The sequence below is a fragment of the Hyperolius riggenbachi genome, chromosome 1 (genome assembly GCF_040937935.1).
Source record: "Hyperolius riggenbachi isolate aHypRig1 chromosome 1, aHypRig1.pri, whole genome shotgun sequence".
Lineage (NCBI taxonomy): Eukaryota > Metazoa > Chordata > Amphibia > Anura > Hyperoliidae > Hyperolius > Hyperolius riggenbachi.
The window spans coordinates 209,124,773-209,268,951 of NC_090646.1; the positions used below are offsets into that span (position 1 = coordinate 209,124,773).

The 144,179-nt window shown below is 44.3% G+C and overlaps 1 protein-coding gene across 1 annotated transcript; it reads right to left on the bottom strand.

The window, feature by feature from the left end:
- Positions 1-1,523: 1,523 nt before the first annotated feature.
- Positions 1,524-106,413, bottom strand: LOC137571199 (uncharacterized). Its single transcript, XM_068280027.1, has 10 exons — positions 106,072-106,413; positions 99,852-100,258; positions 80,319-80,389; positions 47,051-47,113; positions 36,884-37,023; positions 12,688-12,784; positions 9,136-9,288; positions 5,687-5,859; positions 3,599-3,764; positions 1,524-1,790 (listed from the first exon to the last, which is right to left on the bottom strand). The coding sequence occupies exons 1-10, from the start codon at positions 106,119-106,121 to the stop codon at positions 1,596-1,598; spliced, it is 1,515 nt and encodes a 504-aa protein (XP_068136128.1). The 5' UTR covers positions 106,122-106,413; the 3' UTR covers positions 1,524-1,595.
- Positions 106,414-144,179: the final 37,766 nt, after the last annotated feature.

Sequence of the window (144,179 nt, forward strand, 5' to 3'; positions counted from 1 at the left end):
TATCATCTGCCTGCAGATTCACAAGGCCAGCTTTTAGTAAATGATTTTCTGTGGATTGTAACTTTCACATAATCAGGCCTCCCTGGGTCTTATGCAACACAGTTGTAGTTAGGACTAGAGATAAAAACTGTCATATTGGCCTAACAATCTGCTCTGGGGTGTCTGGGCCTATCAGAAGAAGATCATTCATGTATATACTGTATAATAATCCAGCCTGTGTCAACTTCCTGCTGCTGCTCTGCTGAGTGAAGCTCCTTGTGGATCACAAAAAGTGTTTTATATATAAGCTCCAACTGCCGGCCTACTACTTAGATTAACACTGGCCATTGTTTTGGGAAATTAGCTTACATGTTTATCTGAGTTTGCTTATAACAGGCAGTTTATACATTTGTCATTTAAAGTGCACTTAATAATTTACTGTTATTTGGGGATTAGACATCTCTGGATTTCTGGTGCTTCTTTTGGCCAAACCCTTCCCAGAGGCTTTGGAGGTGTCATTCTCTATTGCATTCCTTTTCAAGCAACTGTTGGTATTCCATTGTTGCCATAACTGTATGTTCAGATGCTATGACCTAACTGTTAGAACATATTGCTAGAAGGTGAATTTGTAAAACAAAAGCAAAACCAAGAGCCTAATATAGTGTAGTATCTTTATAGATCACAATGTAATTGTACGAGTAATTCTAGATATACTCACAAACGTGGGTTACCTCATAGGTAACCACTCAAACAGCAGGTGGGGAGAATTATGACCTGACCCCACTCAGGTTTAAGAAGTCGCTCTCTGTAGATAGGAAAAAGGGGATAACACCCCTCCCTCAGGGTTGGACTAGACTGAATATAGAGGTATGAACAGAGACGCCAAAAAAGGATAAAATCATATAAAAACAGACTTAAATTTGTTATTTTTATGTACAAAAATGACATTTATTTATAGCTCCAGTTTGCAACGCGTTTCACGGGCACAGTCCCACTTCATCAGGCAATAAACGGAGAAAAACAAGTATCAGTCTGAACCGGTTCAGACTGACACTTGCTTTTCTCTGTTTGTTGCCTGATGTACACCAACTTCCCCCTTTTTAAAATGTTTTTAGACACTTTTATCCTATTTTGGCGCTTCTGTTCATACTTCTATATTCAGTCTAGAAGGTGAATTGTTCATTTTGTCTTTATTACTGGGTCTCCGGATCTAATAAAATTGCTTAGCATTATACTACTGGTTCATGTGTATCACTGGAGTTTATGGGTGTCATCAGAGTTGGACAAGAGCAGGACCCATCTAACACAGCTACACCTACGGGTGCGCTACACATGTAAATGAGCTGAGAGGCCTTTTATGCAGCCACATATTAGGCAGGTGCTGCTTGGTTCAGAGCACTTGCTCTTTCTCTCCCAATGTGACCAATTTCAAATTTGCTTTCGAACTTATTTGATCTAACAAAGTCAGAAATATTTGCAAATGCAGAAACAAAGTGAATAACACAGCCATCACGTTGTTTTTTAGTCAATGCATTTCTTTATTTTGAAAAACATAATAAAAATATAGCTGAATAAATATTTATTTAAATAAAATCACAAGTTTTCTATGAAAGTGCCTAGATTTCATTCACTTCCTGTTTCTTAATGTTCTTTTCAGGAAGTGGTGGAGTGAGGTGGAAGAACTCCAGCAGGTTTAGGAACAGTCCTCTGTCAAATGGGTTGCAGAAGTTGCCGTTGTCGTCGATCAGGTATGAGTACTTTAACATATTCAGCTTCTCGTTTAATGTGAGGTTTTTAGCTGCCATGTATAGCTGCCAAAATACAGTAAAATTAAGACTGATAAATCATTTAGAATTACACACAGAAATGTATTACTACTACACCTTCATTGCTCATGGTGGTGCAGGAAACAGCCCTTTTGGGTCCCCAGTTTAAATTTGGACTAAGACTATCTGCATAGAGTTTGTGTATTCTCCCCATGTTTGCATGGGTTTCTTCCAGCCACTCTGGTTTCCTCGCACATCCCCCAAAAAATACTGGTAATGTAATTGCTTCCTCAAAAATTGACCTTTAGACTATGACAGGTACACTAAACTATGACTATGGTAGGGAGGAAACTTTGTGCTTCTCTGAAGGACAGACAGTTAGTAACAGGACTATATACTCTGTAAAGTGGTTTGGAAGATGTTAGCAGTATATACAGTAAATAAACAAAGTTTATTAATAAAACTTAATAATAAAAGGGCTGGCGATTTGCCTTACATCTGCGGCAGAACCTTATCTATGTGCAAATTGGCGTAAGCATGTACACGAGGGGTTGTCTCATCTTATATGAAAATATACAGTTCAGTATGCATGTGTGCGGAGTTCTGGTGGGAACTCCATGAGGCATGTACAGTAGTGTAATTGTACACATGCCAGAACACTTTTAGGCCCGGTTTTCCATGGACAGCTGAACTGCCTGTTTATCACACAGCTACTGGCCACTGTTAGGCTGCAATACATGCAGCTGAATGTCAGCATTCGGTAACACTGTATGTGTCACCATTTTGCATTACCTAGCAGCAACAAAAGTCTTAGGTCACGCTCAACCGCCATACTTGGATGCAACTACATTGGGGCATGGGGGGGTCTGCCTGTTCACCTCCTGTGACGAGCACTAGCAAGTGCCCGTTCAGTGGACAGGAGCAGCTGACAGCTGGTGAGTTGCCCGTGGAAAAGAGGCCTTACACAGTTGCCCCTTGCTGTGAATTTAGCTGCACCAGAGTAGCATTAGTGAGTCATTGGCCTCAATTCACTAAGCTTTATCAAACACAAGTGTTTGATAAAGCTTAGTGAATTGAGGCCATTGAGTCCTTGTGCTTACATTGATCACCTTTGACATTGGCCTGTTTTCCGATTATGTATTTTAGCTCCCTGGCCAGACCAGCTGCTTTGATTCTCGACCATGTCTGTTTAGCACTAGTATCCATCTTCTCCTTGGATATTGGCTATGCCTGTTTGCTGCCAGTTCTGACCCCCAGTCTGAACCCGACCATGGTTTATTTTTGTTTTCCAATCTCTCTAGTCTCAGCTTCCAGCAGAGTATCACTTCCGTTTATAACCATTGAGCCAAACCCGGGTATTCACATGGAGCAAAGTACTCCATTGCCCACTAAGGGCAAGATGCTCTAGTGGAAACTGTGACTACTTACATTCCACATCCTGCTGGAACCCTGATCTACCACTGGTGGTGGCCTCAACTAGTAAGTTAACATTTCAGTAATATGGGCCACAAAATCTATATTTATATATTTTAGATTTCTCTCAAATACGCTCTATTGATATTTTGCAGGAGAGAGAGAAGTTGGACATACTCTTTAATGCATGAACTATTGATGTAGGGATATGAAATTGTATATTTTTTCGAGGTGCTGCCTATTTTCCTGTCTGCACTCTTCCGTTCTCTTGCTGCAGTCTGGGACATGGCAGGTGAATCTCTCCAGCTGCAAAATGCACTTTTTTTTAGGAGTGCAGAGAGGAAAATTATTCTTGTTAAAAAACTGTAAAGTTGAAGGTCTATTCTTTTTACAGATACATGCAAATATAACAATGATTCTTTGTCAGACGTTTTGCTTACACAAGTTCCAGCCATCATAGAAGAGATGAAACCAGTGACAGTTATGAACACACATGCTATTCCAATTAATGCGCTCCAGCCTTCAACACTGAACCAGTTCCAGCACAGATAGAATGTGATAAAACAGCACATGCACATGCTCATCAAGAAGCCCACAAAGAACCCTCTGTAAAGCAAAATAAATGAATGTAAGTATGGCATAGTGATACTCTTAGCAACAAATGCAAGCCAAACACCTGACTCCCTGACCCTGACTCACCCATTGAGTACATAGTCACAGAGAACAGGCACCCACGGGGATGGAGATAGAGGGACACAGGATGGGATGTGCCAGACAGGTGAGTGGGCTTCACTGCCAGTACTCTGCAGGGGCCCTGGGAGAGCACTATTAATTGGGGGAAAATGGGGGGAGGAGATGGGGGGTTGGGGTCTGTCAGCCGGTCCTGTGGCTGTTCCATAGATTTCTTCTTTTCAAACATATTTTATTTGTTTTTTGAAAAGTTAACAAAACAAGCAACAGGTAATACATCTCCTGCGGTCAAAAAGGTGGTGCATGATACATGTCAGTATTGTAATTATCTATACATTGAATAAAGGAAATTTACCATGCTTTTCATCCACCCCAAAGAAAGCCCCCAACCCCTGAACTCCCTAACCCTCCCCCCTCCCCTTGGTCAGCTCTCGTCCTTTTAAAACATCTGAGGAATCTACTATTGATGTGGGGATATACCTAGATTTGTTTTGAGGTGAAACTCTAATGATGTGCAGGAAAGTCACTTCGTAATCTCAAGTCTGCCCAGTAAGCCATTTAATTGGGCCGTACAGTACCATCCTGTATATTTAAAGTTCTCCATCTGTTTATCTTTTTAGGCTGTGGTATGAGTAGATAAGATGAAGGCTTTCCAAGTTTTATTCCATAGATTTTTAATAAAAACAAAGAGGATGAGTATAGAGCAGTAACCAACACCCCATCAGACATAAATAGTCAGTCAAAGTGAATCTGATGTACCACTGTAGAGGGAAGCCTGGAGGGGAGTGTGAGAGTGAGCAATATTCAACATGTAAGGAACACTATCACGAAAAATTGTTAAGTTTAAAATAGATGTAAACACATATAACTAAGAAGTATGTTTCTTCCAGAGTAAACTAAGCTATAATTTACTTTTCTCCTATGTTGCTGTCACTTACAGTAGGTAATAGAAATCTGACAGAACCGCTGGGTTTTTGACTAGTCCATCTCTTCATGCGGGATTTTCAGTATTTAATTTACTCATTACAAAGAACTCCTTACAAAAGATATATACAAAGATGCAGGTCACCTCCCATACCTGTTTGCACACTATTCTGGCAGATGGACTGAGCAACTGCCGTTCACTAAGTGTTTTTTATATATATAGTAAACGACAACAATATAGGAGAAAAGTAATATATAGCACTTTTTACTCTGGGAGAAATGTATTTTTTCAATGTGTTTTCATTTACAGTATTTTAAATGTTACTACTTTTCGTGATAGTGGTCCTATATTTATATATATATATATATTTTTTTTTTTTCCGAAAGTTCCCAACGCAGTAACGGAAGGACATAAGAGGGTCAGGGAAGCTTCTGGATAATCCAGATGGTTCCCTCTGCTGAGGTAAGTCTCTAACTTTTTGTTTTCACTTCAGATACGCTTGAACTAATCTGGCTGCACTTATGGAAACTCTGAAATATGGTTGAATACTGTGGGTTTACTTAATCTAAGCATTATCATTGAATCCTATCATTGAAGGATTCCCATCAAATCTGATCTATAACTGACATTTATGTTCATCACTTATTACACGCTTATTTTGCAGAGCTATTGTTTAGGTTAAGGTTGATTGCAAAGTTTTACCTTTTCTGCTTGTGCAGAAGAAGAGGCTAAGGGAATGCATTAGCACAGCAAGTCTTTATTCCATGTAAGATAAGTGCTTCCTGTTTCTTATTACGCAAGCATTACCGTGAATCAGAAATCAATATACAGTAAGTTGTTGAGTTTAATGGCATGCACACACTATTACCCTTATGTCCCGAATGTATACAGGGAAGCGGATGTTCTAGCAAACCTGTTGCGGTATCCAACATCGTTGTAGACATAGGGACAATAATGATCGAAGTATGCCACACAGCGGTCTGTGACTCGACAATGCTTGGAACGCAGTGGCTTCACAAGGCAGCAGGTGTGGCACAGTCTGCTCAGGGGGTTTCTGCCATCTTTCCACTCATTAAAATTCACAGCCTACATGAAAATGAAACACAGTATTAAAATGAATGGAAAGTAAAAAAAAAAAATATGGCATAGTTATCTTTTGTATTATTCTATGCTACACCTGGAGGGGAAGATTCTATGTAAGATGCACAGTTTTTAATTTTCTACTTTATAGCTGTTTGTATTTTTCTTCTTCATGCTCTGTATATACTATACCCTGCTTATCTACCTTCTGTAAAAAAAATCTTTCTGGAATACACACAAGAAGTCTCTGACCTCACACACTGGTACATCAAATTGGGAGCATGTGGTACATGACGAAACCTAACAAGAACTTGACACATTATAAAGAATGTGGATGCAATTGTCATACTACTCTAAAGGTGTCCACACGCCATACAATAAAATGATCCAAATGTACAACAATTCTATAAAAGTGATTGGTTGTACAGAAAAATCAAAAGGTTTTTTCAACTGAAGCTAGAAATGTCGATTTTTGTTGATCAGGAGTGGCTGATTTTTCTGATCAATTTATATGAAATTTCGGCCCCTTTTACACCTAAGCATTGTGGTGATCGCATCACTGCACTGCAGAAATCAGTATCCATATGACCCTGCACCATGGTGGGGTGACAGGGTCACATGCACAGTGCTCTCCCCCCCCCCCCTCCCGCAACCTAATCCCTGCTGGGCAGGAAGTACATTACTGGGACTCCCTTTTGTCCAACCATGCGCACTGCATCACACTCCTGGCATTTACACTTACTGTGTCACCCATTGACTTGCATTGCTGTATAATTCGTGCGCGCTAGTGTAGAAGGGGCCTGTATGGTATAGGATAGATTGTCACTTATATTATATATATTTGAAGACCCAAGCAATTTTTTCAGAGATTTCAATCTTTTCTTTTCATAATTGGGCAAAAATTAACCGTGTGTGCGCTGCATTGGTCAGATTCTTTAAAGAGAATCTCTATTGTTAAAATCGCTCAAAAGTAAACATACCAGTGCGTTAGGGGACATCTCCTATTACCCTCTGTCACAATTTCGCCGCACCTTGCCGCAAAAGTGGTTAAAAACAGTTTTAAAAAGTTTATTTGTAAACAAACAAAATGGCCACCAAAACAGGAAGTAGGTTGATGTACAGTATGTCCACACATAGAAAAATACATCCATACACAAGCAGGCTGTATACAGCATTCATTTTGAATCTCAAGAGATCATTTGTGTGTTTCTTTCCCCCTGCATCTCTCATGCACTGAAGTTTCAGGCTGCTCGTTTCTTCCTGCAAACAGCTTTGCCCTTGTTTGTAATTCCTCAGTATGTGAAAGCCCAGCCAGCTCAGAGGACGATTTATCCTTCTTGTAAAAGATAAGAGAGAAGAGAGAAGCTGCTCTAATCTAAATAACACACAGGCGGTGTGCATAGAGGGGCCAGGAAGGGTGAGTTCATAGCAGAACCACAACACTGAAGAACTTGGCGGCCTTCCAGACACAGGCCGACAAGTCTGACAGGGGAAAGATACATTGATTTATTACAGAGACAGTGATAGTATAAAGTGCTGCAGTTAGCCAGAACAGATTAGAATAGCTTTTGGAACTTGTAGGATGATAAAAAACAGGATGCAATTTTTGTTACGGAGTCTCTTTAAGCGTTACAACCAATCAGAAAAATGTATTGTGGAGATTGGACATGTTGGAAAATTCAGACCATTTATTTAGTACATACCAGACTTTGTTGCTTGTATAAACAACAAAAATGATGTCATTACGAAAGACTGTGTGTATTTGTATATAAGGAAAAGATGAATTTTGAAATGTTTTTGTAGAATTATAATATGTACCTGTCTTGTGCTTGGTTTATTTATGTTGTTATTAAACAAATCATTGAGTGTTTGTAGCAAAATAAAGCGTGGTAAATGCAGTTCTAAGTAGCAATGTGGGGTTTTGTGGTAATTGTAAAGCTAAACAGCAAATTATGATATCGATAGATGATATTAATAGATGTAAAGATATGGAATATAGTGATAAATGTTACAGTGGAAAGGTCTAGTGTAGCTCTATGAAAATGCAAAATTATCATATGTTGATTATTGAGTGAAATGTTGATTATTGAGTGAAGTGTTGAATATTGAGTGAAAGGTTGCCATGCTGGACAGCTTTCTAACCAACTAACTTCTTAGACATTTATGATCCTTTTTTCCCGAAATTGCGGCAATCTGGAACACGTGTGTGTTAAATCAAACAATTTCTTCAAAACTTCTGATCAACTGAAAAGTTGGATCGGATTGGTCAAATTGAAACAAAGTGAAAAAAATTCTAACGTGTGGGCACCTTAAGAGTTCCCACTTGAATGACTGTTTAATGCTGACATGTCACTGTCATTATATAGTTCTACCTATAATAATAGTGGCCCCCTCCCCTTTAATAAAGGGAATATCATACAGTATATCTGCCATCTCAGCGAATTTGAATGAGTATAGCTGTTTATCTGTAGCATCCTGCTGTATATTTTCTTATTCTCATACACATATGGCTTGATTCACTAAGACAAATAGCATGCCTTATCAAAGTTAGCACGCCTTATCAAAGTTAACACGCCTTATCAGAGTAGCATAGCAAACTTATTCCTGCTAATTGGCAATGACGAGAGCTCCACTCATCCTGCCCTGAGCCCCTGCGGGTTTGTAGCGCTCGCTATGCTACTCTGATAAGGCATGTTAAAGTTGATAAGGTGTGCTAACTTTGATAAGGAATGCTATTTGTCTTAGTGAATCAAGCCCATAGTGTGCACACCTGGTTTTCCCCCAATCACTGTTATCCCCAGTTGTCTTCTTAAAATCTTGACTGAAGAGTCCCTCAAACCCCCACTTTGCTTCACTACTCTATTGAGATGGGAGTCCCAGCAGGTACATATTTAAATCTTTAGCAGGGCCTTTCCATTGATCTGAGAATTAATGGGAAGAATTCTCATTGGTCAAAACATAAGAGAGCCCCAGCATAAAATTCAGCACTCCTTTCTTTCTTTACTGTGCAACTAGAGGAGACCTTGGGGGAACAAAAGCTTTCTGCTGGGGTTTCCCATTGGCTTTTTGAATTGATCAATGAGATCAATACCACTTTCTAAATATGGATGTGGGCACAGGATGCCTTTATTGGGGGCCAGAAGATGCTGGAAATGGAATTGAGCTGAACATTGGGAGTTACACATGGAAGTGGGGATCTGCTGCCCATAGAAGTTGTACATGAAATATTTGATTTGCCATGTTTTGTGTTGTGCCAGAGGTGACTTATATAGAATACAGCACCTGCCTGACAGCGTAGTTATATTCTTCTGTGTGCTGGGGTAGGAATCCGGGGTCCATCAAAGATGCTTTTAAGAAAAAGATCCACATCAGCACACTGCAGAACAGGAATGCCAGATGCCATTCCCAGAGGGCATAGAATTGGACGGGCATAACCTGTTCAGAGAAAAAAAGAATGGCTGCTTAGTATGCAATAGTCCATAGTGAATCAATTACAGACAAGGCCCTGGCTCAATGTATGATGCTGTAAAATCCGTACCAGAGCCATACAAATTAGGAAAATATGTAATATATGATCAAAGAAAAATGGTTCCAATTAATAGAAAAAGTTCCAAGTGATGAAAATCCAGTTTTAAGGAACGAAAAATATTTTTTTTGAATATTGTGGATACAGTATTAAGAAGAGCAATAAAAAAACTTGGTGAGTATTATAACTTTTCCTTACTGCGCAAAAAGGCTTTGCTTGTTGTTTTGCTTGTTGTTCTCAAACACTCAGCGCCCCCTTATTTCAATCAGCTGCCATGCCTTTCTTTATGCCATATGTGGTAAATAAATGGCGTAGAGAGGTATATAACAGAGGAAGTTTATAAATGATCACTTCCTATAAGTATAAAAATCTCTAATCTCTAAGTTAAAGGACAAATAACATGTATTATATGTATGATAAGGATATGTATTATCACAGTGATGGAACCACATGTAAAACAAGTTTACTAGATACATAGCCAAAATTATGTAGAAACTAGTAGACCCAGCCCGTTTAAAAACGGGCTCTAGGTCTACGGCCACCGCCAGTGTGCATGCGCGCGCACGCAACCGCTGCGCACCTAGCGCGCCCCCCGACGCAGGCACGCGCCCGCACCCGCCCACCTCGCTCGCCCGCACCCGCACACCTCGTCGCCCATCCAGCTCCCTGGTCCCAGCTGTCCGTTACTGCGCACATGCGCAGTAACAAAAATCCTGGGACACAGGAACAAAACTGCTGGACGCAGCGACAGTTAGCTTTTATTAGGTAGGTTACAAAACTCAAAGCTGAGATTTTTTTCCTGACCATCTTCTTAGGTTCCCCCTCAGCAGCTTCTGAGGTTCCTCCTCAGCATTAAGGCGGCTAACGGCACTGGTGGTGAGAAGGTGGTTGTGTGAATCCTTTATATCAGCCGCAGAATGGGAACCTACATTTCCTTGGATAAGACTTCAGTTTGAAAACTAAGAATTCTGCTAAATGTCATTATTACGGGAAGGTTTCCACTACGAGATCAAATATAAGAGGTTGTGGTTGAGGTACAAGAAACTTGTATCTCATGAAAATTCACTATGTAGGAGTTTCAACTCTCTGAAAGTTTTAACCTCCTTGGCGGTAACCCCGAACTGAGTTCAAGCTATGCTGCTGCGGAGGATTTCTCAGGCCCTGGTGGGACGATTTCTATAATTTTTTTTTTGTTACACGCAGCTAGCACTTTGCTAGCTGCGTGTACATACCGATCGCCGCCGCTCTGTGCTGATTCGTCGCTGCCCGCAGCGCCGTGCCGCTCCCCCCCCGACCCCGTGCACAGCCTGGCCAATCAGTGGCAGGCAGCGCTGAGGGGTGGATCGGGACTTCCTCTGACGTCATGATGTCGATGACATCGATGATGTTATCACAATCCTCGCCATGGCGATGGGGGAAGCCAAACCGGGAATCCCGTTCTGAATGGGATTTCCTGTTTGCTCTGATCGCCGGAGGCGATCGGAAGGGGTGGGGGGATGCCGCTGCACAGCGGCTATCATGGAGCTAGCGCTAGGCTAGCTACATGATTTAAAAAAAAAAATGTAAAAAGTGCTGCGCTGCCCCCTGGCAAATTTATTGTAACGCCAGGGGGGTTAATGTGCATTAAAGAAAAGCGAAAAAAAAAATGATATAAGTACAGCTAAGAAATATTGTTTCCAGTACAGGAAAAGTTAAGAAGCTCCAGTTGTTATCTATGCAAAAAAAGCCATTGAGCTCCACGACTTTGAAAGTCGCAGAGAGCTCTGTCTTCTGAAGCTTGGTATCTCAACTGTCTGTCACTGTATCTTCTTTTTCTCTCCAGAGGAAAGGTCAATAGTTCACAGACTGCTCTGTAAAAACATTTAGAATGCTGAGTAGTGTGTAAACTGCAAATATTAGAGAATGATGAAATGTTATAAAAAACACTACTGTATATAACTGAAAATAAAAATATTTGAATATTTTCTTTGCTACTAATCTTCTAGTAATTATCTGTACTACACAACCAATTCATTGTATCCTAATTTTTTTTTTTGCTTCAGTGTCTCTTTAATGTCAGCTTTAAATTATTTTCCAGAGGGAACTATCAAGGTACAGCTAGACTAGTGACATTAGCCACAGACTGGTGAATAATGCACTGTAGAACACTGCTCTCATAAGCAAGAGGTATTGTAAGTGATTGCCTAGATTGCCTATGCCCAGAAATAGCCTATATCCATGACATTGTACAGTTAACGGTGAATAACAGCAAATACATTAATTGCTGATAAACATGCTGACAAAATAATTTCTGATAAACTTCCAGTCCAGTGCTATGTACGTATTTCTATTAATCTAAAATCTGCTGTAAGTATTCTAGTGTTTGATTCAGAAGAAAGAATTGATATGTTTTGAAGTGATCATGTTTCTTTTTATGTCATCCAAGACATTAAAGAGAACCCGAGGTGGCTTTGTATAACGTTAGTGGGGCACAGAGGCTGGTTGGGCACACTAACACCAGCCTCTGTTGCCCCATCGTGTGTGTCAAAGACCCCCCTGCTCGCCGCTATACCCCCGCAATGCTGGCGACACGCAGCGTGTCGCCAGCACAATGTTTACCCTAGCGCTGTCTGTCAGCGCCGCTCCGCCGCCTCCTCCGCATCGCCGCTACCCGCCCTCGTCCCTTCCCTCACGCTGATTGGAGGGAAGGGACGAGGGCGGGTAGCGGCGATGCGGAGGAGGCGGGGGAGCGGCGCTGACAGACAGCGCTAGGGTAAACATTGTGCTGGCGACGCGCTGCGTGTCGCCAGCACTGCGGGGAGGATAGCGGCGAGCAGGGGGGTCTTTGACACACACAATGGGGCAACAGAGGCTGGTGTTAGTGTGCCCAACCAGCCTCTGTGCCCCACTAACGTTATACAAAGCCACCTCGGGTTCTCTTTAAAGTATGGCTACAGCCATTATTGATTGGTGCTCTTTATTGATTCTTACAGGATCCATACTAAGGAAAGACAGCAAAGATTCAGACTACAATCCCTCAGTGCCTGGTTCTACAAGTGAAAATTAGCAATGGGCTACTTTATATACCTTTGTGTGTTTTTCAAAGCATGCATAATGCTATGGAAAGCATGCATGTAATGGTGCCACTCTGGATTATTATAGGGCAATAATGGACTTTTTGTTTACATGACTGTATGGTAACATTAACACAAGACACAAATTATTTAATTTATTTCCTTTCTTTTACTTGAATTGAGATTAGCCTTCAAGAAGTGCTCACCACATATATATATGATATATAACATACAGTATTTATTTATATTCATTACCTTAAAAAAGTAAGTTGGGTAACCCCACAATAGCACATTGCCATAAAAGAAAAGTATTGGCCCTTTAGTTTTTTCTGGACTGCCAAATATTCGTGTTCTGCAAAAAAAAAAAAAAAGACCATTACATTAAAGAAACTCTGGTATTAAAGAGAAACTCCAACCTAGAATTGAACTTTATCCCAATCAGTAGCTGATACCCCCTTTTACATGAGAAATATAATGATTTTCACAAATAGACCATCAGGGGGCGCTGCATGACTGATTTTGTGCTGAAACCCCTCCCACAAGAAGCTCTGAGTACCGAGGTACTCTGGGCAAACTGCCACAATGTAACAATGTTCACAAACAGGAAGTAGCTGTTTACAGCTGTCTCTAACAGCCAAAACAGCTAGGAGCAGCTACATAACCTGCCCACAGTAACAATGTCACCATGTAATACATGTCAGAATGTGAATCTGGGAGAGGAAAGATTTTACAATGAGTAAACACTGACTAAATCATTTCTACATAATTATGGTAAAAAATGAAGCACTTTTTTTAATACATTATTTTCACTGGAGTTCCTCTTTAAGTTACTAAATCTAACAAATGGCAGAGAAAACTGCAGAACATCAGTGATCCAGCAAACCGAGACTGACCAAGACAAGACACAGAACATTTATATCACAATCTTCCCCTGGTGGACTCTAAGCGCCAGAGCTGCAGCCACTAAGGCCCCTTTCACACTACAGCTCGTTTTCAGCGTTTCAACGCAACTATGATAGTTTGGTTTGACCAAGGTAAAATTAAAGTCCATAGAATTTCATTTTACCTTTCACACCCGACGCTGCGTTTCGGTACGATGCACCCGGGAGCATTTTTTTTTTTGTTTCACTTGTTTTTATTCAAATTTTTCGTAATTAACAGTAACATGTATAGGAGTTGCAGTAGCGACCATTATTCATATCAATTTTGTTTACAAAACATGTTTGCAGAAATTATAACACTTAAACTATCACTTCAAACAACACTTAAAAACATCAGTATTCTAACTGGTTGTATAGGTTGCTCGTGTCTGGTTATTCCAATTAACATGGCCACTCTGGGCTTGGAATAAGAAGACAGCGGTGTGTCTTTCTTGTTGCTAGACAACCATTGGTCAGAGGGGTAGAGAGGGGGGGGGGGGGAAGAACAGAAGGGTAAGGGGATAGGGAGGAGAGAAGAAACTGGTTCAGCTTACGTAGTTTATGATAATAGGAGTGATGGACGGTCGTGTTTTTATGCTTTATTTCAGTATAGGCATATGAATTGTTCTAAGGAAGGGATAAACGAGGAAGGTTTATAGTTAGAATGAGCATATTGGGCTGTAAAAGAGTCTATGTGTGAGTGATTCGGTGGGTGGGGTGGGAGGTGGAGACCTTGTCTATGGGTGAAAGAGTGGGTGTGTGGGATTTAAGTAACTGTAAAGTTTGCAAGCCACTCTTCAGATAGGTTGTATTCTTTAGTGTTGAGGAGGGACCTTCTTCTTATGCAATGTTCCAATTTTATGTTGGAACCAAGGTTAGATAAGAGTCGGTTAAATGGGATAGTTGTAGGTGATTTCCAGTGGTAAGCTATAAGTTGGATGGTTGTTATTATAATGTGGCATACAAGGGGTTTATGGGTAGTATGTAGGTCTGAGAGACCGTATAGTAAGAGAGCTAGTTGGGGGGTTAGTTGGAACCTAGGAGAGATTATATTTTGTATCATGTTTTCAACCTTCCTCCAAGTTTGCTGTACTGTTGTACATTCCTACAACATGTGTAGTAGTGTTCCTGAGTGTCCATTGCATTTCCAACATACCTCTGAGGTGTTTGGGGAGAATGAGGCCATTCTTTTAGGTGTTAGATACCATCTTGTGAAGGTTTTTTGTAATGTTTCCCAGTGGGTATTGCATCTAGACACTTTAAGAGGAGTTTCATAGGTTGTAGTACTTTATTAGAGCAAATTTCCGTCCCTAGATCTCTTGACCATTCTATGCAGTATTTATTGAGAGATATTTTATAATCTGGGAGGAGTTCGTTGTACCATAATGAGATGGCTCCAGCATATTTCATTTTGCTGTTTAAAAAGGTTAAAATATGGTCAGGTAGGTAGACTGAGTAGTGTGATAGGGAGGCAATGATGTGTCTAATTCTATAATATAGGAAAAGATGGGAAGATGGGAGATTGAAGAGGGTTTGAAGTAGGTGGAATGGCCTCATTTTCCCCTGATATACAATATCATTTATCCAGTTGATACCGTGAGTGGTGTTCCATAGTGTGATGTCGAGCTCAGGACTGAGAAGAGATAGCACTGAGATCGGGATTTTTAGAGCAGAAGTTTTAGGGTTGTTGGGTGGGTATTTTAAAAAATGTTCCCATGCCTTAAGCATGGCATTGACAGATGGGAAATTAGAGGAGGGAGGTTTATAGCCCATAGTCATAGCCATTAGTATCTCTCTTGGGTGGTTATGGAGGGTGGATGTTTCTATCTTGACCCACTGTTTTTGTCGATCATTATTCCACCAGAATTTTAGCGGTTCTAGGTTAGCGGCTAGATAGTATGTCCATACACAGGGGGACCCTATGCCTCCTTTTCTTCTTGGTGTTATCATGGTTTGGCGGGTTATTCTTGCTTTTTTCCCTAGCCATATATATCGGGATAATATTTTGTTAAGTTCTTTGAAGAAACTTTGTTTAATTGGGATCTGGACTGTCCTAAATAAGTATAAGATTTGGGGAATTATAAACATCTTCAGGGCTGCTATTCTTCCAGTCCAGGAGAATAGATGTTTGGAGAGTTTGGAACATTCCTCTTTGATTTTAGCAAGAAGGGGGACGTAATTGTATTTGAATAGATTGGAGGTACTAGCAGTGAGTTGTATTCCCAGATACTGAAGCGCTGTGTCCGACCATGTGAAGGGAAATTTGGATAGGATATTGGATTTAGTTGTCTGTGGTACATTTAGGCCTAGTAGAATGGATTTAGATTGGTTGAGTTTGTATAGTGAGGCATTTGAAAATTCTTGCAGAATTTCCACTGTTCTTGTTATAGAATTTAAAGGATCTTCCATTGAGAGAATCACGTCGTCTGCAAACATACTAATCAGGAATGAGTTTTTCCCTATAGATATGCCTTTAATATGTGTGTCATTTCTTAGTTTCTCTGCTACTGTCTCCATTATTAATGTAAATATTACCGGAGATAGGGAACATCCCTGCCGGGTGCCATTGGTTATTGTAAAGTTGCTGGAAAGAAAACCAGCTGCATTGACCCTGGCCGCAGGGGAGGAGTAGAGGGAAAGAATAGCATTTTTTATTTGACCCTGGAACCCGAATTTGCCCAACACCGCTTCCAAGAACCCCCAATGAACTCTGTCGAAGGCCTTCTCCGCATCCAAAGATAGGAGCAGAGAAGGCCTTCCACAGAGCTCTATGTGTTTAATTATATTGATCATCCTCCTCGTGCCGTCCGCAGCCTGGCGTCCCGGGGTGAACCCCACTTGGTCATTTGTTAAAATGGTCGGGGACACTTTCATAATTCTAGATGCTAACATTTTAGAGTACAATTTTATGTCTGCGTTGAGCAGGGATATAGGGCGGTAGTTTGCTGTTAAATCTGGGTTCTTTCCAGGTTTAGGTATAATGGAGATGGTGGCGGAGAGGAATTCTGCAGGGATAGGGTTGGCGTTGGCAAAACTATTAAAGAGGCTTTCTAAAACTGGCGTTATAGTTGTAGAGAAAGTTTTCAAGTATTCGTTTGTCAAGCCATCTGGCCCTGGCCCCTTTGGTTATTTTTAAGGGAGGCAATAGTGCTGGTAATCTCTTCTAAGCTAAAGGGTTTTTTCAGCGTTTCTAGTTGCTCACTGGACAACGTAGGGAGCTTGATTGAGTTTAGGAATGTCGATATCGTATGTGAGTTAGGTTGGGTGGTTAGGGGGTCATTCTGTAAGGTATAAAGTTGGTTGTAAAAATCTCTAAATGCGTTAGCTATGTTGATAGGGTCAGTAATTCTCTCTTTGGTAATTGGGTGAATGATTGAGGGGATCCTAGTTTTGATTAGTTTGCATTTAATTGCGTTAGCCATGTGTTTCCCTGCTTTGTTAGATTGTGAATAGTGGATTAGTTTGTTTCTCTGTAGAAGTAAATCATAGTTATTGGCTAGAAGGTCTTTGACTTTTTGTCTGAGTAGAAATAGTTGTTTACCTGTATCTGGGTGAAGGTCCTGTTTATGCTGGTGTTCTAAAGTTTTGATGTTATTTAAGAGGGAGTTATACTCTGCATTTGTTTCCCGTTTTTTGATTGCTCCCAGTTTGATCAACAGTCCCCTCATATAGGCCTTGTGGGCGGCCCAAATAGTGGAAACGTTGATGTCTGCAGTGGTATTAGTGGAAAAGAAATCTGTTAATTCTTTCGTTAGAAGTTGAAGGTCCTTTGGATCAGAGAGAAGGGAATTGTTTAATTTCCATTGTCTGGTCATGGGCCTGGGAAGGGATGAGGATAGTTTAATTTGTATTGGAGCGTGGTCGGACCACATTATAGAGCCAATATCCGAGGCTACAACTCTCTGGAGTAGGTTTCTATCTACCAAAAAATAGTCCAGATTTGCACAAACAACCTTGTGAGGAGAGCCACCCCTTTAAATGTCAATAGGTGCAACTTGTGAAACAAGGAGCCCGTGGCCTAATACAATTTCAGCAACAATTTCATATAAAGGACCACCGTCTCAAAGCACATACAAAAACAATTTAATTTCAGCCTTGGCTACATGAAAATCGCACAACATGATTAAAATCACCCACAACTTTAAAAACAATAGTACCTGGCCAGGATATGCGCGCTTAATCTAAGAGGGACAAGATCCGGTTTTATGCAAGGTGAAATCACTCAGCTGCAGCCTATGCAAAAATCACCCTGCTACCACGATCTATTTGTCCTCAGCCACCACCTGAACACCGCTCACACAGTGTGATGATCCTACTTCCGGCTTCCCGTAGCTAATGAGGCTAGTAGCTGCAGTACTGTGTAGCCTTTCCGATTTAACTGATGGTATTTGGCATAAGACTGACAATCCATACGATGGCATATGCTGACAGGGGGTCACAGTAAACAAATGAGCCTCCACAACATGGCGATATCTTGAGGCTATCAGCCTATGATACTTGCGCACAGTAGTTGGTGAGCTCCAGCTCACAGGGCCCTCCGTTTTCCGCAATGCATTGGATATGTCCGACTGTCTCTGCCGCTATATCACAGTCCACTTTCGTCTGCTGAGGCCTCAGCGCAGCTTGTATTTCCTTTCAACTCCTATGCTAGGAGCCAGATCAGCGTGTGTCGGCGTTCACAGGTAGGGACACCGCGCGAGCACTCCTGCGGTAGCCATGCCCACCAACGCATTTCGCCCCGCCCACGGGGCTTTCTCAAGGTGTTGAGTGGCAGCAGCTCGTTCACTTCCCTTATTATACCATTTCCTCCCAGCTGACACCCACTCAGCATCAACGCTGCAGAGACTTGTTGTATACACAATACACCAGACGGAGGGAGGCTGGACTTCAGTGGGAAACACATCCTTACTTAGGTATTCACTCCACTATCCAACACATATCAGTAATTTCAGAGTGATCTATTTATTGTTGTATCGGCCTATGTACGTAGGTATTTTTGGACCATTCTTTTGCATTAAGCGTGCAAGGAAGTCATTGCTGGTGACAAGTTAATAGGGCACGCGTGCTTCCTAAGCAGCTGATAGGATAGCCTATAAGAAGTACACTAAGTTCAAGTCTGTATTTAAACCTTTTGGGACAAGGGTCCCCAATCGATAGATCCACATCTGCTCAATTTTATACAGTTCTTTTTCTATGTCACCCCCACGGAAGGGGATCTGTTGTTTTATAATTCCTTTGAACCTCAGGCCATCGGGTTTCCCCCCATGATACTCCATGAAATGTTTCCCCAATGGACTGTCAAGGTCCCCATTTCGGATATTTCCAATGTGATCTCCAATTCGTTTACTCAGACGATTTTTTGTCTTCCCTATATACAGAAGATTGCAGGGACATTTTATCGCATACACAACGCGTGTTGAGTTGCAATTGATGTTTGCTCTTATCTCAAACGTTTTTGAACCATCAAAGTTTGTAAATGTCCTGCTTCTGTCCACATACCCACAATTGACGCACGATCCACAGGGGAACATTCCATCTCTCCTGGGATAGCTGCCCAACCATGTTGATGGCCGTGTGGACTGAAATTTGACCTCACTAGGTGGTCCTTCAGGTTCTTCGCCCTACGGGCCGTCATATATGGTCTTTCACCAATATTTTGTTTAATTTTGTCGTCAAGCATTAAAACATGCCAATGTTTTTGAAGGATTCTCTGTAGATCGTTCCAATGTGGACCATATCCAGTTACAAATCTTATTGGATCTTTCTTCTTACCGCCTGAGCTCTTTTTGCTGTGTTTTACAGACAATAGGGACCCCCTGTCCTTCTCACTCAGCTTCTCTATCGCTCCTTCCAGCACCCGTGAGGGATATCCTCGCATTTTAAATCTTTGTCTCAGCTCACAAACCTCCTGATTATAGTCGTCTTCCCTTGAGCAGTTGCGCTTTATTCGGGTAAACTGGCCTTTTGGAATTGCTTTCTTTTGGGTTGGCAAATGGAAGCTAGAGTAGTGAAGCAAAGTGTTCCCTGCAGTGGGCTTACGATAAGTGCTCGTCACAAGCCTCCCATTATCCCTTTTAATCAGTAAATCCAAGAAGGATAATGCCTCTTTATCACATTGATAAGTTAATCTAATGTTCCTTGAGTTGCATTGCAACCCCTCTACAAACAGTGAGAGCTGTTTTTCGGTTCCCCGCCAGACCAGGAGCACGTCGTCAATGAACCTAAGCCAGAGCACCACCCCACTCCGGAAGAGGTCCAGGGGATACACATCCCGCCGCTCCCACCCTGCAATCTTCTGTATATAGGGAAGACAAAAAATCGTCTGAGTAAACGAATTGGAGATCACATTGGAAATATCCGAAATGGGGACCTTGACAGTCCATTGGGGAAACATTTCATGGAGTATCATGGGGGGAAACCCGATAGCCTGAGGTTCAAAGGAATTATAAAACAACAGATCCCCTTCCGTGGGGGTGACATAGAAAAAGAACTGTATAAAATTGAGCAGATGTGGATCTATCGATTGGGGACCCTTGTCCCAAAAGGTTTAAATACAGACTTGAACTTAGTGTACTTCTTATAGGCTATCAGCTGCTTAGGAAGCACGCGTGCCCTATTAACTTGTCACCAGCAATGACTTCCTTGCACGCTTAATGCAAAAGATTGGTCCAAAAATACCTATGTACATAGGCCGATACAACAATAAATAGATCACTCTGAAATTACTGATATGTGTTGGATAGTGGAGTGAATACCTAAGTAAGGATGTGTTTCCCACTGAAGTCCAGCCTCCCTCCGTCTGGTGTATTGTGTATACAACAAGTCTCTGCAGCGTTGATGCTGAGTGGGCGTGAGCTGGGAGGAAATGGTATAATAAGGGAAGTGAACGAGCTGCTGCCACTCAACACCTTGAGAAAGCCCCGTGGGCGGGGCGAAACGCGTCGGTGGGCGTGGCTACCGCAGGAGTGCTCGCGCGGTGTTCCCACCTGTGAACGCCGACACACGCTGATCTGGCTCCTAGCATAGGAGTTGAAAGGAAATACAAGCTGCGCTGAGGCCTCAGCAGACGAAAGTGGACTGTGATATAGCGGCAGAGACAGTCGGACATATCCAATGCATTGCGGAAAACGGAGGGCCCTGTGAGCTGGAGCTCACCAACTACTGTGCGCAAGTATCATAGGCTGATAGCCTCAAGATATCGCCATGTTGTGGAGGCTCATTTGTTTACTGTGACCCCCTGTCAGCATACGCCATCGTATGGATTGTCAGTCTTATGCCAAATACCATCAGTTAAATCGGAAAGGCTACACAGTACTGCAGCTACTAGCCTCATTAGCTACGGGAAGCCGGAAGTAGGATCATCACACTGTGTGAGCGGTGTTCAGGTGGTGGCTGAGGACAAATAGATCGTGGTAGCAGGGTGATTTTTGCATAGGCTGCGGCTGGGCGATTTCACCTTGCATAAAACCGGATCTTGTCCCTCTTAGATTAAGCGCGCATATCCTGGCCAGGTACTATTGTTTTTAAAGTTGTGGGTGATTTTAATCATGTTGTGCGATTTTCATGTAGCCAAGGCTGAAATTAAATTGTTTTTGTATGTGCTTTGAGACGGTGGTCCTTTATATGAAATTGTTGCTGAAATTGTATTAGGCCACGGGCTCCTTGTTTCACAAGTTGCACCTATTGACATTTAAAGGGGTGGCTCTCCTCACAAGGTTGTTTGTGCAAATCCGAGGTAATTTTTTGGATGAGACACCCTTCATAAAGCCGAGTGTATTGGCAATGCTATTGGCAGACATGATAGTCGCATAAACAAACCCATTTTATATGTATCAGTTGTGGGAACGCAGTGCAAGCCTTTGAGTAAGGACCCTATCCATACAATTGTCAGACAGAGTAGATGATGGCGTATGTCATAAGTGATGATTTAGTGGATGACATTGACACTGCATTTTAAGTGAAGTTATGCGACAGTATACAATCAGAGGTTGTTGAAGAGACAAAGAAGGAATCATTTGTTCCATTGTTTAGGGAACATAAACGGTTGATATTGAAGTCTCTCCGTAGGAGATGGAATACCTCAATCTTGAAATCATATATAAAGGCACGGGTTGTGCCATGGGGCATTAGGGAGCGAATTGTTCCGGCTGAACAGTTGAAAACGGAGAGGTTCATGGCCTTGTGGAAGGAGAGTTGCGTAGAAAGAGGAATCCAGATTATGGGTATGATAGTGGATGAGGAAACTATCCAGAATGACGAGCTAAAATCCCAGATTAAAACGAGTAGAAGTAAACTAGAACCGTTTAGTAATCAGAAAAATTTTGAAAAACTAAACCAGCAGTTAAAAGCTGATGTTGAAAAAACTCAAAAGAAAATTAAGAAGGAAAAACAGGCAAAGTTTCAGGAGGATGTAGCTAGTTGGAATCAGGGGGAATTTTTTCAGTGTGAAAGAGGCAGACCGAGAAATCGGTCGATGAGTAGACATAGGTCCCGAAACCCCAGTCCACACTCTGCAGGACCCTCGGGGAACAACCCGTCAGGAAAATCGATTGTTTTTTTAGGACAAGAGTCAGAAACAGAAAACGAGGAAGACGAGGAAGAGGAGGAGATAGTAGAAAAAACAAAGGGGATTCTGAGACAGGAGGAACAGAAGGGGAAGGGAAAGCAGAAGAAGGAGGTGGTAGAGAAGAGGGTGCAACCAGTAAGGAAACAGAATCGGTAGAGTCAAACAACGTCATGAACCTCTCCACACGTGAGTTTGAGCCGGGGGTCTATTCGCTCCTGTCCCGTGGTCTAACTTTTGCTCCAGCCAGCAATGGTGACCCCTTTCAAGTATATAAAGATCTGTGTTTTTTTCTAAGAAGAGTTCAGCTTTCCCTCACATATGGTGGTGATAAGTATGCCGAGCAACCAGCAGATTTGGAGATTCCTAGATTAGATAGTTTAAGTGATCGTGAAGCTTTGAGAAATTTGGAAAGTTTGGTGGATGAGGGGGGCCCGGGGGAGCAATTGGGGACTGAATTGGACGCATCCATGACGGATGGTCCATCCAACCCATTACCCGTTGATGTAAAGGTGAAATCCAGATATATGCCACCATTGATGCACCGTTTGTCCACATTTAAGGAATTAGTGTGCAGGGATTTTGACAAACTACACTGGAGTCCCTACACTCATGAGAAAAATTTAACCACAGATGAGGAGCAGGCCCTTGAACTCTTAAAAGGGTTGCCGGAGATTACGATTAAACCCAGTGACAAAGGTGGCAATGTTGTTATATTGTCCACCGAGTACTATAGGCAGGAATGCCTGAGATTGTTGAGTGATGAGGAGACTTATGTAAGGTTGAGGACAGATCCCTTTCCTGCACTTAAGGAGAAAGTCAATCAATTGATAGATGTAGGACGTGCGATGGGTGTTTTGTCAAAACAGGAACACGACTTTTGTCATGTCAATACATACCGCATCCCGGTGTTCTATACTATACCTAAAATACACAAACATGCCACGTTGCCCCCCGGCCGCCCCATTGTCTCAGGCAATGAGGGTCCCCTGGAAAGACTAGGGAGATATCTGGACCTAAAGCTTAAGGGCATGGTTGAAAAATTACCATCATATGTGAGGGACACTGGCGATGCCCTGCAGGTGTTAGATACGGTTAGGATGTCCGAAGATGACATTATAGCAAGTATTGATGTGGAATCACTTTATACTTCAATCCCAAATGAAGTTGGAATAGCAGCCGTGGCTTTCTTTTTGAAGGAGCACTTCCCTGAGGCTCAGGAACACAACCAGTTTATATGTGAGGCTCTTGAACTAGTCCTCACGTACAATTGCTTTGCGTTTGATGGACGGTTCTACCGCCAGATCAGGGGCACGTCAATGGGGTCATCCTGTGCTCCGGCCTATGCGTGTCTCCACCTAGGCCTGTGGGAGCGGCGGGATGTGTATCCCCTGGACCTCTTCCGGAGTGGGGTGGTGCTCTGGCTTAGGTTCATTGACGACGTGCTCCTGGTCTGGCGGGGAACCGAAAAACAGCTCTCACTGTTTGTAGAGGGGTTGCAATGCAACTCAAGGAACATTAGATTAACTTATCAATGTGATAAAGAGGCATTATCCTTCTTGGATTTACTGATTAAAAGGGATAATGGGAGGCTTGTGACGAGCACTTATCGTAAGCCCACTGCAGGGAACACTTTGCTTCACTACTCTAGCTTCCATTTGCCAACCCAAAAGAAAGCAATTCCAAAAGGCCAGTTTACCCGAATAAAGCGCAACTGCTCAAGGGAAGACGACTATAATCAGGAGGTTTGTGAGCTGAGACAAAGATTTAAAATGCGAGGATATCCCTCACGGGTGCTGGAAGGAGCGATAGAGAAGCTGAGTGAGAAGGACAGGGGGTCCCTATTGTCTGTAAAACACAGCAAAAAGAGCTCAGGCGGTAAGAAGAAAGATCCAATAAGATTTGTAACTGGATATGGTCCACATTGGAACGATCTACATAGAATCCTTCAAAAACATTGGCATGTTTTAATGCTTGACGACAAAATTAAACAAAATATTGGTGAAAGACCATATATGACGGCCCGTAGGGCGAAGAACCTGAAGGACCACCTAGTGAGGTCAGAATTTCAGTCCACACGGCCATCAACATGGTTGGGCAGCTATCCCAGGAGAGATGGAATGTTCCCCTGTGGATCGTTTAAATACAGACTTGAACTTAGTGTACTTCTTATAGGCTATCAGCTGCTTAGGAAGCACGCGTGCCCTATTAACTTGTCACCAGCAATGACTTCCTTGCACGCTTAATGCAAAAGAATGGTCCAAAAATACCTATGTACATAGGCCGATACAACAATAAATAGATCACTCTGAAATTACTGATATGTGTTGGATAGTGGAGTGAATACCTAAGTAAGGATGTGTTTCCCACTGAAGTCCAGCCTCCCTCCGTCTGGTGTATTGTGTATACAACAAGTCTCTGCAGCGTTGATGCTGAGTGGGCGTGAGCTGGGAGGAAATGGTATAATAAGGGAAGTGAACGAGCTGCTGCCACTCAACACCTTGAGAAAGCCCCGTGGGCGGGGCGAAACGCGTCGGTGGGCGTGGCTACCGCAGGAGTGCTCGCGCGGTGTCCCCACCTGTGAACGCCGACACACGCTGATCTGGCTCCTAGCATAGGAGTTGAAAGGAAATACAAGCTGCGCTGAGGCCTCAGCAGACGAAAGTGGACTGTGATATAGCGGCAGAGACAGTCGGACATATCCAATGCATTGCGGAAAACGGAGGGCCCTGTGAGCTGGAGCTCACCAACTACTGTGCGCAAGTATCATAGGCTGATAGCCTCAAGATATCGCCATGTTGTGGAGGCTCATTTGTTTACTGTGACCCCCTGTCAGCATATGCCATCGTATGGATTGTCAGTCTTATGTCAAATACCATCAGTTAAATCGGAAAGGCTACACAGTACTGCAGCTTCTAGCCTCATTAGCTACGGGAAGCCGGAAGTAGGATCATCACACTGTGTGAGCGGTGTTCAGGTGGTGGTTGAGGACAAATAGATCGTGGTAGCAGGGTGATTTTTGCATAGGCTGCGGCTGGGCGATTTCACCTTGCATAAAACCGGATCTTGTCCCTCTTAGATTAAGCGCGCATATCCTGGCCAGGTACTATTGTTTTTAAAGTTGTGGGTGATTTTAATCATGTTGTGCGATTTTCATGTAGCCAAGGCTGAAATTAAATTGTTTTTGTATGTGCTTTGAGACGGTGGTCCTTTATATGAAATTGTTGCACAAAATAGTCCAGTCTGGAATAAGAGCCATGGACTGAAGAGTAAAACGTGTAATCTCTTTGTGTGTTGTTGGCAATTCTCCAGGGGTCAAATAGGTCGTTCCAATTCAGGAGAGATTGGAGCAACGGGGTACTGGGGTTTTTAGAAGATGAGTCTTGTCTCGATACAATTGCGTTCATGTCCCCTCCTATTAACAGTGCCCCTTTTTGGACTGTTTTGATCTTGTTTATTAATTTTTGTAGGAATGATTTCTGTGCTGAGTTTGGGCAGTAGACATTGACTAGTGTGATATCGACATGGTTGACCTGTCCTACAAAAATAACATACCGACCATGAGGGTCAATAATGGTCTCCTCAGTTTTGACAATAAGGTCTCTATGGAATCCTATGCACACCCCTCTCTTTTTTTTTACCAAAGGAGCTATGTAACATGGTGGGGAAGAGATTGTTTGAACAATAATGAGTATCCTTTTGGAGTAGGTGTGTCTCTTGAGCAAACAATATGTTCCCCTGTCTTTGTTCCACCTCCCTCCACATCATCCTTCTCTTATAAGCACTGTTTATCCCTCTGGCATTGATGGATATGATATTGATGTCAGTCATAATCTATTTCCAAAAGGTAAAGGAGATATGATCTATTTGCTGTGATGTAGTGATTTGCTGAATGTGTGGATAAACACGACCTTATATGGCATAGAATCATTCTGTTAGGCCCTTTTGACCTCCTACCTTTCAACCGTAAGTAAGAGAAACAATAAAACCAGCAAGCAATAAGGGTAACATTAAACATGGGGAAGCTAAGACCCTTAAGGGGTACAGTTAGAAAGTAAGACTGAGAGTCTTTGTATCGTGATGAGACTGTAGTCCATAGTCCCATCGGTACTATGGGGGGGGAACATATGCTCAAGTAGGTGGTGTTGATGTTGCAGTTTATACAGAACAGGATTAGTGAGCATAGAAATAATGTGTGACACATATCACTAAGTTTACCCGAAGTCTAATGGCTGACACTCAGAGGGAGAATCCACACCAGCGTTCAGCGTTTGTTTTGGCGCCATTCCGTCGATATTTTTGAAGCAAAAGCTCGGTTGTGGGTTTTTTGCGTGATAGGGGGAGCAGGAATATTTAACTCACGCATTGCTGTAGCCCCTTCTTCTGTTGTGGAAATGGAGTATAACTTGTTGTGCACCTTAAAAAGCAGCTTGGTGGGGAAGCCCCACTTGTAGAGAATTTGGTGCTCCCTGAGCGCTTTTGCATATTGCTGTAGTTCTTTCCTTTTTTGCAGCGTAGCTTGCGACAAGTCTGCAAATAGTTGTATCTCACCATATGGATCTGGAAGCTTGTTGGGATACCTGGCAGCTCTCATTAAATCATCTTTTGTCTGGTAGAAAACAAATCTGACGATCACGTCCCTGGGGACTGAGTCTGGTAGGAAGGTCGGTTTCGCGAGCCTGTGTGCTCGGTCTATGGCCAGCTCTATCTCTTGGGTATTTGGCAGCGCTGTTTTAGTTAGTTGGCAAATTAAGTTCTTAAGATCTCCTGTGGAGACCTGCTCTGGGATCCCCCTTAGTTTGAGATTGTTTCTCCGCGATCTATCTTCCATATCGGAGGCTTTGCTTTTTAGCCATTGTATATCCTCAGATTGAGAGTTGGAGACTTCCACCATCTTGTTGTATTCTGTGGAGATCAGGACCGTCCTATGTTCAATTCTACCCTGTCTCCTAGTGTAGTAATTTCATTCTGGAGGGATTTATTCATAACCGCAATGTCACTGAGGAGCGAGGATTTGAAAGTGAGTAAGATCTCCTTAATGTAGTTTTGAGAGGCTGCTTGGTCGGACACTGGGAAGGTTTCAATAGATGCAGCAGTAGCATCAAATGACGCTGCCTCGTCTGGAGTGAGGCCTGCTGTGTTATCTGCTTGGGCCGTGCGGGGTTTGTGCTTGACCGGGCTGCGGGAGTCAGGGGATCGCTCAGGTGAGGAGGAGGAATCATCAGTTTGTGCTCTGGAGGACACAGTACCTGTTTTTGCGGCTTCGGTGTCTCGAGCGGTGTCTTTAGGATGTGAGCGGGCGCCATCTTTGCTCGCTGCGGCTGAGCGAGAAGTTTTCTCGGTGAAATAATCCGTTAACTTCTGCAGCTTCTGCTGTCCTTTCTTCCGTTTTTTTGACTTGTCCGTCTCTAGAATCATATCCTCCGTGTCGGAGGAGATCGGAGGTTGCTGCGCCATTTGATTTTAGCCGAATTGTATTAGCTGGTCACGGAGCTCTCTCTCTAGGCGTCCGTCTTGGTTGAGCGGAACTCACGCCCCACCCGGGAGCATTTTAACGTCGGGAGTCAGCTTTTCCCCGTTGGGTTAATGAATTACTACCGCCGCTACTCAGCGTCGCACCGTAGATTCCCGAGGAAACGCCGCAGGCTATTCAACGCGCGCATGAGCCGTTCTCCTGCACACGTTGTAATGGGAAAGAGGCCTAAGGCACACTCAGTAGGCAATAGCAAACAACAAACACAGAACATTTATATATTGCGCTTTTCTCCTGGCGGACTCAAAGCGCCAGAGCTGCAGCCACTAGGACTCGCCCTATAGGCAGTAGCAGTGTTAGGGAGACTTGTCCAAAGTCTCCTACTGAATAAGTGCAGCTTACTGAAAAGGCAGAGCCGAGATTCGAACCCAGGTCTTCTGTATCAGAGGCAGAGCCCTTAACCATTAAACTATCCAGCCACCCTAGCAGTGTTAGGGTGTCTTGCCCAAGGTCTCCTCACTGAATAGGTGCTGGCTTACTGAAAGGTTGCAAAAAAATAGTAAATTAAAGTTTGTGCTGTTGCAGTTACAAGAATGCATCAACAATAATAATTTATTCCAATAAAATCCAGGCCATTCTGTATTAAGGCTTACTTTACACAGATCGCTCACTGCCCTGTTCAGCCTGAATCAATGGACGCACTCCTGCTGCAGTTAAACGCAGCTGAATGGCAGCATTGGCAACCCCACGTCTGTCAAGTGTTGACACCTGGTGCAAAGAAACCAAAAGAAGCGCCATGACACTCCTAGAAGTGGCTACTGCCCACTTAGATGTGCATTCATGGGACAAATGTAACCCCACTCCCCACACCAAGTCCTTCCTAGCACCCAGCAGGTCGACAGGAGCAGCTTCCTGACAGCTGCCCATGATAAAAAGGCTTGCAGATGTACAACCTTTCAGCAACACAAGTGAGGACTGGAATCAGAGTATATATTAGTATAATAATTCAGCCTCTCCACCATCTCACCTGCATCCAGTCTGTTAATTAAGATGCTGGCATCCTGTTGGCATATAGCTAGGATAGGAGGTCACTTTTGACCACTGGTCAGTTTTGAGCATCTGCACTCAAAGTGCATCTGTAGCTCTAAGTGTAAAGAAAATACAACGACCAGAATTAGACCAGAAAGAAACATCTACCATCATGCTCATTCCTCCTCAGCTAATATCATCCATTTTGTTTTTCAGGTACGCTCCCAACTTCATCTCTCGATTGTCTATCTGATTGCAATATCTGTCTGTATATGGTACGCTCCCAACTTCATCTCTCGATTGTCTATCTGATTGCAATATCGGTCTGTATATGGTACGCTCTAAACTTCATCTCTCGATTGTCTATCTGATTGCAATATCTGTCTGTATATGGTACACTCCCAACTTCATCTCTCGATTGTCTATCTGATTGCAATATCTGTCAGTATATGGTACGCTCCCAACTTCATCTCTCGATTGTCTATCTGATTGCATTATTATTATATATATCTGTTTATAACATACCATGCCCTGCTATCTGACTATGGGACATTCTTGGTTTTAAATTTGTTTCAACCTCTGATCTTTGCTTCCATTCCACTAGTTCCCAGCTTTTGGCCTTATCTAGGTCTTGGCCTTAAATTAACATATAATTTATTGCCTTGCCAGCTCTTTATGCAGTGTTTGTTTGATCTGTGAGTTACATTTCTGTCCAGCCCCATGCAGAGTCTCCTTAAAATTCAGCCTACAAGGCTGAGACTCCCATTCAACCTCTCCACCATCTCACCTGCATCCAGTCTGTTAATTAAGATGCTGGCAGCCTGTTGGCATATAGCTAGGATAGGAGGTCAATTTTGACCACTGGTCAGTTTTGAGCATCTGCACTCAAAGTGCATCTGTAACTCTAAGTGTAAAGAAAATGCAACGACCAGAATTAGACCAGAATTGAACCAGAAGGGAACAGAAGGAACTGACAGAAAACTCTGCTTCTCTGGTTAGTTGCAAAAATGTTTAACCTAGTGTTTACTATCTGCCTGCTCTCCCCAGCCATCCTCAAATCTCTCCACACACTACATCCCCCTGCTGTCAGCTATATGCTGTACATTTCACCATCCCTCCTATCCACTTCTCAGCTCGCCTCTCATGAAATGTTCTCATACTTACAGCCTCACTTTCCGTGTCGCACCACATCTACATATAAGTATATACCGCAACCTCTGCTCCGCTCTGTCTGTCTTCTCCTCCTTGCTGCTGGGGACATTTCACCTAACCCTGGATCCCCACTCCCCTCTGCTAATAACACTGTTTGCAACAAATCAAATTTACCTCCCTCTTACTGTAACCTTATTAATACCCCCCTCCTATTTCAGCTGCCCTCTGGAATGCCCGCTCAGTCTGCAACAAACTGCCCTTCATCCATGATCTTTTCATTTCCAATGCTTTCACATTCTTTGGGATCACTGAAACCTGGCTGACCCCTTCTGACACACTCTCACCTGCCGCCCTCTCCTATGGAGGTTTCCACTTTAGCCACACTCCTAGAAGTGGGAATAAACATGGTGGAGGGGTGGGCATTCTCCTCTCAGATAAATGCTCCTTCAAGCCTCTCACTCCTATTCCTTCTCTCTCCCTGCCATCCTTTGAAGTTCATACAGTCCGACTATACTCACCCTCGAACCTCCAGATTGCAGTTATTTACCGCCCTCCAGGCCCTGCTTCTGTTTTCTTAGATCATTTCTCTGCCTGGCTTCTCCAGTTCCTGTCCTCTGACATCCCTACCATCATTATGGGTGATTTTAACATTCCTATTGACACCAAGAACGCTGTCCCCAACAAACTTCTTTCACTCACTTCCTCCCATGGCTTGTCTCAGTGGTCCTCTACCTCAACCCACACTGATGGCCATATGCTTGACCTCGTATTCACTCATCTCTGCTCTGTCACTGACTTTACTAATGATCCACTACCACTCTCTGACCATAACCTACTTACCTTCTCTCTCTCCTCCTCTTTTCCTACCACCCTGGCACAAGCACGCTCAAATATTCGCAGAGACTATCGCAATCTAGACATGCAATCTGTCTCTGATGCCCTGACACCTCTCCTCACACAATCCTTCACTGACCCAGACTCAGCTGCTATACACTACAACAGCTCCATTACAAAAGTCATGGATGACTTCTAACCACTTGTTCTTTGGATCCTATTCCGTCCCATTTCATTCCACAGCTATCCTCATTTCTCATGCCTGCACTAACATCGCTATTTAACCTGTCCCTCTCCACTGGCATCTTTCCGTCGCCACTCAAAAAGGCTGTTGTGACACCACTACTTAAAAAAACATCTCTAGATCCTACCACACTCGCCAACTACCGCCCAGTCTCACTTCTCCCATTTGCATCCAAAACTAATTGAACACCACATACATGCAGAGTTAAGCCATTATTTATCAGCTAACTCCCTACTTTATCAGTTCCAGTCTGGCTTTCGCTCCAACCACTCCACGGAAACTGCCCTTACCAAAGTGGCCAATGACCTTCTTACAGCTAAATCCAAAGGTCAATTTTCCATACTCATCCTTCTTGATCTGTCATCAGCATTCGATACGGTCGACCACACCTTACTCTTACAAATACTTTCAAATGTAGGAATAAAGGGCCTTGCTCTCACATGGTTATCTTCCTACCTCTCTGGAAGGTCCTTCACAGTCTCCTACTCAGATCAGATCTCTTCTCCTCATGCTTTGTCTGTCGGGGTTCCTCAAGGCTCTGTCCATGGTCCCCTCCTCTTTTCCATCTCCATGCACGGTCTTGGTGACTTAATCAACTCATTTGGGTTTCAATACCACCTGTATGCAGATGATACACAACTGTACCTCTCGAACCCAGACCTTAACTCCCTCCTCAAACGTGTTCCTGACTGCTTGTCTGCTATATCCTCCTTCATGTCCTCTCGCTTCCTAAAACTTAATATGAGTAAAACGGAACTAATAATTTTTGCACCGCTTCTGGCCACCTCTCTGCCTGAAGTAACTATAAATGTTAATAACACTCCCATAACTTCAGTTCCCAAAGCACGGTGCTTGGGGGTAATATTTGATTCTTCCCTCTCTTTTATTCCTCATGTTCACTCCATAACCAGCTCCTGCCATCTCCAACTCAAAAACATATCTCGCATCCGTCCTTTTCTCACTCAAGACACAACCAAAATACATGCTCTTATAATTTCTCGTCTGGACTACTGCAACATACTACTTTGTGGACTACCTTCTAACAAACTGGCCCGCTCCAGTCGGCACTGAACTCAGCTGCTCGTCTCATTCATCTTTCTTCTCGATCTTCCTCTGCTGACCCTCTCTGTCAAGCTCTTCACTGGCTGCCAATTAACCAGAGGATCCAGTTCAAACTCCTAACCCTAACCTACAAAGCTCTCCACAATCTCTCTCCCAGGTACATATCCTCACTAAATTCCAGATACAAACCCAGATACAAACTAATTTTCAGATACAAATCGCAATCTCAGATCTGCACACGATCTTCTGTTGTCCTCCTCTAGAATCACCTCCTCACATTCACGCTTACAAGATTTTGCACGCGCTTCACCCCTTCTCTGGAATCTCCTCCCACAACACATCCGTAACTCGCCAACCTTTGTTACTTTTAAACGCTCTCTAAAAACTCATTTGTTCCGACAAGCATATGCGCTACCTTAACCTCCCTGGCGGTCTATTAAGATCGCCAGGGAGGCTGCGGGAGGGTTTTTTTTAAATAAAAAAAAAACTGTTTCATGCAGCCAACTGAAAGTTGGCTGCATGAAAGCCCACTAGAGGGCGCTCCGGAAGCGTCATTCTGATCGCCTCCGGCGACCAGAATAAACAAGGAAGGCCGCAATGAGCAGCCTTCCTTGTTTTGCTTACATCGTCGCCATAGCGACGAGCGGAGTGACGTCATGGACGTCAGCCGACGTCCTGACGTCAGCCGCCTCCGATCCAGCCCTTAGCGCTGGCCGGAACTTTTGTTCCGGCTGCGCAGGGCTCGGGCGGCTGGGGGGACCCTCTTTCGCCGCTGCTCGCGGCGGATCGCCGCAGAGCGGCGGCGATCAGGCAGCACACGCGGCTGGCAAAGTGCCGGCTGCGTGTGCTGCTTTTTATTTCATTAAAATCGGCCCAGCAGGGCCTGAGCGGCGACCTCCGGCGGTGATGTATATTCGTCCATACCGCTGAGGAGGTTAAACCACTTCCCTTTGTCCTAAGACCAAATTGCACTCCTACTAGGTATCCTAAAACACACTGCCTCTATATATTTTATCGTATACTACCCCTCCTCTTGTTTCCCCCCATTCCCTTCAGATTGTAAGCCCGCAAGGGCAGGGCTCTCTCCCTTTTTTGTGTCTTGGAAATCATTATACATTTTATTCATCATCATTACCAATTCTGTAGTTTGTATTCTGTATGCTGTATCATTTTTTTTTGTATTTTGCCACTAATTATGTATCTTGTATATTAGTGTACACCATTGTCTGTATCATGTACCCCCTGTTTGCTTCTTACTTTGTACAGCGCCACGGAATATGTTGGCGCTTTATAAATCAATAATAATAAAAATAATAATAACTTAACAGTGGACATTAATATTGTTGTTCACTGTTCTCCAAATTTTGCAGATATGCCTCTCTATATGAAATATCTAGCTCTTATTTTCTGCTCTTTAACCCAAGAATCAAATGTAAGCTACAGTGCTTTGCCTTCAAATCACTGGTCTACTTGCCCCACATGATCCCATTAGGATTTCTTCTGCTATTCAACAGATTTAACGAGCCCTAAAAACTCCCCCCATCAAGCTCCCCTACCCATTTGCCCCCTCTCTATTAATAATGGTTAATTTGCCATAAATCAATTTTCCCTACTTTTTTTTTAAAGATTGTTTCCCCACCTGATGGCTTCTAAGTTTGTTGAGGAAAAGTTCTCATCCCCTGATGTGTCATAGTATGTACTTTTGTACAGAGGCGTATCTAGGCAATATAGTGCCCATGGCAAACACTGAGATTGCGCCTGCCCCCCCCCCCCCCCCCCACACAAAGTAGTCACATGCCTCCAGATAATTAATCAAGTACTCACTGCCCCCCAATTAAATATTAAGTAGTTACACGCCTCCAGATACAATAATTTTGTAGCCAGGTGCCTCACAATAAGCATTATTTACACAGTCAGGGCATTAAGATCAAATAATTGGGTAGCCAAGTGTGGCACAGCCTGATCCCCCCTTCCCCACACAAGCTATGCCTGCACCCCTCTAGATACATTATTGGCGGCTTCCGGCAAGCAGAGTGAGGAGAACAATGCATTTAGAGTTCCCTGAGCATCACTGAGACTGATGAGCTAGCACGGCAGGCTTGCAAAAGGAGGGTTAATAAAGTGCTCACCACTACCACATCCCCCGGCTCTCTGTTCCTGGCTGTCAGATATTAGATGTCTGCCACCTCCGCATCTTGTGCCTACTGGTACTTGATGCCTCCGGTCTCCCGTGCCTCCACCCGCCGGCTCTCTACCCCTGCTGTTGGACTTTAGAATTTAGATCATTAGCGGCAAGAGGAGAGACAGAGATGGTGCCCACTTCCTGCCTGGTGCGCTTCAAATGCAGGAAGTGACTGATGACCTCACTTCTGCATGTGAGGCGACGGGTGGATGGTGTGCGTACTCTCTGTCTCACCTCTTGCCACTAATCTAATGTCTGACAGCAGGGTCAGAGAGCCGGCGGGCAGGGGCATGGGATACCGGAGGCATCAAGTAGCAGGAGGCACAAGATGCAGAGGTGGTGGGTGGCATGGCCCCCATGGGAAGACAGGAGGGGCACAGAGAACCGGAGGCATTGTGGAATGGGCGACACAAAATGCGGAGGTGGCATGCAGCATGGGGGCAGCCATGGCGCCTATGGTGCGCTGTCGCCCATGGCACTAGCCATGCCTGCTCCTCTCTAGATCCGCCACTGCTTTTGTATTCAGATTTGTCATTTGCACCTACTATTCTACACTTGTACAGCATTGTGTATTTTGTTGGTGCTTAATAAATGAAGGATAATAATAAATAACAGACAAAAAAAGGTTACACCAGTATTTTATTGAAGCACTAACTTTTTTTCTTGTATTTTTCCTGAAGTTCTAATAATAATGTAGGTTTCCCATCTTTCTTAAGGACACAATAATCAGGGGTTTCCTTAAAGAGGAACTCCAGCCTAAACAAACATACTGTCATTAAGTTACATTAGTTATGTTAATTAAAATAGATAGGTAATATAATCTCTTACCCACACTGTTTTAAAAGAACAGGCAAATGTTTGATTTCATGATGGCAGCCATCTTTTTGGTTGAAAGGAGGTGACAGGGAGCATGAGACACAGTTCCAACTGTCCTGTGTCCTGAGCACCTCTCCCAGTTGCTAGGCAATGTGAACAACAACATAGGAAATCCCATCATGCTCTGCACAGCATCAGGGAAAAAAAGCCTGGGCTTTTTTAATTTGATGGGTGGAGCTTAGCTAAAAATGATGCTTTGGTAAGAAAAACAAAGTTCTGATGCTGTGAAACTGTTAAAGAAACACCAAGCCTTTTCAGTTCTGCTGAGTAGATTTTTAGTCCGGAGGTTCACTTTAAGAAACCTTCCCTAGATCCAGATGCTATGAATAGCTACAGACCGGTCTCCAACTACTGCTTCCTGGGGAAAGTTAGGCTCTCATGAAACTACATATTGAATCCTTTCTAGTTTCTAGTTTGGTTTCAAGAAACATCACAACTGCAAAATGACCCCCATCCAGATCTGCAATGATCATGGCAATATTCTGTAGGATTTCAGTCGCTATTAATACTTGACCATAAAGTCTTTCTTAGCAAGTGACAGGAGTACTGTGGTATCTATAACTTAGTTCTTCAGAGGTTCAGATCCTTCTTGGCTGGCAGAACACAAAGAATATCCTCGGGACCTTTCCTGTACAACCCTGTACTGCAAAAATATGGTGTCCCCACAAGCTCATTCCTATCCCCTTGGCTGTTGACAATATAATTTTTACCTGTTTGAAAACACATCTAAACACATGCTCTGATGTATTAATGTTATGCAGACCACACCCAGCTATATTTATCTTTTAAACCTGGCACAACGCCCTCTACTCCAACAATGAACATTTGCTTAGCTGAGCTGGATGGAGTGGATGAATGGCAGAAGACTGAAATTAAATGCTGACAAAACTGAAATTCTTGTCACCTGTCTGGCAGCAAAATAGTACTCTTAATCAACACCACTGAAGGTAGGGAGATCAGATCTAAATGGTTCTGACCTTGTATGCAGTTTGAGTGTATTAAAAATTGGGTACCGGTAATTCAACTTCAAAAATCAAATCTGTGCTGTTCTGAAATCTTCCTGCTTTCACCCAAGAAACATTGCAAAAATTAAGCACCTCATAACCCCAGATGATCTGCCAAGTCTAATTTACACTTGTATTGCATTATGTCTGCATTACTGCAATAAAATCCCAACATGCCATCCAAATAAGAACCTACACTGTCTGCCGGTAGACCAGATTCTTTGCTCACTGCATCAGGAGAGTGACAGGGGTGTGTGTGGCCGAATCCCACATGTGCAACTGGCCAATTTACTAGAGCTGACCACAGGACAACAAGAGTATCTGGGGAGGATGATGAGGGAGCCCACAGCCCACATGGGCTGGAGGAAGTCCCAGGTAAATAAATGATGCACTATTTAACGTTTAACTATAGCCTTCTGTCATGCTGCGCCTACATTTTTGAACTCCTTGTCACAATAAGTTAGGGCAACTCTGTCCCCGAAGGTGATTAAATCTAGATTGAAAAGTCCTAAGTGTTAAATCTGTCTTAAGGAGAACCCGAGGTGGGATTTCATTATGTTAGTGGGGCACAGAGGCTGGTTGTGCACACTAACACCAGCCTCTGTTGCCCCATGGTGTGCCTCCATGTCCCCCCTGCATGCCGCTATACCCCCGCAGTGCTGGTGACACGCAGCGTGTCGCCAGCACAATGTTTACCTAAGCGCTGTCTGTCAGCGCCGCTCCTCCGCATCGGCGCTACCCGCCTGTGTCCCTTCCCTCTCGCTGATAGGAGGGAAGTGACGCGGGCGGGTAGCGCCGATGCAAGGGAGCGGCGCTGACTGACAGCGCTTAGGTAAACATTGTGCTGGCGATGCGCTGCGTGTCGTCAGCACTGCGGGGGGTATAGCGGCGCGCAGGGGGGACATGGGGCAACGGAGGCTGGTCTTAGTGTGCACAACCAGCCTCTGTGCCCCAGTAACATAATTAAATAACACCTCAGGTTCTCTTTAAGGATTTCAAAACTGATCATTAATGTTTATACTAAATGAAACCTGCTGTTCAGGCAGAAAAAATATAAAGAAAAGATTGAATACCACTGGATTTCACAGGAGGACATGCCTTGAAAAACCCACCTCCAGTCAGATTTGTGAATTTGCTTTGATCGTGTTATTGTACTCTGCAGAAATGACATTATTGCTTGGAAGTTCCGCCCTTTAGCCAGTCGTAGAGGAGTATTTTTGTTGTTATCTTCACCTTCCAGTTCCACCCCATCCTATGGACAGAAAAATAACACATAATGGTTTCTATTGTTTACACTTTGCATCAGAGAAGCTTAAAATGGACACAAACTCTTGCACAGCACAGAATGAAAAGTCTTTATTGCACATTAGGGATGGCCCTGTTTAGGAGAACTCATGGAGAAGCATGTGATCAGTTTGATCAGCTGATAGATTTGTAAGGTTCTGATTTGCTGGTCCTAATCATGTGTTATACCAGGAAGTCATCACTGCAAATCAGGACCTTACAAATCTATCAGCTGATCAAACTGATCACGTGCTTCTCCATGAGTCCTCCTAATCAGGACCATCCCTATTGCACATATAGGGCCATATCTTATTCTAGGTGATAAGTAGCTTGCAAATGTGAGTTACGTATCACCTTGCCACCGCACGTTGATTAACCGCAAATCCTATTGCCGGTTTCACTTCTGTGATGGACGATCATCAGTACTCAGGCGCAAGATGGGGAGCGAGGTTTTGTGCTGTGGTGCTGTCCTTCAGCCCCAGGGACTGCTGCCCTGCTCCCCCAGGAGATGCGCGTGCATCTGTCGAACATCCAATGCCATCTTCCACCGCTGCATCTGGGGGCCTCCTTTAATAAAGGAGATCCCTAGAGCTCCACATCGGTTCTTCCGTCCTTGCCCCAAAGCCCGTCACTGTAATTCTCTCTGAACCCCAGCAAAGCATCTTTAAAGCTCCAGCCAGAGCTTCCCATTAGTCCACTGTCTGGACCAATGAAAATGGAGCTAAAATGGAGCTCTGGGGGTGTCCTTTATTAAAACGGTGAAGACATACGTTAGCATGTTTAGGTTTGGGGTGGTGGTAAATGCAATAACATTAGGCAATGCTCCCATCGCCTAATTTAAGAACTTGCCAGCGCTTATTGCTGGAAAGTTTAGTAATAGGATATGGCCCATAGTTTTTTAATATTTACTACTGCTCTGTTCTTTGTTTGTTTATCTAATCAGCTGATCAGCTGTTTGGGCTCTCCTGCTGCTCGCTGCCCGACTCTTGAGCCAGCCCCTCTGCCACCGCACATCTCCATCCCTGCTGGCTGCTATATCGCCTTCGGACCATCGTTAGGAGGGACAGGATTCCACGTGGGGCAGCCACAACACTGCTGCCGGGGCAACCAGATGCCGCTCACGGAATGCAGCTGCTATCAGAGGACCCGGGGACTGGAGCCTGTTGATCCTCTGCCGCTGCCTCCACTGCCCTGCCCCGACACCATCTGAGGACCCGGAAGATGCCTGATCCGCCACTCCATGTGTGGCCACTACACCACCGCCACCCGGGGATGCCATCACTGTAACAAGCAGGCAGCTCCACCGCCGCAGCCCCTCCACCACTGCTCTCCTGCTCCATACACACCACTGAAAACAAGCCAGGCCCTGCTCCCCACCACCGAGCCTGCAGTCCTCAAACAGCACAGTGCAGCTCTGTAGTCCCCTCTGCTCTCATCCTCCAGGCCACTCAGACCAGCCTACACAGCAGCCCTAGTTCCCCGTAAGCCCTGGAAGGCCCACCAGAACTGGCTCCGTGTTCTTTTTGTTCCCAGGAGCACCGGGCCCCTCTCGGCCTGCAACCACCATCAAATGGATTCTTCTGGTCCTGACCAACTCAGATTTGGTCAGCAAGCCAGGGCTCGGTTAAACGGTGCTCAGCACATGGTTTCGGACTGATTGTCGGACTGTACCCAGGGGTGTCAATCTGCAGCCCTGAAGGAACTCTCTGCCTCTCTCCTCATGCTTTGGTTCTCTCTCTTTCAATTCTCTCTTTAGCTATCCCTTCTCTCTCTCTCTTTTCTCTATCCACTCTTTTCCAGGCTTTCTCAGCTTTCTCTACTTTCGTGGACAATCGGTAGCACCTGTCTTGTTGGGAGCGTGTCGCTGTGTAGCGTCCAGTGCCGAAAATGGCAGCGCTCATATCAGCTCTCAGGCTGCTCCTCCAGTCCTACTCTTTTCTGTTCCTGCTATCAATGTAAGCTTTGCTATGCTTGCATTACGTTAACTGTGTGTGTATGCCGTAATGCTCTCTGTCTTGTTTTTTTATTTTTGCGTTTAATTGTCTTTATTGTTTATATGTATGTACCATGCTTAACTGTATGCAATGCTGTACTCTGCTTAATTGTACGCACAAGCTGTAATGTTGTCCTATGTATGCTGTCCCATGTCTATGTATGTGCCATGCTTTAACTGTATGCTATTTCTTGTTTCTTCATCAACGACCCTGTATGCGCCAAAACCAATTCCGGGTACAATCCACCGTTGTACTTGGCGATAATAAATTCTGATTCTGATTCTGATTCTGAAACAGTCTTATCAGTAGCTGTGAATAAAGACTGCAAGAGCTCTGTTGGAATCTCTGTTGGTTGTCTCCACATATGGAAACACTGAGGCTTAACCCTTTCAGCGCCCCTTGCAAAGTGAATCCAGATTAAAGAGACTCTGAAGCGAGTCTCAATTCTCTTTTTTAACCTATATTAATGTTAAGCCCCATAAGCACAGCTAAACCGCCGCTAGCCCGTGGCAAAACGAGGGGTTAATACCCCCCAAATCCCCTCTCCTACCTCCGGGGAGTGCTTCCTGCTTGAAGCGGAGCTACAGCCATAAGCTCTGCCTCAAGCGCGTCAATTCCCGCTGATCGCCGCCTCTCCGCCGCCCCTCTCATCTGCCTTCACAGAGAGGGGCGGGGGAGAGTCGGAGATCCGCGCGGCGATTGATGCGCATGGAGGCAGAGCTACAGCTCATAGCTCTGCCTCCAGGAAGAGCAAAATCCACGACCAAGAAAGTCGTGGATTTTGCTGGGGGGATTTGGGGGGTATTAACCCCTCGTTTTGCCGCGGGATAGCGGCGGTTTAGCTGTGCTTATAGGGCTTAACATTAATACAGATTAGAAAAGAGACTCGCTTCAGAGTCTCTTTATCCATTTCAGCCCGCAGGGATTTTTCACCTTATGCATCAGAGCAATTTTCACCTCCCATTCATTCGCTAATAACTTTATCACTACTTATCACAATTTATTGATCTATATATTGTATTTCCGCCACCAATTAGGCTTTCTTTGAGTGGTACATTTTGCTAAGAATTAAGAATTAATAAGAAAAAAATGGAAAGAATTCATTATTTCTCAGTTTTCGGCCATTATAGCTTTTAAATAATCCACGCGACCATAATTAAAACCTATGCATTTTATTTGCCCCTTTGTCTCGTTTATGACACCATTTAAATTTTGCCCTGATCACAATGTATGGCGCCAATATTTTATTTGGAAATAAAGGTGCATTTTTTCCTTTTTGCGTCCATCACTATTTACAAGCTTATACTTTAAAAAGTGTATGTAGTATACCCCTTCAAATGCATATTTTAAAAGTTCAGACCCTTAGGTAACTCTTTATGTCTTTTTTTTTTTTTTTTTATTGAAATTTTTTTTTTCCATTAAAAATTGTATTTGGGTAATATTTTGGTGTGGGAAATAAACAGTTAATTTTTAATGTTATTATATGTGTAAATTGTAATGTAAAAAATATGTAGATGCAGTTTTACTATTTCAATTTTTTTTCCCTCCTTGTGCTTCTCGCTAAGCAGAAGCACAAGGGGGATGCAGAATTTTTTTTCCGGGCAGACACACTGAAGCCTCTTGTGAGAGCGCTTCGGTTTTTCTGCGGGGGACACGGATCGGTGATCGGGAACCATGTTCCTGTTCACTGATCCCAGGGCTACCGGGGGACATCATGGAGGGACGGGGGCACGCCCGTGATCGCACGCGGGAGCGCGCCGAAGCGCGGCACCGCAGCAGAGCAGCCGCTCGGACGTGAGCTTCACGTCCGGGCGGCAGAAATAGTTAAAGCTTCAATTTTTTCCATAAAGGTTCTCATGCTGTGCCTAATCCTTTAGAGCAGAGAGGACCTTCTGTGCTTAGTTCCACTTTAACCACTTAAGGACTGCAGTCATAAAACCCCTTAAGGACCAGAGCCTTTTTTTCCATTCGGACCACTGCAGCTTTCACGGTTTATTGCTCAGTCATAAAACCTACCACCTAAATGAATTTTACCTCCTTTTCTTGTCACTAATACAGCTTTCTTTCGGTGCTATTTGATTGCTGCTGCGAGTTTTACTTTTTATTATATTCATCAAAAAAGACATGAATTTTGTCAAAAAAATGACTTTTTTAACTTTCTGTGCTGACATTTTTCAAATAAAGTAAAATTTCCTATACATTTGAGCGCGAAAGTTATTCTGCTACATGTCTTTGATAAAAAAAAAACCATTCAGTGTATATTTATTGGATTGGGTAAAAGTTATAGCGTTTACAAACTATGGTGCCAAAAGTGAATTTTCCCATTTTCAAGCATCTCTGACTTTTCTGCGCACCTGTCAGGTTTCATGAGGGGCTAAAATTCCAGGATAGTACAAATCCCCCCCAAATGACCCCATTTTGGAAAGAAGACATCCCAAAGTATTCAGTGAGAGGCATGGTGAGTTCATAGAAGATTTTATTTTTTGTCACAAGTTAGCGGAAAATAACACTTTGTAACAAAAAAAAAAAAAAAAGTTTCCATTTCTTCTAACTTGCGACAAAAAAAAATGAAATCTGCCACGGACTCACTATGCTACTCTCTGAATACCTTGAAGTGTCTACTTTCCAAAATGGGGTCATTTGTGGGGTGTGTTCACTGTCCTGGCATTTTGGGGGGTGCCTAATTGTAAGCACCCCTGTAAAGCCTAAAGATGCTCATTGGACTTTGGGCCCCTTAGCGCAGTTAGGCTGCAAAAAAGTGCCACACATGTGGTATTGCCGTACTCAGGAGAAGTAGTATAATGTGTTTTGGGGTGTATTTTTACACATACCCATGCTGGGTGGGAGAAATATCTCCGTAAATGACAATTGTTTTATTTTTTTTACACACAATTGTCAATTTATAGAGATATTTCTCCCACTCAGCATGGGTATGTGGAAAAATACACCCCAAAACACATTATACTACTTCTCCTGAGTACGGCGATACCACATGTGTGGCACTTTTTTGCACCCTAACTGCGCTAAGGGGCCCAAAGTCCAATGAGTACCTTTAGGATTTCACAGGTCATTTTGAGAAATTTCGTTTCAAGACTGCTCCTCACGGTTTAGGGCCCCTAAAATGCCAGGACAGTATAGGAATCCCACAAATTACCCCATTTTAGAAAGAAGACACCCCAAGGTATTCCATTAGGAGGATGGTGAGTTCATAGAAGATTTTTTTTTTTTGTCACAAGTTAGCGGAAATTGATTTGAATTGTTTTTTTTCACAAAGTGTCATTTTCTGCTAACTTGTGACAAAAATAAAATCTTCTATGAACTCACCATACTCCTAACGGAATACCTTGGGGTGTCTTCTTTCTAAAATGGGGTCATTTGTGGGGTTCCTATACTGCCCTGGCATTTTAGGGACCCTAAACCGTGAGGAGTAGTCTTGAAACCAAATGTCGCAAAATGACCTGTGAAATCCTAAAGGTACTCATTGGACTTTGGGCCCCTTAGCGCACTTAGGGTGCAAAAAAGTGCCACACATGTGGTACCGCCGTACTCAGGAGAAGTAGTATAATGTGTTTTGGGGTGTATTTTTACACATACAGATGCTAGGTGGGAGAAGATTCTCCCACCCAGCATGGGTATGTATAAAAATACACCTCAAAACACATTATACTACTTCTTCTGAGTACGGCGATACCACATGTGTGACACTTTTTTGCAACCTAGGTGCGCTAAGGGGCCTAACGTCCTATTCACAGGTCATTATGAGGCATTTGGATTCTAGACTACTCCTCACGGTTTAGGGCCCCTAAAATGCCAGGGCAGTATAGGAACCCCACAAGTGACCCCATTTTAGAAAGAAGACACCCCAAGGTATTCCGTTAGGGGTATGGTGAGTTCATAGAAGATTTTTTTTTTGTCACAAGTTAGCGGAAAATGACACTTTGTGAAAAAAAAAAACAATACATATCAATTTCCGCTAACTTGTGACAAAAAATAAAATCTTCTATGAACTCACCATACTCCTAACGGAATACCTTGGGGTGTCTTCTTTCTAGAATGGGGTCATTTGTGGGGTTCCAATACTGCCCTGGCATTTTAGGGGCCCTAAACCGTGAGGAGTAGTCTTGAACCCAAATGTCTCAAAATGACCTGTGAAATCCTAAAGGTACTCATTGGACTTTGGGCCCCTTAGCACAGTTAGGCTGCAAAAAAGTGTCACACATGTGGTATCGCCGTACTCAGAAGAAGTAGTATAATGTGTTTTGTGGTGTATTTTTACATATAACCATGCTGGGTGGGAGAAATATCTCTGTAAATGACACATTTTTGATTTTTTTTACACACAATTGTCCATTTACAGAGAGATTTCTCCCACCCAGCATGGGTATGTGTAAAAATACACCACAAAACACATTATACTACTTCTCCTGAGTATGGCGATACTACATGTGTGACACTTTTTTGCAGCCTAGGTGCGCTAAGGGGCCCAACGTCCTATTCACAGGTCATTTTGAGGCATTTGTTTTCTAGACTACTCCCTACGGTTTAGGGCCCCTAAAATGCCAGGGCAGTATAGGAACCCCACAAGTGACCCCATTTTAGAAAGACGACACCCCAAGGTATTCCGTTAGGGGTATGGTGAGTTCATAGAAGATTTTATTTTTTGTCACAAGTTAGTGAAAAATGACACTTTGTGAAAAAAACAATAAAAATCCAATTTCCGCTAACTTTTGACAAAAAATAAAATCTTCTATGAACTCATCATACACCTAACAGAATACCTTGGGGTGTCTTCTTTCTAAAATGGGGTCACTTGTGGGGTTCCTATACTGCCCTGGCATTTTACGGGCCCAAAACTGTGAGTAGTCTGGAAACCAAATTTCTCAAAATGACTGTTCAGGGGTATAAGCATCTGCAAATTTTGATGACAGGTGGTCTATGAGGGGGCAAATTTTGTGGAAACGGTCATAAGCAGGGTGGCCTCTTAGATGACAGGATGAATTGGGCCTGATCTGATGGATAGGAGTGCTAGGGGGGTGACAGGAGGTGATTGATGGGTGTCTCAGGGGGCGGTTAGAGGGGAAAATAGATGCAATCAATGCACTGGGGAGGTGATCGGAAGGGGGTCTGAGGGGGATCTGAGGGTTTGGCCGAGTGATCAGGAGCCCACACGGGGCAAATTAGGGCCTGATCTGATGGGTAGGTGTGCTAGGGGGTGACAGGAGGTGATTTATGGGTGTCTCAAGGTGTGATTAGAGGGGGGAAATAGATGCAAGCAATGCACTAGCGAGGTGATCAGGGCTGGGGTCTGAGGGCGTTCTGAGGTGTGGGCGGGTGATTGGGTGCCCGCAAGGGGCAGATTAGGGTCTAATCTGATGGGTAACAGTGACAGGTGGTGATAGGGGGTGATTGATGGGTAATTAGTGGGTGTTTAGAGGAGAGAAGAGATGTAAACACTGCACTTGGGAGGTGATCTGATGTCGGATCTGCGGGCGATCTATTGGTGTGGGTGGGTGATCAGATTGTCCGCAAGGGGCAGGTTAGGGGCTGATTGATGGGTGGCAGTGACAGGGGGTGATTGATGGGTGGCAGTGACAGGGGGTGATTGATGGGTGATTGACAGGTGATCAGTGGGTTATTACAGGGAATAACAGATGTAAATATTGCACTGGCGAATTGATAAGGGGGGGGTCTGAGGGCATTCTGAGCGTGTGGGCGGGTGATTGGGTGCCCGCAAGGGGCAGATTAGGGTCTAATCTGATGGGTAACAGTGACAGGTGGTGATAGGGGGTGATTGATGGGTAATTAGTGGGTGTTTAGAGGAGAGAATAGATGTAAACACTGCGCTTGGGAGGTGATCTGATGTCGGATCTGCGGGCGATCTATTGGTGTGGGTGGGTGATCAGATTGCCCGCAAGGGGCAGGTTAGGGGCTGATTGATGGGTGGCAGTGACAGGGGGTGATTGATGGGTGGCAGTGACAGGGGGTGATTGACAGGTGATCAGTGGGTTATTACAGGGAAGAACCGATGTAAATAATGCACTGTCGAATCGATAAGGGGGGGTTTGAGGGCAATCTGAGCGTGTGGGCGGGCGATTGGGTGCCCGCAAGGGTCTAATCTGATGGGTAACAGTGACAGGTAGTGATAGGGGGTGATTGATGGGTGATTGATGGGTAATTAGTGGGTGTTTAGAGGAGAGAATAGATGTAAACGATGGATTTTGGAGGTGATCTGATGTCGGATCTGCGGGCGATCTATTGGTGTGGGTGGGTGATCAGATTGCCCGCAAGGGGCAGGTTAGGGGCTGATTGATGGGTGGCAGTGACAGGGGGTGATTGATGGGTGGCAGTGACAGGGGGTGATTGACAGGTGATCAGTGGGTTATTACAGGGAAGAACGGATGTAAATAATGCACTGGCGAATCGATAAGGGGGGGGGTTGAGGGCAATCTGAGCGTGTGGGCGGGCGATTGGGTGCCCGCAAGGGTCTAATCTGATGGGTAACAGTGACAGGTGGTGATAGGGGGTGATTGATGGGTAATTAGTGGGTGTTTAGAGGAGAGAATAGATGTAAACGATGGATTTGGGAGGTGATCTGATGTCGGATCTGCGGGCGATCTATTGGTGTGGGTGGGTGATCAGATTGCCCGCAAGGGGCAGGTTAGGGGCTGATTGATGGGTGGCAGTGACAGGGGGTGATTGACGGGTGATTGACGGGTGATTGACGGGTGATTGACAGGTGATCAGGGGGGATAGATGCATACAGTACACGGGGAGGGGGGATGGTCTGGGGGGGTCTGGGGAGAATCTGAGGGTTGGGGGGGTGATCAGGAGGGAGCAGGGGGCAGTTTAGGGACTAAAAAAAAAATAACGTTGACAGATAGTGACAGGGAGTGATTGATGGGTGATTAGGGGGGTGATTGTGTGCAAATAAGGGTCTGGGGGGTGGGCAGGGGGGGGTCTGAGGGGTACTGTGGGCGATCAGGGGGCAGGGGGGGGGGCAGATCAGTGTGTTTGGGTGCAGACTAGGGTGGCTGCAGCCTGCCCTGGTGGTCCCTCGGACACTGGGACCACCAGGGCAGGAGGCAGCCTGTATAATACACTTTGTAAACATTACAAAGCGTATTATACGCTTCCTATCCGGGGATCGTCGGGTTAACAACCCGCCGGCGCTTCCGATTGGCCGGCGGGTTTACGTCGCGGGTGGGCGGAGCCTATTGCCGGTGGATGCGCGCGCATCCCAGCGCGCGATCCCCGGCCAGAGAGTGCCCCAGGACCTGACGCCAATCTGCGTTACGTGGTCCTGGGGCTGCCACTTTGCCGCCGCCAATATGAAGTAGGCGGTCGGCAAGTGGTTAAAGAACACAGAAGACTTAATACTTACAAGTCCAAATCAACATTTGTTCATGTCTTGTACAGAAGCAAAAAAGCGAATTATTAGTTTATTTAATATTAGCGGCAGCACAGTGGTGTAGTGGATAGCACGCTCGCCTTGCAGCACTCGGTCCTCGGTTCAAATCCCAGACATGTGATTTTGTTAGTTCTCCCCATCGAACACTTCCATTCCAGCGCAGGAGACTTGGGTGCAGCAGTGAGTAACTTCAGCGCTGTCAGAAAACCGAGCTGAAGTTACTTATAAAACACTATAATTCTGCCTTCAGCAATTGCTGGAAGCCAAATTATTTCATTCCCCACCATCCATAGTAGCTCTCGTACGCCTCCCCGTGTCTGCGTGGGTTTCCTTGGGAACTCTGGTTTCCTCCAACATCCCACAAACATACAGATAAGTTAATTGGCTTCCCCCTAAATTGGCTCTGGACTACAATACATACACTACACGATACATACATAGACGTATGACTATGGCAGGGATTAGATTGTGAGCCCCTCTGAGGGACAGTTAAGTGACAAGACAATATACTCTGTACAGTGCTGCAGAAGATGTCAGTGCTATAAAATCATAATAATAATTAACATGTGTTGCAAATAAAAGGAGATTTTTACCTGTCCACATAACAGCTGAACAGTAGAAAGATTTCCACTTAATGTAGCTAAGTGTAGTGGACTCTAAAAAAAGATATTACATTTATTAGTACTCTGATAAAACATTACAATTTCACACACATTAGATCACAGTCATTCAGGTTTTTCATTGTATTTATCTACAATTAGAACTACACAAGTACAGGTGAGCTTAGATTTTTTAAAATGAAATACTAGCCCATCTGCACTTTTAACAGTGATCAGAAACTGGTTATATAACTGTTATTTTGCAGATTACCATAGTCAGTTTCACATCCTGTGACCACAACTCATCTCATAGGCAAGTTTAGGGGGGGATTACAGGTGCCCAGAATCCCCTCCTAACACCAGAGCAGTGTCTTTGTGCCGCCCCACTTCCTTTCTTTCCAAGCTACAGTTGACTTTGGATGTAGCAGCAGCGTGTGTACAGAGCATGGTGCAGCTCTGGGTGACTTAACAGATCACTGTGCCAGGTATGAGCACAGCCCGGTGCCCCTGCTGTGTGCTAGTGAAGAAGGAAGTCAGACCTTGGCTTGCAGAATGCTTTACTTTCCCCTTCATTACATATGTTGGCTGTCCTCATTATTATCTGTATTCACTGGCTCCTGTAACAAGAAACTGATTATGCTGCACATGCTGCCAGTGGGTACAGATAACAATGCTTACAATCAGATTACTTCTGTAGTGATAGGACTATGAAGTATTCAACTGGCTTATCCATCCAGACCTCCCTCAGTGCTTCACTGAGGGAGGTCTGGATGGATAAGCTAGCTGAATACTTCATGGTCTCTGGCTGCTCATGTGATAGCCCTCTGATATGTAACTACCTCTATGTCTCACTGAAGTGTGTATCTCACTCTCCCCCATGTCTTTCTCACTATCTCTCTCTGGTATATCCTCACTCCCCTTTGCCCCTACCATCTATATATATAATAGAGTAAGTGCCTCAACCTTCAAACAAGAAGAAGAAGTAGTGCCCTGCCCCCAGGGCCGGTCCAAGCAAGTAGAAGGGGCTGGTCCAAGCAAGAAGAAGAAGTAGTGTCATGTCAAACCAAGGGCAAAGAGGAATCATTTGCATACTCAGTAGCAGTGCATTGTGGGTAACCACAAATGTTCACTTATAGCGGAATTATTGCAGATTTGCTTCTGTTTTAAGAAGGAAAATTATACCAAGCTTTGCTTTTTTTAGTAGAAGGGATTTTTGGTCTCTTTTACCCCCCTATACATTCTTAGAAGTTTGGGTCACCCTAAGCTGCTTGGCTACTCTGTTGTACTGGTCCAAGCCCTATCTCATACAGCCATATCAATCTCTGCGATAGCTATCATTCATGAAAATGCTGATGGTATGGAGAATCAGTGTGGGAAAACACCGCTGACAGTGTTTTAGACTTCTGGCTGCTGATTCATAAAAAAGTGTCCCGGTGTGGTAGCAGTGCGGAGATTCCCCGAACTAGGCTGGCGGTAGGCTTGCGGAGACACGGAAGCTGCCGAGTTAATACATTTCTCCCTGTTCCGCTCTCCTGCCGCTGCCTGGGAGGTCTCTGTGTCTCCATTCACTTAGCATTGTTATCGCCACATCAGAGGGAGCGGTACTTCCCGACCTCACACCGCTTGCGGTGATCTTTATGAATTAACGTTTTGCTACATTTTTTACAACAATCACCGCACAAGGCGGTGATTTATCGCTCTGCTCAGTAATATCAGCTTTTGATGTGGAAGGAGCCTTTATGAATGCAGATTTTGCTACGTGTGCGGGAAAGTCAGCTGTTTTAAGCATTTCCACATGCAAAAAAACCTTTCTGAATGATAGCCTATGTAGTGATGAGAACTTAAGGTCTGAAATAGGCTGTCACATGTGGGTTTGATATGACTGTGCAAAACTTAAAGCTATAGGCTTGCTTGGCTTACTAAGGGTGAAAAGAAATAATTTGCATATTTAGTAGCGGTACATTGTGGATAATCACAAATGTTCACTTATAGCTGAGTAATTGCATATTTCTTTCTGTTTTAGGAAGGCAGATTACACCAAGCTTTGCTTTTTTTAGTAGGAGGTCTTTTTGGTCCCTTTTATCCCCTATACATTACGAGTGGTTTGGGTCACCCTGAGCTGCTTGGTTACTCTGTTGTACTGGTCCAAGCCCTATCTCATTCAGCTGTATCAATCCCTGCTATGTATGGATGAGGGTCAAAAGTCTGAAACAGGCTGGCACATGTGGGTTTGATATGACAATGTAAAATGTAAAGTTATATGATTGCTAAACACCAGTGGTTCTGGATGCTTGCTTGGCTTACCAACAGGGAAAAGGGGTAATTTGCATATTTAGTAGCAGTGCATTGAGGGTAACCACAAATGTTCACTTATAGCTGTATTATTGCAGATTTCCTTCTGTTTTAAAAAGGCAAATTACACCAATACAGTGGCCTCAATTCACGGAGCATTATCAAACGTTTATCAAACACTTTATCAAACGTTTGATAATTTACCTCATGGGTAAAATCTCATTTTGAATTGACTAAGGTGTTATATATTTGTTGAATGTTTTATCGGTAAAACATTTGATAAATATATAACACCTTAGTAAATTTAAAATGAGATTTTACCCATGAGGTAAATTATCAAACGTTTGATAAAGTGTTTGATAAACGTTTGATAATGCTCCGTGAATTGAGGCCAGTGTGTGGCATTGCAGGAAGTGACGACAGTGGAACGTACGCTGGAACGCGGTAGAGGTGAGTCATCCCCGCCCGCTGCCTCTTACTAATAGTGGCGGCTGCTACTGTGCTTAAGCAGGAGTCTTGCTGAGCTTAAGCTGGAGGGGGAGTGCACATGGGGGACCAAGGTGGGGGGGGGTCTTGCTGAGCTTAAGCTGGAGGGGGAGTGCACATGGGGGACCCAGGTGAGGGGGGTCCAACCCCCCTCCCCAGCACTGTGCCCAATACCCCCTTCCTGCCCTCTACCCTCTTATGTGGCGTATGCTACGCCGCGGGTCAGCTAGTATTACTATATTGTGTGTGGCTGAGAGATATCTTTCAGAAATCCCCCCTTGAAAATCCTGGGTTTGCCTCTGCATCTTTTATCAGAACAAACACTGGTACATACAATTGTAATATCTTTATTAACTATAACTACCGAATGATTCAGCACTGAATCCAGACACCTATAATGTAAGAATTAGTAGATAGATGTAATGTGATAGGCGCATTGATGCATTAGCCAAATACCATAGCCACATATTGTATTGCATTAACCACTTGAGGACCACAGTCTTTCTACCCCTTAAGGACCGGCCACTTTTTTTCCATTCAGACCACTGCAGCTTTCACGGTTTATTGCTCGCTCATACAACCTACCACCTAAATGAATTTTGGCTCCTTTTCTTGTCACTAATAAAGCTTTCTTTTGGTGCTATTTGATTGCTCCTGCGATTTTTACTTTTTATTATATTTTATAAAGGTGCTCATTGGACTTTGGGCCCCTTAGCGCAGTTAGGCTGCAAAAAAGTGCCACACATGTGGTATTGCCGTACTCAAGAGAAGTAGTAGAATGTGTTTTGGGGTGTATTTTTACACATACCCATGCTGGGTGGGAGAAATATCTCTGTAAATGACAATTTTTTCATTTGTTTTACACACAATTGTCCATTTACAGAGTTATTTCTCCCACCCAGCATGGGTATGTGTAAAAATACACCCCAAAACACATTGTACTACTTCTCCCGAGTACGGCGATACCACATGTGTGGCACTTTTTTGCACCCTAACTGCGCTAAAGGGCCCAAAGTCCAATGAGTACCTTTAGGATTTCACAAGTCATTTTGCGGAATTTGATTTCCAGACTACTCCTCACGGTTTAGGGCCCCTAAAATGCCAGGGCAGTATAGGAACCCCACAAATGACCCCATTTTAGAAAGAAGACACCCCAAGGTATTCCGTTAGGAGTATGGTGAGTTCATAGAAGATTTTATTTTTTGTCACAAGTTAGTGGAAAATGACACTTTGTGAAAAAAACAATAAAAATCAATTTTCCGCTAACTTTTGACAAAAAATAAAATCTTCTATGAACTCACCATACTCCTAACGGAATACCTTTGGGTGTCTTCTTTCTAGAATGGGGTCATTTGTGAGGTTACTATACTGCCCTGGCATTTTAGGGGCCCTAAACCGTGAGGAGTAGTCTTGAAACCAAATGTCGCAAAATGACCTGTGAAATCCTAAAGGTACTCATTGGACTTTGGGCCCCTTAGCGTACTTAGGGTGTAAAAAAGTGCCACACATGTGGTACCGCCGTACTCAGGAGAAGTAGTATAATGTGTTTTGGGGTGTATTTTTACACATACCCATGCTAAGTGGGAGAAATATCTCTGTAAATGACAATTGTTTGATTTGTTTTACACACAATTGACCATTTACATAGAAATTTCTCCCACCCAGCATGGGTATGTGTAAAAATACACCCCAAAACACATTATACTACTTTTCCTGAGTTTCCTTTTTGCAGCCTAGGTGCGCTAAGGGGCCCAACGTCCTATTCACGGGTCATTTTGAGGCATTTGTTTTCTAGACTACTCCTCGCGGTTTAGGGCCCCTAAAATGCCAGGGCAGTATAGGAACCCCACAAGTGACCCCATTTTAGAAAGAAGACACCCCAAGGTATTCCGTTAGGTGTATGGCGAGTTCATAGAAGATTTTATTTTTTGTCACAAGTTAGTGAAAAATGACACTTTGTGAAAAAAAACCAATAAAAATCAATTTCCGCTAACTTTTGACAAAAAATAAAATCTTCTATGAACTCGTCATACACCTAACAGAATACCTTGGGGTGTCTTTTTTTCTAAAATGGGGTCACTTGTGGGGTTCCTATACCGCCCTGGCATTTTACGGGCCCAAAACCGTTAGTAGCCTGGAAACCAAATGTCTCAAAATGACTGTTCAGGGGTATAAGCATCTGCAAATTTTGATGACAGGTGGTCTATGAGGGGGCGAATTTTGTGGAACCGGTCATAAGCAGGGGGGCCTTTTAGATGACAGGTTGTATTGGGCCTGATCTGATGGATAGGAGTGCTAGGGGGGTGACAGGAGGTGATTGATGGGTGTCTCAGGGGGTGGTTAGAGGGGAAAATAGATGCAATCAATGCACTGGGGAGGTGATCGGAAGGGGGTCTGAGGGGGATCTGAGGGTTTGGCCGAGTGATCAGGAGCCCACACGGGGCAAATTAGGGCCTGATCTGATGGGTAGGTGTGCTAGGGGGTGACAGGAGGTGATTGATGGGTGTCTCAAGGTGTGATTAGAGGGGGGAATAGATGCAAGCAATGCACTGGCGAGGTGATCAGGGCTGGGGTCTGAGGGCATTCTGAGGGTGTGGGCGGGTGATTGAGTGCCCTAGGGGCAGATAGGGGTCTAATCTGATAGGTAGCAGTGACAGGGGGTGATTGATGGGTAATTAGTGGGTGTTTAGGGTAGAGAACAGATGTGAACACTGCACTTGGGAGGTGATCGGACGTCGGATCTGCGGGCGATCTATTGGTGTGGGTGGGTGATCAGATTGCCCGCAAGGGGCAGGTTAGGGGCTGATTGATGGGTGGCAGTGACAGCGGGTGATTGATGGGTGGCAGTGACAGGGGGTGATTGATGGGTGATTGATAGGTGATTGACAGGTGATCAGTGGGTTATTACAGGGAAGGACAGATGTAAATAATGCCCTGGTGAATTGATAAGGGGGGGTCTGAGGGCAATCTGAGCGTGTAGGCGGGTGATTGGGTGCCCGCAAGGGGCAGATTAGGGTCTGATCTGATGGGTAACAGTGACAGGTGGTGATAGGGGGTGATTGATGGGTAATTAGTGGGTGTTTAGAGGAGAGAATAGATGGAAACACTGCGCTTGGGTGGTGATCTGATGTTGGATCTGCGGGCGATCTATTGGTGTGGGTGGGTGATCAGTTTGCCCGCAAGGGGCAGGTTAGGGGCTGATTGTTGGGCGGCAGTGACAGGGGGTGATTGATGGGTGATAGGTGATTGGCAGGTGATTGAGAGGTGATCAGTGGGTTATTACAGGGAAGGAGGGGGCAGGGGGCAGGGGGGGGGGGTAAAAAAAAAATAGCGTTGACAGATAGTGACAGGGAGTGATTGATGGGTTATTAGGGGGGTGATTGGGTGCAAACAGGGGTCTGGGGGGTGGGCAGGGGGGGGTCTGAGGGGTGCTGTGGGCAATCAGGGGGCATGGGGGGGGGAAATCAGTGTGCTTGGTGCAGACTAGGGTGGCTGCAGCCTGCCCTGGTGGTCCCTCGGACACTGGGACCACCAGGGCAGGAGGCAGCCTGTATAATACACTTTGTATACATTACAAAGTGTATTATACACTTTGTAGCGGCGATCGCGGGGTTAACATCCCGCCGGCGCTTCCGTATGGCCGGCGGGATGTTACGGCGGGTGGGCGGAGCCAGTTGCCGGGGGAAGCGCGCGTCATCAATGACGCGATCGCTCCCCCGGCATGCCTAAAGGACGCGCCGCCTGAAGGCGTATTGCGGTCCTTTAGGCGTCCACTTTGCCGCCGCCCATGGGCTGTGGGCGGTCGGCAAGTGGTTAAACAGGCATGGCAGGTTCCAGTTTTACTTGCTTCATTAGGAGGGGTGCTCCGATGAAATAGCCTACATCGTCTAAGAAACCTACATTCCCATCATTATTCTGTCTGTCGAATTGTCCTACGTCATCAAACCAACATACATTACACTGACTCACCTGTCTCCTACTCTCACACTAACCTTTCCTTGTCTAACACCACCACCCTCCTAGTGCCTAACACTAACACCCCTCCTAATGCCTTACACTAACCCCTTCCCTCTTATTGCCTAACTCTAACCCTCCTCCTAATGCCTAACACTAATCTACCACTTCTAGTGCCTAACACTAACACTCCTCCTAATGCCTAACACTAACCCCTCCCTTCTTATTGCCTAACACAAACCCCCTCCTAATGCCCAACACTAGCCTCTTCCTTCTTATTGCCTAACACTAACCCCTCTCCTAATGCCCAGCACTAATCTACCACTTCTAGTGCCTAACGCTATCCTCCTCCTAATCCCTAACACTAACCTAACCCCTTTTACCCATATTCATTGGTTGGTGCGAGAAATAGGCTAGTACGCTGGGGCAGGTGCAATAGAAAGCAGCAACTTTCAGGGATTTCTGTACTGCACACTACAAGAGTACAGTAGTAGTACAGTGTGTGCAAACAGTGTTTGGAAGTGTTACATTCAAAAGCAGACAGCAGCAGGTGCAAAGTCTCGTGCTTGGGAAAATAAGCAGTAAAAAACAGCCCCAGGTTGCTGTTGGTCAGTGAGTTCATACTTTATCACCTTATCACCTTTATCACCGTTATAAAATCCAACATTTCTCATACGTTCTGGGCTACCTTCCTATAAACCCAAAGAGTAAAATAAATTAAGACTATTAAAGCTGGCAGTTGCTAAGCAATCAGTTGCTAGATTGGCACCTGACCAGAAGGTGGTGACTTTTATAGGCTCATTTCCTTCCTTGGATCAGTGGAGATTTTGCATGTTAGACAAATGTTTTGCTCATCCCCATGCTCCAATACATGTGCTGAGTAGAGATAGTCAATGAAATGCTAATAATTCCATCTTGCATGCAAATGTAATGCAAACTGTATGCAGTTTGGAGCTTAGCCGATAAATGTCAACAAGTAGTGCATTTCATTGGCCCAGTTCAAACTGCATCTGACCTCTAGTAGTGAAGCTACTATAGGCTCAGCGTGCTGTACAATGGGACACACTAGAGTACATCTTCACAGGCTCACATACAGCACAGGCCTAGAGAATGAAGATACCAGCCGTTATATTTAGCCTGGAAAGAAGGGAGAGCCAGGCAGCAGGTACCCTGAGGCTGAGGCAGTTTTCATGCAACACTTTTACTGGAGGTGACTTTCTGCTGCCTACATAACTTGAGATTTTTTTCAGTTAACTAGTGCATTATGTTTCCATTACAGCCAATAATAAAGGTTTTGTGTCACCTATAAAGCAAGTCTAAAAAGGCACACATTTACATTATATGCTAAGTGTATGTAGGGTAATAGAAAATGTGAAGATCTGTTTACATTTCAGATGCGGTAAATGTATAGACTTCGTCTGGGGAGGCTGGAGAGATGGAATGTGATGATTGGAGCAGGCTACAGGCTGCACAACAGGGAATTTACATTCTGTGTTTAACTTATTGCCAGGTACAACTGAGGAAAAAAGTTCTGTACATTCTCAAAGCAGATGCAAAACTTCGTCTTCATTTTCACCTTCTATTTCTTATTTTGAAGAAAGCGAGAACAGAGAAAGACACATTGGCCCATATGCAATTAACATTTTCTCCTAAGATTTCTCCTAGTGGATCATTTTTCATCGTGTATTTAAAATAACGTTTCAGAATTTTCAAAAATACAAAAAAGTAGTTGGAAAACTACTATCAAAATTATTTTTAGTATGTTCTTGCTTGCTGGTTATTTAAAATGTATTTTATTTACAAGTTGAGAAAATATCACCTAGGAGAAAACTCAGGTAAAAAAGAGAATTGCATATGGGCCACTGTGCAAAAGGGATTGTACTTACATTCTGGTTATTCCTTACAGGTATCACTAGCTTGTTGCCGTGGGGGACTTGGATAAAGCAAGTGGATCCAGTGCCGTGATAGTCTGGATGCTAAATCTGTGCGTGGGCACCTGGCACACTGTGCAGAGGGCATGGAGGGAATGGGAATAAACTTTTTGCATCAGGTGGCAAAGGGGTCTTTTGGTGTGGTTGCTGCTGCAACTGATCCTGGCTGGGTAAGGTCTGCAATGTGGTATGTACTTGTGGAAGCTGCACTAAGGCTAGGAATTAATGTATACATTGTGTGGATTTTGTTTTTATAAGCTTGTAATGTTTCACAAATGTTATTTTCTGTAATTCACAGGTATCTGTACATCTGTACATGAAAAAAAACATTTTTACTTAAGTAACTTCATTAGCACTAATGCCCTACCTAAAATGCAGCATCCCTGCGGCTGAAATCGCTATTATCCCTCTGGGCGATACAATTATATCGCCCAGGAGGTGGCGCAGCACTATTTTTTTAAAAAATTTTATTTTTTAAATCATGTAGCGAGCCCAGGGCTCGCTACATGATAGCCGCAGCGCAGCGGCATCCCCCCACCCACTCCGATCGCCTTCGGCGATCAGAGTAAGCAGGAAATCCCGTTCAGAACGGGATTTCCTGCTGGGCTTCCCCGGTCGCCATGGCGACGGGGCGGGATGACGTCACCGACGTCATGGACGTCGTGACGTCGGAGGGAGTCCAGATCCACCCCTCAGCGCTGCCTGGCACTGATTGGCCAGGCTGCGCAAGGGGTCGCGGAGGGGGACTGCACGGCACGGCGAGCGGCGGCGGATCGGCGGCGAGCGGCGGCGGCGATCGGAAGTTACACGCAGCTAGCAAAGTGCTAGCTGCGTGTAACAAAAAAAAATTATGCAAATCGGCCCACCAGGGCCTGAGAAATCCTCCTGCGCGATATACCCCGAGCTCAGCTCGGGATTATCGCTCAGGAGGTTAAACCCCCTGGGGAGGCAGAGCTTTGGGCTGTAGCTCTGCCTCCATTCTAATCAGCGCTAATTGCCGCCTCCTCCCCGCCACTCTCAGTAAAGGAAGACTGAGAGGGGCAGGGAGAGGCGGTGATCAGCGCCGATTGACGGGAGTAGAGGCAGAGCTACAGCCCAAAGCTCTGCCTCTACTAGGAAGCGCTGCCCAAATCTCCCACCAGGGATTTCGGGGGGTTTAATAGAGATTTCAGCCACCAGGATGGAGCGTTTTAAGTAGGGCATTAGTGCTAATGAAGTTACTTCAGAGTTTCTTTAAGGCAGGGGTCTCAAACTCAATTTACCTGGGGGGCCGCAGGAGGCAAAGTCAGGATGAGGCTGGGCTGCATAAGGAATTTCACAATCGTGGTGCATCGCCGCCTCTGCCCGCCCCTCTCACTCTCCCTTCACAGAGAGGGGCGGGGAGAGGCGGCGATTGACGACAGGAGGGGCAGAGCTGAAGCTTAAAGCTCTGCCCCTTCCAGGAAATGCCGGCGGATTGCCCCCCGGGTGATTTGGGGGCTCTGCAGCCCTCGTTTAGCGGCGGGGATGCGGCGGATTACTTGGGAGCACTGAAGCGAACTATAAGGAAGCTTTTGCCAGCAAGGGCCACAAAATATTGTATCGAGGGCCGCAAATGGCCCGCGGGCCGCGAGTTTGAGACCCCTGCTTTAAAGTGGACCCAAACTAAAAATACACGATTTCAGAAATAAAATCTATTTTCTAAATTATAATAATAAATAGCAGCCTTTTTTCAGCTGCATGATGACAAATATAAAATATTTTACATTTATTGGAGTAACCCCTCCCTTCCTTTCATATTGCCGGCAAATAATCCGGCAAACTGGTGGAGTAGATGGTGTCCAGCAAAGGAGGAATTGCTAATGGCTGCCACCTGTATAACCCTAGTTATGCAAAGAGAGGGTGAAAAGCATGCACTGAAATGCTCATAGGCTTGAAGGAGTATTTATTTATATTTGTATGTGTCAGAGTGGTGCAACTAAATATTTTGAATTGAATACATTTTTGGTTTGGGTCCGCTTTAAGGGAAATAGATATAGTTGTATTTATTAGTATTCAGTTGTTGATGCATCCTTTTCAACAAAATATAAAAATTGGTTAGTGGGAATTTGGCTGCTAATGGGCACGACCAATCATTCCTGATCGATTACCTCAGCCTCTAGGACAGGGGTGTCAAACTAAATTATGTAAGCGGCATAAATCTAAAGCATTGTCACAGGCCAAATTGTTTCTCAAATAATGTGGCGTAACTATAGTGACTGTGAGGGGCCTGGATCCCTGCTCTTCCTCCTTCTGCAGAGTAGCCCGGTGGAGCAAGTAATATTTACCTGCTCCGATGCTTATTTGGGTCTCCTCTACTTTTCCTGACAGCCAGCATGCTGCATACCTCTGGCTCTGAATGCATGCCACGTGTTGGAGAGCTACTGGGAAGAACAGAAAAGACAAAGTGCAATGCTGGAGCAGGTGTGTGTTTTATCAGCCACGGGGGTCATTTGGATCCAAGGAAGGGGGCCCCATGCTAATTTTGCAGAGGTACCCTGTGGGATGTTGCTGCTAGTGTTGGGCGAACAGTGTTCGCCACTGTTCTGGTTCTGCAGAACATCACCCTGTTTTAAGTTCGGGTTCGCCCCGAACTCCTAAATGGCCGCCGAACAGGGCCGAACAGGGCCCCTGTTCGGCCGAACAGGGCCCTGTTCGCCCGAACATGCCGCAATACGGCCCCCCTATGGGGTCGCAGGCATAAGGGGGGAGCATGCCCCGATCGCGGGGGGGGGGGGGGGGGTCGGAAATTCCCCCCACCCCCTCCGCTAGCGCTCCCCCCTCTGCCCGCTTCCCCATACAAAAGTTTAAGGCAAGTTAAATAGTACTTGGTGGCTGGCACTGGCAGTGGAGTGAGGAGGAGTCAGAGTAGGAGAGTGACGCGTTGAGGCCGGGCAGCGGGCGGTTCAGCGGTAGTACCCTTGTGGTACTTCCGCCCTTTCTCTGACCTCACGTCCTCTGCATACGAGGGTACGCGTCACGCGTACCCTCGTATGCGTCATCACGTAGAGGACGTGAGGTCAGAGAAAGGGCGGAAGTACCACAAGGGTACTACCGCTGAACCGCCCGCTGCCCGGCCTCAACGCGTCACTCTGCTACTCGGACTCCTCCTCCTCCTCACGCCAGTGCCAGCCACCAAGTACTATTTAACTTGCCTTAAACTTTTTGTATGGGGAAGCGGGCAGAGGGGGGAGCGCTAGCGGAGGGGGTGGGGGGAATTTCCGACCCCCCCCCCCCCCGCGATCGGGGCATGCTCCCCCCTTATGCCTGTGACCCCATAGGGCCCCCAAAATGGGCATGTTCGGGGGTCCCATTGACTTCCATTGAGTTCGGCGTTCGGGCCGAACATGCCGAACATCTGGCCCATGTTCGGCCTGTTTGGCCCGAACCCGAACATCCAGGTGTTCGCCCAACACTAGTTGCTGCACCTAGGCTCAATCTGATAATGTTTCAACCAGAAACACCACTCAACTTCTGGATGGTAAGGAAGTTTGAAGCTCTCAAGGGCCACATAAGATGGCAAGGAGGGCCATCTTATGAGTTTGACACCTGTGCTCTAGGACTATATTCTGAATGGCAGACACACGTGGGCCGTAAACTGCTATAACAATAATTTAATAGGTTTCAGTAATGTTGGATCTGCAAAGTATATCTATCCAAATAATATTTTCGCCATAATTTATATGATAAGTTATTTTCTAGAAGCAAAGGTACTTTTGTATTTAGCCTAGAAATTCATTCTTAATGTCTTCCTATTTATGTTGGTTCTGATTTTCCCATTCTCTAGACAAAGTGAAAAGAGTGGAGGAGGTGAGGGTGAAACTCAACTAGCTCACCAAACTGGCCGAAAATGCCTTAGAGTTGTCAGATGGAATCTAACACTGAGTTGTACGGTGGGATGTAGACGAAGAGAGGAGCGTTCCATAGTGACCACTGAAACATTTGTTTAAAGGTAAAGGACAGAGTTAAGAGAAATCTAAGAGTCAATCAGAAACAATCAGAATAATAAAAATAACATTCATATGCAATTAACTTTTTCTCCTGAGTTTTCTCCTAAATGGTATTTGCCTTTTAAACCACCAGCAAGAAAATACTTAAAATAGTATTGATAGTTATTTTCCACCTACATTTTGATACTTTTTTCAATTACATAGTGCTGAAAGGTTATTATGGATAGAATATGACAAACTATATCCTAGGAGAATACTCAGGAGAGAAAAGTTAATTGCATATGGACCCTGATGAGGCTTGCTAATACAAAAATAAACGGCTAACTTTTTTTTAACTTTTCTATAATGGGGCAGCCATTTTAGTCCTTTGGCTTCTTTCTTGTGATATGCTACATGCATGTTCCTATTCTCCCTTTCCCCAAACCAATAGTTTACATGTTATAGATTACATCACACCCACAATGCTCTACTGGGCCAGACTGATATTTTTTTGTGTAGATAAAAGAAAGTCCTTCAGTAGTAATGCTAGTAAAATATTTTGATAATGGAACTTATTTCTTGGCAGTTTGATATTTTTCTTTACATATATTGTTGTGTGTATATATATATACACATACAACTTACAATTTAAGTGAAAGGTACACTGAAGAGATTTATCTTCCTTGTTTACATTTGCTTCTATGAATGTGGGAAATAGTTATATGTAGCATTCACCTCCTACTGTTTGCCAGGAGAATTGGAAGTACTGCCAGCATCCTGAAATATGGCCTCACAAGATGATCCATTTGTTCTTTATTTAGTAATAGTCATAAACAGATTCCATTGCCTTGCAACTCTGCTACCGACTATCACTTTACACCAATTAGTTTGACATACAGCTAAAGTTATCTGACTTGTCATATCCTTCCTGTGACACCCTAGAGTACATTTCTGACAAAAGGTGGCCAGATCATCTGTGAGCTTAATTGAGGGAAACAATGATCAGTGTATTCTGTAAAGTGCTGAGACAAATTTGTCAGTGTTTCATAATTGTGTAATGACGATCATCTGTAATCATGCAAGAAATATTTAGATCACTTAGATTCAGAGTGTCAGGTCTATTCTGATTGTCCATTTTAAACGACTAATAGGTGTATATAGATAGACTAGGATCTGTAAATTAAAGGGCACCTGAACTGAAAGGGATATAGAGGATGACACATTTATTTTCTTTAATTAAATCAAGTTCCCTGGTTGTCCCACTGATTCTGTGTCTGTAATACTTTTTGCCATAGACCCTGAACAAGTATTAGAGTTGGGCCGAACGGTTCGCCTGCGAACGGTTCCATGCGAACTTCAGTGGTTCGCGTTCGCGTCTCGCAGGCGAAGTTTTGCGGAAGTTCGGTTCGCCCCATAATGCACCATGAGGGTCAACTTTGACCCTCTACATCACAGTCAGCAGGCCCAGTGTAGCCAATTAGGCTACACTAGCCCCTGGAGCCACTCCCCCTCCCCAATAAAAGGCAGGCAGCGGCGGCCATTAAGCTCACTCGTGTGCCTGCGTTAGTGAGAGTAGGGCGAGCTGCTGCAGACTGTCTCTCATAGGGAAAGATTAGTTAGGCTTAGCTTGTTCCTGGCTGCATACCTGTTCTGTTCAGTGAGCCCACCATACCTGTTCTGTTCAGTGAGCCCACTGGATACCTGCATACCTGTTCAGTGAACCTGCCACTGCATACCTGTTCTGTGAACCCACCACTGCATACCTGTACTGTGAACCCACCACTGCATACCTGTTCAGTGAACCCACCACTGCATACCTGTTCAGTGAACCCACCACTGCATACCTGTTCAGTGAACCTGCCACTGCATACCTGTTCTGTGAACCCACCACTGCATACCTGTTCAGTGAACCCACCACTGCATACCTGTTCAGTGAACCCACCACTGCATACCTGTTCAGTGAACCCACCACTGCATACCTGTTCAGTGAACCTGCCACTGCATACCTGTACTGTTCAGTGAACCCGCCACTGCATACCTGTTCTGTTCAGTGAACCCGCCACTGTATACCTGTTCTGTTCAGTGAACCTGCCACTGTATACCTGTTCTGTTCAGTGAACCCGCCACTGTATACCTGTTCAGTGAACCTGCCACTGCATACCTGTTCTGTTCAGTGAACCCGCCACTGTATACCTGTTCAGTGAACCTGCCACTGCATACCTGTTCAGTGAACCCACCACTGCATACCTGTTCAGTGAACCCACCACTGCATACCTGTTCAGTGAACCTGCCACTGCATACCTGTTCTGTTCAGTGAACCTGCCACTGTATACCTGTTCTGTTCAGTGAACCCGCCACTGCATACCTGTTCTGTTCAGTGAACCCGCCACTGTATTCCTGTTCAGTGAACCCACCACTGCATACCTGTTCTGTTCAGTGAACCCGCCACTGCATACCTGTTCTGTTCAGTGAACCCGCCACTGTATACCTGTTCAGTGAACCTGCCACTGCATACCTGTTCAGTGAACCCACCACTGCATACCTGTTCAGTGAACCCACCACTGCATACCTGTTCAGTGAACCTGCCACTGCATACCTGTTCTGTTCAGTGAACCTGCCACTGTATACCTGTTCTGTTCAGTGAACCCGCCACTGCATACCTGTTCTGTTCAGTGAACCCGCCACTGTATTCCTGTTCAGTGAACCCACCACTGCATACCTGTTCTGTTCAGTGAACCCGCCACTGCATACCTGTTGTGTTCAGTGAACCCGCCACTGTATACCTGTTCTGTTCAGTGAACCTTCCACTGTATACCTGTTCTGTTCAGTGAACCCGCCACGGTATACCTGTTCTGTGAACCTGCCACTGCATACCTGTTCTGTGAACCCACCACTGCATACCTGTTCTGTTCAGTGAACCCGCCACTGCATACCTGTTCTGTTCAGTGAACCCGCCACTGCATACCTGTTCTGTTCAGTGAACCCGCCACTGCATACCTGTTCTGTTCAGTGAACCCGCCACTGCATACCTGTTCTGTTCAGTGAACCCGCCACTGCATACCTGTTCTGTTCAGTGAACCCGCCACTGTATTCCTGTTCAGTGAACCCACCACTGCATACCTGTTCTGTTCAGTGAACCCGCCACTGCATACCTGTTGTGTTCAGTGAACCCGCCACTGTATACCTGTTCTGTTCAGTGAACCTGCCACTGTATACCTGTTCTGTTCAGTGAACCCGCCACTGTATACCTGTTCTGTGAACCTGCCACTGCATACCTGTTCTGTGAACCCACCACTGCATACCTGTTGTGTTCAGTGAACCCGCCACTGTATACCTGTTCAGTGAACCTGCCACTGCATACCTGTTCTGTGAACCCGACACTGCATACCTGTTGTGTTCAGTGAACCCGCCACTGCATACCTGTTCTTTTCAGTTAACCCGCCACTGCATACCTGTTCTGTTCAGTGAACCCACCGCATCAGTGCGCATACCTGTGCAGTTAAGTGAACCCACCTACCTACGTTTGTGCACGCAGTGTGATATACCACTCCATGCATACCCGATATGGACAAAACAGGTAGAGGAAGAGGTAGTGCCAGAGCCAGGTCTGTGCGAGGTCGTGTAAATGTAATTTCGTGTGGACCTGGCCCACAGTACAGTGCTCGGAAGAAGGCACGTCCCATCACCCCATAAGATTGTCAGGACGTGGTTGAGTATTTAGCGACACAGAACACCTCATCTTGCTCAGCCACCAGCGCTACTACTAGCACCACTTCCGCTGCATTTGAAAGAATTATTTAGTGGTGAAATCACTGATGCACAGCAATTGTTGTTACAGCCAGATGAATTTTCACCAGCTCATATGTCTGAGTTACGCAGCAACACTATGGATGTAACGTGTAAGGAGGATGAAGGACCTACTGATGGTGCATGTTTGGATTTTTCTGAGGCAAGCGAAGCTGGGCAGGATGATTACGATGATGACGATGATACGGATCCTCTGTATGTTCCCAATAGAGGAGATGAAGAGGGGGACAGTTCAGAGGGGGAGTCAGAGAGTAGTAGGAGGAGAGAAGTTGCTGAAAGAAGCTGGGGCAGCTCTTCGTCAGAAACAGCTGGTGGCAGTGTCCGGCACCATGTATCGCCACCTATGTACAGCCAGCCAACTTGCCCTTCAGCATCAGCTGCTGAGGTCCCCATAGTGCCCACATCCCAGGGTGGCTCAGCGGTGTGGACATTTTTTAATGTGTGTGCCTCAGATCGGAGCAAAGCCATCTGTTCGCTCTGCCAACAAAAATTGAGCCGTGGAAAGGCCAACACTCACGTAGGGACAAGTGCCTTACGAAGGCACCTGGAGAAAAGGCACAAACAGCAATGGGATGGCCACCTGAGCAAAAGCAGCAGCAGCACACAAAAGAAAAGTCACCCTCCTTCTCCTCTTCCTCCTTCAGGTGCATCATCTGCTTCTGCCGCTTTCTCCCTTGCACCTTCACAGGCACCCTCCTCCACTCCGCCTCTGCCCTTGAGCGCTTCCTGCTCCTCTGCCCACAGCAGCAGTCAGGTGTCCGTGAAGGAAATGTTTGAGCGGAAGAAGCCAATTTCGGCCAGTCACCCCCTTGCCCGCCGTCTGACAGCTGGCGTGGCGGAACTGTTAGCTCGCCAGCTGTTACCATACCGGCTGGTGGACTCTGAGGCCTTCCGTAAATTTGTGGCCATCGGGACACCGCAGTGGAAGATGCCAGGCCGCACTTATTTTTCTAGAAAGGCCATACCCCAACTGCACAGTGAAGTTGAGAGGCAAGTGGTGTCATCTCTTGCGAAGAGCGTTGGGTCAAGGGTACACCTGACCACGGATGCCTGGTCTGCCAAGCACGGGCAGGGCCGCTACATTACGTACACAGCCCATTGGGTCAACCTGGTGAACGATGGCAAGCAGGGCGCAGCGGACCAAATTGTGACACCTCCACGGCTTGCAGGCAGGCCTCCTGCCACCTCCTCTCCTCCTGCTACATGCTCTTCGCTGTCCTCCTCCTCCTTGGCTGAGTGGCAGTTCTCCTCTCCAGCTACACAGCCCCAGTTTCGCAGGGCCTATGCTGCATGCCAGGTACGACGGTGTCACGCCATCTTAGACATGTCTTGCCTCAAAGCGGAGAGTCACACTGGAGCAGCTCTCCTGGCTGCTCTTAAGAAACAGGTGGATGAGTGGCTGACCCCGCACCACCTGGAGATAGGCAACGTGGTGTGCGACAACGGCAGCAATCTGCTTGCCGCTTTGCATATGGGGAAGCTGACACACATACCCTGCATGGCACATGTCATGAATCTAGTTGTTCAAAGATTTGTGTCAAAGTACCCTGGCTTAGCGGATGTCCTGAAGCAGGCCAGGAAGTTCTGTGGGCATTTGAGGCGGTCTTACACAGCCATGGCACGCTTTGCGGAAATTCAGCGGAAAAACAACTTGCCGGTGAGACGCCTGATTTGCGATAGCCCGACTCGCTGGAATTCGACCCTGCTCATGTTCTCCCGCCTGCTAGAACAGAAGAAAGCCGTCATCCAGTACCTCTACAACTACAGTAGAATGAAACAGTCTGGGAAGATGGGGATGTTCTGGCCCGACAACTGGACACTGATGAGAAATGCATGCAGGCTCATGCGGCCGTTTGAGGAGGTGACCAACCTGGTGAGCCGCAGTGAAGGCACCATCAGCGACTTGATTCCCTACGCTTACTTCTTGGAGCGTGCTGTGCGTAGAGTGGCGGATGAATCTGCGAATGAGCGTGACCAGGAACAGTTACGGCAGGAACAGGCATGGGACCAATTTTCATCAGACCCAGCTGTTTCCTCAACACTTGCGGCAGCACAGAGGGGGGAGGAGGAGGAAGAAGAGAAGTCGTGTGCAGAAGACGAGTCAGACTCAGAGGATGATGAGCAAGGTGTTTCTTTGGGGGAGGAGGAGGAGGAGGAGGGGACGGCGGCAGGAGAACAACCGCAGCAGGCGTCGCAGGGGGCTTGTGCTGCTCAACCTTCCCGTGGTATTGTTCGCGGCTGGGGGGAGGAGGTTGACTTACGTGACGTCACTGAGGAAGAGCAAGAGGAGATGGATGGTACATCTGGATCCGACTTTGTGCAGATGTCGTCTTTTATGCTGTCCTGCCTGTTGAGGGACCCCCGTATAAAAAACCTCAAGGGGAATGAGCTGTACTGGGTGGCCACACTACTAGACCCTCGGTACAGGCACAAAGTGGCGGACCTGTTACCAACTCACCTGAAGGTGGAAAGGATGCAGCACATGCAGAACAAGCTGTCAACTATGCTTTACAATGCCTTTAAGGGTGATGTGACAGCACAACGCCAGCAAGGTACCACTGCCACTAATCCACCTCCCGTGTCCACGCAGTCAAAGACAGGACGCTCCAGCGATCTCATGGTGATGTCGGACATGCGGACGTTCTTTAGTCCAACGCCTCGCCGTAGCCCTTCCGGATCCACCCTCCACCAAGGCCTGGAACGGCAGGTAGCCGACTACCTGGCCTTAAGTGTGGATGTAGACACTGCTGTGAACAGCGATGAGGAACCCTTGAACTACTGGGTGCGCAGGCTTGACCTGTGGCCAGAGCTGTCCCAGTTTGCCATCCAGCTTCTCTCCTGCCCTGCCGCAAGCGTCCTGTCAGAAAGGACCCTCAGCGCAGCTGGAGGCATTGTCACTGAGAAGAGAAGTCGCCTAAGTCACAAAACTGTTAAGTACCTCACCTTTATCAAAATGAATGAGGCATGGATCCCGGAGGGCTGCTGCCCGCCCCAAGACTAAGTCAGTCCCCGCACACACAGCATCTCTGCCTGCACGCCGTGTGACTGGCTTCCTGGCCTGCCCCAAGAAGACTAAGTCGCTCCCAGTCCCTCCACACAGCATGTCTGCCTGCAGGCCGCTTGACTACCTTCTCCGCCACCACCAACAGGGTCCGGGACTCCAGGCGGATTGCTGAATTTTTAATAATTTTTCTGGTGCGTGTACATGACTGCCTAATTTTTCTGGCTGCACTGCGGGCAGCTGCAACAACAAAAGAAAAGGCATGTACATGCGCCCATTCCCCTTCGTGATCATTACCTTGCCGTGGTGAAGGGGCTTGCGTATCACAATGAAGCAATGACCGGCGCCTAGATGAGTGTCTCGGGGGGCACACCCACGATAATAAGGTCGTTGCCTCATTGTGGTCAGACCAAATTTGATCAGCTGGACAGTCACTGTTCTGTCATTCAGCTGCATCAGCCAGGCGACCATATGGGCTGTAAAGCCACCAAAACCTGCACTCTCGCCATGGTGCGCACCAGTCCAGCACGGCCGTCACTACACAAACAGCTGTTTGCGGTGCGTTACACGGTGAGTTTGGTGTGTCAGTGTGAAGCAGTACCTTAATTACACTACCTGATTGATGTATACACATGCAAGATGTTTTAAAGCACTTTAAGCCTGTCATTTAGCATTCAATGTGATTTCTGCCCTTAAAACGCTGCTTTGCATCAAATCCAGATTTTTCCCGGGGACTTTTGGCATGTATCCCACTCCTCCACCTGGGGGTCCAGGTGGTAGACCCCTTGAAACATCTTTTCCATCACTTTTGTGGCCAGCATAATTTTTTTTTTCAAAGTTCGCATCCCCATTGAAGTCTATTGCGGTTCGCGAACTTTTCCGCGAGCCGAACCTTACGCGGAAGTTCGCGAACCCGGTTCGCGAACCTAAAATCAGAGGTTCGGCCCCACTCTAACAAGTATGCACATCAGATGTTTCTGATTGAAGTGTGACTGAATTAGGTGCATGCTTGTATCAGATGTGTGATTTAGACCCTACTGACCACAATGATCAGCAGGTCTGCCAGGCAACTGGTACTGTTTAAAAGGAAATAAATATGTCAGCCTCCATATACCTCTCACTTCAAGTGCCCTTTAAATATATCAAAAAGTGTGTTTAAGTACCTTATTTAAAAATGTTGTTAAAGGAAAACTAAACTTTCTTAACCACTTGAGGACCCACCCTTTACCCCCCTTAAGGACCAGCGCTGTTTTAGCTGATCTGTGCTGGGTGGGCTCTACAGCCCCCAGCACAGATCAGGGTGCAGGCAGAGCGACCAGATCGCCCCCCTTTTTTCCCCACTAGGGGGATGATGTGCTGGGGGGGTCTGATCGCTCCTGCCTGCCTGGGTGTTGCGGGGGGGGCACCTCAAAGCCCCCCTCCGCGGCGAAATTTCCCCCCTCCCTCTCCTCCCTCCCTTCCCCGGAGATCCGAGGCTGCACAGGAACGGATCTGTCCTGTGCAGCCTCTAACAGGCTCCTGCCTGTCATGTGACAGCGATCCCCGGCCGCTGATTGGCCGGGGATCGCTGATCTGGTACAACGCTGCTAATGTTAGTAGCGTTGTACGGATGTAAACAAAGCGGATTATTTCCGCTTGTGTTTACATTTAGCCTGCGAGCCGCGATCGGCGGCCCGCAGGCTATTCACGGAGCCCCCCGCCGTGAATTGATAGGAAGCAGCCGCTCGCGCGAGCGGCTGCTTCCTGATTAATTAGCTTGCAGCCGGCGACGCAGAACTGCGTCACTGGTCCTGCAGCTGCCACTTTGCCGACGCACGGTATGAGTGCGCGGTCGGCAAGTGGTTAAAAGAAAAAAAGTGAAAGAAAAATAATCTAGCGATAGCTAAGCGCCTGAATAGAAAGTTGTGACTGGTTGTATGCTGATAAATACTGCTCATCCTGCATGTAAATGGAGCGTCAGCTGTGCTAGTCATCAGTGTACTGTTGTCATGGTTACTAGAAAGCGTATTTTGAATCATCATCTGCTAAATCAGGAGAAGCAGACCTGGCTGCAGACTGAAAAATAAAGGTTATTTAAGGAACTGTAGTGAAAATAATGTAATAAAGAAAATAGTTTATTTGTTTTTCAATATTCGTTTATAAATGATTTAGGCAGTGTTTGCCAATTCTAAAATATTTCCTCTCCCTGATATACATTCTGAAATTTATCACAGGTGGCCAAATCTTTGTAGAAGAAGAGTAAACTAAGTGAATATACTTTGAATGGATACTTTAAAGAGGAACTCCAGTGAAAATAATGTAATAAAAAAGTGCTTCATTTTTACAATAATTATATATAAGTGATTTAGTCAGTGTTGTAAAATCTTTCCTCTCCCTGATTTACATTCTGACATTTGCCACATGGTGACATTTTTACTGCTGGCAGGTAATGTCAATTGAAGGAGATGCTGCTTGCTTTTTTGGCAGTTGGACCCAGCTGTAATCAGCTGTTATGTCCCACAATGCAATGAGGTTCACAGACAGGAAACTGTCAGGACCTTGGTCCTGACTTCACATTATGGGAGGAGTTTCACCACAATATGAGCCATACAGAGCCCCCTGATGATCTATTTGTCAAAAGGAAAATACTTATCATGGGAAAGGGGGTATCAACTACTGATTGGGATGAAGTTCAATTCTTGGTCACGGTTTCTCTTTAAAGAGAATCTGTACTCTAAAATTCTTACGATAAAAAGCATACCATTCTATTCCTTATGCTCTCCTGTGCCCCGCTGTGCTGTTTCTGCCACTCCCTGCTGCAATCCTGGTTTGTAATTAACAGTTTTAGGCAGTGTTTACAAACAAAAGACTGGCTTCTAACCAGAGTATCATAGGCTGAGAACTAGCTTACTGTGTGACTCATGCAGAGCTTGGAGGGGGTGTGTAAAGCTTCTGCCAATGACAAGCAGTGCTGCACATTCCACACATTCCAGCCTCAGCCCGACAGACACGACAGAGGAAAGGAGTTATGATTTATTACAGAGACAGTGCAAGTAGGAAAGGCTGCAGTAAGACAGACCACATTAGAACAGTAATAGGAACTTATAGGACAGAAGAAATAAGGCCCAAAAATTTGTTACAGAGTCTCTTTAAAGTCAATGGGAACTGAAAAAGGAAGTAGATACTCACCTAAGAAGAGGGAAGGTTCTTGGTATTATAGAGCCTTCCCGGTCTCACGGATCCCTGTTCCAGCGCTGGCTCCCCCGGTAGCAATATTTGACTAAATTAGTCTTCCTCCGCCGAAGGAGGCCCCAGAAGTCTTTGAAACCCCAAATGTTGCTCCAGAAGACAAGCTGCTCTGTACTGTGCCTGCGTAATCACGCTCTCTTGCGTGATCATGCATGCGCAGTACAGAGCCGCTTCTCTTCGGCACCACTCGGCTCCCGAAGACTTCCGAAGTCTCCCGTGGCGGGAGATTCAAATGGGGAAGCTAGCCCTGCAACGAGTGCACCTGGAGAGGAGCGGGAAGGCTCTATAGGACTCAGAGCCTTCCCTGTCCTTAGGTGAGTATCTGCTTCATTTTTTTTAATGACTCCCATTAGCTTTAATTAGCCTCTCGTATTACATCGATGTAGTAAGATTGTACAGTCAAGATTGTATTATTATTGGGGACCCTAACTACAACCAGAATTTGTAGCAACAGCTATTTTGGACTTGAGGAGTGCTGTGGAGCATGTAGCAACTTATATGCGTTATGAATGGATCAAGGCCGGGTTGGGGTGGATTGGGTGAACTTACCTGCTTCCCTGTTTCCTTGCTGGCACAAGCTATTGAGGATAACTGGTCACTTTCAGTTGAGGGGGTCACATTTATGATTGGTTGCCTGAGTTAATGTTGGTAATGTGAGTATACTGGTTGTTAGATTTAAGTAGCTTGGGTTGGTGGCTTAGCTGTTTGGTTTAAAGAAAACCCGAGGCAGGGTTCTAAGTATGAAACCTGCGCTCAGAGGCTGGGTCTGCTTATGCAGCCCAGCCTCTGTTGCTATTTCAATCCCCCTAAAGTTGCCCCTGCGCTCCTCTCTCCCCCATAAATTACAGCCGCGCTGCCGACACGTACCGTGTCACAGCGGGCTGTGTTTACCTCGCTCCTGTCACTCTCATCGCTCCCCCGCCTCCTCCATAGCGCCGGTCCCCGCCCGCGTCCCTTCCCTCCAATCAGCGAGAAGGGAAGGGATGTGGGCGGGGACGGAGCTCTGCAGGAGGCGGGTGGAGCGCCAAGAGTGACAGGAGCGAGATAAACAGACCGCACAGCGCGGCTGTAAATTATGGGGGAGAGCGGGTCGCAGGGGTAACTTTGGGGGGTTTGAATTAGCAACAGAGGCTGGGCTGTATAAGCAGACCCAGCCTCTGAGCGCAGGTTTCATACTTAAAACCCCGCCTCGGGTTCTCTTTAAGTTTGAAAATGGTTTAATTAACATTTACAGTGGTATGCGAAAGTTTGGGCAACCTTGTTAATTTCCATGATTTTCCTGTATAAAAAGTTGGTTGTTATGATAAAAAAATGTCAGTTAAATATATCATATAGGAGACACACACAGTAGTATTTGAGAAGTGAAATTAAGTTTATTGGATTTACAGAAAGTGCACAATAATTGTTTTAATAAAACTAGGCAGGTGCATAAATGTGGGCACTGTTGTAATTTTATTGATTCCAAAACCTTTAGAACTAATTATTGGAGCTCAAATTGGCTTAGTAAGCTCAGTGACCCCTGGCCTACATACACATGTGAATCCAATTATGAGAAAGAATATTTAAGGGTGTCAATTGCAAGTTTCCCTCCTCCCTTTTAAGTTTCTCTGAAGAGTAGCAACATGGGGGTCTCAAAACAACTCTCAAATGACCTGAAGATAAAGATTGTTTACCATTATGGTTTAGGGGAAGGATACAGAAAGCTGTCCCAGAGATTTAAGCTGTCTGTTTCCACAGTTAGGAACATATTGAGGAGATGGAAGACCACAGGCTCAGTTTAGGCTTGAAGTGGCAGACCAAGAAAAATCTCAGATAAACAGAAGCGACGAATGGTGAGAACAGTCAGAGTCATCCCACAGACCAGCACCAAAGAGATCTATAACATCTTCTTGCTGCAGATGGAGTCACTGTGCACCGTTCAACCATTCGGTGCACTCTACACAAGGAGATGCTGTATGTGAGAGTGATGCAGAGGAAGCATCGCCCACAGCACGAACAGAGCTGCTTGAGGTATGCTAAAGCACATTTGGACAAGCCAGCTTTATTTTGGAATAAGATGCCATTTACTGATGAAACTAAAATTGAGTTATTTAGGCATAACAAGGGGTGTTATGCATGGAGGAAAGACAACACAGCATTCCAAGAAAAACACCTACTACCTACAGTAAAATATGGTGGTGGTTCCATCATGCGTTGGGGCTGTGTGGCCAATGCAGGGACTGGGAATTTTGTCAAAGTTGAGGGACGAATGGATTCCACTCAGTATCAGCAGATTCTGGAGACCAATGTCCAGAAATCAGTGACAAAGCTGAAGCTGCGCCGGGGCTGGATCTTGCAACAAGACAACGACCCTAAACACTGCTCAAAATCCACTAAGGCATGCATGCGGAGGAACAAGTACAATGTTCTGGAATGGCCATCTCAGTCCCCAGACCTGAATGTAATTGAAAATCTGTGGTGTAAGTTAAAGAGAACTGTCCATGCTCGGAAACCATCAAACCTAAAGGAACTAGAGATGTTTTGTAAAGAGGAATGGTCCAAAATACCTTTAACCAGAGTCCAGACTCTCATTGGAACCTGCAGTAAGCATTCAGAGGCTGTAATTTCTGCAAAAGGAGGAACTACTAAATATTGATTTCATTTCTTTTTTGTGGTGCCCAAATTTATGCACCTGCCTAATGTTGTTTAAACAATTATTGCACATTTTCTGTAAATCCAATAAACTCCATTTCACTTCTCAAATATCACTGTGTGTGTCTCCTATATGAAATATTTAACTGACATTTTTTATCGTAACAACCAACAATTTATACAGGAAAATCATGAAAATTAACAAGGTTGCCCAAACTTACGCATTCCACTGTATATGTTCATTTAATTATATCAAAACATAATAAGAACATTTGTGGCCATTTTAGTGGCAATTGTTTCTGTTGTCAAATTTATTACAATATTTTTTTTTTAATTGGTAATATTTACAGAGGTTTGTGCCTGACGTCCCATGAACAGCCAGACTTAGCCAGAACATTGTGCATTTTCTGACAAAAAAAATGAAGAGAAAATAGGTTCAAAAATATCAAAAAATTTTATTATAAATTTTGAAGAGCACTAAAATTAAAAAAACTAAAATCACACTGCCACATAAACCCAAAGCCCTGTAAATCAAGACAGCATTGTCTAGATATAAAATATAAATGTATCAGTCACACATGCTTACCAGTCCTAGATCCTGGGAACATACCGGTATTTCTTATAGGATGAGGATTCAAAGCGCATTTGGTGACAGACCATTATATTCAGTTGCACACTATATAGCATAGTGTATTTGATCAATATCATCTACTCCCAAAAGCTAACTGTGGGCCACCCTTTCAATAATAAAGTTCTGTGTTGAGAGTCATCCAACTATAAATGACTGCACATCATTATATTTAAAAGGCAACTGAAATAAGTTGTGGACGCAGTGCTGTGCGCGCATATTACCACTGACTGTGTAATGAGGGGGGAGCGCATGTGTGTGGTGGTGCACTTGTGCATATGGCGTAAGTGTAGCGCGTCAAAATCTATACAGATTCAGGGGATTAGGCTAAGTACTTACAGCCCGACGCGTCCAGCAATGCCCACTTGACGACGGTCGTCAAGTGACGCCTCTTTCTGCTCACAACATCACGCGACTACACGACAGGAAGCGAATGGGAAGTAAGAGATCGTGGTACTTTGTACATAGTCAACTGGGATTTTGAAGATCTGATCTGCCATGTCTGTCGCATAACGACACACAATCGCCGCAGGGGGCAACATAATTTAACATGATTATGTTAAACGATGTTCTCTGATGTCGGGAAACATCAGCACAAATGTCGCCTCGTGGGTACGAGGCTTAACTGGTATTGACTGAGGGTCACACATGCCAATATGGATAATACGATTTTTCCAATAAAGGTAATAAATATGACTTAAGTCATAACAGCAGCGAGTCAGTAGCTTGGTGTTGTACTTAATGGCATGAACTTCACAGTGCATTACAAAGATAGGTTAGTTGTTTAAGCTTCTGACAGTAATGACAGGAAGCAACTCAGCAGCAGAGAAAGTCTCAGGTTGCAGAAGCATGCAGCCAAGTAGAACTAACACAGTCAAATATTGCAGGGCCCAGCATATCAAGACATAAGGAGCACTATTTCTGTGCTTGAGCCATATAGGCTTACATAGCATGGTCTAACAAAAAATTATACCGCACAGCTTCATCGCAGTAAACCTGATCCAATAGATTGATTTGCTTCCAGACTGCACAAGGCCATAAAAAGCCTTCCAAGGCTGACTGAGGGCAAGCAGGTTCCAGAAAGCCTCTGGACTATCCAGAAGCTTCTAACTACTGAGGTAAATTTCCAACTTTTGCCCTAAACAAACACAGAACATTTATATCGCGCTTTTCTCCTGGCGGACTCAAAGCGCCAGAGCTGCAGCCACTAGGACGCGCTCTATAGGCAGTAGCAGTGTTAGGGAGACTTGCCTAAGGTCTCCTACTGAATAGGTGCTGGCTTACTGAACAGGCAGAGCCGAGATTCGAACCCTGGTCTCCCATGTCAGAGGCAGAGCCCTTAACCATTACACTATCCAGCCACCATTACACTATCCAGCCCTACTTCCCATTACAGGTTTACTTTAAATACCTCAATAAACTGAACAGTTTGTATTGGACTCAGGCACAGGTAGTACCACCTATAAATTATATCCCTTATTAATCCCTTTGATAGAGTGTGCTATCTTTATTTGCTATATCTTTCTGTCTCTTTCTGTAAGTGCACTGTTCCTATTACTGGAAATAAGCTACAGTGTTGCAGAGACTGAGCAACAGATCATATAAGTCATTGGGGAGCTCTACAGTCACACACGTGCGCCCTTACTAGGAAACCACGTGGGGCGCGCGTGTATGCAGTGAAGGAATCCCGGAAGCCAGCGGGGGACAAGTGGAGGCGACGGAGAGGTAATGTATACACTTTACACAGGGCACCGGGGGGACATTTACATTAGGGGGCACAGTGGCAGGGCAGCGAGGCGGATGTATGCATCGCACAAGGCCGATTCCCGAGAGATTTCATGCTGAAAATGATCAGGAATCAGCCTGTGGTGTATGGGCAGCTGACAGATCTCTCTCTTATCAGATTTGGTAAGAGAGAAATGTGTCTCTTGGTTGAATCTGCCCATCATCGCTAGATGTATGGCCACCTTCTCCTGGTGGATATCTGTTGAGGGACTCAGTTCCCCACATATTACTACCCTCACCTCCACAAATTTGGGTAAAAGACACTTGTCCCCGACAATGGTTTGTGGGGATGGGGTGGGGGTGTGATTTGACCACTCCCCTCCTTACAAGGTATCGCATGCATTGTTAAGGCATATGGCTTGGTGCGCTAGGGGAAGGGGGGGGGGTATGCTGCCCACCCTTTCCTGGTTATTCAGGTTGCATGTTCAATTCATACTCGAAATGTTGTATATTTAAAGTGTGCCCGAGGCGAACTTTGGGTAAAAAAACACATACTTACCTAAGAAGAGGGAAGCCTCTTGATCCTATAGAGGCTTCCCACGCCATCCTCTGGTCCACTGTTGCAGAGCGCAGCCCCTTTTACACCCCCCCCCCCCAAAGAATTCCAACAAGAAAATCGGGGCCATGCTCCTCTTCCTGTGCAGTAAGCTGTAACCACTCGTGCATGAGCGGCTACGTGCTACTGCACAGACGCCGCCGTGTTCGCATGGGTTGCCCTGTTAATGCCAGAAGAGGAACGTGGCCCCGATATTCCGAAGGATCTCAGGCAGCGGCAGAGGTCCAGAGGACAGTGTGAGAAGCCTCTGGAAGATCCAAGGCTTCCCCTTCCTTAGGTAAGCATTTCATTTTTTTCACCCAAGGTTTGCCTCAGGCTCTCTTTAAGAATACATGGTAAGCAGTTTGAGAAATTTTACACATACCAGCAGTGAAGTAGAAAACTATTTATTATAAAATGTAATTGTTATTCTTATTCAATAGCTTATCCAATATATACAGCATGACCTTCTTTAAAAAATGATTGCAGCTGAGAACATTAGGGTGGTTTGGATTACAGTAGTTCAGCTTTAACAATATACTGGAAATATTACTCAATCCACTTTGGCACAGGGTACCTTAAACAGTATGTGTAAATGCCTGCCAGTGTATTTATACACACCACACCTTGTTTTTTATTCTAAATACCGCATAAAAGACAAAAGATGCTAGTTAAAGCATATTAGGGAGACAAATACAAGGTCATCCAGTTTTAGTTGGAGTTGTGTTTAAATATCCTCGCCTCAACCACTAAAAGGCTGTCCTTAGGTCATGGTTAGCTTATCACTTTACAACTCACCCAGGCACTGCTGTGACAAAGGTCGAGACCAGTACAGCATATTTGCACTATTACGTTTTACCATCACTACTCCATCCAGTAGGATATACCTCCCAACTTTTTGAGATGAGAAAGAGGGACACTTAAGAAAGAGGGACGCCCCTACCACACCCCTGATCACACCCCGTCACACCCCTAGTCACACATACCATAAAGTTTTCACAAGAAAAATATGTTGTTTTATAATTCAAACCACACTGGTCCTTTCTATTCTGGTTCATTTTCCTTCATATTGACATTTTAAAATTAGTAATATATAAATTTAAAGGATGGGGATAAAGTTTAGAGTCAATCAAACACATTTTTTTAGCATATATATATATATATATATATATATATATATATATATATATATATATATATAGCGACAAAGTCCTGAAAGAGGGACAAATGAGGAGACGAAAGAGTGACAGAGGGTCAGGGCTCCAAAAGAGGGACAGTTGGGAGCAATGCAGTAGGATTCTAAGAGAAATCATGCTGCATAGGTATGCAGTATCTCAGCATAGACTATGGCCTCAATTCACCAGTGGTTACCGACCTATTTATATCATGGGAGGTAATTTACCTCCTGTGATATTTCCAAATAGCAATTCTCCAGAAGTATAGGGTGAAATATGGACAGAGAGAAATCCATGCGATAAATAGGCGTTAGTCGTTATTTTTTCTCAAAATCACAATTCACCAGGGAAAAAAGGGTGTGTGTCCATTCATTATTTTTTCATCTATTTATCCCCTGAATGTACCTGGAGATATCTGTTTTTTCTCACAGCTGCTGCAGCTCACTCTGCAGCTAGTTTACTAGCAGCAGAGAGTAACAGCTTATACTGTACATATTTTAGGCACCAGAGAGCAGCTCATTTACACTATTTAGCATATTAAGCAATATTAGACATTTACTTTATTAACTGGATGGGTGAAACAAAGGAAGAATCTGGATACATTTTTTATCGGGAGTGAGTGTGAAAATGTATCCAAATACCTCCTCCGTTTCTCCCATCCACTTAATATTGTAAATGCCTAATATTGCCTAATATGCTTAATATGCAGAACGGAGGGAGGAATTTGTAATGGAAGGAGAGGGTCAAAAAACAGGGAGGGAAACCCTCTGCGGTCACATGCTGGTAATAACCTCCTCCTCCTACCCACAATCCTTTACTTCCATTATCCAGAGAGGCAAAGTATTGCATGCAAATCACTAAAAGGGCCCATACACCTAACAATTTTCCCGCCGATATACAGCGGATTCGATGACTGTGATCGAATCTGCTGTAAAATCGTCACGCAAACGCTGACAGAACGATCAATTTCCTTCCAAAATCAATTGTTCCCGTCGATTCCTGTCGATCCGTTCGTGCGTAAGATTTTTCTCGATCGCCGGCAGGTCGGGAGTGCGCCGATAGCGGTGTTGGAATGCCCGACGACCGACGCAATACAGCGGCAATACATTACCTGTTCCGGCCGGCGCAACTCCCCCGGTCCCCGCTGTCTTCTTCTCCGCTCTGGGCTCCAGGGCTGCAGCTTCACTGAACTTCCTGCCCCGGCAGGAAGTTTAAACAGTAGAGCGCCCTCTACTGTTTAAACTTCCCCTGGACAGGAAGTTCAATGAAGTCAGCCGAACCGGAGACCAGCGCGGAGAAGAACACAGCGGAGACCGGGGAGTCGCGCCGACCGGATCAGGTAATGTACAGCTGGTGGGCAGGCGGCGGCAGCTCCACAGATTGTGATCGGTTTTATGCTGAAATCGATTCACAGTCTGTTTGCAGTAAAGGCAGCCATATGATCCCTCTCTGATCAGATTCGATCAGAGAGGGATCTATCTGTTAGACGAATCTGATGGCAAATCGACCAGTGTATGGCCACCTTAACACCGCATAACTATCGACCATTTATCGCACGGTTTTTGCATCCATATCGCTCCATTATCGCACCATTATCGCCTGCTACTGAACACTCCTCTCTCTATCCTTTCACAGTGGTGTCTGGATCCTGCAAGAGTTCTGTGTATATGCTGCACAGATCGCCAAGGAATGTGCAGTCAGCATATACCAGCAAGTGATTTCAACACTTTGCATGCTACAATATATAGAGATTTTATTTCTTCTAAAGCACATTCCAGCTTTATTTATTTTTTATTTTTTATAGTGTTGCTGTTTTAAAAGTCAAATTAAAGTTGGTATGAACAAGCTCAAAACACATAGCGAACATTCTTTGTGGTTTCAGGCACAATTGGCCCTGTTTCCTGATATAATACATTCCCACGACAGTAATATACATACTTGCTGTACTGCGTATTAAAGATCGGGATTTGTTGCCTTTCAGCAGCTCAAAATGATTGGGTGCAGGCACATCCTATTCCAATACTGTATATATTCACAGGATGTAATTACAAAAAGAGCACCAGGGACTGCCTTTAGGCCAATTGGCACCCTGTGCAAAGACTTTAATATGTGCACTTTTTTCATGGCCATCATACTCTCACTTTCATAATAACAAAGTATATTTAAACTAATATTAAATGAGCCAGACATGTATTTTAGTAAAAGGCATGCTATAGCAGGAGTATATATGGTAACTACTGGACTGCACTACACTAAAGACCTGTTAAAGTGAATGGGAACCCATATTTAAATAAAAACGTCAGATACTCACCTGAGAAGAGGGAGGCTCTGGGTCCCATAGAGCATCCCCTCTCCTCTCCTGGTCCCCACTGCTGCGCTGGCTCCCCCGTAGCGGTATTTGACCGTTTCGGTCATATACAGCTGTTTCCCGGGCCGAAGGGAGGCTTCGGAAATGCTTCGGGAGCCTGAGCGCTCCCGAAGACGACCGCTCTGCACTGCGCACGCGCGAGCGCCCTCTATGATGCACTCTCGTGTGCGCAGTATGGAGCCGCCTGTCTTCGGGAGGACTCGGCTCCCGAAGACTTCCGAAGTCCCCTCGGTGGGGGATGTGAAAGGGGGAGCCACGCAGCACCGAGGGCACCGGGAGAGGAGAGGGAAGGCTCATTAGGACTGAGCCTTCCCTCTCCTTAGGTGAGTATCTGACTTTTTTTTTATTTAAATATGGGATCCCATCAGCTTTAAACCAGGGTTTCTCAAAATTATTGTAGCATGTACCCCTTTATTAGTGACTATGTTGAGCAAGTACACCCTTATGCTGGTAACATCATCTCAAGTACCCCTTGATGCATAGAAAGCCAGGTGTAGCTGCTCTCTGTATGGGTAGCCTGGAATAGTTGCCCCCAGTATAAGTAGCCAGGTGTAGTTGCCTCCAGTATAGGTAGCCTGGTATACAAACACACACAGAACATTTATATTGCGCTTTTCTCCTGGCAGACTCAAAGTGCCAGAGCTGCAGCCACAAGGACACGCTCTATAGGCTGTAGCAGTGTTAGGGAGACTTGCCCAAGGTCTCCTACTGAATAGGAGTTGGCTTACTGAAGAGGCAGGGCCGAGATTTGAACCCAGGTCGCCTGTGTCAGAGGCAGAGCCCTTAACCATTAAACTAACACTGGTATAATTGCCCTCTTTATTGGTAGCCATGCAAAGTATAGCACATGACATGCTGTTATATTACCGGCTCCTGACTTCCTGTCACTGCTCAGCTCTCCCCTACTGCCTAGTAACTCTTCCTGCATCACGTGATTATGCGAGTGCAGGATGAGATGCCAGCACTAGGGGAAGAGCTGAGTTGTGACAGGAAGTCTGACATGCTTGCAAGACTCTGGGGAGCAGGTGAGATATCGACACATCTTCCAGCTGCGCAATATACTCTGCACATGGCCACAGGCCGGGACACTGCGGCTGCATGGTGGCTGGTTGTCACTCCCCCTGCACACTGACACCCAGGACTCTGCACTACCTCCTTAAATGCCACTGCTCTGGTGGGTTCGTGGCTGGGGGATGGGGGTTCACTGGGCACAAGCACAAGGAAGTACTTAAATTAATATTAGTTTGTATCTTAGCAGTTTATGTAATGTTGCCTTTATATCTAAAAAAAAAAAGGACTAGTCTCACATAATGGTGTATTTCAGTTGAAGAAGGAACGTTCCAGTGCAGTCACTGACTGACCTCTTATGTGTCTTATATGTGTCTTATACGTCTCAGGTAGTTCAACTCCTATAATCTCCATGCTCTTCCTCCAGCCTTACCATAATGGTGCTTCAATCTGTTTCTGTATTATTTGTTATTGCTGGTCACTTACCTGGCCATAGTTGTCCGTCTGTCTGGCATTACAACCTGAGTATATTAAGAGGTGGGTTAACTCACAGTTACCTGTGTAGAAATAAAATAATTGTTAATGAAATCAATACATTATGTAGGCTGTCTGTCTACCTATGTGCTATCTATGAAGCTTCTCACAAAGAGGGTGTCAGGCAAGTGAGGCCACTTCAGATCTAACCCAATGGTATAGTCAGCAATGTGCATCAGTGGCAGGAATGGTTAGTGCCAATAAATTTAAGTTCATGGAAGAGGTCAATTACTCTTCCACATTTTTCATTGTCAGTAATTATGAATAGGAACTGTGCTATTAAAGCGGATCTGAGATGAGAAACTAACTATAACAAGTAACTTGTCTATATATCTTATCTAAAGTTTAGATAGTTTACACAGCATATCTAGCTGCAAACAGCATCAAACATTTATGATTATTTATTCCTGTGATACAATGAGGGCAGCCATGTTCTGTTTGTCACATTGTCACAGGCTGAGGACTGGAGATGCTATCAGCTTGCCTGTGTGTGCATTCAGTCCCCTCTCCTCCTCCTTCCTCCCCTCTGCTTCTGAAATCAATGGCTAGTAACCTCCTCCTCCTCCTGCCCAGACTGAGCTCCCATAAACCCTTGCTACAGTGCCAAGGCACAAAAGGAGCTGTGGGCATGGCTTGTTTAGTTTATAGGGAATTAGAGTATTAAAACAAAACAAAAAAAGTATTTGGCTTGAGGAATGCCCTATAAACTATATGAAAGGAACAAAATTATGCAATGAATAAAAGTTTATCTCAGATCCAATTTAATCACACAGTTTCCATTCTAACCACTTGACCTGAGGGTTTTTTCCCCTTTAGGACCAGAGCAATTTTCACCTGTCAGCACTCCTCCCTTTCTTTCGCCAATAACTTAAAGGGATACTGTAGGGGGGTCAGGGGAAAATGAGTTGAACTTACCCGGGGCTTCTAACGGTCCCCCGCAGACATCCTGTGTTGGCGCAGCCACTCACTGATGCTCAAGGCCCCGCCTCCAGTTCACTTCTGGAATTTCTGACTTTAAAGTCAGAAAACCACTGCGCCTGCGTTGCCGTGTCCTCGCTCCCGCTGATGTCATCAAGAGCACACAGCGCAGGCCCAGTATGGTCTGTGTCTGCGCAGTACACTCCTGGTGACATCAGCGGGAGCGAGGACACGGGCGTGCAGGCGCAGTGGTTTTCTGACTTTAAAGTCAGAAATTCCAGAAGTGAACTGGAGGCGGGGCCGGAGCATCGGTGAGTGGCTGCGCCAACACAGAATGTCTGCGGGGGACCATTAGAAGCCCCGGGTAAGTTCAGCTCATTTTCCCCCGACCCCCCTACAGTATCCCTTTAATTACCAGAACTACTAATCACAAAAAAATGATCTACAGTATATCTTGTTTTTTTTTTGCCACTGGTTAGGCTTTCTTTGGGAGGTACATTATGCTAAGAATTATTTTATTCTAAATGCATTTTAATTGGAATATGAAGAAAAAAAACTTTAAACAATTAATTATTTCTCAGTTTTAGGCCATTATAGTTTCAAAATAAAACGTTCTACTGTGGATTAAACCTACAAATTTTATTTGTTCTGATTATTGCAACATTTAAAATATTTCCCTGGTACAATGTATAACACATATATTTTATTTGAAAATAAAGGTGCATTTTTTCAGTTTTGTGTCCATCACTAATTACAAGCCCATAAATTAAAAAATAACAGTAATATACCCTCTTGACATACATATTAAAAAAGTTCAGTCCCTAAGGTTCACATCTGCATTTGCCAACGGAACCAGCTGTACGGTTCCATGGTCCGTTCCACTGAACGGACAAAAAAATGCTGCAGGACCTAATTTCCCGGACCGTTTTGCTCAGCGTAACGGAAACAGAAGGTTTTGCAGCTACATAGTAACAAATAGAAAACTGACAGTTTACAGCACACTGGCTGTAAAAACTGACAGTTTTTCCTGATCCTGATGGCCGGATCCGTACGTCCAGCTCCGCAAAAAAACGCAGATGTGAACCGGGCCTTATGTATTTTTTTAATTGTCAGATGAAGTTTCCCAGGTCGTGCATATACTGCACTAGGTGCAGTAAGTGGTTAAGGCAGCAATAGAAATTCCCTTCAGAAAAATTATTCACATGACTTGTAGATTTTGTGCACAAAGTGTGGAGCTGCTTGGACAGTAGGAGTTGCTTCCCCAGGACAGGACACATGACCACCCACCTTCTTACATTGACCTTCTCTCTCCTGCTGTTCAATTAACTCTTTGTGGCCAGAACTGCTGCTACAACTCTGCAGAGTTCCATTACGACACTGCGGAGTATGTGGAAATGGTTAAACATAGAACTACACAATAAGCAGGGTAGAACAGATCAGGAAGGTAAGACTCTAATAAGACATCTCTACATTTTTATTTTTTTTTACGTTTTAATTACCGCATTATTATTTTTTCTAAAACATATTTAGATACATTTCTTGTGCTAATAGCTGTTAGATAACAACACTTTTGACTCTCTTTTTAGATGCATTCCTGATTAGCTTCTTCTTTTATAAGTGATAGCAGTGTTGTCATGACTGACCTCAGTCAGCTTATGGTGCCATTCTTAACCTGAGTTATTTCTTATTCTTTCTCAAAAGGCAAGGAATGCAAGTTTTCACAGGCAGGGCTAGTGTTTGCATAGGGTCAAACTGGGCAATAGCCCAAGGCACCAAACGTGGTTCAGGAACTGTAGAGGTCACAAGTTTACTGTCAGTACAGTAAGGGGCTCCACACAATTTTTTTCCCAGGGCTCTCTTCTATTTAAAACCAACCCTGTTTACAGGAAACAGCTGTATCTGAATGAAAAAATATTCAGTGATCATTTAAATGTATGGATTCAGATCCTTACCAGTGTCCATAAGTAATATATTATCAGAAGCAGTAGTACTTTAACTGGACACACAGGGCTTGATTCACTAAACCGTGATAATTCATATCACGGCAGTTTTCGTGCGCATTTTCGCGTTTGAGCGCGATTGCCAATTTTTGTGTGCAATCGACACTTTTCGCGCTAAAATGAACAATTGGCTACCTATACTGGGGGGCTGCATTTGGCTAAATAATACTGGGGCCACCTCTGGCTAGCTATATTGGGAGCTACCTAATACTGGGGGGCACCTCTGGCTACCGCATTGTGATAGTGTGCCCAATTCAGCAAGGGTAGGGCAATTTATAGACCTTTGCCCTGGAGTTCTATAGCCCAGAAACTGCCATGGGTATAGCTCCAGTAGTCTATTTAGTGAATCTGAAATATTGAAATATAATGTTTTGTCCTATTTGATTTCATTTTACAGTGACAGTTCCTAATCACCACATTCAAACACCAACATTATCAAAAGAAAAGAAAGAAAGAGAGAGAGAGAGAGAGAGAGAGAGAGAGAGAACTGCATCAGTTCTTGTGAATCATAATCATTTTAGTAATATTGGTTATGCAAATTCCTGTACCTTTAATCTGACGTTGAAATACCATAAATTGACAGACAGCTGGACACTGTTAAATCACCCACTTGGATTACCTCTTATAAAGACTCTATTGCCACATGGACTTTTCATTGCCGCATGGACTTTTCATTGCTGCCTGAACTACCAATAACAGTATTTTGAACTGTATTATAAGACATTCCATTTCCTTTTCATGTCTACCCATTTCTATCAATCAAATCTCTTCTGACTGACAGGTATATTTACCTGTTGGTTGTAAAGTATATTTGTGTGTATAGTTTAAGAAAAAACTAACAATTGAAACATTCAGTCTTGCGCCTGTCCTGGTAATCTGATTGTTGCTACCAAGAATCTGCCCTCCGAAGAAACATACTACCGCTTTGTCTTTTTTAAATAATTTGTCGATTTGCTAGTTAGGCTTACAAATAACCGTATTGGTGGCAGTGAAATTACCCTATTTCCAGCGCAAAATCGATATTTTTATTTTACCAATTGTACACACAATCAAGATTGATCATGTATGGGGGCCATCATCCAATCGTAACCGTTTACTGTGCACACCCTCTGTTCGGTTAGTGCGCAGTTAATGCGCCAGACATGTCAATCTGGAAAAATCCTTGCAGACCCAAACTTGCGGTCCATTTGCGATCAGATCCATTTTAACGGAGCAATGTGAACGGATCTTATTAATTAGAGCTAATAGGAAGCTTTAAAAAATAATAAACCAGATACTTACCTAAGGAGAGGGAAGGCTCTGGGTCCTATAGAGCCTTTCCGCTCCTCTCCCGGTCCCCTCCGTTAAGCTCTGGCTCCTCTGTTTAAATCCTCCGCTGAGGGAGGCTTCCAAAGTCTTCAGGAGTACTACCTGCTCCTATGTGAGCGTGCGAGGGAGCGTGTTAGTGCAGGCACTGTGCGAAGCTACCCGTCTTGGGGAGCACTTGGGCTCCCGGAGACTTGAGAAACCCCCATTCAGCGGCACAAAGTATACTGCTACTGGGGGAGCCAGCGCTGGAATTAGAGATCTGTGAAAAGAACGGGAAGGCTCTATATGCTTATCTGGCTTTTTTTTTTTATCACGGTTCCCATTCACTTTTAAATAGGATCCATTCAACTCCGTTAGGGTCCATTCTGTTATGGTCAGCTAAACCAGGACTGTGGAGTTGGTACAAAAATTCTCAGATTCCTCAGTTTGATTCCTCAAACTCCGACTCCTCTAATTTGCATATGATAGTCTTGTTAATTGAAAGTATATAACATAAAATTCATTTCATTACAGTACTGCCAAAGTTTTGGAATTTTAAAGCTATATTACAATGGCATCTGCTTTTGGGAACAGAAAGCTCCAGCCCAAAAAGCTGACACTCTAACCTGTCATTCTTTATTTATTCTTACAGCAGAGATGTTATTTACTATATATAAAAGATTCCTGTGTACATTTCAGATATACAGTCATAATCAGATATGTATATCTGACTTTAAAAATATGGTGACCGCTTTATTATAACAGCACAAATAATTTGTTTTTTGATTTGACTTGTTTTCCATTTTTGTGGACTAAGCACTACTATTAGTGTATATATAAATTACCTATGATGAGTATTATCTGAGAAATAGACAATTTTATCATATTTTCTCTTTACAGTATAAATGTATTAGGAGTCGGAGTCGATGCATTTTTTCCCAACTTGAGGTTCCCATGAAACTTGCTTTGACTCCACGACTCTGACTTCACAGCCCTAAACTAAATGGACCGTTTTTTACTCCAATGTGAACCGGGCCTAATGCTCTCTAGTTGGCTGAAATCTAACACATTCCTAGGAAACAAAAAGCACACATTCAGTATCTTTGTAAAATATAAAAAGGTGATGTCAGATATCTCTATCTTGCCATTGGAATGCAATTTCAGTTTTGTCAGCTTGCGTATTGCATGTGAAAGGCAAAAAGTACTTTAATTACATCAAAAGAGCAAAATCGTGTCACCCAGATATTGTTTTAAAGTTCATTTATTCATAATCAAAAAGGATAAAAAGGCAATACATTATTCATTACTGTGGTACAACAGCCATAAAAACATTGCTAGTCAGCAAAGTTAGCCTTTTGGTTACTAGACCCAAATACAAGGTGAAGCACCGCAGTCTATATAGTCAAAACTGGTATCACAATATGCAAGACTTCTGCAACTTAATATATACAATCCTGGATCTTAAATCATATAGTTCCAGTATTTGGGACATTTATCACACAGATGAATGGTAATTGTAGTTACAACATGACATAACCATCACCATCCAATGGGAGGGTTTCCAATTACAGCACACACTGTCTATTAACTTCAAATCCAATTCTAATGCAATAGCGATTGAGTGGCTAGGCCTATCAAGGCATATCAATTGACCTGCGTAGGGCTAGTAGGCATGAGTAAGTGAAACTGACAAGCAGGAGTTTGGGGGACACCTTTGGTTATTTATGCTGGGGGCCATCTATACTGGGGGGACACCTTTGGCTATCTATGCTGGGGCTCCCTATACTAGGGAACAGCTTTTGCTGCCCACGAGGGGGGGGGGGGGGGAGGGGGGCCTACATGTGGCTACCTAATACTGGAGGCACCAATGACTGCATCAAACTGGTGAGGGCATACCTATTAGTATCGGTGGGCACATCTGTCCACCCAATACTTTTGTGTGTGGATCAAGCTACCTAACCCCCACCTTTTGAGGCGATGATTTTTGGGAGATGTGAATCTACCTAATTATGTTGGGGAGAGGGGGGATTTTCTTAATCTAATGAAAATAGTGCACATTTAATTTACTCCACTACCAAATTTCCCTTATCTGGCCGACCAGGCTACTTTTTCATGCCTAAACCATAGAAGATACGGAATATCAACCTCACCAAAATGTACCTCAGCAAATTGTACACTTTTTTCCCCTTCAGTACCAGAGCAATTTTCACCGCTCCTCCCTTTCTTTCGCCAATAATCACTACTAATCACAACGAAATGATCTATATCTTGTTTTTTCATCACCAATTAGGCTTTCTTTGTGTGGTACAGTATAATTATTTTATTCTAAATGCATTTTCATGGGAATAATAAGAAAAAAATTGAAAAAAAAAACCATTCCTCAGTTTTTGGTCATTATAGTTTCAAAATAAAACGTTCTTTTATTAGCCCATTTGTTCCGTTTATCGCAACGTTTAAAATATTTCCCTAGTACAATATATGACAATGTATGGCGCCAATATTTTATTTGGAAGTAAAGGTGCGGGGCAGAGATATACTGCCTTGGGAACAGCAAGTGGTAAACAAACCTACATGGACAAAGCACTTTAAGGGAGCACAGGGCTTATACACATTAAAGATTTTTATTTAACAACTAAATAGTATCAATTGAAAAAACAAAATGATAGCAGAATGGGCCATAGTGGTATGACAGTTCCTCGCTGGAGAACAGTCCTATTACTGAACTGAGCCTTACAATCTTCAGGCCCAATTTAAATATGTTGCCGACCATGACATCCCGGTAGGTTAATTTAGACAGGACACAGTTCCATAGTGAAGCGTGTTGCAATAAACACGCCCCTGGGTGACCCCTTACGCAGCCATTACTGACACAAATTGTGTCAAACCTCCCCGCACACTGTTAGGCATAGAGTACTGGGCAGTGGCGATGGTACAAGCACCTCGCAGTGCAACTTGCATTGCTCCTTAATGGCGCTGTCTCCTGCTGGTATCCCTATCAGGTATTTTCTCCGCCCCCATGGGGAATCAGCAGTAAGCAAGAGACACAGGGTGATTTAGCAGAAAACGGCAAGCTGACTCCAGCTAGATCCAGCCACTGCCGCAATTAGGCTGAAGTCGCTGTGCATTAGGCTGAAGGGCATCCGTGAGTGGGCAGGTGAGCTGGAGTCAGCTCACCGCTTGCTGCTAAAATTTAAATTGGGCCTGAAGATTGTAAGGTTCAGTTCGGTTATAGGAGTGCACTCCAGCCAGAAACTGTCATGTCACTATGGAACATGCTGCTATCATTTTGTTTTTAAAGGGGTATGTATGGTTGTATTGCTTGTCCTTGTCAACTGATACTATTTTGTCATTAAATAAAAATGTTGAATGTGTATGTGCCCTGTGCTTTGTCCATACTTTTTCATACCACCTGGCTGGAAAACTGGAAAAAAATTCTGGGAAAAAACTGCAGCATCACCTGAAAGGGTGCCCCAGGATAATCAGCTGGGGGGCCTGGGCATCCATTGTTAAACCTCTGGGACCTCAGACAGCAGAATTTGTTTGTTTAGTGACATCCAACAAAGACGTGATGGATAAAAACAGATCTACACATTTCTGAAAAATGTTTTACATCTACTCTGTAAAGTGTAGATGCCCTTGTTTTCAGTTTAAATCTGTCTCTCTCTTCGCCAAACTAAAATTCTGCACTGTGCAGAGCACACTTACTACATATTATAAATGGACTATGCTCCTTCTGTCACAAGAGCCAGTGTCCAGAATCAAATGTAAATACAAAAACAATTCACACTGTAAAGAAAGAAACATGTACTGAGGACCAATCACCACACACCCAGCACCTCCTTGGTGACTCACTTAGGAAGAGTTGGGTGTTGAATGGTGCGTGTATAGCACCACTTAATACAATTATTTGCATAATATACACTGTGACCTTTACATGTACTGACTTTATAACTAATATTTCTTAGTTTATGTTGCTCCTGCCCCACACAGATGTACTGGCCCAATTCAGCCAAAGAATAGCCTAGGGGCTCTCTAGCCCAGTCTCCTCCTGATGACCAATCTTTCCCTGTTGACCAGTCTCATGACCCAGCGGGATTTGGGATCAATGCAGTGCTGAGGCTATGCAGACGTGTCACTGGCTTGCAAGTGACATGTTTTGATCTATGCAGGGGGCGTAGAGCAATGTGGGAGTGATGCCATGTGGGGAGAACAATGCTCTCAGCCATCACTGGGCCAAAGTGATTTGCCAGGACGGACCAATGGCCGAGTGGTTGAACAGGGTCAGGGCTGCCGTACACACGCTGGGTTCGTGGCAAAGGTGGTCAGTATCAGCCACCTTGGTTGAGTCTCACCTATCGTGTGTACAGAGTTTAGCTCAGGGTTTAATCTTTATGTACATTGTACAGTCCGTGCAGTCCGACTGTGTATCAGTATTGACATTGTTTGTCCATGTAAATGATCTGTGTTAAGCTAGGCATGGCACGCTTGCAACACCGCTTATGTTCTCTAGCATTCTCTGGCCCCTTTGTAAATAAAACCAGTTGTGAGTGACCCAAAAGAAAGCCGTCAATATTTTTCAATGCATATGGAGGAGACCTCGTTTTTTTCTCACTGCCTCCATTCTGTGAAGCATCTGAGGCTGAAGGAGATAAGAGTTCATATTAACATAAGGAGCAGGGAAAAAACCTGTAAAGACTTGGTCTAGGAATCGGGCCAACTAGTCACTAATTATCTGGGGTGGTGCTTGAAACTGGTGAATCAATTTGCCCATGTTTAGTTGCAAATGGAAAGCGAAACTATCGTATGCCAATTTAGAGATGATCTTATTTTACAATAATCTGCATGAAGCAAACAGGTTTGAACCCATAGACAGTTTGGTGTTTTTAACCACTTCAGGACCACAGTCTTTTCGCCCCTTAAGGACCAGAGCCTTTTTCTCCATTCAGACCACTGCAGCTTTCACGGTTTAATGCTCAGTCATACAACCTACCACCTAAATGAATTTTACCTCCTTTTCTTGTCACTAATACAGCTTTCTTTTGATGCTATTTGATTGCTCCTGCGAGTTTTACTTTTTATTATATTCATCAAAAAAGACATGAATTTTGGCAAAAAAATGATTTTTTTAACTTTCTGTGCTGACATTTTTCGAATAAAGTAAAATTTCTGTATACATGCAGCGCGAAAAATGTGGACAAACATGTTTTTGATAAAAAAAAAACCCATTCAGTGTATATTTATTGGTTTGGGTAAAAGTTATAGCGTTTACAAACTATGGTGCAAAAAGTGAATTTTCCCATTTTCAAGCATCTCTGACTTTTCTGCGCACCTGTCAGGTTTCATGAGGGGCTAAAATTCCAGGATAGTACAAATACCCCCCAAATGACCCCATTTTGGAAAGAAGACATCCCAAAGTATTCAGTGAGAGGCATGGTGAGTTCATAGAAGATTTTATTTTTTGTCACAAGTTAGCGGAAAATGACACTTTCTGACAAAAAAAAGAAAAAAAAAAGTTTCCATTTCTTCTAACTTGCAACAAAAAAAAATGAAATCTGCCACGGACTCACTATGCTCCTCTCTGAATACCTTGAAGTGTCTACTTTCCAAAATGGGGTCATTTGTGGGGTGTGTTCACTGTCCTGGCATTTTGGGGGGTGCCTAATTGTAAGCACCCCTGTAAAGCCTAAAGATGCTCATTGGACTTTTGGCCCCTTAGCGCAGTTAGGCTGCAAAAAAGTGCCACACATGTGGTATTGCCGTACTCAGGAGAAGTAGTATAATGTGTTTTGGGGTGTATTTTTACACATACCCATGCTGGGTGGGAGAAATATCTCCATAAATGACAATTGTTTTATTTTTTTTACACACAATTGTCTATTTATAGAGATATTTCTGCCACTCAGCATGGGTATGTGGAAAAATACACCCCAAAACACATTATACTACTTCTCCTGAGTACGGCGATACCACATGTGTGGCACTTTTTTGCACCCTAACTGCGCTAAGGGGCCCAAAGTTCAATGAGTACCTTTAGGATTTCACAGGTCATTTTGAGAAATTTCGTTTCAAGACTACTCCTCGCGGTTTAGGGCCCCTAAAATGCCAGGACAGTATAGGAACCCCACAAATTACCCCATTTTAGAAAGAAGACACCCCAAGGTATTCCGTTAGGAGGATGGTGAGTTCATAGAAGATTTTTTTTTTTTGTCACAAGTTAGCGGAAATTGATTTTAATTGTTTTTTTTCACAAAGTGTCATTTTCCGCTAACTTATGACAAAAAATAAAATCTTCTATGAACTCACCATACTCCTAACGGAATACCTTGGGGTGTCTTCTTTCTAAAATGGGGTCATTTGTGGGGTTCCTATACTGCCCTGGCATTTTAGGGGCCCTAAACCGTGAGGAGTAGTCTTGAAACCTAAATGTCGCAAAATGAACTGTGAAATCCTAAAGGTACTCATTGGACTTTGGGCCTCTTAGCGCACTTAGGGTGCAAAAAAGTGCCACACATGTGGTACCGCCGTACTCAGGAGAAGTAGTATAATGTGTTTTGGGGTGTATTTTTACACATACCCATGCTGGGTGGGAGAAATATCTCTGTAAATGACAATTGTTTGATTTTTTTTTACACACAATTGTCCTTTTACAGAGAGATTTCTCCCACCCAGCATGGGTATGTGTAAAAATACACCCCAAAACACAATATACTACTTCTTCTGAGTACGGCGATACCACATGTGTGACACTTTTTTGCAACCTAGGTGCGCTAAGGGGCCTAACGTCCTATTCACAGGTCATTTTGAGGCCTTTGGATTCTAGACTACTGCTCACGGTTTAGGGCCCCTTAAATGCCAGGGCAGTATAGGAACCCCACAAGTGACCCCATTTTAGAAAGAAGACACCCCAAGGTATTCTGTTAGGAGTATGGTGAGTTCATAGAAGATTTTTTTTTTGTCACAAGTTAGCGGAAAATGACACTTTGTGAAAAAAAAACAATACATATCAATTTCCGCTAACTTGTGACAAAAAATAAAATCTTCTATGAACTCATCATACACCTAACAGAATACCTTGGGGTGTCTTCTTTCTAAAATGGGGTCACTTGTGGGGTTCCTATACTGCCCTGGCATTTTACGGGCCCAAAACTGTGAGTAGTCTGGAAACGAAATTTCTCAAAATGACTGATCAGGGGTATAAGCATCTGCAAATTTTGATGACAGGTGGTCTATGAGGGGGCAAATTTTGTGGAACCGGTCATAAGCAGGGTGGCCTCTTAGATGACAGGATGTTTTGGGCCTGATCTGATGGATAGGAGTGCTAGGGGGTGACAGGAGGTGATTGATGGGTGTCTCAGGGGGCGGTTAGAGGGGAAAATAGATGCAATCAATGCACTGGGGAGGTGATCGGAAGGGGGTCTGAGGGGGACCTGAGGGTTTGGCCGAGTGATCAGGAGCCCACACGGGGCAAATTAGGGCCTGATCTGATGGGTAGGTGTGCTAGGGGGTGACAGGAGGTGATTGATGGGTGTCTCAAGGTGTGATTAGAGGGGGGAAATAGATGCAAGCAATGCACTAGCGAGGTGATCAGGGCTGGGGTCTGAGGACGTTCTGAGGTGTGGGCGGGTGATTGGGTGCCCGCAAGGGGCAGATTAGGGTCTAATCTGATGGGTAACAGTGACAGGTGGTGATAGGGGGTAATTGATAGGTGATTGATGGGTAATTAGTGGGTGTTTAGAGGAGAGAATAGATGTAAACAATGGATTTGGGAGGTGATCTGATGTCGGATCTGCGGGCGATCTATTGGTGTGGGTGGGTGATCAGATTGCCCGCAAGGGGCAGGTTAGGGGCTGATTGATGGGTGGCAGTGACAGGGGGTGATTGATGGGTGGCAGTGACAGGGGGTGATTGATAGGTGATTGACAGGTGATCAGTGGGTTATTACAGGGAATAACAGATGTAAATATTGCACTGGCGAATTGATAAAGGGGGGTCTGAGGGCAATCTGAGCGTGTGGGCGGGTGATTGGGTGCCCGCAAGGGGTAGATTAGGGTCTAATCTGATGGGTAACAGTGACAGGTGGTGATTGATAGGTGATTGATGGGTAATTAGTGGGTGTTTAGAGGAGAGAATAGATGTAAACAATGGATTTGGGAGGTGATCTGATGTCGGATCTGCGGGCGATCTATTGGTGTGGGTGGGTGATCAGATTGCCCGCAAGGGGCAGGTTAGGGGCTGATTGATGGGTGGCAGTGACAGGGGGTGATTGATGGGTGGCAGTGACAGGGGGTGATTGATAGGTGATTGACAGGTGATCAGTGGGTTATTACAGGGAATAACAGATGTAAATATTGCACTGGCGAATTGATAAAGGGGGGTCTGAGGGCAATCTGAGCGTGTGGGCGGGTGATTGGGTGCCCGCAAGGGGTAGATTAGGGTCTAATCTGATGGGTAACAGTGACAGGTGGTGATAGGGGGTGATTGATAGGTGATTGATGGGTAATTAGTGGGTGTTTAGAGGAGAGAATAGATGTAAACAATGGATTTGGGAGGTGATCTGATGTCGGATCTGCGGGCGATCTATTGGTGTGGGTGGGTGATCAGATTGCCCGCAAGGGGCAGGTTAGGGGCTGATTGATGGGTAGCAGAGACAGGGGGTGATTGACTGGTGATTGACGGGTGATTGACGGGTGATTGACAGGTGATTGACAGGTGATCAGGGGGGATAGATGCATACAGTACACGGGGGGAGGGGTCTGGGGGGGGGGTCTGGGGAGAATCTGAGGGGTGGGGGGGTGATCAGGAGGGGGCAGGGGGCAGGGGGGGGGGATAAAAAAAAAATAGCGTTGACAGATAGTGACAGGGAGTGATTGATGGGTGATTAGGGGGGTGATTGGGTGCAAACAGTGGTCTGGGGGGTGGGCAGGGGGGGGTCTGAGGGGTGCTGTGGGCGATCAGGGGGCAGGGGGGGGGAAATCAGTGTGCTTGGGTGCAGACTAGGGTGGCTGCAGCCTGCCCTGGTGGTCCCTCGGACACTGGGACCACCAGGGCAGGAGGCAGCCAGTATAATAGGCTTTGTATACATTACAAAGCCTATTATACAATTTCCATGCGGCGATCCGGGTGCTAGTAACCCGCCGGCGCTTCCGAACGGCCGGCGGGTTACTACGAGCGGTGGGCGGAGCCAGTCCCCGGCGGCTGATCGCGTCACGAATGACGCGATCGCCGCATAGCCACCCACGCAGCCGCCCCCGCCGATGGGCGTATTGCGGTCGTTTGGGCCCGGACTTTGCCGCCGCCCAACGGCTGGGGGCGGTCCTCAAGTGGTTAAATAGGCCATATAAGACACACACACACACACACACACACACACACACACACACACACACACACACACACACACACACACACACGCTCAGCTTTAAAATCAATCACTACTGGCTGACAGTAAGATGCACACATTGATTTGTTGGTTATAGTATTACGGTAAGAGAAGCTCCACAGTCTACAGACATGACAGACTGATGTTATGGATTATACTCAAGCCATTTGTACTTCCTGTTCAGTAAGGGCCACAAGTCTCTGCAAGATATGTTTATACACATCTTCTGTAACTATCCAGGAGTCAAAATATATCAGACAAGTAAAGGTTACATTTATATATTAACAGTCATTTACTGAAGCAAAGCACTAAAAAATGGGGTGTTTTTTGTGGTGATCGAATTTAATCAACGTTTTAATGCCTACCGTATATCACGTGTAGATATGACCAAACGTCTAGTACAGCACTGGGCAAACTACGGCCCATGGGCTGCATTAGGCCAGCATACACTGTACATCAATAGGTGGCCGGATTCCCCTCCTCCCCCCTCCCTCCCCGCAGAGTAGCGAGCAGGCGGCAAGCGGGGAACTTAAAGCGCACATGAACTCAGAACTGCCTCTCTGCTTTAAAAGATACGCAGCAGCATAATAACCTTTAAAGAAAAACATTTGTTACAGCAGATACAAATGCTGAAATAAACCTGCACTGTTTCTACTTCCTGCTTTCATGGAAGCAGACATATTGTTAACATCCTGTGCTTTCAAATGAGCTTATCTGCCTTAGCTGCCAAGGCAGTCAGGTGACACGGGGAAGAGATCAAATTACAACTTGTGATTGGACAGAAATGAGGGGGAATTAGACAGGCTAAACTCTCTAAATATTGTACATACAGGGTGCATTTTTCTATGTTTTCCTTCTGTCATGTGCAAGAGTTCAGAGAGGTCCACTTTAAAACTCACTGTGTTCCATGGCTCCCCCAAGATTATTATACTTTTAATTACTGTATTTCAACATTTAAAGTGAGTCTAAAGTCTTTTTTTAAAAACTAAAAAAAAAACCTAAGGAGAGGGAAGGCTCTGGGTCCTAATGAGCCTTCCCGATCCTCTCACGGTCCCCACGCTCCAGCACTGGATCCTCAGTTCAAATCTCCCGCTGCGCGAGCCTTCAGCAGTGTTCGGGAGCCTGATTTCTCCTGAAGACTGCCGGCTCCGTACTGCACATGTGCAAGACAGCGTGCTCGCCCATGTGCAGTATGGAGCAGCCCATCTTTGGGAGCGGTCAAGCTCCCTAAGACTCCCAAAGCCTCGGGCAGTAGCAGAGAGTAGTCTCTGACCCATTGGTTGGAGCCTGCTAATGGGGGTCAAATGCTGGACCGTGGGGACTGTGAGAGGACCCAGAGCCTTCCCTTTCTTTAGGTAAGTATCTGTTTTTGTTTTTTTCATGACTTCAGACTCCCTTTAATACAGAGTTCATGATATTCATGGTAGTTATATAGAGTAGGGTATAGTACTGTATTAGACCTATTTTTAACATTAAGCCTCAAGCAACCAGTAAGCACACTTATCCAGCATCAGCCCATCTCCATCAGTAACTGAGACTCTACTGTGTTATTGTTTTACCTTGCTTATCATAGCACTGTACATGCACCTAGACTAAGTGTATTTACCACTACATCAATAAAAATACCTGCCCTATGTTTCGCAGCTACTAACTTCCTCAAGGTCCTATGATTAGTTGTATTTTTTAACATCATTTAGAAAAAACAGATACAACCCTGCATTACATTTTTCACTGCAGCAATCATCATTCTTTCAGTAAGAACTCAAATATCAAATTCAATCTGATATTCAGTCTGTCACGGTATGATTATGTGTGTATAAAATCGGCTATGTTGACCAGGAAGTTGGGTTACCCCCATGTATAGGGACCTGGTGCATGGTGATAAACAATCAATATCAAACAAATTATGATTGTTTACATCATGTATAAAAAATTGGGCAGTGTATGGCTGCCTTTATATAGTTTTTTCCTTGCTTTTTAATATCTTAATAAATACTTGTTGGAGAAACAAAAGTAAATTGTACCAAAAGTTATAGAGCAGCCAATAAGCTTTAACCTCTTGAGCCCAAGAGATTTATATCCCCCAAGTGAACAGGCCATTTTTTACAAATTTGCCACTTCACAACTTTAACGGTTTATTGCTCAGTCATACATCTTAGCACCCAAATTAATTATACCTCCTTTTCTTCTGGCAGGCTAATCGCTGGGGCCTGCCGTGTTTACTGACGGGTGCAAGCGCAAACGCCCATTAAATCTCGTTCCTTGTGAGAAGACGCACATATGCATCACGGAGGAATGAGAGAGCCGCTGTCCTGCCGTAATCCTGCAATAGGCGGTCTGGAAGCAGTTAAAGGACAACTGCATTGAGAAGTATATGGAGGCTGCCATATTTACTTCCTTTTAAGCAATACCAGTTTCCTGGTTATCCTGCAGATCCTCTGCCCCTCATACTTTTAGCAATAGACCCTAAACAAGCATATGCAGATCAGGTGTTTCTGACATTATTGTCAGATCTGAAAAGATTAGCTGCATGCTTGTTTCTGGTGTAGTTCAAACACTACTGCAGCCAAATAGACCAGCAGGGCCACCAGGCAACTGATATTGTTTAAAAGGAAATAAATATGTCAGCCTCCATATACCTCTCAGTACAGTTGTCCTTTAAGCGATTCAATGACACAAGTATTCAGATTTGCTTCAGCTGTTTGCACTTGTCTTGATAAATCATCACCAGTGAAAAGAGATAGCAACAACGTTGTCCTGTCCAATTTCTAGTTGGCAAGGGAGAAGCACACAGGGTGGAGCAATGTGCCAAATTATCATTCAGGAGATATTTGCTACAATTGGGTGTATTAAGCAATGTACAGTATAGCAATTAGCAGTTAGCATGACCCACGCTACCTAGGTACCTTGCACGTTACATGGAAGGTATTGCACTCTGCACAAGTATGTAGTGTGCGGTACCCTGGCAGAAAATAGCCTACAAGTGGAGGACTTTTAAAAACAATTGCCAACATGCCCAAGTCTGGCTGTCTAAGCAAGTTCACCATGACAATACACCGGAAGATGCTAAAAAGAAGTCTCTGAAACCCTAAAATGTCATCATGGGACCTACAGCAGGCTCTTGCTACTGTTGATGTAAAAGTGCATGAGTCTACAGTCAAAAAAAACGATGTAAAAAAGAAGAATCGCACACCGTGCAAGATGCCAAGGTAATTGTAAACCAGAAGATCAAAGGAGAAATCCACAAACAGACTTGATCAGTAACAGTGTACCATTTATTGTCCCATCACACACATAAGCACCTGACTGTACACCGACGATCGTTTCAGGGCCAATCCGGTTCCCTTTGTCAAGGTTGGGACAGATATACATAGACAAAGACCAGGACAGAGGAAATTTTTTGAGTAAACTAAATACAGCATTCCAGGAAAAGAACCTCATACCAACTATGAAGAATGGAGGTGGATGTTTTATGTTTGAGGATGCTTTGCTGCAGCAGGACCTGCCCAGCTCACCATCATAGAATCTACCACATGTATAAGAGGGTCCTTGAGGAACAATTGAAACCATCTCTAAACAGATTAAAGCTGAAGTAGAACTGGACAATGCAGCACAACAATGACCCAAAGCATACCAGTAAGGAAGCAGTAGATTTGGGCGCATGAGACAAGTGGACAAAAAGGGCGCCCCATTCACTTCCATTATAAATATCGTTTAATGGGCGCTGAACAGGGAAAAAAAGGCGCCGGAGATTTTTAAGGATTTATAACGGCGCCCGGAGATTTTTAAGGATTTATAACTATGTTTGTGATGATTTAAGTTTACAAAATGAGCCCGTGACGAATAACGTTTATGAAGATACTAAATCACTATTTCTAAAACATTATTATCCACCCAAAAAAATAATTTACATTTTTTGCTTTACATTTTTTATTTATTAATGTCTGTAAAACATTATTATCCATAGGGGGTTTTAGGTTTAGGCACCAACAGGGGGGTCTTAGGTTTAGGCACCAACTGGGGGGTCTTAGGTTTAGGCACCAACAGGGGGGTCTTAGGTTTAGGCACCAACAGGGGGGTCTTAGGTTTAGGCACCAACTGGGGGGTCTTAGGTTTAGGCACCAACTGGGGGGTCTTAGGTTTAGGCACCAACAGGGGGGTCTTAGGTTTAGGCACCAACAGGGGGTCTAGGGGTTAGGGATAGGTACAGGGAGGGTTTTTAATAAACGTAAATATAAGTTTCACTTTACAAATAGGGAAGATTAACGTTTTAAGAATTGCCGATCTCATACACATTATTTAGTGATTTATAAATTCTTAAAACACTATTTATAAACGAAATTCTACACAATATTTCTATAAACGATATTTTCCATTTATCGTTTATACCACGCGCCCTTTTTTCCCGACGCCCTTTTCGTACGTACGCTACCAGTAAATCCATAAAGAACTGACTGGAAACTAAGAAATGGGGAGTCCTGCAATAGTGATGCTGTGGGTGACTTGAAACGGACTGTACATGCATCAAACCTCTCAAAGGTGTCACAGCTGAAAGAATTTTACACTGAGGAGTGGGGAAGACTTTCTTCTGACTGATGTCAGAGACCAGTAGATTGCTACAAGAAATGACTTACTGCAGTTATTTCAGCCAAAGGGGGTAACACTAGCTATTAGAAAGGTAGGGTATCCTTACTTCTTCCACAGTTAGAATGCACATTTTTGTTAATATATTTTGTTTAACCTATTTTCGATGGCAAGGCCTCTGGCCCCTTAGGGACCAGAGCCTTGTTTAAATGCGGCCATTCTGTGAGCACTGTGATTGACTCACAGTGATCACCAGATAAGGAGCCAATTAAACTGTCTTTTTACCAATCGGAGAAAGCTGGGCTGTCACATGACAGCTGAGTTTACTTCCTCCAGCAAGCAGTGACCATCTTGGAACAGCGGGAAGCAACGGTGTAGAATCCATTATTAAGGAGTGAAGTGATAGCGCTCTATATCAGTCCTCAACACTCTTGGGGTTCCCCCTATACAAAACGACTCACCAGATGGTGTTGCCAGAGCCGTCTCGTCAGCGCCTCTGGGGTATATGGCCACCTCACAGCCTTCTCCGGCAATATCACCATCCCTGCAGCACCTCTATAGTACGGCTAGTGTGGTGATGATGACTGACAGCAATGATGGGAATAGCGGAAAGCGGAATAGCGGAAAGCAACGCTGTCTTCCACTTCTGCCTCGCAGCCGCTGCCTCCTCAGGTAAATGACTGACAGTTACTGTCGGTCATTTACCTGAGAAGGCAGCGGCTGCGAGGCAGAAGAGGAAGACATCATTGCTGTCAGTCATCATCACCACACTAGCCGGACTATAGAGGTGCTGCAGGGACGGTGATATTGCCGGAAAGGGCTGTGGGGTGGCCATATACCCCAGAGGCGCTGATGGTGAGTCGTTTTGTATAGGGGGAACCCCAATAGAGCTTGAAGAGTGTTGAGGACTGATATAGAGCGCTATCACTTCACTCCTTAATAATATACCAAGATATCACACGAATCTATAGTGAAGCGAACCACCTACGAACTGTGGTGTTATCAGACTATCTATTTGAAGCTATTACATTGAACTGGACATATCGCTGTTAATAATTGGTGTTTTGGTGTAGAACCCATGCCGCATCAGAGTTAGAGAGCCACAGATGCGGTGTTGATTCTACCTACCACGGTCCCTAACCGGTTAATGAGTAAATCAAGGTTAATTGCTGCTGTTTACCTATAATTAAATCATTTTATTTTCCAGAAATAAATAACAACAAGATTAGATATCGATATGTGAACATTTCCTAATAAAGAACTGAATATTTAATGGAGTGTTCTAAGTTTTTCACATTACATATACAATAAACTCACCTTTAAATGCAGCCCAATGAAGTGCACTGTCTCCCTCTAAATCACATAAATGTACTTTAGCGCCTCTTCCAATGAGGTAGCAGCAGAGCGCTGTTTGTCCATATTGTGCAGCTGTGATTAGAGGTGTATATCCTTTCTTATCTTCCACATCTAATGACACGCCTGCATTCACAAGCAGGTCTACTACAGGAATAAACCCATTGACAGCAGCCCAGTGAATAGGGTGCTGACCTGTCTCTGACAGACTTGGTAGGTCCACTGGTCCTTTGCAGTCCACAAATAATCCTATTAGCTGTGCCGATCCAGAAAGTGCTGCCCAGTGAGTTGGCGTGTATCCCTTTTCATCATAATTTCCCAAAACTGAGGGCCCTTCCAACTCAATAATTTTCTGGCATTCCTTTACATCACTGCAAAACAAAAATTTACATGAATTAGCACTGCCAATGAAAGGTGGGGCAACACTGACAATGAGTCAGTGTATGATGAGCTTTAGAAAAATCAAGGAATTTATAGCATAACTAGTAAAAAGGCCCGCCCGTTAAAAAACGGGTGCTAAGTCACAGCCTTAGCCACACTGTAGTTACTTCCTGTCTGAGTCAGGACTGAGTCAGCCACTTACATACCTGATATTTAACTCTTTCAGGCAGAGAAAGAAAAAAAGGAGCACAGCATAGTTATTTGTGTGCTAGGCACTGTACATACACATGTCTATCTCATCATGTCACATGTCAGTTCGGTTATCCTTTAATGCTGAGTAGATTTGGGATATCATATGTTCGGGTCTGTTTTGGAGGGAACAAAGGTTATCTAAGAAAGAAAGGTCTCTATGTATATTGCCCGATTTAGCAAAGTCTCTACAGAACCCCTAAAACTGTAGTTTCTCAAACCAATGAGGAGGGGGTAGAGTCTTTTCATCAATGACTCAGGTGGGACTAATGCCCCTTGGTTAATATAATGTCTAATTTGGGGCCAAGTTGACCTATCCTTCACCATGTATGCAGGTGCGTGCATAAAAAGGTTGAATTGTGCATTGTCTAGGATACTTGTTAGTGGACTGGGAATACTAGATAGATTGTACTGTAGATTTGTCCCAGCTTGAGAGTAATTCCGTAATCCAGAATGGGAGGGTGGCACTACATTGTCTAAGTGACTTGGGCATCCAAAGTAGGGCTTTGGGATCAATGGGAGACTCAGAGGTTAAAATAGACAACCCACTGTTTTTGTAAGCTACTGTGGAAAAAATCCAATATTAGGATCAGCTGGGCAGCTTCATGATATCTCTTAAAGCAAGGGACACCCAAACCACCTTCGTTTTTAGGTCTAATCAGTAGGTTAAGGTTGCAACAGGATTTTTTTACCTCCCCAAAGAAAGGCGATAGTAGGACTCCTGAGTTTTAGGAAACATTCTTTAGGGACATTGTGAGAAAACGCGGAAAAGCCACCGCGTGTACTGACAGCAAGGCGGCTGATTCTGCGTCCAACGCGGCGGTCTGCACGCGGAAGTGTGCATCTAGTGACATGGCAGAACGCGGAAAAGCCGCCGCATGTAACGACAGTAAGGCGGCTGGATCCGCGTCCAGCGCGGCGGTTTGCACGCAGCAGCGTGCAGCTGGTGTGGCTGAGCCTGTTAGTTCACACAGGTTTAGGAATACGCGCGCGCACGCTGAAAGGCAGAACTTTTATGATGGCCAAGGAGGGATCAGCTGACCAGGCCGGTCAGCTGACCCCAGAGCTGGTAGCCATTGGTTGATCACTTCAGGGTGGCGCCAGAGAGCAATGCACTATATATGGTTACTGCTGGCCACTCTCAAGTTGTCTGCCGTTGCGATCACTACGTGGAAGCACTCAGACCTTAGTCAGATCCAACAGTGTGTTTGAACCAGGAGGACCTGGGAATTCACACTGAGCCAGATTACTTGTGTTATCATTCTGTTATACTTCAGACTAGTTCCAGGGTGTAGAGACCACGGACCTCACACCCAAGACTAGGGAACTTGTATTATCATTCTGTTATACTTCAGACTAGTTCCAGGGTGTAGAGACCACGGACCTCACACCCAAGACTAGGCATTGTTTGTTATTTGTTATGACCTGTTGCTTTCCTGACTATCCCTCTGCTTTCTGATTCGGTACCACGCATATCTGATATCTCGTTGCCAAACCCTGCCTGACCTGGATAACGAATCAGTCTTCTGTCTTTGTACTTTATTTGTCTGTGTGTTGCCGACCTGGCTTGCCCGACCTCGAGAGCTATATCTCTCCACTTAAGAGATAGTCTCCAAGATCAGTCAGTGACATCCACCTTCAGGTGTCACTCACTCTCTGGTCCTTCCTACCTTCAGCCTGACTCCACCCCTTGGAGAGTCTCAGGCTGCTGGAAGGTTTCTATACCCTCCATAGCAGTATTTCCTGTACTGCCTAGGGCCACCTGCTCTTCAGGTGGGTTACTCAAAATCATACTGTTACACCCAAACACTCAATATATATATTTAGAGGTGTCCAGAGGTTAGCACTATATCTGTATTATTGGTGATTCTGCAGATCATCCATATTCAGGTATAGATCTGTATTCTTGGTGATACTGCAGATCACCAATAATCAGATTCTCTCTGCGAGCTGACACCGATCGTTACAGACATTAATTGGGATGGCTTGGAAGACATACAAGAGTTTAGGTAGTATGTCTATTTTTAAAACATTGGCTTTGCCTAACCACGAGATTTTGAGTTTGGACCACTTGTTCAGGTCAGAGGTGATTTTAGTACGTACCGGCACATAATTTAAGCGGTATAAAGCAGAACCAAAGGTATACTAATACTTAAATATTTTATTGATTCCGAGGACCACTTGAAGGGGAAGGAAGACTTCCCAAAAAATTCCGCCTCTCGTAAGAATGGGTACATTTTTTAAGCAAGTGTGAACCGTGCTAAATGCAGGAAATTTCTGCTGAGACTACCAGGGCTGTGGAGTCAGAGTTGAAATTTGAGTCGGAGCAATTTTGCGTACCTGGAGTCGGAGTTGGTAGTTTCAAAAACTAAGGAGTCGGAGTCGGATGATTTCTGTACCAAATCCACAGCCCTGGTAAGTATTAAACTAAAGAGTCGGAGCCGAGGAGTCGGAGCCATTTTGGATACCTGGAGTCAGAGTTGGAGTCGGTGGTTTCATAAACTGAGGAGTCGGATAATAGATGTACCGACTCAACAGCCCTGGAGACTACAATTGTGATAGCAAAAGTGTAACTTAGTAGCTGAGGTGGGGATAACAATGGTAATCCTGATAACAGAAGTGTAGCAGTAGCAGGAGTGGGGGTAGCAGTAGTAATGGTGATCATGGAAATTTCATTAGTAGCTGAACTGGGGTTAGCAGATGTAACTATAATCCAAGTAAGACATTATAAATATTATTTAAAAAGTTTACATGTATCGATCAAGAATGAGGGGGTTACATTTTTTCCAACAAAAGTTGAAAAGTTGCATGACACTTTACTTGTAAAAGGTTTGTTGCCCAGCCATCACCCTGACTTCTTAGCGTCATTCATTTCTAAGGTCATGTTGTATGGTAACTATGCTGCTGTGACAAGTCTCTAGAGGCTGTGATTTGCTGCTAACTGTAGGCGTGCTTTAGGTATAAGCTTTTTGCTAGTTACCATACATTGTTTATCAGAAACTCTTGATAGTAAATGAAAATGCAAATATGTGGCCTCCTGTAGAAACATGTTACCAAAGCAGAGTTGCCCAAGTAACATGGCCCCTGGCATTTTCTTACACATAATAGTGTAAATGCTGTTTTACAAGCAACGCATACAGTACTTCTTTAGCTTTTCTGCCCTATTCAAAATAAACCTCCATTCCCCTAAGTATAAGTGACTCATGTTTTATATCTGCCTATACTGCCTAAGTTTATCAGATTGTAATTATAAGGACAAACGTTTTAACGTTTTGCCTTTTTTTTAATAGAGAAACTAACAGACAAATATTTTATTCACAACCAACTACACAAGGGACACAAATAACCGTAGCTGAGGGCAGAGATGGATTAAGATGCCATGGGGCCCTCGGCAAGGTAGTAGAGTTGCCACCCTATTCTGTTCCTTTTTGTAAGCTGAAGTGAAGAGAGGTCAGGGAAGGTGGCAGGTGGGCCCACTCAGATCGACTAGGCCCCAGGCACCTGCCTAGATTGCCTGGTGGATGATCCTGCTGAGGGTCATGGTCTGCAGAGGTTTATCAGCAAGTTTTTTAAAACGTCATGCTTTTGCCTGTTAATGGCAACATGACGTTTTAATACGTCGCGCGTTCCCGCCGCCGCTCCGCACGTGTGCGAGCCGCTACCGCCGACGTTTCCGTCGGGTTCTTGTGCTGGGTGATTGGGGACCGAGCGGTCTTCTACCCAATCGCACTGACTGGAGTGAATGGACGCGACCGCGAACAGCGGCCACCTCCATTCACAAAAACAGGAAACTGTAACAGTTTAATAAAGTGTAAAAAAAAAAGAAGTGGTCACTTCCTATATGGGAGAGTGTTCACTAACGTTTTGTGGCCAAAAAGTATATTACACTTACAAAGCACATACATAAACAAATACATACACACTATTAAAAAAAATTAATGAAATTACACTTCCAACCCTCCCCCCCCCCCCCCCCCACCAAAAAAAAAAAAAACACTTGTAAAAAAAAATATATTTTATGGGGGAAAATTCATTTTAATTTATTATATAGGGGCTTGTAATTATGGCCAGAACAAAACAAAACAAAAAAAACCAGAAAAATAACACCTATATTTCAAAATAATAAATTGTCGCCATACATTGTGATAGGGACATAATTTAAATGGTTTAATAATCAAGACAACTGGGCAAATAAAATGTGTTTGTTTTATCCACAGGAGAATGTTTAATTTTAAAAGGTATAATGGCTGAAACCTGAGAAATGATTTTTTGTTGTTTTTTTCCCATTAAAACGCATTTAGAATAAAAAAATTCTTAGCAAAATGTACTACCCACAGAAAGCCTAATTGGTGGCGAAAAAAATGAGGTATAGATCATTTTCTTGTGATAAGTAGTAATAAAGTTATTAGAGAATAAAAGGGAGGCGCACTGACAAGTGAAAATTACTCTGGTCCGTTAGAGTAAAAACCCTTGGGGGTGAACTGGTTATACTACCTATACGGGGGCAACTATACTACCTGTACTGGGGCAACTATATTAGTTACCTATACGGGGGGCAATTATTCTACATGTATGGGGGCAATTATACTACCTATACTGGGGCACCTATACTGATAGCAACTATACTGGGTGCAACTATACTAGCTACCTATAACGGGGTAACTATACCTGGCTACTCTATACAGGTATACCCGGCTACCTACCTATAGCGAGGGTGAACATTTGTTGTTGTTGTGCAATCGTTCCAAATCGGGGGGGCATTGCATCCTCACAAGATTCCCTCGGGCAGCAAGAAGTCTAGGACTGGCCCTGCCTCCTACTACTACCCAGAAATCACTGTGTTTCAATGTTTTACTCCGTAAATTACCACAATTTTTGGGAACTTCGGCATGGACACCGCAGTGTTACCTCATCATTACCGAACACTTTCGATGTCCTAACAAACGATACCCCAATTTGGTAAAATATTGCTAAATTACAAAATAAAACCACACTTTAACATAAGTTCATTTACTAATTGGGAAAAAAAATTACTGAACAGGTCTTAGTAAATTGAAGCCCATGTGTGAAAAGTCACAGTGACCTTATAAAAGAAAAACACTAGCATGACATCCAGTTTGCTAGCTTCTTTCTAGATGAAGCTTACATACTGTATCTCTCCTCTCACACAATTTTTACGATCAAATCGTACAGAAAACTGCGCGGTTTGTAGTGAAAATCGATGTATTCTATGGTCGATTGGAAAAGAAAATGTAATCCTTCCGAATTGGATTTTGCAAACAAATTGGAAGAGAGAAAATGCCATAATCCACCTGTCTATGGAAGCAATCTATAATTACTTTCTGATTACTTTCGGTTGTAAAGATTACATTGAAAGATGACATCTGATGAAAAAATTGTACCGTTAATCATGGGCACCTTAATGTTGTACATTGTAACTAAATAATCATCTAACACAGTGTCTGCACATAGATGACATAGTAATCACAGTAACAATTCCAGGGACACATAGTCCATATGCATGCTGTATTTATAATCACACTACATGACTTACCACTGCAAGACTGCCTGGAATATGTTCCCCTTTGTGGAGCTGCAGTCCATTCCTCTGCCTCTGAATGCCAGGTGTCAGGAAACTTCTGCCTTCCCCTCTGTATGATGTGTCTCCTATAGCTCGCTCTGTAGTGCAGGCAGCTAAATGGTCATATTACACAACAATCCTCCACTTCCTGATGAAAGCTGTTGCCATATTTAAATGAGGAAGCTAAAGAAGCTGCTCCAATCTCCACACTCCTTCAGCACTCCTGCCTCCTTGCACTAGACAGGGAAAGAAATTTTAGCATCTGGACAGACAGTGTACACTGTAGAGAAATCTGCTTCCAGTCCCTCCAGCCCCGGCAGCTTCACAAGCACATGCTCCATCTCCAGGGGAGATCATTACATAGCAACTTTCTGAGGCACCAGCAACTAATAACATGGTAGCTTTGCACACACAATAGTAAAATAGCGTACAGCAGCTACTCTAACCAGTTTAAATGACACAACTAATTCTTAAGAGAATTCATAACACAAAAGGAACAATGATTAGAAACAGTTTCATAATTCACATAGAGACAGAGACACAAATATTTAAAGGAGAATTCCAGAAAGTGTTATGGGGCTGAGAATTTAGACGGAAGATTGCAATTTTTATCAGGTTTTTAAAAGGAAAAACAGCTATAAATACACACGTATACTGCTGGACACATTTCTTTTAAAGTATCCCTTGTACGTGCTTCCAAATAATGTTGCCCTTAAAGACAAGATACAGAACATTTATATTGCGCTTTTCTCCTGGCAGACTCAAAGCGCCAGAGCTGCAGCTACTAGGGTGCGCTCAGTAGGCAATGGCAGAGTTAGGGAATCCTGCCCAAGGTCTCCTTACTGAATAGGGGCTTTCTTACTGAAGAGGAAGACTGTATTCGTACATACACAGTGTGTTTGTACTTGTGCATGGCTCCGCTTGTGGCCAGAGGAAACCTATTCAACCCAGCCCTGGAATGGTGGCATGTAGAAGCCTCTGGACTGTTGGATTGTTTTTTTTATATTTCACTTTTTAATTTCACTTAAGGATTGCTTTACTATGTTTTCGTCATATTTAAAGTTTTAATTGGATCTAATACCTATTGTACAGTTTCCATCTACCTTTAAATGTAAAACGAATATAATTGGGCAAAACACTTTGACTTAATGGATACCAGAGCTGAAAAAATAGGAGAAATCGCTCATCACTAGGCCAATACCATCCCTACAGTGAAACATGGTGGTGGTAGCATCATGCTGTGGGATGTTTTTCAGTGGCAGGAACTGAGAGACTAGTCAGGATAAAGGGAAAGATGACTGCAGCAATATACAGAGATATCCTGGATAAAAATAAAACCTGCTCCAGAGTGCTATTGAACTCAGACTGAGGCGACAGTTCATCTTTCAGCAAGACAACGACCCTAAGCACACAGCCAAGATATCAAAGTGGCTTCAGGAAAACTCTGTGAATGTCCTTGAGTGGCCCAGGAAGAGCCCAGACTTGAACCCTTCCCATCCAACCTTATGGAACTTGAGAGGTGCTGCAAAGAGAAATGGGCAAAACTGGCCAAGCTTGTGGCATCATATTCAAAAAGACTTGAGGCTGTAATTGCTGTCAATGGTGAAAAAGTATCGAGCAAAGTCTGTGAATACAGACATGCATGTGATTTCTCAGGTTTTTTATTTTTAATAAACTGCCAAACCTCAAGTAAAATTTTTTCACATTATTGGGCGTTGTGTGTAGAATTTTGAGGAAAAAAATAAATTTAATCCATTTTGGATTAAGGCTATAACATAACAAAATATGGAAGGAGCGATGCGTTGTAAATACTTTCCGGAGTACTGTATGTGTGTATGTTTATGTATCTGCATGTGTTCCAATGCATGTCTATGTGTAGGCATAAGGGAACATACAGTGGGATGTGAAAGTTTAGGCAACCTTGTTAATCATCATGATTTTCCTGTATAAATTGTTGGTGGTTACAATAAAAAATGTCAGTTAAATATATCATATAGTAGACATACGCAGTGATATTTGAGAAGTGAAATGAAGTTTATTGGATTCACAGAAAGTGTGCAACAATTGTTTAAACAAAATTAGGCAGGTGCATACATTTGGGCACCACAAAAAAGAAATCAAATCAATATTTAGTAGATCCTCCTTTTGCAGAAATTACAGCCTCTAAACTCTTCCTGTAGGTTCCAATGAGAGTCTGGATTCTGCTTGAAGGTATTTTGGACTATTCATCCTCTTAACAAAACATCTCTAGTTCATTCAGGTTTGATGGCTTCCGAGCATGGACAGCTCTCTTTAACTGACACCCCAGATTTTCAATTATATTCAGGTCTTGGGACTGACATGGCCATTCCAGAACATTGTACTTGTTCCTCTGCATTAATGTATTTTGAGCAGTGTTTAGGGTCGTTGTCTTGTTGAAAGATCCAGCCCCGGCGCAGCTTCAGCTTTGTCCCAGATTCCTGGACATTAGTCTCCAAAATCTGCTGATACTGAGTGGAATCCATGCGTCCCTCAACTTTTACAAGATTCCCAGTCCCTGCACTGGCCACACAACCCCACAGCATGATAGAACTACCACCTTATTTTACTGTAGGTAGCAGGTGTTTTTCTTGGAATGCTGTGTTTTTTTCCCCTCCATGCATAATGCCCCTTGTTATGCCCAAATAACTCAATTTTAGTTTCATCAGTCCACAGCACCTTATTCCAAAATAAAGCTGACTTGTCCAAATGTGCTTAAGTATACCTCAAGCGGCTCTGTTTGTGCTGTGGAGAGAGTGTTTGTGTATGTGAGAGTGATGCGGAGAAAAGGCTTCCTCTGCATCACTCTCACATACATTATCTACTTGTGTAAAGTGCGCCGAATGGTTGAACGATGCACAGTGACTCTATCTGCAGCAAGATGATGTTGTAGGTCTTTGGTGCTGGTCTGTGGGTTGACTCTTTCTGTTCTCACCATTCATTGTTTCTGTATATCCGAGATTTTTCTTGGTCTGCCACTTCAAGCCTTAACTTGAACTGAGCCTATGGTCTTCCATTTCCTCAATATGTTCCTTACTGTGGAATATGACAGCTGAAATCTCTGAGACAGCTTTCTGTATCCCCCCCCTTAAACCTTGATGGTGAACAATCTTTGTCTTCAGGTCATTTGAGAGTTGTTTTAAGACCCCCGTGTTGCTACTCTTCAGAGAAAATTAAGAGTGGGGAAACTTACAATTGACCCCCTTAATACTCTTTTTCATAGTTGGATTCACCTGTGTACGTAGGTCAGGGGTCACTGAGCTTACCAAGCCAATTTAAGTTCCAATAATTAGTTCTAAAGGTTTTGGAATCAATAACATGATAACAGTGCCCAAATGTATGCACCTGCCTAATTTTATTTAAACAATTATTGAGTAATTTCTGTAAATCCAATAAACTTAATTTCACTTCTCAAATATCACTGTGTGCATAGCCAGCCTTTGACCTGAGCGACCGGAGCGGTAGCTCAGGGCGCTGGCTTCCAAGGGGGTGCCTATAGCTGGTTGCCTATACTGAGGGAACCTACACCTGATTTCCAATACTGGGGACACCTATAGCTGGCTACATTTACTGAGGGCACCAACACCTGGCTACCTATACTGGGGGCACCTACGCCTGGCTACCTATGAGGGGGATGGAGACCTTCAACTGACTTCCTATACTGGGGGCACCTATGCTTGGCAACCTATATTGAGGGCAACTACACATGAGTTCCTATACTGGGAGCACCTATACCTGGCTACCTACTTGAGTCTTAGGGCAATTTTTTGGGGAGGCGCACTGCGGCTATAACGCGTAGTGCAAATTGTCGGTGCTGTGCTATTATTCAATGGGGGGGGGGGGGGGGGGGGGCTAACTGTCCCACTGATTGTTTTTATTACTATTACTGAAAGGTTCTAGCCTTCATTTTTAAGTGTATTCAGGATAGTGCACTCTTTCTATTCATTCTTGGTTATTAATAGTGTTTTTTCTATTATGCATATGTGACGTGTCACGGAGATCTGATCATTTGGCGTGATGTGTCACAATGTCAAAAAGGTTGGGAACCACTGGCACTGACCTAGGAGATATCTCAGGAGAAAAGGTGAATTGCATATGGGCGTGTGTGTGTGTGTGTGTGTGTGTGTGTGTGTGTGTGTGTGTGTGTGTGTGTGTGCGCGTGTAAGGGGGGCACAAAAATCAGGTTTCGCTCAGGGCGCTATGAAACCTAAGGCCGGCCCTGCTCCTGACTGTGTGTGTCTCCTGTATGATATATTTAACAGACATTTTTTATCGTAACAACCAACGATTTATACAGAAAAATCATGACGATTAACAATGTTGCCCAAACTTTCGCACTCCGCTCTATATATCTGTGTATGCAAGCACAGTATAAAAGTTGTTATGTTTTCATACCCTGGAAGGAATTGTGAAAAGTTGCCTATTAGTTAAGAAAATATATAATCATGGAGAAAGATTCCCTTTAATTATGGAGTGTGTTAATGCGAAGGTTCTTGTCGAACTTGATGAATGGATGTCTTTTTCTCAACCAAATAAATTACGTAACTATGTAATTAATTATCACATAATTGTGAGTAACGATAACTGAAATCATCCACATGGGCCTGAACTAAAGAGTACACACCCCTGAATGTTGGGCTGATAAGATTCACGCAAGCTGACAGGTTCAAATTAATGAAGGGTGTCCACACCTATTATGTCTTTGATAACGATCATTACGTCTGTATAAATTGTCCATTTAAATTTATTCAAAGCTGCACTGAATCTGTGGGGGGAAAGCAAAAGAAACTGTTAGGCCTCGTTCACATTGCGTTTCGATTGCATTAGCGTTCGCGTTGGACGTTTTTTGAAGCGTTTTTTTCCCTTCCCGGCGATTTCTGTTCGGTGGACGTTTTTGGTAAGCGTTTTTGTCAGAGTTTTTGCAGAGCGATTCCGTTTTTTCACCTCCTGACAACAGTCAGGAAGTGAACTCTTTGATTCATAAAAAAATAAATACAATGTATTTATTCTTAAAAAACGCGAACGCAATCGCTGCACAAATCGATTTTGTGAGTGTTTTGCGTTTTTCCTATACCTTCCATTGTAACAAAATTGCCCCGAAAATGGTCCATGCAGTGCTTCTCTGAGCGGAAAGCAGACGGATCACCCTAATCTGAAGTAGCCCATAGGATAGCATGGTGTAAGCGCTTTCAGGACAATTTTGAAAAATCGCAGGCGCTTAAAAGAAATCCAAAAATGCCTCTAGTGTGAACAAGCGCTAAAAGGTCCTAGAAGAAATGCTTGTTGAATTGTATAAACCAGGGAAATTCATTATAGAGATACCCCCAGATCTGAAAATGCCTGTCACTACTGTTCAAACTCTGATAAAAAATGGAGCGTTGGGGGTTCTGACAAATGGTCAGGTAGAGCAACCAAGATTTCAGCCACAATTGCCAAGACCATATGTTGGGATACCAAAAAAACTCCCAAGCCGTGAGGTCTAGCATATATCCTTCCTTCTTTCAGTCCCAATCTCCACCTCATTCTTCACCCTGTATGGCACATCTCTGCTCAGCCAAAGCCTGCAAGGCAGGGTAGGAGCATAATAGTAGTCAGGCAATGAAACAAACACAGGAATATGATTAGCATGCACATGTACATCATAAAGAAGTGTATTGGTTAAAAATGGAAATAAGAGTGCAGTATGATTGTATCAATATATTAATTGTTCATCAGTTGTAGACATATAAGCAGGGGCGTAACAATAGACCCTACAAGGATGCAGCCACAGGGGGCCCAGAAGCAGCAGGGGGCCCAGTGGGGGGAGAAGTTTCTTTTCCCTGTCCTAACAACTGAGGGCACGGAGAGAAAAAGCTTTCTGCTCTCTGCACAATTGTTCTAATGACTGCATCTGCTCAGCCACTGATACTGAATAAGACAAAGATTTGTAGACTGCCCCTATTCAGTGTGCAGCAGGCTCTTGTGTACAATGCCCTGCCCCCAGCCTCTCTGCCCCCTCTACAAGTGCTCTGTACTGTAGTGATGCTGGAGAAGTCTGCAGAGCCAGTTCTGCTCCATCAGAGGATGGGCAGAGTGAGTGTAATGAGCCGAGGCAGGGAGTACACTTGCCTGTCGATTTTCTAGATGCGTTTTCTGCACACCATGTATGTTTGTATGTGTGAAAACATGCACATTTTATCACAGAAGCGGATATAATTGATAAGGAAAATGTGTGCATTGCTTCACTGCTGTCAGGGGAGAGCCCATCCAAAGTTTCACGGGGGGAGGAGAGGGGTGATTTCTAGTTACGCTACTGCGTACAAGAAACAATAGTTTATTGCAATAAGAATAGTATTATACATATATAATATTAGGAGATAGGTCATTAGTGTTATAAGTTGCTTATTCGCTTTAGGCACACGTGATATAACCTGTAAAAACTAAAACAGGAAGATAGAGTTTCTGAATTAGAATATATAAATGTAGTTCCTGAAGAATTATACAATATTCCATGTAGTCACATTTTATACTGGGATACAAATAAAAAAGAAAATGTACATTGCTGCCTTTACAGGATATATCACTTTGAAGGTGATTATTCAGAAAATAACCCAATCCAGTATTGGTGGATAGTTACTGACTGATCAGCTACATTTATTACATTGCACTGCAACTTCCCACTGTGAAGTTTGATTAAGAATGACCAATAGTACAAAAATACAGAGCCAAGGTTAACCAGTTCCCCACCGCTGGTATGTGTATATACGCCCCTGGAAACGTCACTTAAAAACCAGGGGTGTAGATACACGTAATTGTTTGCTTACCTCGCCATTCACGATCGCCGCATCGCAGACGTTTGTTTAAGCCGCAGTCCCACCATTCGGTGATCAGGGACTGAGAACAGCTTGTTTTCAATCCCAATCACAGTGCCTTGCATGAATAAGAGCCAGCATCAGCGAGATGACGGCATTTCATTTACAAAACCCAAACATAAACAGTACTTTCATGTATTATTTTTAGTAGCGCCATCTTGTGGCCAAAAAGTATACAGTAAATGCACCCATGCATCACATTACATACATACAATACATTTAAATACATACATTTTAGTAATTTTAACCACATACACCACTACCCTATAGTTACTAAAATAAAACACTTGTAAAATAATAAAAAAAAGACACAGTTTAAAAAAATGCATTGTTACCTTATGGACTTTTTAATATGTATGTCATGAGGGTATATTACTCTTAATTTTGCAAATAAAGGCTTGTAATTAGTGATATAGTATTAAAAATGCAATTTTTTTTCCAAATAAAATATTATTGCCATACATTGTACTAGGGACACAATTTAAACATTGTAATAACTGGGACAAATGAGCAAATAAAACATGTGGGTTTTATCTATCTAAGCACATTTTATTTTAAAACTATAATGGCTGAAAATTTGAAAACTGAGAAATAAAGATTTTTTTTTCCTTTTTTTCTTATTATTCCCTTTAAATTGCATATAAAATAAAATAATTTTTTTTAGCAAAAAGTGCAACCCAAAGAAAGCCTAATTTGTGGTGAATGAAACAATATATAGATCATTTTGATGTGATAAGTAATGCTAACGTTATTGGCGAATGAATGGGAAGAGTGTGATGGGAAAATCGCTTTGGTTTTTAAGGGGGGAAAAATGTGGTTGTGAAGTAGTTAAATACTTGCCTGATCCAACTTAATCAGGATTCAGGTGACGCTCCGCCCCCTCTCATCAGGAACGCAGCCAATGCCATGTTTCCGAAGGCTGATGAAGCCTGTGTTGCTGTTATTCAGGCTGCAGATGCACAGGTAAATATTAGGTAAATATTTAACCCCTCCCAGTCCTGTAGCATTAATATAGAGCCTGTAATGTATTTTATACTTTAAAGGGAACATGAGGAGAGAGGAGAGAGAGATATAGAGATATAGAGGATGCCATATTTATTTCCTTTTAAGCTATGCCAGTTGCCTGGCTGTCCTGCTGATCCTCAGCCTCTAATACTTTTAGACATAGACCCTGAACAAGCATGCAGCTGATGAAACGTTTCTAAGAGTATTTATCTGCATGCTTGTTTTTGGTGTGATTTAAACATGAATGCAGCCAACTAGACCAGCAGGCCTGCCAGGCAACTGGTAATGTTTAAATGGAAATAAATATGGCAGCCTCCATATTCCTCTCACTTCAGGTTAGGAACTGGAACATATGGCTCAGTCGAGTTGCAATGAAGTTTTCTTTCTGTGCCAATGCTACAAAACAGGTTGCTTACAAATACAATATGCTAAACAGCACCCAGATTAGCCTTAAAACTTTAGGAACAACATCCTTTGCAGTGATGAGACCAAACTGAAATTTATATTTACCTTTGTTCAATCATCACATCATAGTGTGTGCCATTTAAAGAAACCCAAATTGGTCTGATCAAAAGATTACACACCCTTGAATATTTGAGCACATAAGGTGACACACACAGGTTTAAATTAATGAAGGGTGTCCACACCTATAATGTCTTTGATAGTGATCAGTGAGTCTGTATAAATAGTCAATTTAAATTCATTCAAAGCTGCACTGAATTTACTGGATACGAATGCTGCATGCGGAAAACAAAAGAAACTGTGAAAGGACCTGCAAGAAATGCTTGTTAGATTATATAAATCAGGAAAAGGATATAAAAAGATATGTTATATCTAATGCTGGGAATACACGGTTCATTTTTGAGGTGATTAGATTAGGTTTGATAGATAAATTCCGACATGTCTGATCTCCCTTTCGATTCTTTCGCCGCTCGATTTCTGATCGAAGTGAATGGAAAAAGATAAGAAAAACGAGAAGATAAGAGAATCGACTGCAGAAACGATCGAGAGGAGAAACGCACAGCAGAAACGAACCGTGTATTCCGAGCATAATGTTCAAGTTTGAGAACATTTGGGAAATAGTGACCATAATATGTCAACGTTTTCCCTACTACTCAACAGGGTTGTGAACAAGAGGACAACTGAAGCTATGAATTTTAAAAAAAGCTAATTTTAACAAGCTCAGGGACTCACTAAGGGCCAATTTACACTTACTCAGTTGATGTGCGTTAGTGTGCATTAATACGCGTTAGTGCGCATTGGTACGCGTTAGTACGCGTTTTTTCCATAGCAGTGCATTGTGAAAAAGATTTCAGTTAAAACGCGTTAAAGAGAGTTTGAAGCGACTTTAAAAACAGCTTTTTACCTTATATTCTACATGGGCATGTTTGCCCCTGCTAAAACGCCGCTATCCCACGGCAGAATGAGGGGTTTTTACCCCCCAAATCCCCTCTGTGGTGTCCGGAAATTGCTTCCTGTTGAGGCAGGGCTAATGGCTGCAGCCCTGCCTCTCAGCGCGTCTGTCAGCGCTGATCGCCGCCTCTCCCCTGCCCATCTCAGTCTTCCTTCACTGAGAGGGGCGGGGGAGAGGCGGAGATCTGCCGCTGATAGACGCGCATGGAGGCAGAGCTACAGCCATTAGCTCTGCCTCCAGGAAGAGCAAAATCTACGACCAAGTTGGTAGTGGATTTTGCAGGAGGGGATTTGGGGGGTAAAGATCCCTCGTTCTGCCGCGGGGGAGCGGCGTTTTAGCTGGGGCAAACATGCCCATGTAGAATATAAGGTAAAAATCTGTTTTTAAAGTCGCTTCATAGTTTCTTTAAGTGTGAAAGGTGCCATAGGAAAACATGGGCATTACTTTGAAAATCAGTTTTCTTTCAGATATAACTGAGAGCAACTGATTAAGGGCCCGTTTCCACTACTTAACGATGTGGCTACCTAGCCGCATCGCATCACTTCTGCCACCGACCGCATCACTTCCGCATCTTCCGATGCGGAAGTGTATTGGAAGAGATGGGGCGCGGCTGCGGTCGGATGTGGCCATGCGAGAAGATTCTTGGATTGCTCCACACCGCTCCGCACAACATGCACGCAGTGGAAACTCTTCCATTGCTGTGCATGTGTTTCAGCATACACGCGGTGCGATGCGGCTATGTAGCCGCATGGCACCACTCCTAGTGGAAACGGGCCCTAAGTGTAAAAGGGCCCTAAGACTAGTAGACTGGGAGAGTCAACAGGGCAATAACAGGGCAAGGACACTGAGAGTAAATAGCAAACTTTCAGAACAGAAACTGTTGTATCTCTCTTGTGCACTCCCACATGCGCAGTATGGACGGAGCCACCTGTCTTCGGGGGGACTCAGCTCCTGAAGACTTCGAACTCCTCCGCAGCAGGGGATTTGAACGGAGGAGCTGCCGCTGAAACGAGGGCATCAGGAGAGGAGAGGGAAGACTCATTAGGACTCCAAGCCTTCCCTCTCCTTTGGTAAGTCCCAATGACTTTAAAGAGACTCTGTAACAAAATTTCTTTCCTCTGTCGGCTCTGTCGGGCTCAGGCTGGAATGTGTGGAATGTGCAGCACTGCTTGGCATTGGCAGAAGCTTTACACACCCTCTCCAAGCTCTGCATGAGTCACACAGTAAGCTGTTCTCAGCCTATCATACTCTGGTTAGAAGCCATGTCTTTTGTTTGTAAACACTGCCTAAAACTGTTAATTAGAAGCCAGGATTGCAGCAGGGAGTGGCAGAAACAGCACAGAGGGGCCCAGGAGAACATTAAGAAGAGAATGGTATGTTTTTTATTGTAAGAATTTTAGAGTACAGATTCTCTTTAAACATCAAGCAGGGACAGAATGAAAGGATAACTCCAAACATAAAAAACCTGTAGGCAGGGCTTGTGTTTTTCCATGGGACAAACTGGGCAATTGCCCAGGGCTCCAAATCTGGCTGACAGCCCCCCCCCCCCCCCGGTCTCCCCACCCCAATGCTATTAGGTGTTCCCTCAGGGTCCCAGAGTGGCTAGTGGGATCCCCAGGCTTCCCCCAAGTGAACTATAGCCCCTGCAAAGTATTCTCAGTGAAGCAAACTCACCTGTCTGGCTGGCACATTTCTCCAACAGTCTGTGTGCATCCGTCTTCCTCCCCAAGGCTGCCACACAATATCCATTACAAAACCTAAGCAAACAAACTTGAACTACAGCTTTAAAGGGGGCCATACACTAGGCGACCAACCATCCAATCGACCATCCAATTCGATTATTATAATCAAATTGGATGAAAATTGGTGCTGTCAAGTGCATGCCCGACTGACAAAGCGACCAATTTCGGGACAGAAATTGGCGGCACAGTTGATCGCGCATGTTGGAAATTTCGGGCCGAGGCTGGTTGGTCGGGTGCGTGGTGGTACAGCGGCCGATTTGCGAACGAGTGACGAGATGACGAAACCCCCGCCGCAATGTATAAATGTATGCAGTGTGTAGTGCATTTATACATTACCTGTCCGGTGTTAGCCTCCATGCGGTTTCCGTCCATCTCCGCTAGGGATGCTCGGAAAATTCCGCGGAATTATAAATTCCGTGATTACGGCCGGAATTAGGTTAATTCCGATTCCGGTAGTCAATCGGAATTCCTATGCCTCTCAAACGGAATTCCGCGGAAATTTTATAATTCCGATGGAATTTTCCGGAATAACACAAAAATCAATCTCTTCTCTCTCCATCATCCATCCATCCATCCATCCATATCATGCAGTAGGGAATTGCAGAATTTCAAAACAGATTATATACCATAGCTGGGATTTGAACCCAGAACCTAGTGTGTAGTAGGTATCTGTCTTAACCTCTAGACCATGACCCACACTACATGCTAAAGCTGGCGGTAGCATAAACCATACTTCCATTATGATCAATTCGAAAGAAAAAGTAGCATGATTAAGGATTTGTACTTTTTGAAAAGCATGCTTATATACCATAGCTGGGATTTGAACCCAGGACCTAGTGTGTAGTAGGTATGCGTCTTAACCTCTAGACCATGACCCACACTACATGCTAAAGCTGACATAGCATAAACCATACTTCCATTATGATCAATTCGATAGAAAAAGTAGCATGATTAAGGATTTGTACTTTTTGAAAAGCATGCTTATATACCATAGCTGGGATTTGAACCAAGGACCTAGTGTATAGTAGGTATCTGTCTTAACCTCTAGACCATGACCCTCACTGCATAGTAGTAGGTACCTGTCTTACCCACTAGTAAGGGAGAGGCTGCAGCCTCAGGGCGCAGTGTAGGAGGGGGTGCACAATTCATTCAGCTGTCATTCCCAATTGTGTTTGAAGCAGAAAGAAATAAGAAAAGGTGATACATGGCAGAGACTGCAAGCCAGATAAGTAGAGATTAAGGTGTCGGGGGTGGGTGGGTGGGGGTTTGGGTGGCCCTGGGGCACCTCTTAGTGTAATAGCAATCAGTGTGTGACAGCTGGGGTGGGAGGGATGGGGGGGCGCACTTTGCTGTCTCAGCCTTGGGTGCTGAAGGACCTTGTCCCACCTCTGACCACACTACATGCTAAAGCCTGGCCCTGAGTGTGGTTAATGGTCTAGAGCAGTGGTCCTCAAACTAAGGCCCGCGGGCCGAATGTGGCCCCCTAAGGCTTTCTTACCGGCCCCCCACACAGAAAATGTATTGCTTATAAATGCAGTCAGCTACATCTTTAAATATTGGTGGTCCACATATGGAATAGCAGTGCAGCACCCCCCATCCACATGGAAGCCAGAAAGCAGAAATTTTGCTGGTTTCCAATCAAATTCCACATCAGGTGACACTGCTGTCTAATTGGCTTGCAGATTGTCACCTGGGTATGCTTCACTGTCTGGTCCGCAAAGACTTCTACATCATTTTATGTTTAGTCCGGCCCCCCAGCGGTCTGAAGTATGTTGACCTGGCCCTCAACCCAAAATGTTTGGGGACCCCTGGTCTAGAGGGTAAGACAGATACCTACTACACACTAGGTCCTGGGTTCAAATCCCAGCTATGGTATATAAGCATGCTTTTCAAAAAGTACAAATCCTTAATCATGCTACTTTTTCTATCGAATTGATCATAATGGGCCCAGGGCCCCCACCCCCCCCCCCCCCCCCACCCCCAACACCTTAATCTCTACTTATCTGGCTTGCAGTCGCTGCCATGTATCACCTTTTCTTATTTATTTCTGCTTCAAACACAATTGGGAATGACAGCTGAATGAATTGTGCACCCCCTCCTACACTGCGCCCTGAGGCTGCAGCCTCTCCAGCCTCAGCCTTACTAGTGGGTAAGACAGGTACCTACTACCATGCAGTGTGGGTCATGGTCTAGAGGTTAAGACAGATACCTACTACACACTAGGTCCTGGGTTCAAATCCCAGCTTTGGTATATAAGCATGCTTTTCAAAAAGTACAAATCCTTAATCATGCTACTTTTTCTATCGAATTGATCATAATGGAAGTATGGTTTATGCTACCGCCAGCTTTAGCATGTAGTGTGGGTCATGGTCTAGAGCAGGGGTCTCAAACTCGCGGCCCGCGGGCCATTTGCGGCCCGCGATACAATATTTTGTGGCCCCAAGGCCCCAGAGCTTGTAGGGGCCCCCAGTGGCTACAAGAGGAAAAAAAAAATTTTCAAATCGGCCTTATAGTTTTTGAGAAAATCGATTTTAAAGTTGCAAAGGAAAAAAATACACATTTAAAAACCCGCCGACTTTAATGGTTAATAGCAAATCCACCTTAAATGCTAGAAACCCTAAATTTGCAGGATATGTTAAGGAGATCATTAGGAATAAGAGGAAAAAACAATTTTTCAAAAAGACCTTATAGTTTTTGAGAAAATCGATTTTAAAGTTTCGAAGGAAAATAGTATACTTTTAAATGCGGTAAATGTCACTTTTAGTAGCAAGCCTAACGGTAGTGTAATTTTACATGTATCAAAAGAAAGAGCAATACATTTCCTGACAGAGTTTCCAGGGGGTCCATACGCAGCCGCAGCGCTTTGGCCAGGTATCGCTATACAGCCGTAATATGGCTGTATGAAGATTCCTGGCATTTTTTCCTATTTTCCCAAATTTTTTTTTTATGTTTAGAGTGGGCGGGCAGAGGCGGCGATCTGCCGCGATTGACGTCAGGAGGGGCAGAGCTGAAGCTGAAAGCTCTGCCCCTTCCAGGAAATGCCGGCGGATTGCCCCCGGGGCAATTTGGGGGCTCTGCAGCCCTCGTTTTGCGGCGGGGACACGTGAACTCCCTTATGCGGCCCAGCCTCATCCTGACTTTGCCTCCTGCGGCCCCCGGGTAAATTGAGTTTGAGACCCCTGGTCTAGAGGTTAAGACACATACCTACTTCACACTAGGTCCTGGGTTCAAATCCCAGCTATGGTGCCGGAATTGTGCCGGAAATGGGCTATTCCGACCATGCCTGATCTCCGCGATCCGCATTCATGCCGGCGGCGCTCTGACGTCACGAAGGCGCATAGTGGCTGACGTCAGATGCTATGCGCCGCTAGCGTGTATGCGGCTGTTACCCAGCGAGATGGACGGACACTGTGCGGAAGCTGCTACAGGACAGGTAATGTTTAAATGCACTACATCCCATACATTTGTACATTTTTGGGGCAGCGGGGGGCGGACAGCGGCAGCTCAGCCTATTCCCTGATGATTTCATACTGAAATCGGACGGGAATCGGCCTGTAGTGTATGGGCAGATTCGATTAGAGACAAATTTATCTCTAATCAGATTCAATTAGAGATAAATTTGTCTATTGGTCGAATCTGCCCATACTCGTTCTAATGTATGGGCACCTTAACTTACCAGACCAATATTGTCTTATCTTTACCATAATCACCCATTACCATCTTTACCCTAACCAGAAGTGACAATGAGAAATAGTATTTTATGAAGTGTGTAATTTGTTTACTAACAATTAGTGAAAAGATGGAAACCTTCCAAAAACATAGCGGAGAATTTACGAAACATAGCAAAAATGACAAAACTATAATAATAATAAAAAACTGTTGTGATTACAGTCAACTCCGGGTCGCTCATGAAGAGTTGTGAGGGGGGTTCCTCAGACAGTGGAAATGAGGGGGGGGGGGGCAGCTGGAAGGGGTAGCAGCCAGGAAGGCAGAGCCGGGACAAGGTCCTCCAGCACCCAAGGCTCAGACACCAAAGTGCGCCCCTCCATCCCTCCCACCCCAGCCGTCACACACTGATTGCTATTAGAATAAGAGTCTCCCCAGGGTCCCCAACACCTTAATCTCTAGTTATCTGGCTTGCAGTTACTGCCAAGTATCCCCTTCCTCATTTCTCTCTGCTTCAAACACAATAGGGGAATGATAGCTGTGTGAGTTGTGTGCCCCCTCCTACACTGCGCCCTGAGGCTGGAGCCTCTTTTGCCTCTGCCTCAGCCTGGCCCTGCAGGAAGGGGTAGCAGTGAGCACAGAGGTGGGGAGGGGGGGGGGGGTGGTCACCTGGGGCTACTCGTCCACGCTCCTCCAGCTATTTTAGGTAAATTTAAGGCAGCGAGCGGGGAAGCAATTACCTACTTCCTTACTTGCGTTTGAAAACTTCCTGCGTCACTTCCTGCAATGCTGCCCACTAAAGTACAGTGGGCGGTATTGCAGGAAGTGACTTGGCAAGTGGTGGAACGCAAGCAAGGAAGTACGTAATTGCTTACCTGCTCGCTGCTCAGCGACTTAAATTTACCTAAAATAGCTTGAGGGGGAGGGGGGATGGGGGAGCCCCAGGTGAGGGAGGGGGGGATCTGACATCCCCCCAACCTCTGTGCCCGCTGCTCCTCCTTCCTGGCCACTCTACCCTCCAGGTTACCTATGGAGGGGGGGGGGAGTTGCATCCTCTCAAGTTTGCCTCAGGCGGCAAAAAGTCTAGAACTGGCCCTGATTACAGTATATCACATGTATGCTCTCTTAATGCTTGAATATGTACCTAAATATAGATGTATTAAAGAATGGTATGGTAGTACAGTATTAAAAAGGATAAAAAAAAGTGTATAGCTGTTAGTTTGTGTAGTCACTTGCTTGAAACTATGTGACTGTATTGTGTAAGAGTGAGGGTGCCATCTAGCGGAAATAAACCATTACTACAATTACAACATAGCTTTGTATTTAGTTACTTCATTTATCCATTTTTGTCATGCTGACTCATATTTTGTGTGCATTAGGTATACTGAGCTCTCTATGTATAATATTCTAAAAACAAAAAATATCACCAACATGTTTATAAAGAAAAAGTAAATAAAATTTAAATTCACGTTATCCTAAACTATTAAACGATGCTTTGGAATGCATGTCCCTCATTAGATGATCTTGGGATTTATTAGCAATTTACGATTATCTTAATATAAGATACACAGTAAATTTATTATTCAGCAAACTGGAGATACTTTTTAAAGGGAATCTGAAGCGAGTGATATATGGTCGCTACCATGTTTGTTTCATTTTAAACAATACCAGTTGCCTGGCTGCCCTGCTGATCTCTTTAGCTGCAGAAGTTTTTTCTGAATCACACACCTGAAACAAGAATGTGGCTACTCCAGTCAGATTTTTGTAAGAAACATCTGATCTGCATGCTTGTTCAGGGTCTATGGCTAAACATGCTTGAGGCAGGACTGCCTTGCAACTGGTATTGTTTAAAATTAAATAAAAATGTAAATATATCCCTCTCAATTTAGGATCCCTTTAAGCTCAGGATATGGAAAACATGAAAGGAGGATGGATGCCATACCACTGAGAGTGACCCTGAAAGAGAATGCTTCCTACTAAGTGCACAAACTTTCAAAGACACAAATAGTGAACCATAAATGTGGTGTAAAGTTACCAGCTGTACAGGACTCCAGGGATCGGTACTGGATGGGCGATATATATCACCAGCTTTTCATGTGTGTTTTTTTTAGACAGCCCCAATGCTGGGAAATAGGGATCCAGGGTTTTGTTGGTAACCAGCAGGTTGCCAAAATCTTTTATTTCTTTTCCCAGGGCCTGGATCCTGGAATAGATGTAAGGTTGGGTGGGTCCATCTATTCCTCCCAGCAAGGGGGGCTGGACAATGAAGGTTGGTGGGAGAGGTTATTAATGCACAGGTCTCACACTGGGCATTGGCTTTTTCCTGAGTCAGTTTGTGAGCTGTGAGGATATGTGAGCTAAGGCTGGAGTCTGTGCTGTACTGCCCAGAGACCTGTGGATTACAAAGACCTCTTCAGACTGGTAAAGAGTACCCATGCAAGGGTGCTGGACTGTATTGTGTATGTTGTACTGAAGAGAATCTATTTTGTTGCCTTACTGCTGAAGATAAACTGCTGTTTTGTTTGCTGGCAGGAAGCCAGTTTTGGTTTGACAAGCAATAAATAGACTGTGTTTTTGAAACTTTACGGCTGCCTCCCTGTGGTTGCATTGATCCCCAAAACCCCGCATATCACAAGTGGTGGAGGATGCGGGCAAGCCGTTAAAGAGAGGAAAAAAATTTTTTTTTTCTTTTTGAAAAACTGACATTTAAAGGGCCAGTATCATACTTGCAATGGAGGAGTTAGTGCGACAGCTGGCCTTAGCTACCGTGCAGTTGCAGCAAAGCATGGCAGTACAGCAGCAAGCAACGGAGGCACAGTTGTCAGCGCTCCGAGAGACTACTGAAGCGCAAGCAACTGCCTTGCGGAAATCCACAGAGGCTCAATCCAAGATGCTGGCCGAGGCAGTGCAGCAGCTATCTCAGGGGCGGAGTCAACCTGTTGTTGCCCCTAGTAACCAGACCTCCATCCGGGCTAGTCATTTCCTGCAAAAGCTTGCACCCTCTGATGATGTTGAGGCATTCCTAACCACTTTTGAGAGAACTGCAGAGCGGGAGCAGTGGCCTAAAGAGCAGTGGGCAGGCATCATAGCGCCTTTTCTAACTGGGGACTCACAGAAAGCCTACTTTGACCTACCACCAGAAAAGGCTAAGGAGTATGATGCCCTCAAGATAGAGATCTTAGCCCGCCTGGGCGTAACCACAGCGGTCAGAGCACAGCGTGTACACAGCTGGAGGTATATTCCGGATATGCCACCTCGATCCCAAATGCATGATTTAATCCAGCTAGTGAAAAAGTGGCTACAGCCGGAGACCCTGACCGGACCCCAGATGGTGGAGCGCATTGTCATGGACCGATACCTGAGGTCCCTTCCTGGTGCATTGCAGCGGTGGGTCAGCCACGGGGATCCCCAGTCTGCAGATCAGCTGGTCGACATGGTGGAAAGATTCACTGTTGTGGAGGAGTTGCTGGGACCTACCAGACACCGGGACTCTCCTGCTACACGGAGGACAAAGCCATCCACCGTATATAAGGAAGGACCTCCACAGAATCCTGATCTGGGCATGCGGCCTGGAAGCCGTGAGGATCCTCAGGCATTTATTTTACCCAGGAAAGCTGGCCCTGTGCAGTGTTGGAAGTGCCAGGCCTGGGGACATACTAGGGCTCAGTGCCCCTTGCAGGAAGTGCCAATGCAGTGTGATGCTGCTCGCCGTGTTTCTTTCTTTGCAAAGTTAGCTTGCACTGCATGTCCTGTGTATGAAGGGCAGTTTGAGTGTGCTGCATTAATTAATGACTTGCCTGTAAATGCCTTACTAGATTCGGGGAGCATGGTAACTCTGGTACATGCCCGACTAGTGAGGAAAACTGAACCAGCAGGAAAGACCCTCCGGGTCATTTGCATACACGGTGACACTAGGGCATACCCCCTGGTGTCAATCTCTGTCTCCACTGCTTGTGGACGTGTGACTCATGAAGTAGGGGTGGTGCCTTCCCTAATGTATGATTTGATAATAGGGCGTGACTTTCCTTTGTTTCAGGAACTCTGGGGAATGTCCAAAAATGTCTTAAATGATGTGGGTTGTTGTGATGATGTAAACGACACTTCCCCGGTTCCTAGGCTAGACCGGCAGGAACTGTCAACCTCGAATGACGTAAGTGAGGTTGGTCAAGAGGTTGTGTTATCCTCTGAGGATGAGGAAATTTCCCCATTACAGGTGATGATTGGGGAGGAGGAGGAGGAAGCCTTCCCCAATCTCATATGTCCAGGTCTAGATGTATCTAGAGGGGCCTTTGGCACAGCTCAAATGCGGGATCCCACTTTAGTTCACGCCCGTGAACAGGTTTCTGTAGTGAATGGGGTACCACAGGAGCCTGGAGCTGAGCAGAGGTACCCCCACTTCTCTATGGATTCTGACTTGTTATATCGTGTCACTCAGGGGCGCTCAGAGGTGGTGCAACAATTACTGGTTCCTCAGCCCTACCGAAAGATAGTCCTAGAAATGGCCCACAAATGAGGTATTAGGGGGACACCTAGGGGCAGAAAAGACAGAGGCAAGAATTGCTGACAGATTCTACTGGCCAGGGTTGAAGTCTGATGTTAAGAGGTATTGTGCTTCCTGCCCTACATGCCAATTAACTGCTCCGGTGTCTCACTTCCGTAACCCCTTAGTGCCACTTCCCATAATTGAGGTGCCCTTTGAGCGCATTGCGATGGACCTGGTAGGCCCCCTAGTTAAATCAGCTAGAGGTCATCAGTATATCCTAGTGGTTTTGGATTATGCCACTAGGTACCCAGAAGCAGTACCCCTGAGGAATACAGCTTCTAAAACTATTGCCTGGGAGTTATTTCATATGTTCAGCAGGACTGGGTTCCCCAAAGAAATCCTTACTGATCAGGGCACCCCTTTCATGTCTAGATTGATGGCAGACCTCTGCAAGCTTTTCCAAATCAAACAGCTGCGGACGTCTGTCTATCACCCACAGACAGACGGATTGGTGGAGAGATTTAATAAAACCCTTAAGTCCATGTTAAAGAGGGTGGTGCAAGTGGATGGTAAGGATTGGGACTGTTTGCTACCAGCCCTGTTATTTTCTATACGAGAGGTTCCTCAAGCATCCACTGGGTTTTCACCATTCGAGTTGCTGTACGGTCGAAGACCCCGTGGATTGCTTGACATAGTAAAGGAGACTTGGGAGAATGAGATCACTCCACATAAGACTGTTGTGGAACATGTCTCCTTAATGCGTGACAGGATTGATAAAGTGATGCCCTTGGTCAGGGAGCATCTCCAGAGTGCTCAGGAGGCACAAAGGAGGGTATATAATAGGTCGGCCAGAGTTCGTCAGTTTCAAGTGGGAGACCGGGTGGCCGTCTTGATACCCACTGTGGAGAGCAAGTTCCTGGCCAAGTGGCAAGGGCCATTTGAGGTGGTAGAAAAAGTAGGTGAAGTAAACTATCGGGTGCACCAACCAGGGAAACGGAAGCCATACCAAATCTACCATGTGAACTTGTTGAAGCCTTGCAGAGATTGGGAACCAGAGCCTGCCCTGGCAAGTACAAGCTCTGAGCCCAAAGTTGGGCTGGAACACATAAAAGTGTCAGCAACGTTGTCCACTCCTCAGGTTCAACAGGTTAAAGAGTTCTTACAGAGAAATAGGGGAGTTTTCTCAGAATTGCCAGGTATTACTCATGTCATTGAACATGACATCATTACTGAGCCAGGTGTGAAGGTATGTGTCAAGCCCTACCGCATCCCAGAAGCCCGCAGGAAGGCTGTCTCGGATGAGATAAAAAAGATGCTGGAATTGGACATCATTGAGGAATCGCAGAGTGAGTGGTCAAGTCCAATTGTATTGGTCCCAAAGCCAAATGGAACTCTGCGATTTTGCAATGATTTCCGAAAACTGAATGAGGTTTCAAAGTTTGATGCCTACCCCATGCCCCGGGTAGATGAACTGATAGAGAAGCTAGGTCCAGCCCGGTTCATTACCACTCTAGATTTAACAAAGGGGTATTGGCAAGTACCCCTAACCCCAGGAGCTAGGGAAAAAACCGCGTTTTCCACCCCGGATGGCCTTTTTCAGTATAAGAGGATGCCTTTTGGTTTGCATACCGCCCCAGCCACATTTCAAAGGGCTATGGATAAATTACTTCGCCCCCATCAGAAGTACACTTCCGTCTATCTTGATGACATAGTCATTTTCAGCACAGATTGGGACTCTCACCTGCCCAGAGTACAGGCAGTCTTAGACTCCCTTAGGTCAGGGGGTTTCACTGTAAACCCCGAGAAGTGTGCCATCGGGATGGAGGAAGCTAAGTACTTGGGGTACACTGTTGGTAGGGGATTGGTGAAGCCTCAGCTTAACAAAATTGAGGCCATACAGAGTTGGCCCCGCCCACTTACAAAGAGACAGGTAAGGGCGTTTTTAGGCCTTGTCGGGTATTACCGGCGGTTCGTACCCAACTTTGCCACTCTGGCTGCCCCTTTGACTGATTTGACAAAAGGTCGCAAATCAGTCATGGTGAAATGGAATGAAGGTGCAGAATACTCCTTCCAGAAATTAAAGTCTGCGTTATGTCAGCACCCAGTACTTGTAGCACCAGATTTTTCCCGGGAATTTGTTGTCCAGACGGACGCATCTGATGTAGGACTGGGTGCAGTCCTGTCACAGGAAATCAATGGGGAAGAACATCCCGTTGTTTTCCTTAGTCGAAAGTTGACAGCAGCGGAGAGAAATTACGCAGTCGTGGAGCGGGAATGTTTAGCCATAAAATGGGCTCTTGACTCCCTGAGGTATTTTCTGCTAGGCAGAAAATTTCGCCTCGTCTCTGATCATGCCCCTCTGACATGGATGAAAAAAAATAAACACACCAATGCCAGGGTGACCAGATGGTTCCTTGCTCTCCAGGAGTTCAGCTTCATGGTAGAGCATAGACCCGGGAGACTGCATCAAAACGCTGATGCCCTCTCCCGTGTACACTGTATGGTTTCCCAAGGTGCCTCCACTTCCTCTGGGTTGAGGCAAAGGGGGGGGGGGGGATATGTACAGGACTCCAGGGATCGGTACTGGATGGGCGATATATATCACCAGCTTTTCATGTGTGTTTTTTTTAGACAGCCCCAATGCTGGGAAATAGGGATCCAGGGTTTTGTTGGTAACCAGCAGGTTGCCAAAATCTTTTATTTCTTTTCCCAGGGCCTGGATCCTGGAATAGATGTAAGGTTGGGTGGGTCCATCTATTCCTCCCAGCAAGGGGGGCTGGACAATGAAGGTTGGTGGGAGAGGTTATAAATGCACAGGTCTCACACTGGGCGTTGGCTTTTTCCTGAGTCAGTTTGTGAGCTGTGAGGATATGTGAGCTAAGGCTGGAGTCTGTGCTGTACTGCCCAGAGACCTGTGGATTACAAAGACCTCTTCAGACTGGTAAAGAGTACCCATGCAAGGGTGCTGGACTGTATTGTGTATGTTGTACTGAAGAGAATCTATTTTGTTGCCTTACTGCTGAAGATAAACTGCTGTTTTGTTTGCTGGCAGGAAGCCAGTTTTGGTTTGACAAGCAATAAATAGACTGTGTTTTTGAAACTTTACGGCTGCCTCCCTGTGGTTGCATTGATCCCCAAAACCCCGCATATCACACAGCTTATATGCAAGTCAGTGGAGCAGAACGGATGGTGGAGCAGGTTTTGTTACTGACAGAGGAGCGTAAGGATCGTGCACTAGTGATCCTGCTATTGCCAGCTGGGTCCCTTCTGTGCCTGTGCCCCCATCCCCTGCAACATGGTAAACAGAGTGCACTACTCAAGACTACCTGTGGAGTGGAGCGTGCCAGTAGCATATCAGCAGTGCAATGACTGGGGATTCTTGGGGATTCTTCCTGTGTGGCAATCGCTGTGTCTCATATCTATGACACCATCTAGTGGTGTCTTGAGAAACAGCTGTATCATCCTTGGGGCACATCTGTCTATGGGGAGGGGGGCTGACTTGTACTGGGGGCACATCTGGCTACTGACGAGGGGGCTATACTGGGGAGGGGGATTATACATGAGTTAATAACTTTTTCCTGGTTTCTGGGGGAAAAGTTGGTACCTTGGCATATACGCGGGTAAGCTTATATGTGAGTTTATACAGTATACTAAAGATAAGGTGAAAAATAAGTTATAGAAATTCGTTCATAATATAAGTTTTGTGAATTAATCCCATAATGTTACATGTCAGCTGCAAAAAGATGTCAACAGATTGGAGATGTATCCAGTTCAACTTATGAACATAAATCTATGCCCTGATTTAAAGGGCTTCCCCAGGCCAATTCTTTTGCATGTAAGGTACAAATTGGTTGTTCCCAGGGTGTGTGTGGGTACACTTGACTACCCCCCCCCCCCAAAAAAAAATACCCACCTCTATTAATTTAAGGTTGGGGGGGGGGGGGGGGAGATTGGCAATAGTTTTTTACATGAGTTACCACCCATATATCTTTAATAGCGTCAGTACTTGAATCACCAATGTATGTTAGTGCTGTCTTATTTAAACACCTGCAACAGTGCTTCGAACATGTTTCTCAGCCATTTTACAACTTCCTCGGAGGCTCTACTAGGTGAATAATTGTTAAATCAAACCTGAAGTAAACAAAAAAAAAACGTATGATTATAATGAATTGTATGCGTAACACAGATAATGAATAGAACATTAGAAGCAAAGAAAAGATTCTCATATTTGTATTTTCAGTTATATAGTTTTTTTTAATATTGCACCATTCTGTCACATTTGCAGTTTAGAAGCCAGCAGAAATAATGACTCTTTGAACTTTCCTGCAGCAAGACATAATGTCATGCTGTCTCTCACTGTTTTTTTGCTGTTTAAGTGCTGTAGAAAACAGGCCTATATTCTACCCAGTGGGTCGAATAGCTCGGGGAAGCTCTTTTGCATAGATAACTGACTTTTTTTTTTAACTCTTCTTCTACTGGAAAACAAAGGCCTCGATCCACTAAACAGCTCTGCTGCAGCAGAGCAAGTTAAAAACAAGGAGCGGTATGCACATTACGCTCGGTCGTGCTGCGTAGCATGCCTAGTTATGTGCACTGTTTACATAGCAACGCACGCTCCTTTAAATGCTGGGTGCTGTGATACTTCACAACACCCGGCATTTAAAGGAGCGTGCGTAACTAAGGAAGGCGCGCTAAGCAGCGTGCATACCACTCCTAAGTTAACTCACGCTACTGCAGCAGCGCTGTTTAGTGAATCGAGGCCAATATGAGACTCTTTTCTTTGCTACTATTGTTCTATTTCTTAGCTGTACTACACATGCAATTCATTATCTCATAAGTTTATTTTCGCTTCAGGTTTGCTTTAAGTGATTCAGATTCACTGTTAATCTTTAAAGGGGAACTGAAGCAAGAGGTATACGGAGGCTGCCATATTTATTTCCTTTTAATCAATACCAGTTGCCTCGCAGCCCTGCTGGTCTATTTCTCTGCAGTAGTATCTGAATAACACCAGAAACAAGCATGCAGCTATTCTTGTCATATCTGACTTTAAAGTCTGAAACACCTGATCTGCTGCATGCTTGTTCAGGGGCTATGGCTAATAGTATTAGAGGCAGAGGATCTACAGGGCTGCCAGGCAACTGGTATTGCTTAAAAGGAAATAAACATGCAGCCTCCATATACCTCTCTCTTCAGTTCCCCTTTAAGTGAAATGAATACACAGATGAAATTCAACCTTTCCCAGTCAATGGCTGCAAAACAGCTTGGATGTAGCCTACACCCAAATTATATACCTGGTACCAATGAGTCATTAAAATGCATTGTTAGTATTGTGGCATCAGGATGTTGTGTGCCTAAACTACCTGCTGCGCTTAAAGTGACCTGCTGGGGCTCAGCAGAACTTCATTATTATCAGTTTAAGTCAGGGAAGAGGAGGTAGTGTAAGAAACGCTGCTACAGGCACCTTCTTGAAGTTAGTTTTAGGTTTTGGGTTAAGGTCAAGTACACGTTTAGCAAAGAAATTTCTTTCAAGGGTGACTGACTTAGTCCAGATTTTTAGATTGCAATGCTGTTATTTTTGTCTTCCTTTAATTTCAGAGTTCCTTTGAATGAAGACTGTAATACGATACATACCTGTGAAGATTAGATGTGGGCGAAAATGGTACTTGGATGTCATAAATTGGATTCCAGTAGCTGAATGGAATCAAATGGAAAAGTAATCAGAACTGAAAAGAGAGGTCAAAGTTTAATGAACTAAAAATTACTTCCCAGATGCTGCAAACAAACTCTCTATTTTAAGTTTTTTTTTTTGTTTTTTTTTTATAGCATCTTTGAGTTACCAGTTATCTGTGCCATATGATGTTTACATATTAAGTCTCAAGAATAGTCTGTCTTTCTTACCATATATTAAATATTTGCACCAGTCTCATACAATTTCAGATATAATATCGTTATCAGTAACAAGTTTGGATATGGATTATTTGATAGCATGTGTGAAAATGTAACGATGATGTGTATTTATTGCCACATTATATCCATGTGTTGCCTTTATTTTATAAGTAACACAGCTGTGACAAACTTTACTATGAGGTTCCTCCTATTGCCATCTCATAACTGCCATTATAGATATGGAAAGTGTTTTTCGATTTCTAAAGCAGTGATAAGTGTTACCGCTGGCTAGAGTGCTCTGCATAAGCATTGCCATCCTGGAGAAGCTGATAGAAATGCCACAATAAATAAACAGAGACTTGCAGAGATATCACTGAGAATTATACTATTACGTTACTGATGTATTTCCTGTACTTTTCAAAATTGACCCCATATCCAAATAAAAAACAGAAGTTTGCCTTCTTAAAAGAGAAGATATCTGCAATTATTCCGATTGGAGTGAGCGTCTAAGGTGTCCCACAATGCATCATTGCTGAATATGGAAATTATATAGTTACATAGTAATTTGGGTTGAAAAAAGACATACGTCCATCGAGTTCAACCAGAAAATAAAGTACAGCACCAGCCTGCTCCCTCACAAATGCCTGCTGATCCAGAGGAAGGCGAAAACCCCTTACAAGGCATGGTCCAATTAGCCCCAAAAGGGAAATAATTCCTCCCCGACTCCAGATGGCAATCAGATAAAATCCCTGGATCAACACCACTGGGCATTACCTAGTAATTATAGCCATGGATGTCTTTCAATGCAAGGAAAGCATTTAAGCCCTCTTTAAATGCAGATATAGAATTTGCCATAACTACTTCCTGTGGCAATGCATTCCACATCTTAATCACACTTACTGTAAAGAACCCTTTCCTAAATAAATGGCTAAAACATTTTTCCTCCATGGGCAGATCATGTCCTCTAGTCCTCTGTAAAAGCCTAGGGACAAAAAGCTCATCCGCCAAGCTTTTAAATTGCCCTCTAAAGTATTTATACATGTTAAAGAAAATCTGTAACGAAAAAAACCTCCCCTGGGGGTACTCACCTTGGGTGGGGGAAGCCTCTGGATCATATTGAGGCTTCCCCCTTCCTCCTCAGTCCCACGGCGGCAGCGAAAATCCTCCCGGAGCGACGGCGATGTAAATATTTACCTCCTTGGCTCCAGCGCAGGCGCAGTATCCGTTCTCTGCACGGAGATAGGTGAAAATAGCCGATCTCCGCCGGGCCGCTCTACTGTGCAGGCGCAAGTCTCCCGCGCCTACGCAGTAGAGCGGACCCGACGGAGATCGGCTATTTTCGCCTATCTCCGTGGGAAGAGCCACAACAGCGCCCCTGCTGGAGCCAGAAAAGGTAAATATTGCACAGCGCGACAAATTGTCGGCTGTGTGTTCCGGGGGCTACAGCGAGACCGCCGTGGGACACAGGAGGATGGGGGAAGCCTCGATAGGGTCCAGAAGCTTTCCTCTACTGAGGTAAGTACCCCCAGTGGAACTTTTTTCAGTACAGGTTTTCTTTAATTAGATCCCCTCTAAGGCGTCTTTTCTCCAGACTAAATAATCCCAGTTTATCTAACATTTCTTTGTAAATCAGACCTTCCATCCCTCATATCAGTTTTGTTGCTTGTCTCTGCACCTGCTCTAAAACTGCAATATCTTTCCTGTAATGTGATGCCCAGAACTGAATTCCATATTCTAGATTTGGCCTTACTAGAGAGTTAAACAGGGACAATATTATGCTAGCATTTCAAGCTTGTATGTCCCTTTTAATGCATCCCAAAATGTTATTAGCTTTGCTGCAGCAGCTTGGCATTGAATCCCTTTGATGTCCCTGTAAGCTAAACACACCTCCAGAACCGCTGGAATGCAATGATGTGTCAGCTTGTTAATTAAGGCAAATGGGTAAATTGCCCCAGGGCCCTTGAGCGCTGCTGGACCCCTCCAATGTCTCTCGCTCGCCTTGTGCTCCCCAGGGCTTCTGCAGCCAGGATTATAACTCACCTGTCCCGGCATGCTTCTGTGTCCATGCTCTCTGTCTTCATCCCTGGGGCTGCCTGCCTCTTCTCAGTGACTCGGCGCATGTATGCATAATGACATGAGTCATGTGCCTGGTCACTGAGAAGAGTCAGGCAGTGCCAGGAAGGAAGATGAGGAGTACAGCAGGGACAGGTGAGTTATAATCCTGCAGTGGCCCTGGGGACTACAAAGCGGTGGGAAACTTTGAGGGAGTCTGGCAGCCTCAAATCGTGCAGAGGCCCCGGGTAGAAGCTGAATTTGCTGGAGGGGGCCCCGAGGTAACCTTTGCTCCAGGGTACCAACCTCCCTTGAACCGTCCTTGACAAGACAAACAAAATAATTAGACTGTCAACAGAGGGAACAGGTGGGCGAGGTCAGATGATCTGTGCTCACAGGGAGAGATTTGCTACTGATGCTCTTGTAGCTCCCTCATGATCATCTCAAGTAGGCGATGCTAAGATAGGGGGAACAGTTTGGGCAGACATCCCTCCAATACAATTGTACTGTCTTTTCAGCTTAAAATGGAACTATAAGACTCAGCCAGGCAAAAATGTTAACTATATTTACTGCAGAACGTACCAACTGCAGTGCACACAACTTTGAGGATTTGAGCTAATTAATGTAAATGCAATATAATAAGCATTTAAAATATTAGGTTAAGGGGGCTTAAAGTAGGGTCAGTAGAATTGAAAGACAATTTATGTGATTTTCGTTTTTTTGTACTATACCGTAGTCATTATAGTCCTGGATAATAATGAGTGAAATATACTGTACATACTGTACTGGTAAAGGGGTACTACAGACCAACAGTTCATTAAATTCTCCCTTCTTCCCCTGAAAACAAAAGGCAGTTATTCTTGGAGCGGAGGACCTTTTCCTTCAGGCAGGGGTCACACTTGTCTTTCAGTTTCTACACTTTTCAGAAAACTGAAAGACAAGTATGACCCTGCCTTACAGCAGCTAATGTAATTTATAGAGAAAACTGACAAATTGCGCAAGATGTCAGTTTTTTTTCTGCGCGCGAAATCTGCCTTCAAGTGTGACCTAGCTCATTGATTAACATGAGTTCTCAGTTGAAAACAGTTTTTCTGTGCAGAAAACGCGCACGAAAGCCGACAAGTGTGACCCCTGCCTTAGTGATGTGTTCTGACAATTTTCAAATATTCAGTGGTGGGTATGGAGAAAATGTCTACTTATTCTCATTCATAGAATTTAAACACTTAAAGAGAACCAGAGGTGGCTCTTCAGGGGGCAGATGGGACACAGAGCAATGTTCTCTGCCTAATGACATGGCTCTGTGCCCCCAACCACAGCTCTCCCCCGATATAGCTAAAGCCCGCCGAGTTTAGTGACAAGATTTGTCACAAACTCGGAGGTAAACAGAGGGGAGAGGAATTCCCTGTTTAAAATCGCCTACCAGGGGCATTCCTACAGGGTTTCCTGATCTGCCATTGGGCAGCTTTCTCCCCACATCAGTTACAACTGACAGCAAATGATGTAGTGTAAAAGGACCCTAACCCTGCCCACCTACATGAAATAACCCTCCCCACCTACATGGAACACTAATTTCCGCACCTGCACCTAACACTAACCTTCCTCCATAGTTATCGCTGCTATTCTCTTTTTCACCATTGCTAAATAACTCTGGCACCAGCTAAGGCTACTAAATGGAATTTGGCTAAATAGTAACTGTATTCCACAGCAAATTACTGCCACTCTCAGCACTAAATAGAGTTTGACTACTGTATATATCAGCTGTGCTCCATAACACATCACGCTGCTACTGCCGCTAATTGTGAGAGCCAGAGCTTGGATATTCTATAGCAGAACTCCAGCACCAACATTTCATTTGCTTCACTGTCATAGCTGCAATTTAGACAGGGGCCAATGCTGGTGCCCAAATTATCAGGTGCAATCTGTGCCCAAATTAATGAACCGTTCAAGTAACTAGTAAGAACTCGGCGTCGAAAAGACTCAGATCCCTGAGTTGAATTTCCATGTGGATGAACAGATTACCCGATTCAAGAACAATTATTTCTTTGCCTCATTTTGCCAGATCCACTAAAAATCCAGGTCAACGTTTATCCTGAATTTTGGTAAATTTAAATATTCCATGAGTCACAGTCATATAGCTAAGCATTATTTTGTTGGTAACAGATTCCTTTTAGTCTGTGGAACATGGGGGCCATTTGTAGCCTGTCCTGTTGTCTTGTTAACCATGGATGCAGGGACGTGTAATGTTATAGTCAGTGTTTGCAATGCATAGGCTATGTTATCAGTAACTGGAAACCCCATAGAAGTAATTAGACTAATAGGATGTGGAGAATATTCCATGTTACTGGCGTGCTATGAGGTGTTATGGGCCTCACACCTACGCGCTGAAGTAAATGATTTGACAATTGACATTGGGAACATATTGTGGTATATTTTTACATGTCTTCAGATATAGCTGTTAGTGTCTCATTAATGCTGCAATTTTTAACACCTAAAGCTGTTTACTTTGAATTGAGAACTGACCACCAGCGCTTTTAAATTCCTTTCACATGGCAATAATCTTTAGCCATTAGTTAACTAGGCTGAATTTTAAACAGGTGACCCAAAGGTTAAAAACACTGAGCTGTAAGTCTTGTAAGCTTTGCTACTTCAGCATGATTGTTTATGAGTTTTCCAATTCAGTTTAAACTTTGCATAACATCTGCAACCAATTTGCTTGTATACAGGAATTATATTTTTTTCCCCCTGAACCCCAGGCTCCTGCTCCTTTATATGAGTTCACTGTGCATATGCTCAGTAGATGATATAGGTGCTTGCAGTGTTCTGTGCTAAGACAGAGTCATATTATGTAATCAGATTAATAACTTTTTAAATATTTAGGTAACATTATACTTTAGGAGATGATACTGTAAATGGTACACAATATGACTAACTTTTAGTGGTTACCCGGTCCATTTAGTGACTATAACAGGGACAGATCTCTTGAGGCTGGGAGAGATGGACCGATCTATCCATCACCATAATCAATACATCATGGCCAGATCTGCTTGGTCTTTTCTCTTTAATTGATGAAAGATTAGTGCAAATACAGTGAAAGGTAATATTCTGAAATCTCTGCAACATATAATGAGAGCGTCCTGTGTTTGCATATGTTTGTTATTGTAAAGTTCTAGAGTCTGGTACAATGCTTCCAGATCCTGAGAGGCTTCAGTAAGCCAAATAAGGGCATACTTTGAGTTATGCATTTTACTGCTCGTCATATTACAAGTTCTATAGAAAGTAGCTGGATGTACCTACTTCAACAAAGCTCAGAAAGCCTTTTGGTAGGAGTGGATGTATGCAGGGGCATAACTACAGGGGAGCAGCCCAGAGCTGTGGGGAGCCCCAACTACTAACCTTCCGTTCCTCCACTACAGGGGACTATACTTCAGATAAGGCGTTTTTGTGGTTACACTTGTTATGGGTGTGAAGATTTATTTATGTTTTATGACCCTTGTGAGATGGGCCCCAAGGCCTTGAAGGGCACCAAGGGGAGGCAAGGAAAGTGGTGTGGGCATGTAGGGAACTCCATCAAAATTTTGCAGGGGGCCCCATGAATTCTAGTTATGCCTCTTTATGTATGTACTTCAGCAAAGCTCAGAAAACCTTTTGGTAGGAGTGGATGTATGTACTTCAGCAAAGCTCAGAAAACCTTTTGGTAGGAGTGGATGTATGTACTTCAGCAAAGTTCAGAAAACCTTTGCTTTGGAGTGCCCTTAGTTCTTCCCAGGGCTTTAGAATGCCATTCCTCCCTCCCCATTGATTACTGCCTGTTATCTCCAAGAGTTTGTTGCGTCCGTTCCCAGCTATTAAGTACTGCTGATTCCTCCCCTGCCCCCCCTGCCACCCCCATACAGAATTTTGACAGGGAAGCACACCAGAGTATAATATCTATCTGACTGGCATACTACCCAATGGCTTGGTTCTTAGGTCTGGCCCCTTCATGGTGCTGTCATGCTGCATCTCATGAAAACAAGGGGAGGGAAAGTGAGTTTGTGTGTGTGTGTGTGTGTGTGTGTGTGTGTGTGTGTGTGGGGGGGGGGGGGGTCAGGAGTGTCTGTATGTGGTGCAGGAGGCCACATGATGGATGGACATCTTATAGGGTAACACATGAAGACTGTATTTGGTTCAGGTGAACACTTAGTGGTTTAAATTATAATATGGGGAACATATGAGTATGAACCTGTTATATGAGGAAACATGATGGCTACACTCGGTATAGGGTGCCACATTATGGCCTGACTTATTATATGGGAGCACATAATGGCTTGACTTGAAAATTGAACACATGAACACAATTGAACACATGAAGATTGCATTTGATACTGGTGAGCACTTGCTGGCTAAAATTATAATATGGGGAACACATGATGGTTGGACTTATTACATGTGGACACATGATGGTTGCACTTAGTCTAGGATGACACATGATGACCACACTTATTATATGGGAGTACATGATAGCTGGACTTATTTTTATTACTATATGTTTAATGGCTGTACTTGGTACAGCTGGGCACATGACAGCTGAATGTGTTGTAGGACAACACACGATGGTTGCCTTTGAAAAAGAGGTACACATCAAGCTACACTTAGAAATATCAGTATGATGGATGCATTTGTTACACATTGACATATGATGGCTGATTGAATTTATTATATGGGAAACACATGACACATGATGGCTGGACTGCACTTGGCACGGGCTGAAACAGTTATGTAATGTAACAGTGGCATATGCAGTTTTATGGAGGGACATGATGGCTTAAGTTATATGGTGGGATATATAATGGCTGTACGTGTTTAATAGGGAACACATAACAGCTGCATTTGCTATAGGACAGAGATGCCCCATCCAGTAAGGGTGGCTCTTGGTTAATGGTGGGCATAAGGCAAGGACTGATATTGTTGTAGAGGTACATGACATGATAGCTGAACTTGTCGTGGTGGTGGTGTACGTGTGTATGGGCACCTATCATTTCTATTCTTGTTATACTTGACAGATAAAATCAGAGACTTATAATGGCAACACAAATACCCTGATGAAGGCGTTGGGCCGAAATCCGGATGGGGATAATATTTTATTATATGCAATAAATCCAAGAATCCGTCCGTAAGTGTGACTTTATTGCGCAGGTAACCTACTTCTGGCGCAGTCTGCACAATTACATCGCCAGAAAAAGTACAAAGAATCCGGGCACCAACAATAGCAATTACCACGCTTTATTTCATCCCCACCAAAAAACAGATACAGGTGTAGAGGGCTGATCTGACAGCCGTTTCGCAAGCAAACACGCTTGCTTCCTCCGAGAGTCTCTGAGGAAGCAAGCGTGTTTGCTTGCGAAACGGCTGTCAGATCAGCCCTCTACACCTGTATCTGTTTTTTGGTGGGGATGAAATAAAGCGTGGTAATTGCTATTGTTGGTGCCCGGATTCTTTGTACTTTTTCTGGCGATGTGTGGAATCTACTGTCCGGAGGCACATCAAACTAACCACCTACCCCCATTTGTTTGCCATCAGCAACTAGTGCCGATTCTTTTTACCTCTTCTATTTTTGTCTGCACAATTAGTTTGTCTCCTCTGTGTTCCCTTACCCAGGAAATAGCCGACACTTGGAACGCAGGCGGTGACGTCACTACCGGCGGATGCGGAGGGAGACGACACTGGCGTCTCCGCGCGAGCCTTGAATCTTGCTGCACTTAAGAAACCTTCCCCACTCCGGGACGGACTGAATGCTATTAGAGAAGACGTTATCCATATTGGGGAGGTAATTTTATACACACCCCATAGAGATATTGGCTTCAATTCATCAAGGGCTGTTCGATAACAATAACCAAGTCCTTAAAATACAGCATTCGGTATTTTACACTTGTGTGTGCTAATTCATCAATATTTTCACTCATGTGGTAGATGTTCGGTAAGTTACCGAAGAGGTCCGTGCAGTAAGGGCATTACAATAGGAAAGAGGCAGCACCGACATCCCTATAGATGTGCACTTTATACATGTTGTGCTGCCTCTGCTCTTGCTGAATCTGTCTCATTAGTCTTAAGTTTCCATTTACTTGCCACAGCTTAGATGAACTGCTGAGAAACATTACACATTCCCTGTTTAGGTAATTTTGCCACGAGCTCCCACTTGCATCTCTGCATATTAAAACAGGCACTCAAGGGGTTACATACCGAAGGGTGCCTGGAAAAGAAGGGTGCCTGGAAAATAGCTTTTATTCTTTTCTCCCTGCTGGCTGCCTGGGGGGGGGGGTCTGTTCCACCGGAGAAGCCTGGCCCACCTATCAGCAGCACTTGCAGGGGACAGGGGAGGTTTCTATTAGCTGCCTGCTCCTGTCAAACACAGACATCTACACTGAAGGCATTCCAAGCTTGTTATGGACAGGGGAGAGCTGGAAATAATCACCACACATGTTATCGAATGCTGTAAGCTTGTGTTATCAAATGCTGTAAGCTTGATGAACTAACATTTGCTGACATTTTACTGAGATGTGTTGAGGTAATCACTGAACAAGTCGGTAATTTATCTCTCTGCTCAGGAATGTCAGCTTCTCATGCGGTAACTGCTTTGATGAATTAACATTTTACTAAGTGCTCCGTAAAGTCAGCTGCTTTCAGCATTACCGAATGCGGTAATGCTTGATGAATTGAAGCCATTGTGCCTGGACGTTCTACTATACGATTAACCCCATTACAGTTGGGGAGAAGCACTACTGCTGCTATATATGCCTCTTTGAAATAGACATTTGTGAGACTGTGCTATTTTTGATCATATTGATCCTATTTTAGCTTCTGAGCGCCAGGTGCTCTAGTTTTTAGTTTGATTCCTTTTGAGGGCCTTGAGGACTGGCCCTGAGCAGGGCCGGCCTTAGGTTTCACAGCGCCCTGAGCAAAACCTGATTTTTGTGCCCCCCCCCCCCTTCATCCTCTTCCCATATATACACACACGCACGTATACACACACAGGCCCATATGCAATTCCCCTTTTCTCCTGAGATATCTCCTAGAACAGGGGTTCCCAACCATTTTGACGTTGTGACACATCACATTGAATGCTCAGATCTCTGTGTCACGTATGTATAATAGAAAAAAGTACTATTAATAACCACGAATGGATGGAAAGAGTGCATTATCCTGAATACACTTAAAAATGAAGGCTAGAACCTTTCAGGAATATTAATAAAAACAATCAGTGGGACAGTTAGCCGCCTTCCCGCCATTTAGAATTATAGCACAGCACTGACAATTTGCACCACGCATTATAGCCGCAGTGCCCCCCCCCAAGAAAAAACGCCCTCAGACTCAGTATAGGTAGATAGCCAGGTATAGGTGTCCCCAGTATAGGATCTCATGTGTAGGTGCCCTCAATATAGGTTGCCAAGCATAGGTGCCCCCAGTATAGGAAGTAAGTTGAAGGTCTCCATCCCCCCCATAGGTAGCCAGGCGTAGGTGCCTCCAGTATAGGTAGCCAGGTGTTGGAGCCCTCAGTAAAGGTAGCCAGGTGTTGGAGCCCTCAGTAAAGCTATAGGTGCCCTCAGTAAAGGAAATCAGGTGTAGGTGTCCTCAGTATAGGTAACCAGCTATAGGCGCCCCATTGGAAGCTGGCGCCCTGAGCGACCGCTCCGGTCGCTCATATCAAAGGCCGGCTATGGCCCTGAGTACACCCGGACTGCTCTGGGTCTACTGCTCTGTTGTATTGTATCCAACGCAAATACAGTGCCAGGTGTCTAGGGAGGGAGCATCCTAATATTGGGGACAGCATGAGTGAGTCTGCTGAACTAATTTGAGACAAAGGTTTTGACAACAGAAATACTCAGAATTTAATCTAGCAAGGCATTGCTCTAATTTGCTTTAGTCTAAACCTGTCCAATAAGTTATAAGGGTCAAACAGGAAAACAGAAAGCACACATCACGTATCAATTGTAAAATCAAAATTTTAAAGAACAATTAAAACAATTTCTATCAATAGTAGTAGGTTTCTGAAGTTTTATCATACATATAAGTTTATTACACCCTCCCCATGATTGGCCAGAGTGTCAAAGGCCATAATTGAGCAAAATGCTTAGCCCTTTGTTTTGACTGTTTGTTTAAGTATTCTACTCAATCTCCTGGTGATGTTATAGAGAGGGATAGGCCCTTATTCAATTCACTTTGGGCATGATTCACAAAGCTTTTTTACCTGTTTTCCTCTGTTTTTACCTTATCTGTGTTACTTTTTTAAGCTCCCAAAGAGCAAAAATATAATATAATTAAGGTAAGAAAAGTAATATTGAAATTAAGTTAATCAGGAACAACTTACTGTACTTCGAGTGATTATTTTGCTTGTAAATGTGTTGACAGACCAGACATCAGACTTAAGAAGGACAGGATAAAGGCTGCAATGATTTTCTGAGGGACAATTTTACATTTATGTAGTGTAGGACCTAATAATTAGGGTGCATAAGTTCCCAGGTGAGTATGCCAAGGCCCACTCCAATTATAAACATGTTGCCTGTGCACACCATCTCTAGGAGAAAACTGCAAAAATCTTATCTGTAACCTGGACAGCGTATGATATTGCCATCTCCAGTCCCTTAAAATGGACAGAAAATGAATCCCAGCATAGATTTTAATGGACAACAATGGATGACAAGGGCGGACCAAAATGGAAACCAGTGGATAAAAAAAGGTACCTGTTAAAATCAATTTGGTAGTCCTTTGTCATAATGTGAACTGAGCCTTATAATAAAAAAATGCAGACAGTGTCTGTCAGTTTTTGTAAAGCGGGATTGTCAGCCATAAAATCAAATTCCATTTGCCCACTACTCTGTGTTTAGTATGTAATCTGCATCCTAACCCTGCATTCCAAGCATTCCAATACAATGATAAATGTGTCTGCTGTAATAAATCTTATCTTAGTCAGCCTGGCTCTATTCTGGTATATCTCCAGGGAGAGGGAAACTTGTTGTCTCCCCCTTCCACATTATTGCTCCTCATTGATTGGCTGAGGGCAGTTCAGTGTGACATAAGGCTGAGAAGGGAAATACACCTCATCCCTCTGCAGAAGCTGAAATATGATCTATGCTGTGCTCACATGTGTTTACAAAGCAATCTAGATAGGAGAGTTCACTTTCTAGTACAGAGATCAGTGGGGAGGAGGGCTGGCAGTACATACACCATATCAGGCAGGAGAAAAAAGTGTAAGGGAGGAAAAGACATCAGGATTGGCTTCAGTCAGAGGCAGTCCAGAAGGAAAATACCTGGAACAGTTTTCTCTTTATTTACTGTATACATGTATCTGAAATCAAAATGTGGACAGCACAATACATTTGTGGGAACAAGTATTTATCTACTTATAAATGTGTTTTTTTCTGGGATAGTACAGCTATGAAACTACAGATACTATCTACTCTTAGTAGAATGCAAGAATTATAATTAACAAATAAGCCAGAGTAACAGGACAATGTAGTTGAATTTCATAGTTTAGTAATATGTACAGTCGTGCCTGATGTTATAATTTCCCTTGCTGAAATGTTTGATCAGAGAGTTGGAGCACATTGACGAGTGCTCTCCTGTGTCCTGCAGTACAAAGACAACATATTGAGTTGCTAGCAATCCATCACATGTTTACATCTTCAGGTCTGAGTTGCTGATGGGACTTATTGTTCAGGTTCCAGGGTGCTGTACTCAAATATCACTCCTCCATTGTTGTCAGATTCCTGAGTACCCCCTCAGTGATTGGGGCTGTAAAAAAATAGACTGCTAGAAATGTAATTTTCATGCAACAACACTCACCTTTAAGCGACAGCAAAACTTTACCATCTGTTAAATGTGTAATGCAATCATCACTGTGCTTTTAGCAGCCTCTTTACCCAGAGATGCAAGGTTAACCTTCTTTCTGTGAGAGCAACTGGGGTTAGAATAACATTGTTGTGTGTAGGGGGTGACCTGGCCACAACTCGGTGACAGTCCCATGCGCCAAATTCCAAATTGTTTCTTGCTGTTAAGTTTTCTGCTAGAGTATATTCTGCTTTCACTGCAGCTACACAATGTCTGCTTTTGTATTTACAGTCTGCAGGGATGAAGCTCGTTACACTGTGGGATCTACTGTGGAAGAGGTCTAGGTAGTTTAAAGAGGTGTTTAAAAAATGCAAAGAAGCACTTTTAACACTGTATTAAACATAAATACTAAGATTTAGGTAAGAAAACCAAATTAATCTGATTTCAGATATTTTTTTTCTGATGGATGTCTTTGAAATATAAAATACTGAATACCAAATGACGTACACTGCAGCAGGAAAAGTATATGCTAATGTCTAAAATGGCAAAAAAAAAAAAAAAAAAAAAAAAGAAGCTAAACAGGAGGTTTTCTGTTCACATATTTTAAGTGACCCCGTAGTTGTTTAGTTTGTAATAAATCGATAGTAAGATTGCATACAGACCTTGTCCGCCTATGATGCCAAATGAGGCGACTTCCTCAGGAGGCAGAAGTCTCGGGTGCTGTGCGATCATTCCATTCAGAGGGGGAGGGTGGGGCGCGCATCCTCACAAGTTTGCGTCAGGCAGCGAAAAGTCTAGAACTGGCCCGGATTGCATACTATGCATCCTTACTGTTTCAGTTTGCTAGAGCCCCATTTTGAACTTTAGTCAGTGCTCTTGACGCGGTGGGGTGCAGGTCTGTGGAGTCGGTACAAAAATCTTCCAACTCCGACTCCAACTCCTCAGTTTATGAAACCACGACTCCGACTCCGGGTACCCAAAATGGCCCGACTTCGACTCCTCGACTCCGACTCCTTAGTCTAATACTTAACGGCTGTGGATTTTGTACAAAAATCATCCGACTCCCGACTCCGACTCCTCAGTTTATGAAATCAACGACTCCGACTCCAACTCCGACTCCGGGTGCCCAGAATTGCCCCGACTCCGACTCCACAGCCCTGGTG

Excerpts from the sequence above, each read along its gene's own strand:
- LOC137571199 (XM_068280027.1), bottom strand. The coding sequence starts at position 106,121 with ATGGACTGCAGCTCCACAAAGGGGAACATATTCCAGGCAGTCTTGCAG. Across the intron at positions 100,259-106,071 it reads TTCCAGGCAGTCTTGCAGTG|TGATGTAAAGGAATGCCAGA; the intron begins GTAAGTCATGTA and ends TTTGTTTTGCAG. Across the intron at positions 9,289-12,687 it reads ACCCAACTTACTTTTTTAAG|GTTATGCCCGTCCAATTCTA; the intron begins GTAATGAATATA and ends TTCTCTGAACAG.